Source organism: Pagrus major, chromosome 18 (assembly GCF_040436345.1).
Source record: "Pagrus major chromosome 18, Pma_NU_1.0".
Lineage (NCBI taxonomy): Eukaryota > Metazoa > Chordata > Actinopteri > Spariformes > Sparidae > Pagrus > Pagrus major.
In genome coordinates, this window is record NC_133232.1 from 22,699,954 (window position 1) to 22,844,132 (window position 144,179).

At 41.5% G+C, this 144,179-nt stretch overlaps 7 protein-coding genes across 9 annotated transcripts; all 7 read right to left on the reverse strand.

Annotated features, from left to right (window-relative positions):
* Window positions 1–25,917: 25,917 nt before the first annotated feature.
* kctd12b (potassium channel tetramerisation domain containing 12b) lies at window positions 25,918–29,284 on the reverse strand. The gene has a single exon (XM_073487433.1). The coding sequence runs from the start codon at window positions 28,585–28,587 to the stop codon at window positions 27,736–27,738; it is 852 nt and encodes a 283-aa protein (XP_073343534.1). The 5' UTR covers window positions 28,588–29,284; the 3' UTR covers window positions 25,918–27,735.
* A 4,767-nt stretch (window positions 29,285–34,051) lies between these two features.
* znf711 (zinc finger protein 711) lies at window positions 34,052–40,709 on the reverse strand. Of its 2 annotated transcripts, none has more exons than XM_073487149.1 (8): window positions 40,599–40,709; window positions 39,419–39,500; window positions 39,200–39,280; window positions 38,036–38,896; window positions 37,774–37,920; window positions 37,469–37,648; window positions 36,996–37,130; window positions 34,052–36,837 (listed from the first exon to the last, which is right to left on the reverse strand). In XM_073487149.1, the coding sequence occupies exons 3-8, from the start codon at window positions 39,276–39,278 to the stop codon at window positions 35,657–35,659; spliced, it is 2,583 nt and encodes an 860-aa protein (XP_073343250.1). In that variant the 5' UTR covers window positions 39,279–39,280; window positions 39,419–39,500; window positions 40,599–40,709; the 3' UTR covers window positions 34,052–35,656. The 2 variants fall into 2 exon arrangements, with proteins under 2 accessions (XP_073343250.1, XP_073343249.1); XM_073487148.1 differs by having other exon boundaries at window positions 39,200–39,300.
* A 479-nt stretch (window positions 40,710–41,188) lies between these two features.
* LOC141013600 (SLAIN motif-containing protein-like) lies at window positions 41,189–55,309 on the reverse strand. Of its 2 annotated transcripts, XM_073487378.1 has the most exons (10): window positions 55,039–55,309; window positions 54,257–54,514; window positions 53,850–54,148; window positions 49,389–49,525; window positions 47,074–47,196; window positions 44,959–45,099; window positions 44,536–44,865; window positions 44,251–44,394; window positions 42,336–42,627; window positions 41,189–42,230 (listed from the first exon to the last, which is right to left on the reverse strand). In XM_073487378.1, the coding sequence occupies exons 2-10, from the start codon at window positions 54,509–54,511 to the stop codon at window positions 42,176–42,178; spliced, it is 1,776 nt and encodes a 591-aa protein (XP_073343479.1). In that variant the 5' UTR covers window positions 54,512–54,514; window positions 55,039–55,309; the 3' UTR covers window positions 41,189–42,175. The 2 variants fall into 2 exon arrangements, with proteins under 2 accessions (XP_073343479.1, XP_073343478.1); XM_073487377.1 differs by having other exon boundaries at window positions 53,850–54,514.
* A 3,300-nt stretch (window positions 55,310–58,609) lies between these two features.
* tmsb1 (thymosin beta 1) lies at window positions 58,610–61,345 on the reverse strand. Its single transcript, XM_073487069.1, has 3 exons — window positions 61,290–61,345; window positions 59,890–60,001; window positions 58,610–59,050 (listed from the first exon to the last, which is right to left on the reverse strand). Exons 2-3 carry the CDS (start codon window positions 59,987–59,989, stop codon window positions 59,007–59,009), a joined length of 144 nt encoding a protein of 47 aa, XP_073343170.1. The 5' UTR covers window positions 59,990–60,001; window positions 61,290–61,345; the 3' UTR covers window positions 58,610–59,006.
* Window positions 61,346–63,208: 1,863 nt separating this feature from the next.
* Window positions 63,209–64,352, reverse strand: LOC141012924 (solute carrier family 25 member 53-like). Its single transcript, XM_073486469.1, has 2 exons — window positions 64,297–64,352; window positions 63,209–64,110 (listed from the first exon to the last, which is right to left on the reverse strand). Exon 2 carries the CDS (start codon window positions 64,088–64,090, stop codon window positions 63,209–63,211), a length of 882 nt encoding a protein of 293 aa, XP_073342570.1. The 5' UTR covers window positions 64,091–64,110; window positions 64,297–64,352.
* An 872-nt stretch (window positions 64,353–65,224) lies between these two features.
* Window positions 65,225–69,205, reverse strand: prps1b (phosphoribosyl pyrophosphate synthetase 1B). The gene is made up of 7 exons (XM_073487473.1): window positions 68,892–69,205; window positions 68,265–68,448; window positions 67,478–67,576; window positions 67,076–67,200; window positions 66,706–66,879; window positions 66,459–66,618; window positions 65,225–66,347 (listed from the first exon to the last, which is right to left on the reverse strand). Exons 1-7 carry the CDS (start codon window positions 69,011–69,013, stop codon window positions 66,255–66,257), a joined length of 957 nt encoding a protein of 318 aa, XP_073343574.1. The 5' UTR covers window positions 69,014–69,205; the 3' UTR covers window positions 65,225–66,254.
* A 4,020-nt stretch (window positions 69,206–73,225) lies between these two features.
* On the reverse strand, window positions 73,226–90,968 carry frmpd3 (FERM and PDZ domain containing 3). Its single transcript, XM_073487372.1, has 16 exons — window positions 90,957–90,968; window positions 90,295–90,407; window positions 89,001–89,155; window positions 88,816–88,918; window positions 88,462–88,507; window positions 87,637–87,741; window positions 83,731–83,838; window positions 81,501–81,632; window positions 80,691–80,810; window positions 80,269–80,405; window positions 79,594–79,720; window positions 79,082–79,171; window positions 78,664–78,843; window positions 78,265–78,400; window positions 76,695–77,573; window positions 73,226–76,038 (listed from the first exon to the last, which is right to left on the reverse strand). The coding sequence occupies exons 2-16, from the start codon at window positions 90,333–90,335 to the stop codon at window positions 73,226–73,228; spliced, it is 5,172 nt and encodes a 1,723-aa protein (XP_073343473.1). The 5' UTR covers window positions 90,336–90,407; window positions 90,957–90,968.
* Between the last annotated feature and the right edge of the window lie 53,211 nt (window positions 90,969–144,179).

Genomic DNA, 144,179 nt, shown 5'->3' on the forward strand with positions numbered 1-144,179 from the left:
TCAGTTAAACTTAAAAATATAAAGTATAAAAGCATTTGTAGATTCGAGAAACATTTTATAATTGTGTCTACATGGTAACATAAATAAAAGTTGCTTATAATTGGACTGAAGCCGTGAAATGATATGAAATTATAGAAAAAGTATAAAAACGGTGATTATTTTGGTTGATGCAAATGAAGACTCCAGGCAGGCAAATGGTGGAACAAAAGGCGAGCTTTAATGAAAAGCTGATCAAAAAAACAGGCAGGCAGCAAAAACTACAAAAGCGGGCAAAAGGCAAAACCAGGACCCAAGGAAATACAAAACATTCAAAAACTAAACCAACAAACCAAACACAGCGTGGGGAACTCAGACAGGAATGCAGATGAAAACACGAGGAACAAAACACACTGGGAGAAAAACATGACCGGAGAGCAGACGAGAAACACAGGACTGACGTGAGGACAGAAACAGACAAACTGACAAAGAGAGAGGTAAAGACGTAAATACACAGGAAGGGAAGACTAATGAGGGACAGGTAAAACTAAGAGGGCAATCGAAAAAGGTGGTGGAAAAAAACACAAAGGAGGGAAGTGGAAGTAAAATATGACACATGGAGATAAAGTTCCCAAAATAAGCCAGAAAACAACTAAACCAAAAAACCCAAACCATGACATGCGTCATGATATAAACAGACATTTGTGGATTTCTTTCCACAGATTATAGCTGTTGTTTAGGTTTCTGCTTCTCAAACTACAGGGTCAAGCCGAGCCAAGTCAGTTGTATTTATGTATCTTAATATCACAAATCACAATTTCCCTTAATGGTCTTTATAATCTGTGCAGCATACGACAGCCTCGATACAAATGAGGTAAAACTTCTCCCGAAAAACCCTTTACACAGGGAAAAAACTGGGAGAAGTAAGTGGTGGAGTAAGGGTCGAGAGGGAGGGATGAGGGATGAGGGTACCAGGGTTGTGATGAATTCTTTTGCGTCAGATTTTCCTCTGTTGGTGCCCCCATGGTTCCTATATTTGGCCGGTAGAGAGAGAGAAGGGAGAAAGAAAAGAAAAGGGTGTTTTGGGGGGAGGGATGTGAAAGCTGAGTCAGAGGAGAAGGAAATGGATCAGGTAAGCTTAAGTACTTTTTGTGTGGAAGTGAGATGTGTTTGAGTCTCTGTTCCCGAGCCCGCTTATAAAACTTAATGTATCAAATGTATCATATAAGGAATCATAAAGGTCTGAAGCTCATTCACTTTGTTAGATTTGTGTACTTCGTGTAGTACAGATCTACATTGTATTTCTCGATTTATCTTTCTCATCTGAATAAATGGTTGTTTTTGTTTGTTTCACCCTCACAGTGACCCTTGTACAGCACCACCACTGCTTCACGAACCACCCAGTTCAGACTGATGTCAAATGTTGTGACACCAGAAGAGGAAGTGTCACGTTCCCACCCTCCTGTCCTGTTCCCAGAGCGCACAGCTCCCGGCATCCCCCCTCGTTCATTCCCCAGAATATATCCAGCCTGTCACATGTAGAAGCACACAGATCTTTTCCTGTTTTGACTTCTCCTGTCTCCGCTCTTTCCTGTTGAGCACTGCTCAGCGCCGTGTCTTTGTCTGAAACGTCTGGATGTGAGATTTTAGATTTGCGGGAGTTGTGCAGGTGTCGCCCGGAGATAGAAACAGGTGGGATTGCTATTGATTTTCTCCATGAGCTGGTGCATGTGCATGAAAGATTTAGGGAGAATGGGAAAAAAGGGAGAAAGGCCAGATGTGTTCATTGCAGCTCATTGGAGCAGAAGCTCTCGTCCTGGAGTTAATCACTTTCTCTGAGGCTGCTTCTGTAACCTCCAACCCCGTCTAAGCACTCAGAGGCCTTCTTTAATTCTCCGCATCTCACAAGACTTTTGTCTTCTTGATTTTCAGACCAGTTTTCCTCTGCAGCAGTTAAATGCAGACACTATTTCAACTGCTTTTCTCCGATTTTCTCGTCTTATTAAACCCACGTTTATGACTCTCGTGGAAGTGTGAGTCGAGCTTTATGACTGATTTCAGCTTGTGTTGGTGGTTCTTTGATTCACTGGTGTTAGATAGAAAACATTTAAATACCTCCAATCTTGCTGCTAATGTATTAAATCCGGGATAAAACCCTCTTGATGGAACGTTTCCCTTCAAAAGACCAAGAAGCATCATGGTCTTTCAGCAGCCTATGCAGCATACAGAGAGCTAGTTAGAAGCCACTGTGGTAGCAACAGCAGCATGAATGCGTGTGTGTGTGTGTGTGTGTGTGTGTGTGTACAGTTTGTGTGAATTGATTCAGCATTGCTGGCAGTGCAGTGTGGTTCTGTGATGAATCACTATAATTTGCGCAGCCTGCAGTGGAGGCGATGCCACAGACTATTAAAGAAAGCAGCCCTGCATTGATTACCATAGCAGGTAATTGCTCGGTGAAGATAAAATCAGTGCTAATCCTGGGCTGTTGTCAGGTTTTGAAACAAGGAAAAACTTTTGATCTTCCCAGCGGGTATGTAAAAGCCTGGCCATGCCAAAGGAGATAAGCTGAAGTGGCCCAAATCAATTCCTGCAGTGGGTTAATTGCTTTTCTGTGCATGTCTAGCACATTTTAAGAGTCAGGAAGGATTGTTTTTATGTTGATTCACAGCACGGGGAAGATTTTAATTTGACCAAACCTCTCTGACAGGATGGGGTTTGGAAATCTAATTATCTGCGCTCATCCCAAAATTGAACTCAAACCGCAGGAGAAGCGTGTTATTGGAATGACTGACATGACTCAATGGGCCTTTTGAAATTTTGAATGACGCGAGATAAGGATCAATAGATCAAGGTCGCATTTGCTGAGATAATAGGTTGAGGAAGGCGTGTATGCTGTGTCCTCTGTAAAAAAAAAAGAGACACGCTCAGCTCACTGCAGCCCTGACACATTCACTGTTGCATCGCTGCAAACCAGAATGTAATTGAAACATTTTTTGAGATTATAGTGTGTCAACAATAGAGGGACAAAATTACACATTAAAAAATGAGAAGTTGTGAGAGAAAGAGGTTTTCTTAAAATCAAGTGTAAATTAAATATGGGGGAGCTGAGACAGGGAAATAACATTGGACGCTGGTGTTATGGATCAGGGAACAACTCAATATCTCGTCTCTGATGAATCTGCATAAGAAATACTGAATGTGAAATTGTATTTTGAACACATGACTGATTACAATATACAGCAGAAATGACTCGATCAGGGATGCAAATGGCCTTTGCATCCCTGATCCTAGGCCTTGTGTGAATTGTGTATGGATCCTTTCACCTCCGAATACTGATGGAGTGTACTTAACAATTTGAGGTACTTTTCTTGAGTATTTCTATTTCCTGCTACTTTGTAATGTACTTCCACAGTACTCCATGACATTTTTGAGGCACAAATAGTACTTTCTACTCCACTACATTTATTTGATAACTCTAGTTACTAGTTACTTTGCAGATAACATGCTGTATCAGCCAACGTAGTGCCTTTTAAGATCAATTAATTGCCTCCGCAAAGGAGGGTTTGTTTTCACATGTCTGTTTGGCAGCACGATTAACAAAAACTACTGAACTGATTTCCACAAGAAAATTACTTTTGATATTTAAGTGGATTTTATATCAGATACTTTAACACTTTTACTCAATTACTATTCAACTGAGTGACTTTTCCTTTTACCAAAGTCATATTTTGTTGTCTTTACTTTTAGTCAAGTTTGGTTTTTGTGTACTTTTTACAACACTGCCTCCACGTTTCCAGTGAGTATACTGCCCACACTCGGCAGCTTTATTGTTTGGCCTCAGGTTTTCTGTGTCTGACACAACTTTATGTGGGACTTTGTTCCATGTGAGCATTAAAGAAACTAAAATACTGGAGGGCTTAAGATTGGATTTTGACAATAGCATACAGGGCCACAATACTTGATACTGTATTTTATTGGTGTAAATTCCCAAACACATTTGCAGTTAAATAAATAACCAAAAAACAAATGATACACATTGAGCCCAGGAGTTTTTAGGGTCCCTTAGTGTCTGGGGCCTGAGGCAGATGTGTACAAAAGATGCTTGAAACCTAGATTTTGCTAGTCCACTTATCTGGTATAAGCCTTCAAATGTGGATTGTCCTTGTGTTTGTTATCTGGAGTAAACTTGGGATTTGTGTGTTTAAATGCAGGCTAAAAAAGCTAAAAAGCTAAATCTCCAGTGCATTCAGGGGTTTACAACAATACAAGAGCTCTAAATGCAGCTCTGAGAATATGTGGGGGGTAACAGGCAGGAATTAACATTTTGCTCTTTCAGCCCTCCATTAATCCATTAATTCTGCCTTCCATTAATTGGTTGCATTCAGCTGTGAGTGTTTTCAGTGCGACAGACTCTTGATTAAATCTCAATAAGTCCAGCATGTTCTGTTGGTGCTGTTTTTTAATTGAATTATGTCTGTACATTGTAGTAGCGGCGGCTGCAGGGGAGAGCGCTCTCTCTGCTCACCTTGATGTGCTGGAGACAGAGACACAGCCACGGGCCATAATAGAGACTTCACAAAACTCTGGGAGAAGAATACAGCAGCGTGATGATCACTTCAAAGTCGTCAGAGGGCCTATACATAATGGATGACACAAGAGGAGTCCGCTCTGAAGTGCATTGTTCATCTCTCCCAATTAATTTAGAGGTAATAATTCCTTAGGCACCTCAATAAGATGAGAGGCCGCTGCCGCTGTTGGAATTTGAAAAGACATTCACAAGCAAAACTGTGATCACATGCCAGTCACTCTGTCAGTCTTAATTCTCTACTGCGCTGTAACCATGCATTACATTACATTAGACTAGATTACATTTATTTAGCTGGTGCTTTTATCCAAATTGACTAACAACAGGTGCATTTAGCCATGTGGACACAACCTAAGAGTTGCAAAAATCATGCAAGTACATCAATTTAATCAATTGTGCTGAACCAAAGAGATTTTTCTATATGGGTCATGGTGCAGTCAGAAAAGATGTGTTTTCAGTCTGCGGTGGAATATGTGCGCAATTTCTGTAGGTCGAAGGGGAGCTCGTTCCACCATTCTAGAGACAGGATAGTCAACAGTCTTGATTTTGTTGAGTGATAGCTGGGCTTCCCTTTGCAGTGAAAGAGTCGACAGTAGCAGAGCGCAATGGACAGAGTGGGGTGTATGGCTTGACCATGTCCTGGACGTAGGATGTAGCCTGACCACATAAATATTTTGCAGACCTCTCAGAGGAAAAAACAGGAGGAATTCCAGCGATTTAGCAGTGCGCTTACAATGAGTTGAGGGACAGATGTTGAGATATCCTGACTTTTAGTCCCTGGTGGGTCAAGTCTCATAAACACAGCGGGACATACTTCTCAGAATGCAACTTAATAGCATCTTTCATTAATCCCTGTCTGTCTGGTTAATGCTCACGTCTCTCAAACTCCACGCCCAAGGTTCATAATACAACATTCAAGTCAAGTCTCACTGTATTATATATATATTATCATATATTATGTTTATTTTCACAATGTTAAGTTTTGTTTATGTGGCTGAAAACGACTGCCAAAGTTGTGCCAGAAAATCAAAACAATAAGCTGAAAGATGCTAAAACTCCCCTCGAGCAACTGCAGAGTCTGGTGAATGTTCTGCTATGAGTGACCTTCTTTTACCTGCAAGAATCAATTTGATATGTTGTTGATATAAAAATATAATTACAGCCACTATAGAGTTTCAACAAAGCATGCAGGGAAGTCTATTTTTGTGAGTGGCAGTTTTTGTTTTGCTGCGACATGTTGTGAGGTGTGAGCTCTCGGTGAAGTGTAGTGAGTGAGCAGCATCACTGATGCAGACGGCCCATTTGGATGCAAAGAGAAAGGAAGCCGACGATGTTCCTGGTTCATTTGTGAACAGCGGGGGACTCGAGTGGGCTCCATTGTTGCCGCAGTGTGTTTGTTTGTTGCTCGGGAGTTTGTGTGGGCCTCACGAGAGACTCGCAGACAACACACACATACACACATACGCAGTGCATAGGGACTGACGATGATGTACAGCCTCGGTGTGTTGCGGAGCATCCTCAGCACTACACGCTGCCAGGAGAGCGCAGTGACTCAAGCTGACACAGCGGGAGTGCGGGTCCAAAGAAACTACGATCAGCTCCCAGTGCACCACAACTCCTCCCCTGCCAGAAACAGTGCCGCTCTGCAGCTTTTGGAGCCCAGTTTCCAAAGACTCCCGGGCCTCGCTGCTAATGTAATGTTGTTTAATGTTGTCTCTCTGCTGCCTGAGTCCCTGAATGTTGAACATTTGCAATTCTGAGGTTTTTATTTTATATCATCTGTCTTTTCCCTATGAGGCTGATAATTTCTTCTATTTTCCATGTGGTGATAAATAAGTCAAAGAGCACATTTGCTACTGCAGACCTTGATAGCATAATAATTATTCAATTAATAACAATAACAAAAGAGACTCAAAATTGTGAATCATCCCTCAGGGTGTAGGGGTGAAAAAACAAAACAAAGAGCTGAGGTAATGACAGCAACAACAGTCCCTGTGGTGCAAGTCACAGACTTTCAAAGTGTCTGACATTTTGATGGGAACTCTTTTCATATATTTTTAATAATGTCAGTGTAGCACACTGGGGATTTTCTTTAGACAATAAGATCAGTATCAACTGTGACTACTGCAGCTAAAGGCAATGTTTTCCAATCCCTCGCTTTTATACTTGTTTGTCTCAGAAATATGTGGGACGAACTGTCCAAGGCCACATAAAACATGCATGAATTCTGCTTTTGGTTTGACTTAATGTTCACTTTAAAACAATAACAATTGAGCAGTATTTGCATATTTTAATACATCTCTCTTGGATTCTTTATGATGATGAAACGCTGTACATCATAGGAAGGAGTAGTTAATGAAGAAGAGAATGATTGTGGATTCGGCTCCTGTACGCTTACAGGTGACAGTGCAGAACTGCTGGATCTCATTGGTGAAGATCAGAAGGACACATCATCTGAAGTCCGCTTGAAAATGAAAACTCCTAGTTTTAACAAAAAATTTAGCTTCCAGAAACTCATTACAGTTTCCTTTTCAAACTCCCTCCTTTTTCTCAAGTCGGTGTAATGTATTTTACAGGAGTAGCCTTCTTTAAATGTACAATGCAGGCGATTTAAAGAGCATGAGGAGAATCAACTCATGCACTCGTGAAACAGGATTGTTTGTGTTTTGCTGCTGAATGGCAGATAAGACGGCAGCTAACGAGGGACTTGCAGGTGAGGTTTAACGGTCTTTAAAATGTCATTAAAGGTGAAGTCATGTCAAATAGGATTAAGGGCTAATTGGTGTTTAAAAGGCAGCTTTCTCTCTGGATGTCAAGAATCTTTTCCCCTGCTAGTACTCTGAGCTTTGGAGGTGTTTTAAGCACAATTAACGACTTAAAAGTGGTCGAACTTAAGTGTCATGGAAGTGGTTTTACTGTCAACATTACATTTTTTTATAAGGAACATTGTGCATCTTTTTCTAGACATCTGCAAATGTCTTTGCGTATCATCCACATCATTACCATCAGCAGAGTTCCTGCTGTTTACAACAACATCAGTGAGGCATGTTTCTGTCTCCTACTGTCACATATACTGTATATTTTTAATACTGTTTCATAATTCAGATAGAGAAAAACAACATCAAGAAGCGCTCCAGTGGCAGGATGCCTTGTCTCATTTGTGCGCACACAGTGCAGCCGTATCTCCACAGCTCATGGTTCCCACCATGATTCCACTGAATTACCATCCTGTAGTTCAAGAAACGCAGAAACAGGACCAGTCGGAGGATGCTGATGCTGTAGATTAAACCCATGTGAAGCTACATCCACTGCATGTCGACGGCAGATGGCCTGCAGGGTAACATGTCAGCAGGGCACTCATTGCAATGCATAAAAATGCATCTATGGGCAAGAGGCACAGGGTGGAACACAGCGCAGTGATTTGCAGCGAGGAAAGCATTAATGAGCAGCAAAGCATCAGCAGGGACGACTGTTGTCGGAATGACGTGGCTGAATGTTAATCAATTCAAATGATGTACCGTGAGGGCTGTTAGATCTCTGCTGTGGGGTTATACCATTATTACAAGTTCTTATAAATGCATTACCCTCCTGCAGGAGGCGTAGCCTATTTGAGATTTGTTTCTATATTTGGGATGTAATAATTTTCATGCAGAGCAAGAGAGGCTGTTCCCATCACGCAGCAGTCTATGCAAAACAGCAACAAGGCAATGTGCCTCCCATTCAGACAGGCCATGTCATATTTTCCACGGAGAAAAGTAGCGAGCCAAGCACTTGGCTCACACATCGCACTATCAGGCCATCTGCCGCGCCATCCCACAAATTCACTCTTTTATATGATACTTGGTAATCGAGTCATCTAATGTTTCCATTTACTTCATGCCACTGCTCATCTCCACATGCCTGCTCCCCCATCATTACACAGCACTATACCATGATGCTGCTGTGTATCCTCTTACATACCATTAATCATGTTCAGAGGTTGACAAGGATCACAGAGATGGCAAGAGCATGAGCAATGAGCATCGAAAACCTCTCCACACACACTTACTACATCGAGGCACATTCGTGTAAAAGATTTGAAAGCGAGTAAAGTGACCCTACTGAAACACTGGAAGTGTGTATGTGTGTGTGTGTGTGTGTGTGTGTGGTAGAGGGACTCTGAAAGCTTTCATTCGTAGTCTATGGAAACCCACGATTTTAAATCAGCCAGGGAGACAGAGAGAGAAAGGAATAGGAGTGCACTGTGTGCCGAGAGAAAAGGGTGCAGAATTAGGAGATTAAAGTAGCTGCAGGATTAGGCCCCAGGTTTTAATGATGGAAGTGGAAAAGCTGTGAACACAGTCTGACACATTCTCTCTGGCCCTCCTCTCCTCTTCACTGCCTCTCTGCAGAGCATGTGTCTCCTGCTGATTGCGTGGACGACCTCCGGGCAGAGTCAGCTCTGATCTCCATTAAACAGCATATATTTGTTTAAAGAACATTTATGTGCAACCACATGTTTCCTCTGGTAAGCAGATAATATGCGGACTGGATTGCAGGTTTTTCATGTGCAAGTTACATTTACATGGCTCTTGCCCACATACACACACTCAGACATCTTGCGTTTGCATTCAAACACTGTAAATAACAGGATTATGGTAATAGTTTGGTTAAGGCACTTCTGTGATTACAATAATCAGACATCCAGAGTTTAGATAATCATGTTAATGTCCGGGAGGATGTGTAGTCACTCGCTGGAAAGCAACAGAAAATTGATTTTATTATTATTTTTGTGAATTTAAAGAGCACCTTAACATGATTTATGTTGGCTGTTAGCTGTAAATGTAAAGCTGTTTTGCTGTCAGTCACCTAGCCAAGCAATGCTATTTTTAATTTTACAAAGGTATGCATTACCTTTGAGGAGCAAAACAGAATAAAGTGTTTAGTAACAATTCTGCTTTAATCCGTTCTAGTAAAATTTGCATGTAATGCACTTTTTGATCATTTGAATTAGGTGTGTGGCAATATACCGATATTGATGATAACCATGACATTAAAATATGAAATATTGATCTTGTGTTAATAACACACAATGATAATATCGTGAGAAAAAAGAAAATCTAGCACCGACGTTGAGGCATTGTGGACCCTTTGTTTATCTGGTTGCCTTTTCAATACTCTCCACCTCCATACACTCACATTCTAGTGTAATTTATTTGCCAAAAGATTAATCTGACTGATTTTCAAATTTAAGATATCTTGAGACCATCGTCATCATGAATTCATTTGGCCACAATAGTCAAGTCGTGAAAATCTGATATCCTGACAGCCCGAATTTGAATGATAACCAGGAATAACTTAAAGATGCAGCATGTAGGAACTGGCCACCTGTTGAATTCATACTCAGCGCATCACCAGATATAACAGTAGCTGTCTTTAACTAGTTAGCTCAGTTAGCCGTGCAGCTAGTGGTACGGACATTCTGTTGATAATTTTAGTTTACGCCTAAGACTAAAATTCTTACATATTGCACCTTTAAACAAAGCAGTTTATTAGGGCCACACTTACTGTATCATGAGAAAACTGCAGGATGCTGAATCCTAACACTAGTATGACCCTGCAAGTGTGTTCGACAGCTTGACTGCCAGCTCCGCTCTGCCCATTTCAGGCTCAATAATTAGGCCTCAGTTCTCTTATCTCCCCTAAAGCCACGTTTCATTAGCACACACGTACCGCTTGCTCACACAGTTTATCTTTAAGTGTGAAACTCTTCCTGACTGCTGAAATACTAAAATATCCCAAGACCCTCGCTGCGGCACTATATTTTACAAGGATCACTTTCGGCTGAGCTTTAATTGTCAGGAGGGCCGACTGTACTGAAGATAACTGATGCCCCGAAGAAATGAGATGCTAATGTATTGCTGGTCATTGGAAAGAAATCTGCAAGGTGCTCTTTCATGCAAATGCAAGGCGCCCTGTGTGTCAGCAGAAAAGGAAAAAAACAGATAGATTCGGGGAGGGAAGATGAAAGACAGTGTCCGGGATGTTTGTGGCAAGTTTTCTCTGACATCCTGTTCTTGCTGAAGGCTGCTGTGGTCAATGCATGAAAACAAGGGAGAGACAGTTCTCCTTTTTTTTTTTTTTAACCACATGGTTTAATCAGATACTATTTTAGTGAGGGACGCTTTAAATACAGACGCTCAAAATCACAAGGGTTGGGCTCAATATAGTTTTGATCCTCTGTGCCCCGGGTGCCACTGAAAACTTCAGGAAGTGACTTTAAAGACAGACCCCTTGGTTATCTCTCCCTCTGTCCAGTGATAATAACCACAGCCACGATTCGTAGTTTTGATCTCTCTCGCTTAAAATATTCTGTCAAAGAATGATTTTCTGTCAGTCCCGCTCCCACCAGACTGCTTTACCTCTTCATTTCAAAGGATAAGTATTCTCTTTGTTGAAGGGCTGAGCCTATCAACTTCAGAGATCGAATCCTCATAGTGCATCCATAATAAGTCCAAAGGCCAGCTTCAGAGGGTTGCACCGAAAAAAAAAGACAAAGGGTGAAAGAGAATTGAGAAGTGAACAGATTCCTATGGAGAGGCCTGCATGCAAATCAAGGATGTTGGTTTTGGATAGGGATGTCTGTTTTGTCTAACAGGACTCCAACACAGCAGACTGCGCAGCTTCTGCCACAGTAAACAGGAATTTAAAATCGCGACGACTTGTTGTCTCAATCCTCTGCATGCATCCTGACTCAGGCGTGCTCTGATGACACTCCTCCGAGCCCGGGAGCCCAGCCAGCATGCTGTCGCTGTCCAAGCCAATGCTGAAAGATGAGAAATACGAGAAAAGGAGCTGATGAGGCAATACTCTCTAATGAGCTGCAAAGTAAAATCTTTTCTATGGATTTCTCAGCAATCAGCAGCCGGTTGGAGACAGCCTGAGTGTTGATGTCGGTGTGAAATGTTTCAGCAAAGCCTGACTGGATGTTATAAATTGTCGACATCGTGTAGCTTGCGAGAGGAATAGCCCGCTGTTCCGAGGCTCTTTAGGACTGTGACAAACCCTAATCTGCTGTTAATCCTCCACTCAGAGCAAGAGGATATCTCCATTGCTCCTCAGCGGTTACCAGTGCGCCCGATAACACTATTCTATTTGTCTGATGTTTAATGAGATAAAACTTGCCTCTCAGCCAACACTTGAGGATTAATGTCTTAACCTCAATAATAACCCAGGACAGCTGAACTGCATGAGGCTGGAGGCACGCTGCAGATAGAAAACTCTGCCATAAGACAACATCATTAAGACGTTTAAACAGAGACGCTGTGGACGGCCACCAGGCTCATTACGATCAGAGACAGAACAGCATGTTAGACTTCAGGTCAAATGACAAAGACAGAGAAAATAACCTGATCAAAACAGACACAATGAAGCAACAAAACATCTTCAATGCTGCATTCAATAAGTCAGCACTCTATCTCTGGATGCGGTCGAGGGTCTGTGTAATGTTTGTTGCTCTCTGGAAACTTCATATGAAGCCGCACATGAAAACATTGCAGGAAATTAGATGGTCTCCTCTCGAGGAAATAGGATTCTGGTAGAAACCACCATTTTACTGGTTGGAAACCTGTGTAGACTACTGAAACTACTGAAACTAGCTGGACTAATGATTAGAAGACCAGTTCTTTGAAGTACAAACTCTTTTTTGGTTATTCTTTAAAAATCTAGCCTGCTTATGCTGATTTCTACACTCTTACCAACCCCAGCTTTAACTTTGATTTGTTTGCAAATCTAAAATCACTAATTTAAACTACTTTCTAGACGAGAACTGGACGAGAAGATTGACATAAGTGTCAAGTCTATCCATTTAATAGCCCGTGGTGCTAGAGTCAGGAGACGATTAGCTTAGCCCAGCAAAAGGAATGGAAGAAGCTTGTGATTGCTCTTGTGTGTTTTTGTTTGTCTGTCTTGCAAAATTGCTGCATTGTACATGTCATATGTGTGCCTGCTTATGTATGCTGCTATTGTCTGTCCCTGCTCTGTTGTACTTTGCTCTGCTCTGCTTATTGTTGCTAATGTATTTGTCCTGCTTTTATTGTTGTTTATGTCTTTGTCCTACTTTTATCTTATGTTTTATACTGAAACTGTTGTTTTAAACCTGCGTCTTGATTTTAGGATGCCACTTTACATCTGGCCAGGGACAACAGATGAAAACTAGCCTCTTGGCTAATTCTGGCATATTTACAGCAATGTTCATCAATATGCACTGTCCCTGACAAATAAAATGAATAAAATAAAAGAATGGAAGCAGTGGAGATGACTAGCCTGTCTCTCACCAAACTTCAAAAATACACCTATCAGCCCCTTTAAAGCTTATCAATTGCCACAAACAGAAATGTTAAAACTAGAATAAATAAAACACTGCATATAAACTAAGCTTAGCTAACCCCTACGTGGTATCGCTCTGTACTGAATGCACAGACATGAGGGCGATGGCGAACTCTGAAAGACATATTACATATAAAATAAGCGTATTTCCCAACACATCACACTTTAAGTGGGTGAGTACTATGATGCTGATAATTACTTCACAGGGTCCCTGAAAAGATAAATGACGAACAGTTTTTCATTTTATTGTTCATGCAATATACCCCATAATAAGGTCTAGGACTAGGTACACACTCATACACACACCTGGTAATTCATTAGTGAAGCTGGATGAACATTATGCAGAGCAGATAGAGGAACAAATGGCACTGTGCACTGGTTCATGTAGTCATTATTGGCATTATTATTCCACATTCTGGCCGTCAGTAATTACCCACTTCGCTTCCCAGTACATGGCATTCTCGTTCTGAATTCTCTCCATGGCGAGCTTGAAGATAATGTAATCACAAAATGAACGAAACTGCCGAGCTTTTGAATCACAGGCAGAGAGGAGAAGAAGAAAGGCTTTGAAGTCGCACGGTTAATATTGATGAGGTGAGATATTTTAGATGATTAGCACCAGAGATTTCACTTCTTTCTTTTATTTTTGCATCAGCATGGTCAAATAATTCACACTTAGCTTACATTTTGCAGTTGTTTGATCAGTGGACACGGTACAGAGAGCAGGGCAGAAACCTCTAATTAACAAAATTACATATATTATCCTTTGAGTCAGTTAAAAAAAGAAAGTATTTTGTGGTGTCTCCAGATAATTTGCTGGAAAAAGAAGTGTCACTAACGTTCTCTATGGGGATTTTTTTTTTCTATGATGGGAAAAGTAACATTTCTTGATCATGTATGTGTGATTCCTAGACAAGTTCAGCCTAAACACTACACTTAATCAAGCAGTTTACTTCTGTTGACATGCAAAAGCTAGGACATGAGAGGTTAAAGTAAACTTGCTGACAATCCTCACAAAGTTTGGAGTCCAGAGCTCACGACATGTCCTCGCCATAGTTAAAAAAGCCTTTGTTTGTTCGCCGTAGTGCCACAGCAAAGCAGTCTATGCATTGTACTTCTTGAGCAAATCACTCTGCCAGTGCCTCTTGCGATCCGGAAACTTTCTGGGCAAGCGGATCTTTTTAAAGTCCGCAATGCATTTTTTCAGATCCTCCTCCAGCAGCTTCCTCTCCTCCTCATCCTCATCCTCCCCTGGCGGGGGGCCACCATTCTCCTTGACAGTGGGCCGTGGCAGCGTCCTCAGGTTGAGTGTGGTTGGACGCTGGGGGCTCTCGGCAGGAGGTGGCGTTGGGAGAGGAGGGGGACTGGAGGTAGAAGGAGGTTTAGAGGGTAGAGGTGGAGGCAGGGCTGGAGGGGAGAGAAGTGGGAGGTCAGGGCTGTTGGTAGCAGGAGGAGGTGGAGGAGGAAGAGGAGGTGTCAGGGGAGGTGGAGAATCAACGGGCAGTGGGTTTCGTATGTCCAGTATTGTGATGCTGTTGGTCTCTGGAAGGCTTTGGGTTCGGGCAGTGCTGCTAGGATGCTCCGTGACTGATACGGTTAGTGCAGTTGTGGGGTCAGAGGTCAGCACTTCGGTCAAAGCTGGGGTGTCAGAGGTCGTTGCCTCGGAAATCACTGATGAACCACCTGCAGCAGAAAGAAAGAATTACAACATTAGGTGTGTGAAATTCTAAAAAAATATTTTTACTAAGGTACAATTACTTACATTTTGGGAAGTATGCTTATTCTTGTCATTAATGTCTGAACTGTAATTATGGAGCTAGAGCCAGCAGGTGTTAGCTTAGCTTAGCTTAGCATTGGAACGAGAGGTCTCTAGGGAAACAGCAAGCTAAGTTAAGAGCTATTGCTTCACTAAACAACAGCTGGTCACGGTAACTTCCTGCAGTTTTGTCATCACTGTGAGGTTGTAAGGCAGCCAGCGGAGACATTGCACCGATGGTTAAATGGTTCATTGAGGAATAGGCCTTGTTCATGCACATAACTCGAACCTTGAAACCACAAGTTGTACATCATTTCTGATTATGTATTTTTTTATTGTGCACAGATTAAGATATACCATGTTAATTTGTTAACTTTAGTGGAGTTGGTAGGCAGGATAGCTGTTCCCCATTTCCAGTCTTTGTGCTACGCTAAGCTAATCACTTCCCAGCTTCAGCAAGGCTACATAGTATTTACTGTGTATGTCTGTATGCTAAATATGAAGCTAGAGCCTGCAGTCGCTAGCCTGAGGGTAACAAAGTCTGCCGAACAGTAGCCTACATCTTCAGCTCACCAATTAACATGCTATAAATTGTTTGTTCAACCTGAACAAAAACCAAAGGATAGAGCTCAGCTAGCTTTTTCCTTTTATTTCCAGTCTTAGAGCTACGCTAAGCTAATCACTTTCTGGCTACATAGTATTTACTGTACAGACCTCAGCGTGATGCCAATGCTCTTATCTAAACTATAAGCAATGAAGCTAAGAAGTGTTTACCAAAATGTCAAAGTCCAAGGAGGATGAGTGAAGAAAACAATATAGAAATAGGTGGTTGTGAGAGATTTAAAAGAAGTGAGTTATGGGAAAATGTTAGATGAAAAAATGAATACCCCTTACTGTAGGACTGTATGCTAAATTAGAAGCTCGAGCCGCAGTCTATTAGCTCAGTTTACTACTAAGAAAGGAAACTGGGGGACACAGCTACCCTGACTATCTCCAGGGGTAAAGACAAGACAAAATATGCCGAACAGTGGGGACTAAGTCTAAAGCTCAATTAATATGATATATCTTGTTTGTTTATTCTGTACAAAAACCAAAGGACCAAGCTAGGTCAAAAGTAAAAAGTGCATTTCCCAAAATATGAAACTATTCCTTTTTTTTAAATAGGATTTGATAAGTGAGAAGATAGATATAATGTTCACACTCAGGCAGGCTCTCTGGTCTGTTTGAAAGAAGGTCTTAATTAACAGTGGAGCCTTGCACAGAAATTTGATTGCATTTCACTTTTTTTTGTTTGCCTTATCAAAGTGTGTCAGTAGTGTGTGGCTGGCACAGAAACAAGCACCTCAGTGTTGAGCTTTTAAGTTTTTGTCTCCAAGAGTACAAAAGTACACACACGCTGGCACGACAGCCTGTAGGAGCATTATGGAAACAGAAATTAGCTGAGAAAGGAGCTCAGCAGGAGAGGAGAGGAAATGAGAGATAAGGAGAGCGGAGGACAGTCTTTAATTCCAGAATTCCCTTCTACCTTTGCCTCTACGTACGTTAGCCTAGAAGGAACACGGTGCCTGAACGGATGGTGTGAACCTGCCTGACTGAAGCTTGACAGGCCATTTTTCACGGTTTGTTGATTTTTCATCTCATCTCTGTGTGAGGACAGGGGAGGTTGCTGTGCTGTGACTTCTCAGAGTAGTTGGAGTGGCACATGCACTTTCTGTTCTATTTGAAAGCCCATTAACCATTTTGAATTGCCTCGCCTCTCTGTACAAACAGCCTATTTTTTGGAAACCAGTGAGCGGGTAATCAGGCATTCTCTTTCCTTTGATTTCCGCTGTCTACATGATGGTACACAGCCTCAGACTGGGGAGGCAAGTCACAGCAAACATTGCCCATGTCCACAGCAAATCGGATAAAATTCAAAAAGCATCTTTTTTTTTTTCTTTTTTGGGCCTTCCATTTCACACTAATCCTGGGTTTCTGACCATAGAGAGCACACTGCACTCACTGCCTCTTTTGTGTTGTAGGGTGGATTGGGAGACCAGAGCCGGAGCCTGGCCGTAACATATGATTGTTATGCATTCTCAGGCTCTCTTGTCATGTGATCCATTTCCAGAGAATTTTGACACGCTCTGTTAACAATAAACAACAGATCATAGTGCCTCCGGAGGAAAAAGTGCAAGGCTATACGGCTGCACGTGCCCAACAGAAGAGATTTTAGCTTTCCTTTTAAATGTTGGACGCTGGACAATCAGAAAATACACTGAGGACTCCAATACGTAAACATTTTCAGATTCATCCACATAGGTTTGGACATGGTCATGCATGCATAGTGCTTATGGACCGCATCACCCAATAGTCACAGTCACACAGATGCTGTCTCTCACTGTGAAGCAGCCACATACAGTACACACTGCCACACTATATGAAAATACACACAAACAGCTGGTTTTTCCTTACTCAAATTGAGGGTCTAAAGACAGAGGATGTCATTCACTGCACAGATGGTAAAGCCCACTGAGGCAATGTGATTGTGATTTGGGGTTCTATTAATAAAATTGACTCGCTCATGCAAAAATGAGCAGGTACAAAATGTCACACACACGGCAGCAGTCACACACACATGTGCAGAGACATACAAAGACACGCAAGGCCCTGCACTCTTTCCTTCGACAGGGCTCATCGTCACGGTAACCTGCTTATATAACGGGAAAAGCTGCTTGTGTCAAACGGAGGCGGCACAGAATATTCTCCCACTTCCTTGGCTTTATGGATACCTGAATACGAGTGTGTAGTGTGTGTGTGTGTGTGTGTGTGTGCGCGAACATATGACAGAAAGTGCACAAGCCTGTGTGTAATAGAAAGTGCGTGTTTACTTGTGTGTTTGTGCATGCATGCGTATTATGAGCACATGTATGCGTACTATAGACGTAGGTGTAGATGTTTGCGTGTGTCTGTGTGTGTCATTGCATTCTGGGCATGTACTGACATTTGAAAGAAAGACAGAGAAAGAAAGAAAGAAAGAAAGAAAGAAGATGCAGGGTAAGGAGCGATTGACAGGGACATGTTCTGCACTGTTTGTGTGTTCGGTGCATTCAGTGTCTCTCATAATGAATACATGTGTTTGAGGGCCGCGTGGACGTGGGAGTGTGGGGGCTTAGCAGTGTCGGAGGAATAATCCACTGGGGGATGGGCTCCATGCTTTCCTCCACCACTAAGCCTTATGGAGGAGAAGAGCGAAAGAGAGCACTCAACCCGTTTCCCCGGGCCACTTCTCCAGGGATATATGCAAAAGCCAAAGCACTTTCTCACACATCCTCTCCTCTCGCTGCCTCTCTCTCCCTTCCATCTGTTCAGTGTGACACATCCCTCCGTTGCCATCATTACTGCTATTAGCAACTCTAATGTGTCACTGTTGCCAGGGTTTAGCACCTCTCCGTCACAAAATGTCTCCTCTACGGTGTGCAGTGTGGTATTGTCGCCCCACCTGAAGCATAGCACACTGTGTACTCCTGACAAATTAGTGAAAAAAACATTATTCTTAAAAACTTCTGAGGGCATTTTCATCCAAACCCAAAGTTAAAATAAAGCGTACAGGAGTTGTTTTCATATTGAGGATGGACTGAAATGAAAATGTACAAATAGATGATAGTTTGTATAAAGCTTTTGCAACAAAGAGTAATGTTTTGAAGATGAAGAGCAAAATACTGTGCCATGGTTTTGTCAAGGTTTGGGTTTACTGGTTTAGTTGTTTCCTGTTTATTTTGTAGATTTGTGTCATGTTTTACTTTCCACTTCCTGTCTTTGTGTGTTTTCTCGCCTTTTCTGGTTGCTCTATTAGTTTCACCAGCCTCTTATTAGTCTTTCCTCCCTTGTGTAGGCTATTTAGGTCTGTGTCTTTCCCTCTCTCATTGTCAGTCAGTCTGTTTTTGTCCTCACGTCTGTTTCCTGGTCCTGTTTTCTCTTGGCATTTTTCCTGCGTTTGCTGACTGTGTCCTCATGTTATCCCGGTTAGTACCTAGTGTAGTTATTTCTGCTCTTGGATTCCTACTTTTGTTGCCTGTCTTCGATTTTTTGGGGGGAACTTTTAGGTCAATAAACCTTGCTTTTTGTTATGTCTTCCTGCCTGCTGAAAGAGACAAATACCTCTGAGCAACATTTAAATCAGTATATAAGAAATTGACGATCATCAGCAGAAGAAAAGAGAAGAGTTTTAAATGGAAGGTTATTCGAGGTTTAGCAGTACTGGAACTGGGTCACAGAATATCACCTGAACACACTATGAACTAAGAAAATCACATTGTAACAGTTACAATCGATTTTGTGCTTCTGCAGACAGACTTCTAATAGGCATGGAAGAGGTGGACATCATGCTTATGCACAGGATTATACATTAAACTTGCATTTATTCAAGTGCTCTGGTGGGATGACTTTGTCTTTTTATAGGTTTATAAATGGCAATTCCATACATGCAGTTTTGGTGTCCCGCTGACCATTAGTAAAGTTATGGCTCTCTTCCTAGTCATTAGGGCACGTTCTTGTTAGCTGTAAATAACTGCCTAAAAGGACTTTGTCTTAAAGGGACTCTATGTTACAATTTCTAGCAGTTTACATGTATTATTCCCTCTTTTATTGGCCATATGTCAGCAGATTGTAACATGACGTGAAAATGAGACCTTCTCCATCTCTCTCAGTTGTCTATACAAGCCTGTGGACAGTTTGTTAAATTTGTTTAATGCAGCTGGACTGTGGATTTCTTTCAGGTCGGATTTCTCTGCGATAGTCCAAAGGATGTGACTTCATGCACATTCTAGGGTGCCTCGTCTCAGTGCCTCTCTCCGCTCCGCTCACAGTAGCTAACATTAATTTAGAAATGGAGTCCGCCAACATAAACTAACGTCCAGCTTCCAGCAGGACACAGAAGTTCTGCGAAGCCCCTTTAGCTTGGTTCATGGACTTGCATTTACATCGCACTTTCTTGTTTACTGGTGACTCCAGCTTCACACTGAGCTTACAGACAAAAAGCTTCTCTTATAAATGTTGAACAAAAACCCAAATATGTGTATTACCTTCAAGGACTGAACTGTTTTTTTTACATCATGACAGGTTCTCTCATTTAAACAACCTCTCTCAAAAACATTTCATTTCAGTTTGTGTTGAATACCCAACAATGCATGAATGTAGCATGAAGCTGTTTTAAAATGAATGTATCTGCTGCTTCTGAATTACCTCGAGTATGACCAGGTCAATCAGCCTGTGGGTACTTTTTAAAATTCACTGTGGCTGCTGACAGGTGTTGTGACCTGAGGATCGGGAGATTGGCAAACAAGAGGACATCTCCATGGTAACGCCACAGTGATGTGCAGGGGCCAGAGCTACACAAATGCATAGTAATGTCTCTGAGACTGAGAGAAACCTTTTAGCCAGAGTGTGAAGTTGTGCATATGGCTCTACCCTGCTGTTGAAAAGGGAGCTCACGCTACATAGTTTTGGCAATTACAGCATGTTTTATATCTAATTACCTAGCATTCAGCTCCGATATCCAACATCTGCTTTGTGAAATGATCAGTATGGCGCCTAATGACACAGTGGGCCTCACCACCTACAGTCTTTCATTCATTGTCTTTCATCTCTGATTGCCGTCAGAGCAAATACATACGGAGGCGTAATCAGACGTGATAATACTATATTCTGCAGACTAACTTTACATGCTCGGGCATAGGCACAGATGCCCAGATACAAAATCACTGGAGTGTGCTCAGAAGTCTCTGAGCAATTACAAATCTGTCAATCTACATAATGTCGAGGAAATGCGTGACGTTAACAGCTGGAGACCGGGAGCTGCTGCCAAGTAAGAAAAACAGAAATGGGAGCAGAGGTTAGAGGAAAGAAAGGGGGAAAGAGATGGAGGAAAGAAACCTGTGAGGCAGTCATCACTAATTAAGCTTTTTTTATTATTCATTTGGCAGTGGAAACGAAGATTATATGGCCTTTATTTTTCCCAATTTGAACAAATCTACATCCGATCCGAGTGTGCTGCTGATTCACCTGCTCCACGTGCCTCCTCTTTATCTTCCCCTGCTTTAAACACCCTGAGCTGCTGCCTGGCTACCGCAGCCCGTCACCAGCCTGCCTAAGCATCCTAAAGCCCATCCTGGCACCCCTCAGCTCCCGCAGAGCCTGCAGCCCCCCTGCCACCTGCTTCTCCTCTCCTGCCTGGTTTCAGCCAGGACCAACCCTGCCCGGGACTACTGCAGCACCAAGGACAAGCCTGACTGTTCAGATTACTGATAATTAGAGGGACAGATTAGAGCCCAAGTCTCCAGATGGCCGAGGTGAATCCCATCCTAACAACAGCACCGACAGTTACAACTCCCTGCTTGAAGCAGGATACATTAGATCAGCAGAGACATAGTGACCATCCACGGCCCTTTCACATTGTTTCCACAAAGTTGATAAGTAAGTATATAATAAAACACATGAAGTGTGACACTTTGTTGCTTTGTTATAACTAGAAGATGCAAAACTTCTCATTCCCAAATATTCACAAGCTCCTCAGTGTAAAAAACATCACTCTGTCAGTGATTGATGGCATGCAATTAAAACTCATGAGATATAATTTGCCATCTTGAGACATGTTTGCAAAGAAAGAAACATTAGAAACGGAAACTATAGAAGAAATTAACTGATGGGCATCAGCTATAAACGGATTATGAGACAGTGGGGACAGATACATTAAAGCACCAAGTTAGGTTCAATTTATTTTGCCATAAAAACATACAGTGCTCCCGAGCTAGTGAACTGAGGCTGATTAACAAAACATAGAAAATATTTCTTGTACCTATAAAAAAAAAGAATCAAAAACAAAACAAACATAATATTCCCATAATAAAAACTGTTTTAAAAAGTGAGGCAGTAAAAGAGCATGAATAGAAAAGATTTAAATTGAATGATTGACTTTTATGTTGGCTTGCTGTACCGTGCAACTGCTTTGTCTGGGGAAAAAAGAAACAAAATTTACAAAGAATATACATTGTGAAGTGCCCTCTCTTCACTGTAAATACATCATGACTTTCTGCGCACTGGTGTCCCCCCCCCCCCCCCCCCCCCCCCCCACATACATGTGATGCCCTTTTTATTTTTTGCCCCGGCCCCTCAAACATCCTGAGTCCGCCACTGAATGAGCACTTCTCGGGAGCAAAAACGTAATCAGTTCATCCCTCCTTTTTAACTGAGCTCTTTGACTTTTAATGAGAAATGTTAAAAAACAGTGACTTCTTATAGAGGCCTGCTGGGCTCCAAATATCCAGAAGGCCCTTTAATCCACGCATGGCATCAGCACATCATTTTAGTTGCAATGTGTTGCATTTGTAATGACACAATTAACATCTTTCTAATGTTGCAGCTGAGTCTGGCAGAGGAAGTTCAACTGCCTTCTAATGCTTTCTTCAGTTCAGTCAGTTATTGTCACAACTTCCACCTCACTTTGCCCAATCAGGTATTTCTCCTTTCCTGCCACACTGCCGCTGCACCCCACCTTATGCTCTCCTTCACATATTTTCAGTCTCTGCCACTATCCATTTTGCTTTCCTTTTTAATCCTACAACTGGCTCCTGACACTCTGACTCACTCCCTTTGTAGCTAATTTCATGCTCCCTCATTCCCATCCTACTTGTACTATATTCTTCTGGTGTCTTGGAGCTTAAAAGGGAGAAGAAAAGGTTGAAAAGTCAAAGAGAATAATAAAGAGACAACACGGAGAAAAAGCGAGAGATGAGTAGATACAGCACTGTAAATCACTAGTGACCTAATCTGCTCTCTTTCAGCTGCCAGACCTTGTCCGAAGTTAACATCCTGCTCTGTTTCCCCCCCTTTGGGAACGACTCCCCCTCCTGACCTTGTGTGTCTGAGTCCCTGTGGCGTTCAGGGGGCCAATATGTTTTTTGATAGCTGCTCTCTGTAGGATGTGTATATGAAGAGTAGTAGGAGGAGGAGGAGGAGAAAGGGGGGGGGGGGGGGGGGGGGCAGCAGAGCATATGTAGCCATGCTGGAGGAGCAGTGGCGGTACACATCTGACTCAATGCCTGGCTCACTATAAATAACCCAACACACAATGAGATAAAGAGGCCCCGAGCCAGCGCTACTGTACTCGGTGCATATGGGCTCACATGGCAGCGCGGGCAAACTGTGCTGCCGTCAAGGACGAACAGTTGTGCTCGAGCTCACGTACATACACATGTGCGAATGGATAAAAGCCTTTAAACATAACATGCACGCCCTCCCTTCACACACATATTGATGGAGAAAGCAGTGGTAGGCCTCAGGCTGCTGCACTCTCTCTCCACTACATCCAATCCAAGGTAATTAGCAGCAATGATACTTTTCTATGTAAGCGTGGACTTCTCCTGTTATTGCTGTCAAGAGAGGACGAGGGAAGCAAATGGCTTGTTTGCCTGCTAATGCATTTTTAACCGATCGCAACGAAGAGTGAGAAGATGAAGGCAAGCAATTAGATCTAAAACCTCACAGCTCTGAGTCATTAGCCGCGCTCAGGAGGGCTGTTGCACGTCTTCCCTCCCGCTGTGTGTATCTGTGTTTGCGTCAGTGAGCGTTCGGAGATGCCAACTGCCTGCTCAGCATATTTGTTAGACAGGGCCCAGCTCGTTGCCCCCTGTGTGGCCCCCCATACCAACCCAACGCAGACCCACCCAAACACTCATCCGACCTCTCCTCCAAAAACAAAACAGAGCCAAAATGCACTGGCATTGAGAGTCGACAAGGCAGAAAACAAGCGCCGAGCCACAGATGGTTGCAGCTGAATGAACATAAACAGCAGACAACATCTGATAGTACACGCAGTCTACGATGTTAAGAAAATGACTCATTTCAGGGCTCTGTGTTGTCACTGTAGCGCTATTCATAAAAGAAGATACAGTCTGGGAACCTGGTTGTAGGCGATTCAATGGCACAGATCGTGATTCACATAAAGATGAGTGTTGTTTCTGTTGGAAAACATCAATTTCACCCTATTTCTTTTGACGTAATCACAATACGAATCAATATTAATCCCAACCATGCTGTGGATCTATATCTGTCTGCTGTAACTGAATCTCTGTGTGTGTGTTGACAGAGCAGACGGGCCACGGGGGAGCACATTACAGCACGGCCCAGTGAGGGCTTTGTTTGCCGGGGCGATCCGGCACCTCTCCAAATAACAGGACACTTCATCGCTGGAGTTGCTCAGGAAGAGAGATAAGATGTGAAAACCAAATCCTCCCTGCTTAAATACTCTCCCAGTCTCATCTCACTTCCACCAGGTTATCTGTCTCTCTGCTTCCTTGCCCCATTTTTCCAATCCCCCCTTTTTTTCCCTTTGACGTACATCCGTTCCTGTTCTCCTTCTGCTCTCTTGCCTTCTTTTTTTTTTTTTCCAAACGGGGAAGCGATGACCCAGCTGGCTACAAGACAAGGGGATCATTCTAAGAGAGGAAAGCAGGCCCGAGCCAAGGCATGTTGCCATGTCGAGCCGCCCACGGTAACAATGGCACCACAGGAACGCAACGTGGCTCAAATGGCTGCCTTAAGGTAGAGACAACAGTCTTGTACTCTGAGGGCACATTCCCTTTTTGTGCTTTCATGGCGAGAGTTTAATAATGGATTGCACAAGCTCACTGAGAACTTGACTTCAAACATTGCGGTAGGAGCAGAGGAATATAAATAAGAATGAAATATAGGATTTAATTAAGTTGTGTGTGATGAATGCAATCTGCTATTTTAGATTTCACAAAAGGAAAAAAGAAATCATGGTAAAAAAAAATGTCTACGGAAGAGGATTAGGGCCACTGCAACAAAAAATTGAGTTCTGACTTTTTTTCCCTCAGAGTTCTGACTTTACCCTCAGTATTCTAAAATTAATTCAGAAATTAAAGTAAAAACTCAGAGGAATCAGTCAGAATTGAGAAAGAAAAAGTCCTGAACTCAATTGAGGCAAACCACTCACTACGTTGCTTCTTGTATGGCACATGCTACACGATTCAGCCATGAGTTTCACAACAGAGCATTGAAAAAAAAAAAAAAAAAAAAAAAAAGGAAGGGAAAAATAAACCCAAGCAGCATTTCATCACAGTGGACCTCGCTGCTGCCGGTGTTCAACATCATAGTGTCAACACTTCTCACACGTTCACTGTTGAATGTTGAGTCTCAAGGCAACCCATTGAGGTAAAGAGCGAGAGCAGTTTGGGACACCGACGCCTGAAATTTCACACATGAGGTGTGTCTCTCCACGCCTGTGCTAAATGACTGACCTTGGCGCTCCCGTGTTGCAGTAGTGTGCACAGAGGAATGCTGTGTGTGTAACTGTGTGTTTGTTTGGGCTGGACAGACACTGCGGGCGCGGTATTGTCCCACTCTCTGAGGGAAGATTCGTCATGTGTTCCAGACCACAACAAAAAAGTCATCTGTTTTCCAGGAAGGGAGCCACATAAATTTTTCAGCAGTTTTTCTGTGAAGCTCATCAGCCATGCTTTTATCTAGGCCAGGCAGAGATCAGGTTGAGAGGCCTTGTACCAAGGTAATTAGCATGGGATAATCTCTGAAAAAACTTATATGAGTCAGAGTTTATAAGACAACATGTGACTGCCTCACTTACATAAACATAACCCTGAGTGTTGTTGTTCAAGTGTAATTTATGCCCACTTTTCTGTCTGTGGGTGTGAGCAATGAAACATGTTGTTTTTTATTGACAACAGACAAAAAAAATCATTTTTAATCTTGTAGGGCCTGTACAGCTGCAGTTTTTCCCAGTCCTGCTTTTTAACCCTAATTTGTTTCAAAATGTGTACTGTAAGTCGTAATTGGGTCATTTATTGATAACAAAATGAGGGTTTTGTACTCTGCTTTAACAAAGCCTGTTATCTATGCATGTCCTAATTTCTATCCTGGCTCTGTTTTCTGGTCAACTGCAGAAAAAAAAAAAGAGGAAAAAAAAAATATGGAGAAAAAGCAGATGGTAGAATGAGGGGAGATAGTGCCTGAGGCAGTGCTGAACATGTAATGTGAAGTGGAGTTTATGTCCGTGGACATTGGTGAGATGAAAATTTGAATTGGTTCACTTGTGACTGAGTCGCATTGTCAGTGAAAATTAAAAAATGTGAAGGCCATGCACCATTCCCTCCTAGCTCCCGCTGGATACCATTCAATGCTGAGAAAACACTGTCATAAATGAAAAATACAACCCGAATAGAAAGAAAAACATCTTTTTATTTGACAAATCAATTTGCTTTGTGCTGAACACTTTTAATTTCAGTGTCGTCTACGCCTGCAGCGACACACTGCAGCAGTGGATCTAACATATTGACTCAGATGTCAACAGCACTTCATCACACTGAAAACACAACATTGCGGTTTCTAGACATTTTTCAGAATACATTTATTGTCACTGTCAAGACGCTCTGCCAAAGCTACAACCTGACACCTTCTAGCTCGGGAGAAAATCCTGCACTATGCTGCCTCGACGGCTGTTTCTCAACTCAAAAGTCACTTTATATTCAACCTCTTATTCATCAGTCTCACTACGGCATATTTTCCTAACTCTGTCTGCATTTTTATGTCGTCACCTGGATCTTTTGTTGGATTTGAGTGCCTTCAGTTTGTGATTTAGTCTGAGGTATATGATGTGCAGACCTGTCCTGAGGCTGTATCTGGCAACGACCCTCCTCTATAACTTTAGTTATCGCCCTCACGGTGCCCTTGCTACAGTGCTGAGAAAACATTAGGCTGGCTACAGCGCAATCCTACCCTTTCATATGGGTATTCACTTACAGTAAGTGAGAGCTATCATCAAATATGCAACAGCTTCAACTAATACTGAACTGAGTATTAACAATAACATTATCGTTTACAGAACACTCAAAACGTGATCCGATAGGGTGACTACCACATTTTCTTTTGAACAACATGTCGTCATGGTGTAAGCCCGTCTCACTGTAAAACTGCTCTTCAAATATCTAACTGAGCAAAAGAAAATGTCAAAGAAGCGCGATGGGCCACAGAATAAGAGCAGTGGGCTGGGAGTGATGTAACACCTTCCATCTCCTCTGCCCTCCCAGCGTGGGTGATTAAAACACTGAAGGCTCCCTTGTACAATCAATACACACACTTCATCGTTTCAACCTTTCCTTACGAGATCTCTTTATATTTGAGCTTTCATCGTCTTCTTTTCATTTTTTCATCAGACTGTTGCTCGCTCGTTTGCACAAACAGCGGCGTCTTGAAAGGGAAAACCCCAACACACCTACCATCTACCTTCCCCTTTCAAAATAAAAACTTCAATGCATTTTTTCCCCCCCTCTGTCCATGTGGCTGTATTATCATCACCCTCATTCATTCATAACAACAGCTGAACAGATATGGCACGTTCCTAACCACATGGTACTGGACACATTTAATAAAAAAGGGAAATTATTCTCTCTTGTGCTGGGGCTGCTCACGTCCCTCATGGCTGATAAGATGTCCAATTATTTGGTAATTTAGTTCAGAGGAGCAGGAGAGAGTCCGATCTGCAGGCAAAGTTTAGCACTGAACATCACGGCCACTCATTGAAGCCCTTTCCCTTATGCCCTCATGACTGGTTCAATAGTCATGTAGACACACAGGGGCGCTTATTCGACAAAATTAGCTCTTGGATACAGTATTGTGCTTCACCAAGGCAGATGCAATACACAGGGTACAAAAGGGAGATAGTACACAGAAGGTTTCAGTCTCTGCAGGAAAGGCTGTGGTTGAGGACTGGGGACTAAAACTGGACGATGGCAGAAGCCGGACCTGAGGATGAGGGGGGCTGGGGTTGAAGGGGAGGGCTGCAGGTTGGACCTGCAGAGAGTCGAAAGCTAGCTGCTGGGTACTGTTCATGGGGTAAAAGCTGGAGGCTGCAGAAAGAGATGGAGGGGCACAACATCTACGGTACATCTACTGGTGCGGGAGCCATCAGAGAGATGGCTGGAGGCTGGAGGAGGGGGGCACGTGGAGACAGGGTAGGGGACCGAGGGGAACAATAGTCTCACTCACGGTAGAACACATATTCAGTGTAGCTGGTCCAGATCTTGTCGTCCGTCTGCTCGTGGGCAAAGGCGCAGGTTCCTGTGGAATTACAGGCCACCATGTGGAAGCCTGCGTCAGCCAGCTTGTCAAAAGCCTGCTCCAGAAAGGTGAATTTGAGATAGTAGCGGGATGTGTAGCGCTCAGGGGGGCGGTCGGGGTCACGGCTCTCGTTCAGCGTCTCCCCGAACACCTCTTTGGCCAGAGAGGTCTTCCCACACACCATGATCCGTGCCACCCGGCGGAATTTGGCATCGGTGTGGCTGTCGCGGCCCAGGGTGTATGAGCCGCGGTAGCCAATGGTGATGAACCCGGACCGTTTGCTGTCCATGGCACCGGGCACCAGGCTGGCACAGGCGGCGGCGGCAGCACCCAGGGAGCCGAGGTTACGGGCCGAGTCAATCCCAGGTGAGGAGTCCTCTGGGTCGCTCTGACATCCCTCGTCGCCGAGGGAGTTCTGCTTGCTGATTTTGGGCGCCAGTAGCCTGACAAGATCGGGCAGGTTGAAGAACTCAGCCTCCCTCTGCAGACGCCCACGCTCTGGGAAGTGGTCTGGAAGAACCAGCTGCTGGTCCCGCATGTAGTCCAGGATGTAACGGAACAGAAAGCCATCACGGTCCACAAAGAAGCGACCCTTGGTGTCCCTGGCCAGTCCTTTGGCTGACTTTCGACTGAACATCTCCCCAAGCAGGGACTCTGGCACACTTGTGAGGGTGGAATAGCGGGTTATGTACACCTGGCCACCGACATTGAGTTCGATAATCTCTGGGAAGGGTACCTCCTCCCCAGATATGCCACTATCTGGTAGAGCCATGGCTTACTCCTTCCACACAGGTGCTGCTTTAAAATCTCTCTTGGTTTCAGCGAAAGTTCAGTTCACAGGACTTCAAAAAAGGATTTTCTGCGAAAGCTTTCACAGCGGTTGTTGAGGCCTGTTAAAGAGTGCAGGACCGGCTGCGGTGGAAACGTCCGTGCCTGTGGATCAAACTGCGGCGCACAATTGGTATGCGCGCAATAAAAGCTGTCCGCCACTCTCGCATCAGAGCCGACACAAACAAAACAGCCACGCAAGCACAATCTCTACTCTAACTACAGCTTTCCTCCATTATTACTGAAACATAGCGGAGAGGGTTTCATGCGGCGTGCAATGGCACCGTTATGTCCACGTCCTTTACGCGCGTTAAACAGAGGTGGTATCCTGAGTTGGAGGATCTGCTTTTGACACCAGTTCTCTGAGCAGGAAATGCGCGATTTGCACAACTGTCCATAACGACTTCTCTAACTCTAATCTCGGTCGGTTGTCCTGGCGCAAACAGGATCAGGTTTCCCAACTGCTATCATACAATCCATAGTTGTTAAAATCTGTGGGTTCGGCGGTGGCGTGCAGCCACGCGATGAAGAGCCAGGTGAAGGTGTAGTGCGAGGTGAGGAAGGTGCATAAAAGGATCTCGTGTCTTTCCATCCCAACGCCCCCTCTCGCAGTTCAAATTTGCGCGAGGCGGTCAGCTGTCCCGGCTCCTCCGCTCCTCTCTCGTGTCAGACTGGATCTCTGCTGCGACTTAACGGAGGATACAGCGTTATTCACCGCGGCTGACCACGCCCACCCGGCGTGACGCGCCTCTGGTCCAAATATCCTAACCCTCTGAGACCAGGCTGGATGAGCAGCTTCACTCTATCTGCTCAGAGTCTGGCAATTACCCTGAAAGTTTAATAGAAATATATACATAATAATACATTTTAAGAAGCCCAATTTCCCCCCCTGTAGTTTATTTAATTAAATAAGTCATAAGAAAGGCCTCCCATAAATGGAGACAGGCACCAAATCTCTGGTCCCAGAATCCATTCATGCATCCATTTTCTGTCAATACACTCACTTGACTGAATAAACACTGATACAAGAACAATATAACAGCAGCCCACTGCCGAATGCCTATTTAGCTCGACTCTCATTAAAAACCCAACCACTCACTTAGACATGGGGACGCATTTAATTTTGATGCATTTATTTTTGGGGACACTCTCAGTGATCAGTGCAGTCTCTCTCTCTCTCTCTCTCTCTCTCTCTCTCTCTCTCTCTCTCTCTCTCTCTCTCTCTCTCTCTCTCTCAGAAGGATGGGCTAACAGTGACATCTAGTGAGTACTCTAGAGGAAATGTTTTCCCCCTCCAGAGCATTCATTAACTGCTGATGACTCTGTGAGAGTTAGTTGGTATTCCACATCAGTCAGTCTTGTAATTAAAGCCTCCCTCCACACCCAGAGTGTGTCTAGCTGATTACTTCAGATGGATGTTTGACCTTTGCACAGTTTGATGCTAAAAGGCTGTTTTTAACATTCATCTGCTGAACTTTAAGTCTACGTACATGATTTTGTGACATCACAATCAGTTTGGAGGCTTGTTGTGGTGCACATGCACTGAGAATGAACCTTCAGAGAAGTAGAAGCAGTGATGGAAGGTAACTAAGTACATTTACTTGAGTATTTCTATTTTCTGCTATACTTATACTTTCACTCTACATTTTGGAGGCAAATATTACACATTAAATTTTGGTATTTGTTCCGCGTCCATCCTTGTTGGTCTTAGTTTTTTGTTCTAGTGCTTGTTATTTGATCACTAAATTCAGTGCGCTGGACCTTATGTTTGTTTGTGTTTTCTAGTTTTGTTTTGTTATCTAGATTCTATAATTCAATTTCACATTTTATCCTGCAGTAGTGGGAATGTTCTTGCAGTGGTGGCCCACCACTCCTGAATGAATGTACAGGAAACACTGTTTATTCATGTCTGGAGGGGAGTTCTTTAAGTATTCTAACTATGGTAACACTTGACTTTAATGGTCTATACTCACACTCATTATATCACACTTTATCAACATGTAATAAATAGTTTGTAACACACTTTAAGCTGTGTATGCAGATACGAGTGCATGTATTTGACAACAGCAACAATCCCTCTTTTTATGACTGGAGTCTGGTGTACAAACAGATAATGAAATTTTTCTAGAGCTTTCAACCAAATCACAGTCTTCATTTGAGGATGATTTTGGCTCGGTTGTCATGGAGATGGGCCTGTTGACATGCAAATTCAGTAGCTGTTATAAAGCTGTTCAGCCAAACTCATTTTCAGGCCTACAAGTTGAGCATGAATGATCTTGATATTTTGAAATAGCACGTTGGTAGATCCACTTACTAGATTTTAGAAATATTTCTTCAGGTTCAGGTGGCACGTCCTATATAGTCACAGTTTAAACACACCGATAGGGAGCACGGCTGAGTCAGAGGGACCTGCACAGTCAATAGGCTGCAGGCTATTTATGCTCTCTGTCTCTCTTTTTCTTCTCATGTGTACTCCAGCGCACAGTCCTTTCTCTGGCTAATCAGCAGGCCAATTTTCGCCCGTCTCCAAGCATTCTGGCACTGATTTCCCTGAGGGCCCCACAGTCTCCAGCTGGCTCACAGCACCGCAGCCTGCCCGTCTACGAATCTGGTTATGTGGGCCACCACAGGATCCGGAGGTAATATGGCAGCGTTGTCTGCCAATGACATGAGTCGATGACACAGTCCCGTCTCCATTTGCTGCTCCCTTCACTGAAATATGCAAGAGCAATATGCTGTGTAACGACAGACGCTTGTTATGTGGGCCACCACAGGAGCTGGAGGTAATATGGCAGTGTATATATCCCAAAATAAGATGCTCTGCCGCAGAGCTGTATTTAAGTATGTGGAATATTTGTGTATAAATCTTCACCTTTTCACTCGCTGCACATCAGCATGTGACTCTGGATTTTTACTGGCAGATTCATCACTCTAATCACATCCAGACCACAGCCCATTGATCCCCAGAAATATGGACAAAACGACTACATCAAATAAATTAGTTTGACCTTCTGCAGCGGCTGGATTATCTGTTAACGTCTGTCAATTCTCATCACAGTGATGGCCTTCAGAGGCTGTCAGGTGTGTGCGTGTGTTTGATGCTCCGCTGATTCAAAATAGGCAGAGAAGAGGCTGGTAACCCATGGGAGAGAGATAGAGGATCAGCACACTCTGACAGGAAATGGAAAAATGTACTTTCTGCTGTTTCTGAATCTACAAACAGACATGCTGCACATAGTGAAATTTTGGATCCTGCAGTGATAGAGAAGGGTTACTTTGGGAGGGTTTTATGGATATGTCTGCATATTGATCTGAGCGGGTTTCTGCTGACAGCTGCACCAGTAAGTGATTTATGAGATATTCTGTGGGATCAACAAAAATGAAACAGGCCGTTGCATCTATTTTCTCAGGTGTTTTCATCGCCCATGTGAACCTATCTGCACAGCTTCATTTCCCTCAGCACGAGGCGTCATACATCTTTCAAGACAGGGGACACGGAAGAGAAACAAGACACGGCCGCAACACATCTTGTCGAAAGAGTCAAACCTCCTGTGAGTGTCAGTGTGGAGGAAAAAGGTTCAGTTGTTTATTTAATAATGAGACTGAGTCAGAGTGGACAGCAGTCACTCTGACAGATGTACAGCACTGTAATGAAATGAAAGCAGACATTTAACCAGGAAGGCCGGCAGCCTCCACACAACCGCTTTATTACTGCAAAGTTTCTAATCCAATCAGTTGATTCCACTTTCCTCCTGACTCAGTCACTTCTCCTCCATCCTTCTAAGGTTACACCCAAATTGTTTAATCAACTTGTTTACTCTGAAGCCACCCTCAAACCGTCCTCATCCTCCTTAGAAAAAGAAATATGTATACGACTTTGACAAATGTGTTTCCACACTCATCACCAGCTCTCATATTGATCTTCTCCCTCTTGGCCACTATAAATTCTGAATTTCTCGGTCTGAAATTGAAAGTTGCTTTTCGAAATTTAGATTCAAACAAAATACGTTTCCAGCTTCTTTCTTCTCAAAGAACACATTTTGCCACGTCACAGCAGGCAAAGCACAGGTATAAATAATCAAATTTATGATTAATGAATTCCATTTAGCTGCTTCATTTTCAGGCTGCTGGGACAATAATTCAACATAGCAATCGTTAACGTTGTCAACACCTGTGCTTTTCTTACTATTACCCTCCGTCTAACATCTAGGCTCTAAACAGTAACACTCTTGCAGATTTAGTGAAATTGCTCTTCAATCAATCAGTATTTCTAATTAAATGGACAGAAAACTTGTATTATCAACCACACATGCTATAGACACCAACAGCCTGGCAGATAAGCAGAGCTACAAAGTATGATTTCCTAAAATAGGCCAAAACTCTCTACAACTTAGAGAAACACTATTCAGATCCATTGCCGGCTTAAGAACTGTGCAGCTGTGTCAGCTGGTTCTCTTTGAAGCACTTCAAAGATCAGTTTGTACAGTACATATTGAACATACTTGCTGAGAGATGCTCTTAATGCTGTGGGAGTGCATCATAGCAGCTGGAAAAAAATATTATTCCAAATAAGCCAGCATGCTTACAATGAGTTAAGCTTAAAGTGAAAAACTTTAGAAGGCGTTAGCGTGTCCAGATTATGAGTCTTTACGGGGGCTTTAAGATTATTGAATCAGGCCAATTTAAGTGGAAGACAACTGGGATAGCATGTGTAAGATTGGTCGGTATAGCTCGGCCTTGTCATACACTAAATCCTCCATCTATGCACAGGTGTGACGGAGGATTGGCGGGTGATTAAGTGAAATGTTGAATTCCCTTTCACTAATGGAAAAATGGCTCTTTAGTTGCTGGAACTGCAATTAACAAGACTTACTGGTATATTTCATCACTTCTCAGTGGCTGACTGAAGTTACACAATCACAACAAATGATGATTACATTGTGATCCAAGGATCATTGTGTGGGCTGCACTTCAAAAGCAGACACTCATTAGAGGTTTTACAAAAATTAACATCGTTGCTGAAACAAAGTGTGGTTAAAGCATGATTCAAGTTCCCAAATGAATGTTTCCTCTCTGCCACGAACAGTTTCACTGATCTAGAGGGAAAGGAAAGGAGCACTGAGGGTAGAGTGCGTCAAAACTTTAATCCAGCATGATGTCCTCCTTGAATCCGGCTGGCCCAAAAACCTGCTGTATGAAATAAGGATGGAACAATTAAATATACATTCTGACTGCTCCTTGAGTGCATTTAAAGGACGGCCTGTATAATCATTAAATTAAATCATTAAGAAAATACAGAATACAACCAAACCTGTTTGATTATGTCTGTGCATATACCTGCATTAAATGGTGATAAATTGCTGAGTGAAGCTTTAAGCTTTCTTGCAGGACAGAAAAGACAAAAAGCGTAAAAAGATAATTGTTTATTTTGGTTCTTCCCCACCAGTAGTTTATCCACAATCAGACTGAAAGAAAATATAGACTAAGGTACACGAAATGCAGGGATTTTTAATATATACCACAATTAATTTCATGGAGACAGCATATGTGCATACTTGAAAGACTAATGCCAATAATGATGACCACTGACTTCAAGGGAATAATCCCATTGTTTGGGATTGGGTAGGGTTATTTAGGACTGTAGGACGAGGGTCTGGGAAACTTGTTAGTGAGCACAAACAAAACACAAAACCCAATCACTTATCCATAGAACAAAACAATAACCACCCACCACTGTCACTGACAACTCAGTTTTGATGCAGTAATGGATCGTGCCCACTTGCTAGCAATAACACTCAAAACAATCTTTACCATTACCAACTCACAAAGCTCTGTTGTGTGTATGCACACATGTAATTAAAATACAAAAAAAGTTATTAAAGTGCTTTCTACTGACTCAAACACACAATCTCTGAGAGAATGGTATTGATACAGCATGTTTGAGAGTTAAAAATCACTTATTTTCTGATTAGCTGTGTTCATCAGTGCTTCAGGGATAAAGTCCAACAGATGTAAGGCATGATTGCAATCAAATGGTTAGCTGAGAGAGCACATCTGTGTCATAGGTAACATCACACATACGTAACTTACAGTGGCAGTCAGATATAACAACTTCAGGGGTTATCAAACGTGAAGCAAACCATCTGTCAAGTTCATAGAATAATACACCTGTTAATTATCGGCCCCATCATAGCAGATATAATAGTAGATCTTTGTGTCAGAAACATGTTGTGTACACTAAAGGGATATTCTACTAATACATCAACTGCACCATTACTCCTTGTTAAGACACCGCTGATCAGACCAGAACTTTTCTGACACACAAATTTAACGGAATATTGCCTATATTATACAGGATTAATTTAATGGAACTCCAAATCCAAAATACTGGAAGTTCAGCTGTTAGATTTATTGAGATATCTTTTTAAGGTGCGTAATGTGTGTCAACATCACTCTAAACCATTCATGAACTCATGAATGGCTCTGCCCCCTAAAGACCAGATGGCATTGAAAACAAATGTCAGGGTAAAAGCTGGTTAATAAGGAAAATAGATACTAGTCGGTACTATGGAGGCCCACGCCTCCTGCACTTGCTCCACATCATCTGAAGAACTGGCATGACGTTCACAAAGCACCGCTTTCTGTTTTACAGGACACAGTCAACTTGCAGCATTTCAGCTGAGTGGGTATAAAAATATAGACATTTGAGACCCTGAATATATGTTCATATGTGATTTTCTGCAACAAAACAAAACACAATTTACAGCTGTCCCACTCAGTGTACACGCTGTCTTTTTCAGACTTCACCCCCATTTAAAATGTGTTCTTGAATTACCTCTGGGGGAGGAGGATTACACCCATTACAACACAAAGCACACAACGGCATTTATAATGTTGTCATCTTCATCAACAGCCTATGTCCGTCATTTCTTTGTTAATACACTAAAATTACCTCTGGGTGTGTGACACAGATTTATTCGGGAAGGAGGAGTGTGTTTGTGTGTGCGATGACATTACATCAACATGTCTTTGTGATGCCTGGCTATGTGCTGGCTCTTCTCCGAAGGCCTCCTAAAGCCCTTGGTGCAGTAGTCGCAGCGGTGGGGGTAGTCCTTAGTGTGAATGGAGATAACGTGACGTTTGAAGCCAGAAGCGTCCGTACTGTTATACTCACAATACTGGCACTGATAAACCTTTCTACCACTGTGTGTCTTCATGTGTTTCTTCAGCTCAGCGGGCTGACGGAAGCCTCGCCGGCAGCGCTTGCACTTAAAGGGGAGGTCCTTTGTATGCAAGGACAGGATATGGCGACTCAAGGTGAAGGTGTCAGGAGCGTTGAAGTTACAATGCCGGCACTGGTGCACCTTGTTGCCCTTGTGTGTCTCCGCGTGCTTCTTCAACTCTGAGGGCCTGTGAAAGCCTTTCTCGCACACGTCACACTGATGGGGGAAGTCCTTCGTGTGAACCGAGATAATGTGTCGTTTCAGGTCACTGGAGTTGGTGCTCTTGTGCTCACAGTGTGGGCACTGATGGGTCTTGTGGCCTTGCACCATCTCTATATGACGCTGGAGTTCCCGTGCATCAGCGTAGGCTTGAGGACAGTGGCTGCACTTGAAGGGCAGATCTGCGCCATGCTTGCTCTTGATGTGAGTCTTTAGGTTGGACTGATCTGCACAGCGGAACTCGCAGTGCGGGCAGTGGTAGGGCTTCTCGCCTGTGTGGGTCCGCATGTGTTTCTTCAGCTCTGACGGGTGGCGGAAGCCTTTAGCACACTCAACACACACATGTGCAAAGTTCTTACTGTGCACAGCCAGCAGGTGACGGTTGAGCAGGCCCTGTTCAGCCGTCTCATAGTCGCAGTACTTGCAGTGATGCAGTTTGGGCTCCCGGTCTTTGACGATGAGCTTGTCAGAACCCAGGGGGCTGGACTCGTGGTAGCGCCGTGTGTACTCCGTGTATTCTGGAGAGCGGTCACTGTTGTGGCTCAGCAGCTTGTGGCTCTCCAAGTGGTTGTGGAAACTGATCTTCTTGTTGGTGGTAAAGTCACAGTCTGTACACTGGTACTTCTTCTTAAGGAGGTGGTCAGGATGGTTCTTCATGTGGCATTTGAGGAAGCCTCGAGAGCGAAACTTCTTCCCACATATGTGACAGGGGTAGACAGTCAAAGGCATACCATCTGGTCCAATGATAACAGCTGGAATAGAGGGTTGGAAAAAAAGGGTGGAATTTGAAACACAACCTTTTAAAACTGTGAAATGCTTATTATGAAATCGTAAAAATCTCTGTTTCTTACACAACAAAGCGCCAACGACAACCTAATTATCTTGTCCCAACATTTTATTTTGTTCATACCAGTCTGGCACTGTCGTGTATCCGTTTTCTTCTTTTTCTTAGGTTTGGGTTTCAGAACACGGTTTGCACCCAGCCCCTCTCTGATTTGCAGAAATTGTGTAGCTGCTCCATTCTTCACCTGATCAATGGTGTTACCTGCACAGACAGTTTAGATTTAATTATCAACAGGATAGAAGACACTTTTCATTGTGAGACATGCTATATCATTATAGGGATATAATCTATAGGTTATTTTAAAAATGAAGTCTGCGCTACGGCACTGCCATATTATAAACACATCATATATCTAAGCTGTGATATTTGTTGTACAAACAGCATAGGCAGACAGAAGCAAAAACATCTTGTTACGTCATCTGAAAAGAATGCTGACATACAGCAAGATCTCCTTTCAACAGTTGACACCTTCTACTTATCAACAGCCTTAAAACCTGTCTGACAAAATGGACTAAAAGCTGTTTTGAGAAGGAACATACTGATGTCGTCGTCGTCGTCATCATCACTGTCATCGTCATCATCCTCCTCCTCTTTTGGATGGTTCTTGACCGCCATGTAGACCATCTTGTCACGGCCAACCCCTAGTCTCCCTGATGATGCAGCTTCCAGGTCAGGATGGCCATTCTGGTAATCGTCCTCTGTAATTACCTCTGTTCCGCCTGGGAGGGAAAGGAAAAACAATTCAATCAGAGCCATGATCTGCATTCGTTTTAAACAGGAAAGATCTGAAGATAATTTTTGTATTGTTGAAGTGATTGAATTGATTATTCCTCAAGTCACTTGCCTAAATCGTCATCTGCTTCAGCTTTGAAAATGTAGACCTTGATGACTTCCGAGCCGTCTTCCTCTTTAGATTCCTTGTCTTCCATTACCTCAGTGCTGATCTCAAGGGGAGTGTCTCCTATGTCCAGCTTCTCTCCCACCTCATCCACTACAGGAACACACACAGCCTTAGTAATCAAAAATCAGCAATAACAAAACATGGTATTGCATAAGAACAGTGTTTATTAATACATATTATGTTATAAAATTGCAAGCTGTCTTACAGGAGATCATGAGGTAATCCTCAGAGCTGCTTCTTGCATCATCATCCTCATCTGTCTGCAGGGGAACAGCCTCAGTTGGCAGCTGCTGGTGGATTATGGTCTCGGAGTTGGCCTCTGTTACCATCAAGCCTTCTGACACAAGCTGGTGGTCCAGGGTGTTGTCCTGGTGCTCAGACAGTAGCTCTGCCACAAACACCTGGTCTGGCATGTCATCATGGTGGTGGTTTGAGTCCTGGATGAGGTCTGAGGTTAGGACGTGGTGGTGATGGGGGTCCAGTGCTTCCTCTATTGCAACTTCTGTGCCCAGAATATTCTCGGGCATTATCACACTGTGTTCTGAGGTCACCATGTCTTCACTGGTTATCTCATGGGCCTCTACACCTTGAGATTGCAGACTTTCCACATCTACCTCCAGACCTTCAACAACCTCCGCTTCTAAACCCTCCACTTCCACCTCCTCCTCCAGGCCCTCAACAACGTGAGCTTCCAGGTCCTCAACGTCTACCTCAGTTTCCAGGCCCTCCACCACTTGTGCTTCGAGACCCTCCACTTCGACCTCGCCCTCTAGGCCCTCGACAACTTGAGCCTCTAGCTCTACCACCTGTGTCTGTAGCTCCTCAACCACCTCTGCCTCCAGGCCCTCTACATTTGCATGTAAGCTCTCCACCACTTCTGTCTCCAGGCCTTCAACCACCTCTGTCTCCAGGCCTTGAACCACCTGAGTCTCTAGGCCTTCCACCTCAAGCCCATGCTCCAGGAGGATGCCCTCGTCCGTCATCACGTCAGAAAGAAGCATACCCTCCGGCACAGACACCACTATGTGCTCCCCATCAATGTGAGCCAGACCCCCCATGCCTGCAACTGTGAACACAAGAGACGGAGAGGGGTGCATGACGAAGAGCTTCAAACACAAAATGACAAAACTGCAACCCAGTTTTATTTCTTTTTGCACATTCCAGCTATCGTAAACACAAGGTGTCCCAGCATCTTATATGTTTGTGAAGTTGTATCTCCTCTTAGTTTACAGTGAAAATATGATTTTGAGAAATTACAGATGTCATCTTAACGCTTCACTTTTATTTTCACTTGTGGAGGAAATGAGCATGCTGAAATTAAGCACTTTACAATATAATGGTTGTGATCTTATCCTACTTGACCACCTACCAAAGTCTTGCATGATCATAGCGTGGGGCATCTTCAGCTCCTGAGTGTGCAGCTCCAACACCCCTCCTCCTTGATCCATGTCTTCACTCAGAAAAAAAAGACTGAAAATTACAGGACACTGCGTTAACGTGTTTCTTTCACTTTGTTAGTGTGCACTTTCAAAAATGAAAGTGAATGCAAAAGCTGAGGTTGCCACACCGGCTGGTATTCAGTACATACCTTCACATTTGATGACAAAACTCTTAAAATAAAACCAATAAGATGTCTGATTTGCTTCCTTCCATCCAGGTAACCAATCCTTCTGTCAATGAAAAAAAAAACAAATTTGTACTCTGATTTCACTTATAATAGAAGGCAACCGAAGAGAGGTAATGAATTAGATAATTGTAGCCTAGGTGTCATAAAAACATAATTTCTACATGTTCAGGTTTCGGATAAGGGAACTGGTACAACCGCAAATGATGCCCACTGCATGAGTAAAATACATAAGACATAAAAACTCTGTTGCCACAGGGGAGGAGGGTAGTTTGTTGTTGCCCACTGGCTCCATCCTTTGCCTATCAAGAGTACTGCAGGCGGTTTCAACCTGAGGCTATACTATAAAGCTATACACCTGGAGCTGGTTGAGCCTGATGGCTGCAGCCCGGCTGAGACAAAGGGCTGTTCCGCTCAGTGTGCAGGAGGACGGGCTCGCAGGCAACGGCTCTGATAGCTCTTTGAAAATGATTCCTGCTTGTTTTTGTGGGAGGAAATGCATTGCCGTCACATGACGGTTCAAAATGAACCAAATATGTCATGTCTGCAGTGGTCTGTTGTGACGTTGTAGCGCCCTGTTTTCCACGGATATAACATTTTTGGATAAAACTAACACTATGCTACCACAGTTATCGTCTCTGAAAAGTATTGTATTCTGGACTCTTTGCACGAAACTACACATGCTCAGAGTTTATGGCCGCCAATGAAAGTACCGCAGACGTTATGCAATGCATACTAGGGCGGCTACCGCCCTCCACCCACTGGAGCTAACTAGCAAGCAAGCTAGGGCTGTTCCTCCGAGCGCCATTTTGTTTTAGCATAAAGGCTAATTCAAAGGAATGCAACAACCGATCTTTTATGGCCATTTAGTGATCACGTTCACACAACGTTACAGTGTAAACAAAGTTGTCAGCACAAGCAACAGAGCCATTTGCCTCACGAGACGATGCTTTTGAATTTCGCCATAATTTTCGCGACGACGGGCGTCCGTCCGGCTAGCTAGCCTGCTAAGCTAGGTGAAGCAGCTTGTGCCGCATTATCTTCCATGTTGTTTTTCCAAAAGGCTGAAAGAGGCCCGCTACGGCCGACTGGGCCCTTGCGTCTTATTCCACATGCCTTTCTGACCGATTCAAAATAATTTTACCTGATAACGTCGTCTTCAGACTCAATCGGTGTTTGTTCCCCTTCTCAGTTTTGTCTGTTATTGTTATGGTTTATTTTTGACGGTAAGCTAAGTGCGGCCTGCAGTTTTGGATCCCCGGGCACCCTTTGCTAGGCCTCGGCCAATCAGCTTGCTTCCTGACAAGCAGAGGGAGGGCGGGGGGCAGACAATGCGTGGCCTCGTTTACCGCTGATCCCTTACTATTTGCGTCATGCATAAGAGAGCAGAGCTACATTAACACAGACATTATCTTAATGAGAACACATTTACGACCGGCTATGACACACAAAATTCAAACATTATCACACTAGGAAATAATAATTTTATTGTGATTGCAGACTGTGCGCTCAGACTTTGTATGCGCAGATGAGGCCTGTAGGCCATTTTGTCACAAGGGGTGGGAAGCGTCGGCGAGCACTCATTTGTGAAGCGTTTGGTCATGCACCCAGGAAATATCCGGGAGATGATGATGGGACTGCTGCTGCCCTGCGTTGCATAGTATGACTAATTAGCCTGTGATGCAAAGACCTCGACTTGGCATGCATATGTTAAAATAAACAAAAATGCTATAATTATAGTTTCAGGGTAGACTTTATTATTCATTTTCATTACAGCTCCAAATTTTCAGAGGCACTCTGCATGAGGGTGCATAGCTGTCTAAGGCACATAGCCTTCGTGCATAAACATTTTCTTTATTACAGTGGTATCCAAAAGCAAACAATCAAAACCACCTCTAGATATGCAGTAGAAATGCCTGGAAAACACAGTACAGTAACAGTACCTTAACGAATCAGTATTACTTCATGTAATAGAAAGAGGGTTGCAGCTGAAATGCACCTTGGCACAAACCATATTTTTCCTTTTTCGTATTTATAAGGGCAGTGTGGTTTACAGGAGTTGCATTTGCTGTGTAATCAAAGAGTAGAACACAAATACAACACATATCTAATGATGATTTCACAATGGACCAATCAGAAAAATCATAACTTCACACATATCATTGTGGGACACGTGGAAGATTTGTCATGTTGCATTTACATAATGATGAAAAGGCTGAAGGGATAAGGAAAAAAAACAACAAAACCAAGCATGCAACACTCAGCACCTTCATCTAGTAGGAATTCACACACACAAAAAATGAACAAACCAGCATTATCTTCATTTAAATTGTCTTCATATCAATTACATCACAGTAATACAACCCTTAATATTCCAGCAGTTTCTCACAATTACCATAGAAAAATAAGTAAAATTGACACAAACAAATCTTCTGGAAGCTCTGAGTTGGTCCACATCACAAGTGGATAGTGTGCATGAGTGCCTTCTTGTCTGCCTACACATCCTCTCTGTGTGGGTTGACAATGTTTCATGCGAGGGAAAAGAGATGAGTCTTAACTCCGAATCCAGTGCAGCCCAGCGCTCCAGTCTGAAATGAGGGGACCGAGAGGTTGTACGAAACATTTGTGGACAAAGTGGCTGTGTTGTCTGTACTAAGAGAGGTAACAGGGAGAGGTCAGGTGAGGGTTGCAGCAGTGAACCTCCTTCATCACCAGCCAGACTCAGTAACAGCCGTCTTTCCAGGATTCATCTGAGATTTTAGCCATGCCCAAAGACCTATCAATAAAATAGGAAGTTAGTCATTATTCACACAAGATCTCAACGAATTTCCCCTTAATAAAAAGGACACATTCATCAATATCTTTCCATTTAAGCACTCACCTCCTGGTGGGCTGTGACAATTTACTCCTTGTGGATGGCCCAGCCTGTCCTCTGCCCATGGCAGCCCTCCCTGCCCCAGCTGAGGCTCTCCCAGGTATGTAGCCTCCGCCGTTAGCAGAGCCTGGAGACTGGACCCTGCGGCCTCCTCCTGCAGGCGCTGCTTGAATAACAGGGAGACCTCTGGAAGGCTGACGACCGGGTCCCATGGAGCCCACGGGCGCAACAGCTTTAACTGGAGTCCGCAGGGAGAGAGGTGACTGGCCGCTGCTACGCAGCCGACTACAAGCCATACCTTAAGAGTAAGAAAGTGACAGTGGTATAATAGAATCTTAGCAAGCTACTTCTTTCATACAAGTTGGGGAATCAAATTAATATACACAAAAAATAAATATGCAGCAGTTGAATCCAAACCCCACTTGATGCATGTAGAAGTTGGAGGCAGCACAGGATTATCAAGGATAAGTTTGGAGCAAAGTGGTGGAATAATTATATAGCAGGTGAGTGAAAGGAGGGTCACCTGTACAATACCTGGAATATTTCAGGGAAGACGACTGGTCAGGGAAGGTGAAGGGAAAAATTTAGGATGGTTTGTGGAACTCCTGTAAGTAGCTGTGACCGATGTATAGTAGGTGTTTGTAATAGATAATGACTTATGGTTAGACTGTCAATGTTAGATCGATAAATCCGCTTCAATATATCAGACAGATATCAGTGTCTTAATGTCCTTCAATGAAATACAAGTTGGAATTTTTAAAAATGTATTAATGTTTATGAATTTATTTACACATGAAAAAACATTGTTGGTGTGCATATCCGTATGCTTGTATTAGCAGTATAACACTTTCATCGGTTCAGATGGATATATAGATTTAATGATTTAGGATTCAATATCATCCATGCAAAGTGAAAACATCGATCCAATCATCATCCATAACAAATTCTCATGGCACGTTTCTATCACCTCTTCTGCCCAAGCGCACTTCCGTCAAACATTCAAACAGAGAGGAAAAGTCTGCTAGCTGCTAAGCTAATTTATGCATGGTAAAATGGCAAAAGCTTAAGGGAATAATGGTGACTGCCTCCTGGACAGTTAATATCGAGTGAAATTTTATACTTTAATTAAGCCATGTTTTATGTGTCAGTGGAGTCATTTTAAAGTAAACTTTTCTGCACTTAACCAGCCATAAAGTTATTTACAATTGATTTATGTGTTGCTTTTATAGCCAAAAGCAGAAAAGAAAAGGGTTGTAGCTTCTTCTGTAACTGATTGTGTTAAATGGACAGAAGATATCATCTCATATTGATCACTGGCCCCTGAAAAATAGTACCTATTGGCAGCTCAGTTAAAAAATGTAAAAAGGTACTCCTGTGGAATTTTGTTGACATTCAGTCTTACTCGCCAGAACTCACTACATGTATCCTTGAGATGTCATGCATGTTAAATACAATTCCTTCGTCATAAAACTTTTTCAGAATCAAATTTCTGAAAATTTTGTATGAATTTGGTAAATTCTATATGTTTGTTCACCAGCAGTCACCTTCTTCTCTACCTTTGTTTACACATTGCTGCCATCTGAAGATCAGTCCAATAGTGTAAAATCATTGCCAAGTAGGTGTATTGTGTCATCCACATGCACGTTTCATGTATGTCCCTACGTGCATGAAAAAAGCCTCCACCACTAGCTCCATAGTGCTAGTGGTGGTCAAATATTCCAGGGTTTCCAGGGCTTTAAGAAGAACCTTCTTCTTAAACAGAAGATACAAAAAAATAGAAGATATCATTAACTTATAGATATCGACCATACCTTACCTGTGGTCATGCAGAGGTTAAGAGTGGGTCCAGTGGTAGGATAATGGTGAGACAACAAAGGGCTATACAGAAGTGGTGCGGAGCAGGTGAAGAGGGGAGGGTTACCTGTGGAGGGGGAGTGAGTCAGGTGGGACATGCGGTTGCCAGAGCTCTGGAGGTTAGCCTCCATGCTGCGGCTGTTTCTGACTGCTTCCAGGGAACGTAGGCTGGTGCGGGGGGCCAGATTAGGCATGCTGTGCCTCAACTCCTCTGGAACCACATACAAAACACATTTAGGAACAGCATGATGTGCATCACTACAGCTTTGTCACAACAGGAACCTCTGTGACGGTGACTCTGATCTTCTTGACCAAGGCTGTAAATGCTGTATTGTTACTGCTTATAACCTACCCTCACTCTTCGCAAATTTAAGCAGCTCTGCACTGGGCCCCTGAAGAGATCGTCTGGGTGTTCTTGTGCGTGGGGCCCCGAGTCGGCTGCTGTATTCCTGACCGTGGTTGGAAGTGGAGGGAGACAGGCACCGGGGTGAACCTAAGGGCGAAGGGGTGAAGCGATGTCGTCGCTGGGGCATGGGGCCGAACTCATCCTCTTCGTCCTCCAGGCTGTAAGTGTCAAACTCCTGATCGCTGTAGGTGCCACCCCGGCGCAGGGACTGCAGAGAGGCTGTGGAGCTGCGGCGTGATGCAGACGCTGAGCTGGAAGCATAATCCTGTCTCAGACCTGACACCAAAAAATTTAAAGTTAAAAAGTAGTCCTTGGAACAATCATATGTGATGTCCAGCACATGTACATGCGCACAACCCCTCTACTCACTCTCTTCCTGCAGGCGAGCCATGATCTGGACATCAGTGAGATCCTGCAGCTTATAGCCCATAGAGATGGAGTCATCCGATGTGCTGAGCTCACTGTCTATGGAGGACTGCGAGCTTAGGGCTGATTGCATGTTTGTGACACCTGTAAACACAGTGAGATACCTGGTACAACACGGTGCATCCCATACAAGAATGGTTACACTGTCAAGTACAGTTTCTGCAAGTTACTTCCACTTGTGTTGGAGAGCATGACCTTAAATTCTCAAATAGTGGCGCTGCAACTTCATAATCATTCAGACTTCAGACTATATTATGGTTGGTTATCCTTGCACAACCGCAGAAAAAAATCCTATCACAGGATGATAACTAGCTTTCAAACCAAGATCGCCAAACATAATAAAGGTGTCAGCTCCTGCCTCCAAAAAAGACAAATTTTAACTGATATGAAGCCCAGGTAAAATACTGTCTTGATTAATGGGCCCCTTCACACCATGAAATGACTATGACAAATGTGAGACTATCACCTAAGTGGTAACTGAATTGATCAGTGAATATTAGATGCCAAAAGGATCTGTCAGACTCTGCTTAGTGGACGACAGTGACTGATTGATCAGGTTCATACAACTGTATTATTGCTTCAAGGTAATTAAGCAGAGCAACACTTCAGTGTTGATGGAAAAAGTTTTTTTAAAGTTGGGAAATAATTGTGAAAAGCAGCTCCATCAGTCACAATCAGCTGGAGGAAGTGTGTGAATTATCACCATACCGCAGCTAACGCAAACACAGGCAGCGCTGCCTGTATCAGGACAGATTTAGATTTAAGTTTAATCTTCAACAGGTGGATATGCATTTTACTTAAATCATCAGACTGACACAACCAATATTTGAGAATTTAAGTTGTGAACGCAGACATCTTTGACAATCACATTGGTCCGTTTAAATCAACACATCTCAGTCCACCCCGCCTACACTACTGCCTTGCTGAGCAGTATCAGTCTAGAAAGGACTGTCTGCTGCTGATACCCAGGAAAGCTGTATGCAAAGTTCCCCCGGCAGATGTGTCTGTCTAATACAAGCCTAACATTCAAACTGACACAAACAGGAAATGACAACATCATCCGGGGGCATTTGGTTATGTAAAACGTCTGGATTAGATGGGGTCACCGCCCACAAGCCAAGCATTTTCAAGTTCATGCAAAGATATGTTATTTACAGGGTCTCTGCACAGTGAAGTGCCAGGTATTGTGAGACAATGTGAGGACTAACAAACGTGAAACTGTAACAGTCATCACAAAGAACACCAGCAATGTACATTTCACACAGGTTAGCACTGTCTAACACCTGCCATATACTTTGTTTCTATCCTGTGAGGTACTTAAACCACATATACTGATCGTCTTCCAAGTATACAAGTGTTACAGATGTGTTTTCTCTATCAGGCATAAAATAGACAATTCATCACAGAGAATATTATGTCTGTTTTTATTATAGAATAATCCTTGTGACTGCTGTGCAGTTATGTAATTGAAAGCTTGTATGGATTGGAAAGATCTGTGTTTGTGATGAGTTCATGTGCTGGGCTGTATTTCAACATCTGCCATGCAACTGGTGGTGAAAACAAAAAGCAACCTTTGTCATGCAAGAAGCAAATAAATACATATTCGCCCGTTTGTGACTTTTTTAAATATTTTTTTCTTTTTAGACAAGGTAGTCCTGAATCCTTTCCACAAAAAAACCTTACATAATATTCACTGTGAATTTTATTTATTACATTCATTAAATTTGTTGTTGTTGTTTGTTGATTTTAATACAGTGAAGTCCCCTGCCTGGTAGAAGTTAAAAATCAATCTAGTAAACCTACAATATGTTTTGAAAAAATGGTTAATAGTAATGTGCAGTATATGCGACATACAGTAAACTGGGTAAAACATGCAACAATGCCAGAACAGACTTTAAAAATAACCATTCAGATTCCCCAGAGGACACACTGTTGATGCATTAGTGCACACACATATCAACTGACCTACATTCTTACAATAACTGATGCCAAATCCCACTGTTGATTAGGGATTGTTGAGCAGAAATTGAGGAGCAGTGTGTTAATGTCATGCCATACCTGAAGTGCCACAGGTTAGTAGGGATTTGTTAGTTGATTTGTGGTACCCAGGAGAGATCAGGCCTGAGCCTGCCGAGGCTGCCTCTGCTGATGGGCTGCTGTACATGTTCCTCCATCGAGACGCTGCAAGGAACAGGACAGCAGAGATTAGCCACAATATACACACTAAAGAGATGACACACATGAATAATAGTTAAGTGTAGCTGGATGAATGTAAAGGATATTAAAGGCCCCATTTTAATTGTGCAAAAGCAACAACATGTGCAGTATTATGTTTTGGGCACATGGACTGTGAGCGCATCTCTAAGTGCAACAGCAGCTGTTTTAGTTCATGGAGGTGCAGCAGTGGAAAGTGCCAAAGCGCTGGGTGAAGGTGAATCTATATCGGAGGGTGTGGTGATTAATAAATAACTGTTCTCATCTCTCTGAAACAGCTGAGCCCATCCCAGCTCAACAAATACAGACTCCAGGAAATCCTGTAGTTGTCTGGATGGTGCAGAGCATCTTGTTGTGTACACACAGCACCACAGGCCTGTAGCCAGAAGCAGGTGGTGTGTGTCTTTATTCACTTCTTAACAGTTAATTAGATAAGAACAAATATTTTAAAAAATTGTTTCGTGAATCACAGTCAACAGTATTGAATAGCGATGGGACTAATTCACGATACAATACCATTCAAGATACATAGCCCGCGATTAGATAGTTATATGATACAGCACTGTTGCTATAATTGACACACTGCAAGACAATCATCTGACACCGCAGGACTTATGTATTCATTCACTGCATTATGGTGTCAGTTTCACAACATTTGAAATGAAGTGAGATTAAACTATGTTCTAAAAAGTGCATAGAGCTTAGCTTAGTGCCTCTTTATCACACACACTGACTACAACTTGTCCATGGCCATGTGTGTCATCATTCAAATGTAATGTCAGGTAAGGCAGTCTTGGCCATTTTATAATATGCTCTGCAACATAGTAAAGGGGTTTACAGCAGGTGGCCAGGCTAAAAATAAGGCTTTCCTCGTCTGTTGCAGGCCACATTTTGGGGGTTGTCACGGCTCAAAAACTGACAACCATCCATAGATAGGCATGGTTTCATTTTGAAGTGGACAGTCTGCAGATTAACTCTACCCATTGTATTATGATCCACTAAAGGAAGACATGTTGTAAGTTGAGATGATTTAAGCCCTTTGTTTTTGTCTAGCAGGAGCCAGGAGGATAATCAAGTGATACTCAAGTTAGTCACAAAGGTTTGACTGATCAGTAAAATCCTCAATGTTTGCATTATCTTAAAAATGACATATGTAACTTTCTAAATTTAAACCGGCACCAGCACAAGGAGCTGCTGACTATGGAAATACACACACTTAAAGGCGAAATAGAGCTGATAAATTCATCAGGTTAAAATGTCTATTTTTTCATTTTGCAAAATATACTGAAATGTCAGTATTTTCGAATACCGTGAAGACCTACAATACAGACTGAGGTTTTAAATAATATGGAGACAGTCTGATGTGCATGTGCAATAGTGAGTGCAGGAGTAACTAATTTCACACAATAGTAGGAGAACAAACTGTCGCAAAATTTGCATTCATATTGTCGTAAACAGAAAATACAGTTCATTTAGACGTCTTTTAAAACCTTTTCTGCTAGCCCTGTAGTTTCTGCAGTTTGGCTAAAACATGCTGTATGCCAACAGGCAGTTTCATGGCCCGGTGCTGCCGTTTAAAAAAAGGAAAGCTGTCCCAGGAGGGGGAGGTAATCCAACCCAGCCCATGACTTCATGTAGTCATTCAGCCCCGGTGTGAATAGCTTTGTTGTTCAGGTTCTGCAGTGTGCAGGAAGTAGAAGCCGCTGGCAGGATAAATAATACATGGGATCTGTTGGATCAGACACAAATTTCTGTCCACACGTAGAGACGTACACAGCATGTACACAACACTCGGGCTTTGTCATACGATTAAAAGACACACACAGACATGTGCACAAGCACAGTGGGGGTGAGCAGTAAATAAGACTGCAGCACATTTACAGAAGGAGGTAAGACTGTCTCCCTTCGGCTGAATTAGGTGCTTGATTTAGGCCAACCACCTCCAAGGCAGCGGCATGTGACTCAAAGACCTTCAGATACAAACATGTGTTTCTCTCTTATTAAGAAAGCTGTTGTTGGTTAGGATTTGGGAAATGAAAGATTGTTAAGGCTAGGGTTTACATAGAGAATATATAAAAATGCAAATTGAAACGTATTTTGGTTCAGGCATTTCAGATATATGACGCAAAGATGCACGTATGTGTTCGTTAATTGCTTACTCTGGTCCAAACGGCTGATCAGCGTCCGACAAGCTATTTCTGTCTCTGGGCTGCGGTGGTCAAGAGCCTGCCGACACCACTTCAACGGAGACTCGGGGCCTGGTTCTGCAACTTGCTTTTTTGGCGACACATACAACCTGTGAAGAGGAGGTAGATGAGAAGAAAACTAATTATTACCAAAAGAAATGAGAGTAATAACGAGGAGTAAAAGGGATTGGGTGAGGAATACAGAAAGGGGAATACTGAGGTAGGGAAAAGGCAGTTCATGGCTAGAAACACTAAGCCTAATCTACTTTTTACTGAACATGCTTGTCAGAAGTGCCAGTAACTGCAGAGTAGAGGCTTTGCATAAAAGCAAGCTGCAGATTAGTTGGAACTACTGGCCTGTAAGGTATGCACTTAATAGTATGAGCATGCCATATACAGTAAGAATGTTGCATGACTGAACACAGGCAGAATTAACGCTTAACCACTAACTTTAACTGCAGAAGGACGCTAAAGCAACAAATATCCCACATCACAAACAACCATGCCGTTTTGTTGACATTGAATCAGACCAAACAGTGAGGGAGCAAATAGTTTAAGTAAGCTCATCAAATCTGAAAATACACCGACTTCTTAACACAGCCAAAACACAGAGAAATGTAGTGTTATATTTGGAAACAGCTGCACATTATACTTCCAATCTAGAATCGACCATGGTGGATTTTTGCAGCCACACAATGTCACCATCTGAAACTTGACTTGGTGCCTCCAGTGCCTCCTTTGAGATGTGTCTGCTGTTGCCCCAGTGAGGGCAAACTGCCATCAGTTTAACACAAGCTTTGAACCGGTGGTCACATGGGCCAATCCTTTGAGTCAGACACACAAAAGGCCTGGACTGACTGGTTCTGGACCAATCAACTACAAATCATCTTCCCATTGGGCAAACACAAAAGGAGCCATTTCCCAATGGAATGAGCAACAATTCAGAGAGCAATATTCAGGTCACACATCCTGCCAGAGCACAGCTTGCGTGTGTGTGGGGGGGGGAGTGGAGCCACTTCTTTCATATATGAACACTGTGTTTGATGTGGATTTATGATGTGCGTTCTGCTTGTGTTTGATCCATTGACAATTAAGTTTTTGTCACATGTGATCACCTGGTTCAGTCACGCAAGACACTGGTCTGCAACTGTAGTTCCACTTAACACGTTATGCATATTTACCAGACCTATCTGATATAAGGGGTTACTGAGTTTAACTATGTACTATTACAAGTACGATTTTTCATTTTTTGCAGTTATTCCAAAAAAGACAATATTCCTACTAAGCTTTCTACGTGGCAAATGGCAACAAATATTCCACTAATACTCCTGTTTACAAGTGCCTATGTTTACTCTGATTACTGACACACCCTTTCATTCATTCAACCACCTGTTTGAAGTTCAAAAGTTTGCTTTGTGATATTTGTGCATATTCAAAAACCTGTCTATATCCAAGTATTTCAAGATTTCTAAAAGAATTTGTGTTTCTCCTTCTGACCAGAAATGTGGGCTTTTCTTTTGTGCATGCCTCTGTACGCCAGCACTACAAACTGTTGGCTAGGAAACGCAAGGAGCTGACCGTAAACAGCCAAGAGGCCATTTGTTGCACAAATTCTGATTGTATACGTGGCCAAATTATGCTCCAAGAACCTAAATAATATTGGCATGTGCCACGTCTTAATCTGCCTAATTCAAAAAATCTAAACAAATCTGCTGTTTAATGGCCCATATTCAATTCTGAATATAGTCATATATAGCATAATAACTAACTATTAGTGTGCATGTAAACATGCGTCAAGTATATGTGAGATAAGGAGAGCTGTAAATGAGAATTAGAAGTCAGTCCTCTCAATATCAATATACATGTATGCTTCTACAGTAATTCTATAATAATTAATTAACCCTATAGTAATCATAAGTATAACAAAAACAGGTGTTCTTTCTTTTCAATATAAAACTGAGCAAATTCAGGTTTCTTCTGCTCGACTGTGTCAGTGTGCGAAGCGCAAGTTAGGAGGTTTAAAGTTTAGGCCTGTGTGTTGAAATCAAACAGGCTGGATGCACCATTTTCCTGAACTTAAGAGTTTATGAAGTAATTGTCAATCAGTAGGGTTGAAAGTAACCGTTTTTGGTTAATTCGACGATTAACAGGTTTGTTGTTTGGTCTGGTAAAAATGTCGATCAGTGTTCCCAAAGCCCAAGATAAAGTCCTCAAATGTCTTATTTTGCCCACAGCCCACTGAACTTTAGCCTAATGTCATAGAGGAGTAAAGAAACCAGAAAATATTCATATTTAAGACACTGGAATCAGAAGATCTCAATGTTTTTTCCTCAAAAAATTACTCAAACTGATAAATCAATTCTATCAATTTAATAATTGATTAATGATTAATTAATAATAGATGTAGCAGCTCTATCCAAAAGTAAACAAACATACTTGAGGAAAAATACAAGTTTAAGAACTAGATGAGAGTACATTCACATGGCATTCCTGAAATGCCTGGGTAGGGTTAAAACATTGCCCGTCTAGCCTATAAGTCTATACTTCAGAGTGCAGTTTTTTTTTTTTTTTTAGGAACTGTATGCTTTTACATCACAATTCATTTTTTTTTAATATCATGAATTGTGTGCTTGCAATCTAATTCATGTCCTGTGCAGGTTTTATTCTATGAACCAAAACCCACAAGAAGAGCTCCTGCAGTTGCTCTAAGTTCCAGTGTTTCTGTCCTTGTTGCAGTCTGGTCACACGGGGGGGCCTCTCGCATCACATGCTGTCCAATCCCACCTAAAGCAGTTTAGCCATGTGGCAGCATCGAGCCCAAAGCAGATGAGATTATGTCGCTGTTAGGATTACTGGATGTTTTGGCTATGATAACCTCACGAAGCACATATGGTATGGCTAATGATGTGAAACTGAAAATAAGTCATGAATGGTCTGGCTGTTAAGCCCCAAGGCTCAGCTGCTAAACTAGCCATCAGGAAGACAATATGGTACCTGTTTCAGGCCATGCAATGTACCCAGCGTAAACAAACATGTCTAGCCTGGTATCTGGCATAAGATTAACATGGATTATGAGTAATTAACCCTCTATTACTGTTCTTTTTGGGGTAATTATATCCTGCCAATTAAACTGGAGGAAATGAGCAAAGTTCATCTTGTTTCAAAACAAACTGCTCCTTATTAGCTTCACCCTGACCTGCATTCAGGAATGAACTAATGCAGATATAGCTTTGTTGATCTTTAGTACATTATGTAACGAGGCTTAATGAATGCAGATCTATGTCGGGTCTATCCAGCAATAACGATACTCATTATTTTAATAATTTTCCAACACAGCTTTCCACACGGAAAACACTTGAAAGAACGCTTCTGGGAGTTGCAGTATATTCATTCGTGCTTTGTTTAGAACTGATGGCTTTGTGCTCATCATAACCTGTCAAACAGGTAGCAGACAGGTCATGCCTGTTGTTCAGCGAGGCCGCAGTTCGGAGTCAAGTTAAAAAGACAGCCAACAGCCTCTAGCTAATGTATTTACATGTCAGCTGCCTCTGAAATGATTCTTTCTGGCTGGCTGCCCTTTCTTTTTCTGCCTCCTCCTCACTCCAGTGTCGTTCATCTCTCCCTTTTCTCCATCACCTTAACGTTTCCACCGAATAACAGTAAATATTAGTGACAAATGATTAGTGATAAAAAATTTAAAATACTTACAATTAAGAAGCTGGAATTAGAGAATTTGCACTTTTTTCTTTTTTAAATTGATTTACTCATATCGATTAATAAATAATAGTATATATTTCTAATATCGTTATCGTAACACGAGACTATACATTTTCTTAGAATTTTGATATCATTATATCTTAATATGACATAAATGTTGTCTTAGCCTGGTTTTAAAGACTGCATTACAGCAAAGTGATGTAACTTTTTCTGAATTAACCAGACTGCTCTACTTGTTCTTATACTTGCCTTTACCCACTTAGTCAAAAATAAAACCTAAAAATACTGATATATTAGCTTAAGATCATGTCGTCCAGCCCTAATACAGAGGATAAAAAAAGCAGTTTGTGTCTTTGCCAAGAACTAACTCTTATTTTAAACTCAAATTACCTACAGTTCAGGGTATAGTCATTGTCCCGTGGGGAATAGCACTCTTTAAAAATCAACGGTTAAAATAAAATGAAAACGCACATGTGACTCATCTGGCTGAGGGGCTCCTCTACCTATACACAGGCAACGCACATACTCTGGGGGGACATCCCTGTAGACTATGTTGCCAGAGACCAACTTCCTCTGAAGATGACTAATATGCACTGCTACATATTATGGATATTACATAAGATCGCTCTCACTTTTAAAGATGTTTAGGCTGAAAATGAGAGGATATCAAAGTTAAACTAGAGAACAGAGACAAGCAGTGCAGACAGTAAAACGTACCAACTGTCCTCGTCCTCTACTTCTGCACACTCATCCTCCAAATCTAGGACATCCACTTCATCCAGTGCACTTTGGTCCACCCCTGAGTCGCTCTCTGCAAGTGTCTCTGACTCGTAACTTCCCTGAGAGGGGCTCTCTGGCGTCTGGATCTGTCCCCCAGACTGTCCCCCTCCGTTGCTGTAGGTCAAGGTGAGAAAGCCCCCACACGGTCCCCGTTCCTCGTCTTCTACCTCTTCCTCCTCTTCCTCCAGCCTGTTGGCCACCGGCAGAGGGGACATCTCTTCACCGCTGCTGCTGTCCTGTGGGGGAGACAGCTCAAAGTCTGTGCTGCCCAGACTGCCACTGTGCTCCAAAGTGAGATGGGAGTTGGACACCCCTTCACAAGTCAGCCTCTCATTGATGTTTACCGTGAGGTTGCTGTTGCTGCTGGCTCCCCTGTGGATGAGGGCCTTCTTGCTCCCCCTGTTGCGCAGGGTCTCATTCTGGACCTCCAACCTATGAACGAGCTCCTGCAGCTTTCGGACCTCCTCCAGCTCCACCCCTGCCAGGTCTGGACTCCCCTCCACTTCCTCCTCGCACCCGGGGTTGGAGCCCTCCATGAGGCCGGTGGGACTGCCACTGCGTGGCTGGGGTACCACGCTGGCACTGTCCGGGACCACCATACTCTGTTTGGAGAAAGAGTAACATTTACGTGATTATAACACACAGCTGGTCTATACATTGACACATGAGCCCAGGCTTGACAAACCTACATGCAAGCTTTACGTTATGTTGCAGTGTAACCAGTGAATGGGCACTATCCTGCCAGCAATACAGCCTCAACTCCAACAAAATACACGTGTGTTTGCAGTAAAAAAAAAAACAATAAGCAGCAAACGATACTTTAAAAACAAACAAAAACACTGCTATGGACGCTCAACTGCTTCGGTAACCAGCCTCTTTCAGCTTACAGTCACCAATATTTACATGTCGCCGATCACTTCTCTGTTGTCGCAACGTTGCTAACTCTGCAACTGCAATTAACGCTACCGATGCGAGAAGCTAGCTACAAGACAGAGGATGCTGCACACAATTAAAACCAGCGAGCCCACAGCAGATATTTCACAGTACGTACACTCATACATGTACATTTGGCCACTCTTGGTTTTTGTTAGCTCGGCTAGCACGCTATCAGCAAAAACAATCGTACCGGTGAGTGCGCCGTGTTGTCCCAGTTGTCCCAGCGAGCCCGATGACTGAGCCTGCCCGCCACACGCCGCTCAAACTCCTCCGTGCAGCAGCGACCGCATGAATGAAGCAGCTAATTACAACCACCTGAACCCGGTCCTCGGCTCGGATACTGATTGTCGAGGCGCCGCGACGACTCTCGGTCAGCTAGTCCATGTTCTCTTGCTGCCTGGGCATCACCGACAGCGTCCACCATGTCGCTCAGCGCTAACTAGCTTGTTGATGGACTTTAGTTAGCCCAGTGAGTAGACCTGCAGCAGAGCCCCAGTGAGCCCGCAGCTCGCCCCTCCCCCTACCGATGTTCCCGGTCATTTGGCGCCCCCCAAGGGAGGGAGGTGGTAATGCAATAACTTCACTCTGTAATCTGCGGTGCAGCCATTGGGTGTCGCTGTTTGCATAATAGTGTAACACACCACTGTGTTAAAAGAAAGAAACCTATTGAATAGTTTATCTGCAGTGACTAATATCAATGAAAAGGAGCGGCCATTCTTCAATAGATAGAATAATAGATGTAGATATAATAGATTATACGTAAAGGTGCATTACGTGGTTTTGGAGAAATGCATCTTCATTGACTGATCTTTAATGCCATAACAAATTAAACAAACAAGCTCTTTTTTTAATGACTGAATAAACTGAATAACAGACTGACCTTAAAGGACAGCACAATTTCATGCTGTTTTACTGTATTCATATTTGGCGGACCCTGCCACCTTTCTAGCTTCAAACAACGTTCTGGGGACCTTATTTTCTTTTGTTTAGTTTGTTTTTCTGTTGTGGAAAAAATAATGATGTCTGAGTTTGTATTATTACCTCATTAACATTGTACATGTTAACATATTGAGTTTGATGTCTTCTCCAAAACTCCACAGTGCCCCTTTCATCCTCTTTATTGTCTTAAACTGGGCCTAGTGTGTGACCCTGACCTGGTGAACCCACTGGTTGTTACTGGTTTTTGTCTTCTACTGTAAATTTTTGTAGCAATCTCTGGCACAAATTTTTACAATTTATCTTATCTTATCTTAGAATAAATGCTTTGGACTTCATAGAAAAAGGCTGTTGGAGGGTTGTCGTGGGAGTTCACAGCTGGATAGGACCTATAGGTGGGCCCAGAAATCCCAACTGCTGGGCTGAATACAAGCCAGTCATTTATGCTTGACTACAATTTGTCTGTACAGACTACAAAACAGTGAGACTGTTCATTGAAGTAAATTACTAAGTTGTGGTATGAATCCATGTAGCAAAACTGTTACTGGTGCTAAAAAGTGACAAATTATATATTCAGTTATTGCACACTGTGGTTGAGGTAGTGGTTGTGTTGTGTTGTACAGTAGGGGCTGCATGAAGTTTAATTCTGTCTATTATTTGTGTTGGTGAACTTAGGGGAGTAACAGTGCTCCTAAAATAACCTGTATAACTTGTTTTGCAGGAGACAATAATCATGTGCGCTTATCACAATGTTTATGCAGGCTCATATAACACATGTATTGAACACAGAGTCCAATAAAAACCCAGCTGGAACAGTTAATAAGCTTATGTGTCATAATGCAATACCACAACATAAATCACATTTATAAGTTTTGGTAATGGGATTGACTTTAAGAAGACTGAAGTTGGATCCTTGTACGTGACTACATCCTTTCTTTTACTTGTGACCTTATGTGTTCTTTCTTTTCTGGCGCTACATTCTCCAGTCTGTTGTCATAGCGCACAGACAAGCCTGGTCACCGGATCAGAAAACATGCATACCATCACTTTTTGCAGATTCACAAGAGCTATCATGCCCTTGAAAAGCAGTTCATGTTTCATGATCTCCTGACAGGCAACAGGAGGGAGATTGTTAATCTGCATAACTTTATAATTTTGCCAAATAACTTCCAACCAAAAGCCAAGCTGTCAGGTAGATGCATGTTGCTGTATGGCGTGTTTCAACGGGCTTGTCGTGGAAAAAAACAGCCTGCACTATCTGAAGCAATCAACACATAGTCTGTGCCAAGCTCAGCCACTCATCCATGTCATGCATTTCTATTTCCTCAGTGTGTTTCCAAAAAGCACATTCATACGGCAAAGACACAAGATTCACATCAGCATTTAATAATATGTATGCATTTAGTGTAAATGTGACAACCCTGCATATGGAAACTACATGAAAACTTTATATACCATGAGCCATATTTCATGTTGGCAATGTGGTATGTGCAACACCTGCAGCTAATCCACTCCCTTTTCTTCGGCAGGCTTGGACCTGTTGTAACTCTAGATGGAGGAGGTTTTTCAGGGTGTGGAGGATTCACTCAACCATTAAAAACTCAAGGCCTATATATACCGATCAACCAGAAAATCAAAACCACTGACAAATGAAGTGAAAAACATTGATCATCTCATTACAATGCAACATTCTGCTGGGAAACCTTGGGTCCTGGCATTCACATGGATGTCACTTGACGCATACACCCACCGATAGCAGTTGTGCTCCCTCCCTCAAACCACAATTAGGCCCGTTCAGGGAAGACTCACGAATGCTCAATTGGATTGGGAACAGGGAGTTTGGAGACCAGGTCGACACTTTGAGCTCTTTGTCACGTTCCCCGGGCCATTCCTGAGTAGTTTTTCTGATGTGGCAGGGAGCATAGTCCTGCTGGGGGGGCCACGGCCATCAGGGAGTGCTGGTGCCATGAGGGTGGGGTATTTGCACTGCAATGGTGTTTGGGTGTGTGGTGCATGTTAAGTAACATCCATGTGAACTCCAGTACCCAAAGTTTCTCCAGAAGAACATTTGATTATAACGAGATCATCACTGTTTACAAACAGGGATCACAGTTTTATTACTGAAAAATAAAACTTGGATATCACAGCAGGCTTTGATTTGAGATGTTTTTCTATTCAGCCATACATTAAAAGTCATAGAAGAGTGAGATGGTCCATTACTATAGATATTTTGACACTATTTTTTACAAAAAGCCGACCTTTTCTAATGATAGTTAACACATAAAAAATGGTCACTCAAGCAGCACATTTTGTTCCTCTGTATACTGAGTAGTGTATATAAAGTGAATGACGATAAAGTCTACCTTGAACCCTGTGACCTCAATATCTGTATTCCATTTTAAAATTGAATCTGTCTTTTGTCACATTTTATGTTGACATGCAGTTTTATATTTCGGCCCCACAAGACTGAAAATAATTAAAATAATACATTCATGTCGCTCTAGAGTTTCACAAACCACTCCAGCTTAAATCTCAGACACTCTAGTGTACTCAAACTGCTCCAACTTTCCTTTTTGAGCACTTAAGCAGCAGTGTTACATCTGGCCTGAGGTCAGGGGAGGGAAAATGGGAAACATGCTGTAATAACTGAGCTTCAAAGTGTACCTGAGTTTTAAATGTAACATATTTTTGTTTGCCACTCATGGTTGACAATTACTTTTGACCATGTCCCGCTTACATTAGAAACAGTCTTGTCCCAACAAAATCTGTTCAAATTTCCTTTGAATTAATGAGATGGTTTAGCAAGACAAAATACACACAATCAATTTCGACACATCCATTTTTATTAAAGCAAAAATATCATCTCATGTGTTATTTTTCAGACATGTCCTGAATGGCACCATTTACAGGCATATTTATGGTGTTGTTGACAATGCAGTATCTTTGATAGATTCCCATTATTACAATTATTCATGATTTTTGAAACCTACACCCGGTCAAATTGTTATCTTGCCCCGAAAAGCAGCACGATAAATACATCAGTTGCATTAATTATCTTGGGATTACTGACAGATCTTTCTCCATAGCATCAGCGTTTCTTATCAAACATGGCGGCCGCAGAAAACAGAGGCAGAGGAGGAGATGATGGACAGGATTCCTAATTGGAGGAAGAGCAGGCGACAGGGCAGGACTGAAGGAGAGGAATCTCGGCAAGGGGCAATTTCATTTACTTTCCTCTTTCATGGCTTTCTTCTCTTGATCAATTACTGTGGGATCACAAGAGAGACAGATGGAAACAGGGATGAGTTGTTTCTATGAAACTGATTTCTGCAGCAATGTACAACATTACATTAAATGTAGAATGTGTTGAGGCAAGGAAGTAAAGATTAACTTTGAAATGAATAAAGATATGATTGCAATAAAATAAACACAATTTAGCACAAACGTTCTTCAGGTCAGACTAAGAAAGACTGAAGTGCAGTGAATTGATCATATTTGTTTGCCACTGCTGAGGAATTTAACTTTAACTGTTATTTCTTCTTTTGAAAGTGGCACATTCTCACTTTAATGCTTGGAATTCAGGTACAAACTGGACAGTAAAAGACCCACATTGTGCTGGAGGAATGTTGAACACAGAGTTTTCTTTACACTGTAAGAAAGCATAGTACGCAAAGCCTGAGAAAATTCACAGTCAAAGACTCATAAAAGTCCGACATGCACCAACAGTACCACCTGCTTATGCGCTAATGTCGAGGGTTCCTCCCCATTAACGCACCAGCCAGGCCACACTGCTGCTGCATGTCACACCAGACCTGAAGCAAGTCTTTTTTTTTTCTTTTTTTTTAACTTCTAGTGGGTCAACTTTGGCTGCAGGCCCCACTTTGGGAAGCTCTGAAGAGCTGAAGAGAGAGACCTTATGACAAACAGATGGGGGTGGGGTTATCCGTCTCCTCTGAACAGGTTTAAGCAGAATGAGGAGGAGTTCACAGGCAGTTGGTTGTGTTAGCTGAGGAAAAAAAGGAAACCTGGTGCAATGACAGATGAGATTATTTGTTGTTGTCATTGTTGGTGTTGAGAGCCCACTTCTTTTCTCTTAAATACTTACTCTCTTGGGTTGGGACTGGGTTGTTTTCTTTCGTTACTGTCTTCTTAAGCTTGTTCTTGTCATAATTTACCACCTCCGACATGACCGGTTTGTCACTCATTTTGGAAGGTTGCTGATGGAGAAGAGCAGAGAAGTGGAGAGCAGAAAATTGTGACTCAAATTGAAACACGTTTTTTGACTATAAACAGAGCCTGGGAAAATGTCAAAACAATGCATGAGAAAGCACGAACACATGATCGCATTATCTGTTTCATCAGTCAAGATGCTGTCTGCAGGACGTGCCCATACAGGTAGACAAATCAAGCCCCACCTCAGTTAAAGAAGACAGTTCGGGGCTGAACTCTGGAGTTATGCAAGGCAGTCGCAAGAATCAACATGTACCTATTTACGACATACCTGCTCACAATGAACAAACAGTGCTTGCGTGGTGTCACGGTGTGCTGTACTGTTATTAGAGTTAAACATGCTGCACTTGTACACTGCTTTGCATTTATGTGTGGTCATTAAAGAGGTAAGGGAAATGTGAAATGCACAGCAGGGAAATTAAGTGTTTCAGTGATGAGAACATAACATTGTTTTCCAGGAGATATAATGCACAATTTGCTACTTTATACGTCTTCTCTGCTAATTTAAGGCACTTTTTTTTTTTTTTTGCAGATTTAGTTTAACAATACACAATATAAGCAGCTAGCTGATGATGTTATATTAAAGATGAAGATAAAACTTAATTAAACCCTGAGAGCTACGCAGCAGTTAAATATATAAAGAAGTTCAGCCACTTTCAACAGCTGTTTCAACATTAAAGTGATGGACACATTCAGGCATCAATACTTAGAAAACAATAACATAATGTACTTATTGTGAAATCATCCATTCTGCATCATGAATACTTTTAACTTTGGTACTTCAAGTACACTGTGATGGTTATATTTTTTGTACTTAATTCTGTACTTGTAATCTATTCTATGTAAAGATTTAAATGCATGACTATTACCTGAAACTGACTATTTCTACATGCTGCACTACAGTGTTGGAGATACTGGGTGTGGAGCTTGCTTGTAGGGCAGAACCTGGTCCACACCTACAGATCAGACAGGCTGCGTTTAAAAAAAAAGGGCTGCACAGTGACAAACACGTTCAACATCACAGCGGGGGTGTGACAGGTGAACATATCGCCACAGGCCTGTTAAGGACAGAGAATGCAGCGCTGCCAGGCATCTCCACACACACCACAGTGAGACAGTGATGTTGGAGTGGCTGTGTGGCCTACAGAAAAAAAAATGTTGCATAACACCTATAAGCCTTTGATAGCCTAAATAGAGACAATTCTTCAACATTAATTGTGTTTGGATTTTTGAATGCACGAGTAAATAAAAAGAGACGCTTGAGGATAATGTTACCTGGTGCCTCGGTGCGTAGTGCGAAAGTCCTCTGCAGGTAAAATGCGTCTGTGTAATCTGTGCAAAGCCAGCGGTTTAAATAGAGCCAACACGCCCTTCTGCACGCCAACATGGACACAGATGCTCCGGCTCTCATTGGCTCCCGCAGCTCAGAGGAAGACTTTTAATTGGACGCGCTGGATGTCTGGCTCCCCCTTGAAATCTTACAGGCTGCTTCTTGGCCACAGCTGCCCGTTCTTGACATGCAGTGTTGCAATAATAACTAGTCCCTCCCTGTACCTGTGTGTGTGGAGGAATGTGCGGCCACTGTGCCCGGACAGATCCCTTCATACATGATGTGGATGATTTCATGTTGTTACTTTTCACACAGCGCCATCCAGTGGAGTGGTCGTGGCATGACATGGTTTGGATTTAAATACATCAGGAGAGCAGGAGATCAGCAAAGAAGTGATGGAAAGCACTCAAATGCACGACTGATGAGATGAATTTATTAATGCACTTTGAGGGGAAAAAAGTGTATTATGCAATTTAATCATCATACTGTTATTATGTGTTAATCTCATAGGTATATGTTGAGGTTACAGACAGGCAGTTGATATTTTTCTTTCACAGTCAGATACAGTTATTTAATGGGCTACATTGTGAACAACAAGGTTATTTATTCCATCTTTTGGTTAACTCTGGTCCTGTCCCACACACCCTGAGAGGAAGGCTACACCCTGGATGAGGTTTACTGTGCACTAGAGTGCTATGTAGGCTAACAATTTAGTTTCCATAACCTGCATGTCTATAAACAGAGAACATGCAAACTCCAGGACTTTCTTGCTGTGAGGCACTATGTCCTTTCTCAGTTGTTCCATACCAGATATGCATATGTCATATTTAATATTTAAAATAAATAATATATTGACAATATATCTTGAACATGCATCAACCTCCTTTGTGCACTTAAAGGGGAACTCCAATGATTCACTATTGCAGAGACAGATGATGAAAATCAAGGTAGTAGAGAGATCCTGACCTTATTGGGTCCAGCCCAAAAAAACATGGATGAAACTATTATTGTTAGGTCCTCTATGCCTGGTAAAGAACCATCTTTTACAAAAATCCATACTCCAATTTTCAGTAAACTCGTTATGTTAAAAGTTGTACAGCGCCCCAGTGGCTTGGTTGGTGGAGTGTGTGCCCCATGTACAGAGCACAGCAGCAAAAAACCCAATCAGACAAACCCAGAGTTTCAAGTTCCCTGATTTGAGTCATTCCCCAATTCTTCCTCCACCACATTCTGTAATAGCTTCTTTATACCACGTTAATAAAATGCAAAAATTGGCCAAGAATACTTGAAAAGAAGCAAAGCTCCTTTAAAGCCACAGACGACATTATATGACTGTTTCACAGGCTGAGTAGACTTCCCTTGATGAGTAAACTGACTTTGAGTTCAAAGTTCCCCTTTAAGACAATAAAATACAAGGCACCATTGATTCCCTAGCACCTTATTTATATTTCTAATGCATAAACTACTTTTTGTACTTAATAAATACTTGGTTTATGTCCCTGAAGTGGTGCCTTTCAGAAAATTGGCAGTGTTGGTGGATTTGAACCAGCTGATGGATCATGTTCTTATTTATCCCCATAATAAGGCTAAGCCAGAGTTATTGTAATTAGTAACACCTTTGCTTTTCCTATTATTACAATGTGTCTGCTGTGAGTAAGGCCTTTTGGTTATGGCACCTGCACTAAGTGGTGATGAATGTGTATTGAAAAAGAAACATGTTGTCTTGTCTTGTGTGATGATGAACACAAGACAAGAGGGAAAAATACAAAATAACAAAAGAAAAAGAAAAATCTATGCTAAATAAATTGGCCGCATTCACCATTTCCTGGAATAATGTAAATAATAAAACTGTAACAGTGTCTCTTCACCCTGACTGTTTCTGCTGCCTGTCATAGATAGCTGTGGTGATTCCCCATGTGATGCATGATCTCAAAATAACCAGAGAACCTCCTCGGTACAGCAAAGACACACTCCCCTGCCGAGACCTCCACAGCATCCTCCAGCAAGCTGTGAACCCTTTCACATCCCCTCCCACCTGTGCCTGCATGTTTGCCACCAGCACAGACACTGGGTAAAGAGCCAGGCTGATTGCCATGGAGGTCAGCGTCCCTGAGATGAAGGAGGAGACCATTGGAGAGAGTCCCTGTCCCGCCACCACAGCACACATGGGCCCCTTCAGGCCAAAGTAGAGGGCGCTGCCCACAGCGTTGCGGGCCGTGATGGGCAGGAAGGCTCTGTAGTACCCTGAGGCCAGCCTCTGTGCATTCAGCCTGACCAGAACACTCTTCAGGGTGGGGAGGTGACGGTCGTTTTGGCCGTTTTGCAACACATTCTGGACACGCTCAAAGGGGGTGAACACCACAGCTTCAACTAAACCTGCACCAAACCCAGCCAGAGCCGGCAGGGCAGAGGTGGATGTGACATTCTGCGATGACAGGGAGAGCTGGTGGAGGAGGGTGTCCTGGAGGCCAAAGAGCAGCGTGCCATTCAGGGTCCTCATCACCAACGGTGGGGCCACGCCCCTGTAGAGCTTTACAGGACCCTCTTTGTAGAGCTGTCCCACCGCCTGGAGAACCGGGGTGTTGTGGATCTGTTGACGGAAAACAGTTTTGTAGACGGGGAAGACGATGAGGGTGGGGAGGGTGGACAGCAGGCTGGAGGTCCCTCCGTGCAGGTAGCTGTGGAAACGAGCCATGGAGTCCCTGTGGCCTTCTTCATCTTGTTTATGGTCAGGGCTTCCTGTCATCCTTTGAGCTGAGTTAAAAACTGAAACACAAATCATTTCAGTGTCAGGAAGGTCATACTGAAACTGAAACGAGATGAAACTAATATCACCGGAAGACGCCTACAGCAAAAGATATTGCACTTCAATAATTAGAATTATTGCCTGTAAACAGACACAATCTAAGACAAATAAAATAAATAAAATAAAATAAAATAAAATGTACTTACCAAGTGAGCTGTCGCCAGGCAGAAGAAATAAAATGCAAAGCGTGGTTTCTACTTTGAATTTCCTCCGCTCACTGTTGGAAGTTGAAGTCAGCACGTGCGTCCATTTGTTGTCCACCACCGCACGCGGAGAGGGTTAATTACTGTTTATTGGTCGAGTAACGATGACAACACGTTTTTCTACCAGAATACAAGACAAACAAACTGTCAAACCTCGTCCGCTGATATGTACCATCATCAAGATCACAGATGCACTGTGCGCTAATCTACCGGTCGCTATTGTCCCGCCTCTTACAGAATAACCATTGGTCAAGACGGTCGACGTCATGCGGTCTGTGATTAGTTATTTCGCCCATCAATCACCAAGAAGTCTTCTCCTTGGGGGAAGGGTGTGTTTGATGAGAAACCACAGGCCCTACCTGTTATGTTACAGTAAGAGTATACTACTATCGTTATTATCGTAATGTCAAGTAGGATTTTTTATTACTTTACACGTTAAAATACAGGTCATGAGTCTGATAACAGACATATGCTTGGATTTTTAAGATTTTATTTTCTTAAATGTAATTAAATTATATTGTCTAAATGCTGTTTCAGAGCCAGGGATCAAATTCTGGTAGGAACTACTGAATCTTTTATTAACTGGCAAAAATAATGTAGTGAGCCCATGTAATACAGAGCAGATCATTTTAACTGTACAGTGTAAAATACACCCTCATTGCAGAAATACATATGAATGACATCACCTCATTGGTGGCCTCTACCTCTAGCTTGTAGCTATATCTAGGGCAACAATGTATTATGTGTTGTTCCTGTGAAATAAACAAAGTAATAATGATAAAAACCTTTATCTGATCTGATCCTGGTTGTATGTAACTTCTAAGCCTGTAGGTGTGGTGTATTAATGCCAGAAATAACAAAAAGTACCAGGTTTAAGATTTTGAGGATATTTATTTTTATTAAGAATGCATCCTCTGATAACTGCCGCATTCACCTATCTGAAAAAGTAAAACACAACGGGTTGGAATATGCACATAAATGACAAATCCTTCCTCCAGACATACAAAAAGACAAAAATGAAATGAAATAAAATAGCAGGTGAACATTTCTGGCGGAAGCTCCAGCCTGCAGAGACCCCAAACTAAAAACCCTTCTCTATAGAAAGACCTTCAAACGAATGCAGAACCTTGAAGGGTAACCCCTGGACACTGGGCAAACCCCACTCAATGAGGGCACCTCAAGAGTTGAAAGAGACATCGTGAAACATCTTCTACAACCTGGTAAGACACGTAATAGAGGTTCATTCTGTGAAAAAATTAAAAACAGCTAAGCAGGAGGAAGGGGATGGAGAAGACTAGAGGAAAAAGTAATTTAGATTAGATAAGATAGACTTTATTGACTTGAATAGACTATTCAACATTTCAGACTGTTGAGGCACTCTTGGTTGAGTGGAGCTTCAGTGGCACTGTAAACTAGTTCAATACACATTCACTTCATTAATTATAATGTCAAACAGCAGGATACAAGAGCAACACAAAAAAACTGCACTCATCCATTGTAACAAAAGCAATGTAACAGCTTTAAACTTCTCCTGACCAGTGATACCTTCTAGGGTAGTCGTTGACAGACTGAAATGACTCCTGGAAAGCTTAAATAGGCAAAAGAAACTCTAACTATAGGTTATGAAAGGGAGGGACAACGTTCACAGTGGATAAACACCTATTAACCCAAGTACAATAAATACGCTGGCCTAACTTGGTAGCTTGTGATTGCTTTGGTGCCCAGGACATGAAGGGACACTGCTCAAGAGGGAAGGGACATTAGTAACAGACATGACAGTTCATTCTTTTGTTTCATGGATAGTTAGCAAGATATCTTTGCTAATGGTGTTTGGGTTGGGGGAATTCCCTCTTCTCTTATTTGGTGTAACAGCACACAGTGGATGTAGCAGACACTATTCGTTACAATGGGACATGGCTGAACAGGTACGACACAGACTCGCCGTTGTGAGTTCTACGGATGGCCTCTGCGAGGATCATGGAGATGTCAATAACCTGGAGGGAGAAAGGGGGGAATGTAACAAGACATGATGTTTTGTTTGCTGACAGAAAAATGAAGACCTATCGCAACCTTACGTATAACTGAGGTGAAAGATGCATCCTGACCTGTATTTTGGGACAATGCTTCATCTTCTCCTCCTGAGGGATTGTATTGGTGACCACAACAGCTTCAAAGCAGGCATTGTTGATGCGTGAGATTGCTGGGCCAGAGAAGATGCCATGAGTCAATATGGCATACACCTTGGTGGCACCAGCAGAAATTAGTCTAAAAGGGAGAGAAACAGTATAATTACATCACATATGACTATATAGATCCTGGAACAGAGGTCTTTAAATGGAATTCAGGGCTTACTTGTCAGCAGCATGGCAGATTGTGCCACATGTGTCAGCCATGTCATCAACTAGAATGGCAACCCGATCCGTCACATCTCCGACTAGAACCATGCGGTCCACCTCATTCGCCTTTTTCCTCTCCTTGTGAATGAGAGCAAAGTCCACATTCAACCTGTCTGCTATTGAGGTGACCCTGTGAAGGAAAAGTAAGTAAGTCAGAGCCAGTGTGTATGCCGAAGTGGATAAACCTGTATATGCACCCGCCAAAATTGAGTCTCGTCAGAGATAAGCAAAGGAAACAATATTTTAATCTAAAGTAAATTCTGGAGGAGATTTGGTGAAGGTATGCTCAAGGGTACAAGGACCTATGGCAAGCTGTACTTGCATACCTCTTGGCTCCTCCTGCGTCGGGTGAGACGATGGTGCAGTTCTTCCATTCGGGAATGTTCTCTTTTATCCATTTTAGCACTGCTGGTTCTGCATACAAGTTATCAACGGGGATATCAAAGAATCCCTGGAAAAAGATAATAAAAATAATTTGAGCTGGGGCACAAGAGATAAACATATACTACCGACTGGAAAGACTATTATTGGAAGACTAGTATCTTTTGTCCTTTGATGACATCTATATAAATGTAAGGCAATGACAGCCAGGTTTCTAATGAAGCTTCTCCAAAATCAGGCACTGATGGATTTAGAGTGTAGAACAGAAAGATAATGCAAGGGACAGACTAATGGCATGATAGTGAATAAGGTGCATTTCTGTTTATGTCTGCTTTTGAGCTGCTCACCTGTATCTGTGATGCATGCAGGTCCATAGTGATAATATGGTCTGCACCTGACACCGACAGCATGTTGGCCACCAGCTTGGCAGAGATAGGAGCGCGGCTCTGCAATGAAAATAGATCTCTTCAGTCACATGGAATAAGTGAACTGGCAAGCATGGCTTGTTTCTAAAAATAACACTAAACTGAGAGCATAGCCATTTAGTCAAATTATACCAGTTAAATATCACAATCTTTTAGACTCTATAATAGTAAAATAAAAACATTTTCAGTTTGACAATTGATCCTTTCAATATTTACTGTATATTAAGATGGGTGATGTATGAAATTCACCAGTATGTAGCATGGTAACTAAGCCAATTTTCATTTCACTTAGCTAGAACAGTCAAATAAGTTCAAAATGAATATGTTTGGCCCAACTGCAATATGGCTTTTAATATCAGAAAAATACTATGCTTATTGCATGTAACAAACTATCTAATGTTGCATCACACAAATTGAAGTTTATATCAGGTATTTAAACGTGCAAAAACATTCCACTCATGCAATATGATTAAAATGTTGGAACGAAAGTAAATAACAGGCAAACAGCTACTCAAAATGTAAAGGGATGTAACTTGCAGCTGACTCAGCAAAGCCTACAGTGCCAGGGACAGAAAAACAAACGGAGAAAGGAAGTAAAAATGCTTAGTCGAGCGGTCGTTGATGGACATGGGCTGCAGGCTTCTTGTCATGATGCTGGGATGGCAAATGGCATGACAGAAGTAATTAGACAGATATCCCTCACCCCCACCTTGTCCTTCTTGTCTTGCCGGGCGTAGGGGAAGCAGGGGATGACAGCCGTGACCCTGGAGGCAGAGGCGATCTTGCAGGCGTTGATCATGATCAGCAGCTCCATCAAATTGTCATTGATCTCCCCACAGCCACTCTGCACGATGTAGACATCTTCCCCACGTACGCTCTCCCCTATCTCCACGCTGCCAGGGAGGAGAGAGGTGACAAGACAAACATCACTTAGTACCTCTGAGTTAACACACCATGGAAGCTAGATGAGATAGATGAGACAGGGTAAACAATGGCTTGTGTCTACGTAGGAAGGGTTACATTAGGTGGGGAAAGAGCAGCAGGCGGAGTCAGAACATCTCTCAATATCGTATGTGACATATAAAATTATCATTTCAATGTACTGACGCAGATTATGTTGCTTTGTTGCTCAGGAATTACCAGCCGGGCTTCATAGTTAGCACGGATCTTCAACCATGCGTGGACTACAAGTTCCTAAAAACCCTGCGCGGCAATTCCATCGTGACACAACGTTTCTAATTAAATACATGTCGATAGGCTACGACATTTGCGTGCAAGGTAGCTATGCGTCATATAATACGGGTCTTTCAGGTAACCACCACAGCAAACAACTCACCATGTTTCTTGGTTGCTAAATTTCTTCGTAACAACCTTCCCCAGCTCGAGACCCAGGCGGTCTGCTATTTTCTGCGACAGGTCCGGATGTGAGCTACCGCTGAATATTTTGATATTCGGCATTTTCTTGCGATCCAGGGCGTCGTTCAGTTGACGGGGGCAGCGGCAGCGAGCTGCTGTCGAGTCCAGGGAGCGAGGAGACCGAGACAACAACTGGAAATTAATCAACAGTTGATGAGCTACGCTTAGCGAGCTAAAGTGTGTTCCCTACCTATCCACCATTATGTCCCACACATGACGCGTGCGGCTCTTCCTCGCGGGGCCGCGCGCACGCTTTCACTTACGTTCCGCCGCGATTACGTCATTCCGGCCAGGGGGGGGGGGGGGGGGGGGAGCCAAGAGCAGGGGCACGTAAGCGAGCTAGGTAAATCAATGTATACTCGTTATGACTGAGCTTTTACTTAAAACAATGAGAATTTAGAAGCCCAAAGTGAGTTAATACATCGTTTAGCAGATACACCGAGCTTTAACAGCCACTTGTCCTGGAGTTTTACATTGTTATTTCCTCAAACGAACAAGCTATTTTATAAATTGGTACATGATAACATGGAAAAAGGCTTTAACATAACGTTTATAAACCGCTAATGCTAATGCAAAGTTCACTCTACAAGATGTTAGCCCTGCCTCCTCTGAACCCCTATAGTGATTATGTGTCCTCTTGAAATGTGGGCTATTCACCACCTTTTCTGTCAAGTGGAGGCACTGCAGTGCATATGGTCTTGACACTGTCCATTTTAACTTCATGTAAGATATTTGGTGTTGGATATATGATATTTAGCCTGCCCATACTCAGAGTAATTCAGAGGTAACAATACTGCACATTTCCCTTGTGTTGCCATTAAAGCTAAATCTCTCCTTTTGGCAGAGGTCCCTGAATGCACCACCAAAATGCAGTCATTAAAAGAGGTAAGTGTAGGCCTTTTTCACAGCAGGCAATCTGACTTGTCATACTAGGGAAAACACAGGTGTCAAAAACATTAACGATGGCTCCGTCTGACACTGAAACAGCTTAATTGAATTCAGCCATGATTAATTTTATTGTTTACACCTGTGATTTTCATTTCCTTTGTGTCATGATAAAGTGTCTTCTGTGAACACAGCCAATTAATATCTATGACAGTGGCCCGTGTTAAACTACGAGTGTTACACATCTCTAACAACCACAGACAGTTGTATTTTTACAGGATCATCTTTCTTGTTGCCAGTAAAACCTTATCACAGTGTTTTTGGCAAAGAGGCTACCCTGGCTGGTGGTTAGCTTAGCTTTGATCTGCTCTTTAAATGCTTAGCTACAATACAAATAACACAGAAAATCTTAAGTCAATCTATCTCAAATGTCAACAAAACACAAAGACATTTTACTGTCAATGGTTGGTGTTGTGTCGACTCAGTGAGGCTTGCACTGTTGAGTCAACAGAGGCAAATGAATTAAGCAAACACAGAAGTAAGCAGCAAGAGAGGCGTTTCCAGATAATTCCATATGACGTAATTTGTTTAAAGGCATACTAATGGACACCCTGTCCCTGTGGCAAGTTTACTGCATGCAATGTCATTTCCAAATTCTCTGAAAGAGTTTATATAATATACTTTATTGCTCTTAAAACATGAGTTAACTTTGTACACAGACAGAAGACCACAGTGACGACAAGATCATTGACAGTAAATAAAGACAGGAATGAATAGGTGCACATAAAGAAACAATGGATTAAGCCATGGCGGGCTCATCGTGTGAATGAAACACAGACATATCCACACAGTTTAACAAAGCAACTGAACAATGACAACCACAGAAAAATTCATCATAATGTTAAAATGTTCAAGTGCTGATGAGAGAACATTGATATTTTTGGTTTATAAAAATAAACATGTCCCATGCTTTATACTCGTCATATACTCATAAAATATATGTTTTGCTATTAGTCTCTATGTTACACTACTATAAATAATTACCTTACAGACATGTTTTATCTTTTCCCTTTTTACAAAATAGTGAAGCGTTTGGATAAATCTTAATGTTACAAGTAATGTTTTAAAAGTGTTTCTTATCCTCTCAAATATTTGATCTTACTATTTACATTTACAGTGTAGAATAATACATTTCCATACTGTATATAATTTGCAAAACATTAAAATATTGCCACCATGGCCTTTCATTTTGCCTGGTTTTCCACTTGAGAACTGGAAAATTTTCTGTACAAACAGTATCATCACCTTCAATGATCAAAGTATCTGCCCCTGAAATTCTAGTACGTTAGGCAAAACATGCAGTACAGTGAAAGAGAAAACACTGCATATGGTTATGGAAAATGCCACATCAACAGCAAAGGACAGACCATTAAAAGAGAGTGCTTGTAAACACTGTAAATGTATCCTGAAATCAAGAAAATAAGTGCAATAACACTGATCATCTCCCCTTTAGGTGAAACTCCTAGTGTAAAATTGGCTATATTGCTAAATTGATGAACAGTCACATTGTCCCACAAAGACATAATAATAACTAATAATAAAAGCTCAAAATATAAATAAAGTTAACAAAATGCTCAAATTTACAGCATTACTAAGACATATATAGTATTTGTTACATCCCCCATTGATTTATTATGTATGTCAAATGTGGAACATTTGCCAGTTTGTACACTGTATGGCTTTCAGTATCCTAAAATTAGTTTATTACCACCAAATAATTCTATATCTTGACTCAGGGTGGATGTTAACATCATATACAGTATTTCACAAACCTTTGAGTAACATTGGAGTACCATGTTGTATTCCAAAAAATGGACCAATACATTTTACGCAAGAAAAAGCAATATAACATTTCTTGTCTTTAGTAGTGTGGCAGCCCAGTTGTCATTTTAAATGCAGTTTCACAGCACTTTCTTTTAACAGTATGTCCGGTATACATGTTAGGCCAGCACAACTATCAAGCCTCCGTGATTAATTTCCAAGAATAACAAGAGGATGAGACACAAAGGAGATTTCAGACAGGAAACAGATGTGTTAGTTTTATTAAAATACATAGAAAACTACTTTGTGTGTTTCTTATATATTTGCTAGATTGCACAATGTATAACAGCACATAGAAAGCAAATTTGTTTATACTGTATCTGAAAACCTGAATTAAAAACAAAGGATCCTTTGAAACGGGTAAGCTTTAGCTTTGAGGAGATGAATCATGTAAAATTGGTGGTGTGGACTCAAGTGAGCGTTTCAGCAGCAGAGTGAATAAAAAACACTTAATCAAACATTAAAAGATACATTTCAACTTCAGAGCTAATTTCAGAGGTTGTGCAAAATTCTAGTTATAAGCTTACTCACTTGCAAGTGGATGGCTGTATTTAAAACTATTATTCACGACAGGTGAGATGCAAGTGAGCCATGGATCAGTGATGGTGTAAAATACACTCTGTGCGTTATTAAGTACAGTGTGGGTATTCCTTCTCTACAGCTGAGTGAGGTAAAGACACTCATTTCTGTGTAGTGGTTAAGACGATGACTTGGGTCTCTGCTACATTGTCTGCCCTGAGCAGGTATTTTTCATACCTGCTCTGTTATAGTGAGAGAACGGGCCTCTGTCAATCAGTATGGTTTAAAATGTCATCTTTCAGCGGTTTTGGTTTTCCAACACTGTCACTTACATTTTCACTCTTGTTTCAGTACCCCAGACACTATCAACATAGCCAAGAGAGATCTCCATTTTGCTTTACAATAGTTAGAAAATTCAACAAACACACACATCACCATCTAACCAATCAACGCTTTGGACTACGCAATTAACAAAGTCGCTACTTGACGAGATCTCTGAAATATTTTGTCCAGAGCATACATTTATTTCTGATGATGTATTATAATCTTTATAGTTCTCTTAACTCAATACATTTCAAATATATTCGTCACTTTTTATTCACAAAACTTTATATTATTTGCTAAGTAGACACAACTCAAATATACATTACATATAAAATATTATACTATCATAACTTATGTATATTGTGAATATTGATATGAGGTGATTAGCCCTGTATCACCCAGTCTGTTATAGGGTTCTTATTCCATTGTGCATTAGTTTGGTGTATCTTTATATTTCAAAACAAGATCCACGAGGCTACCTCAGGGCCTGTAAACAATGGATGGAACAGCTGCATTGCAATTTTTACTGAAGATGATTCATTGCATGACTTGTAAAAAATGTAAACAATAAACAAATAATGAATTTGGATTGAGTAGTCACCCACATTCTGGACTGTTTTGATTACATCCCTGCCAGATTTATTCTTACTGGGCAGGCAGAGTTTTAATGGGTCGAGTGAGCGAGCTCATGTTATTGGTGTTGGAGGAAACTTGAGGGCTCACTGTCTTTGTTGGCAAGCTGCTTGAGTGTCCCATTGATTCTTCTGCTGCCCGCAGAAGCAAAGTGTAGTTAATTGCTACTTCCTCAACTTTTCTCAACAGCTGCAGCCTTTGGGATTCTGATCGAACCCCTCTGACCAATTTGATGAAAGTCTGAGTTAGTTCACACAACACTTGAAAGCTGGCGGTGACAACAGCAAGCATACGTGTTGGGCTTTTTTCAACACTTGCCACTCGCCGACAAGATGCTCTGAATTCTTTGAAGCGTACCGCCAGCTCCTGTTTGTACTCTGCAATCTGTGAGGGTTGAAGACGAGCCTCACCCTCAGCTTGTGGGCTGTTAGCGCACTGACGCAGGATAGCTAGCAACTCATTAGCATCCAACTGGGCATTTAGGAAACCATCAGGCAAGCTGAAACTTTTCCCCTGTAGGGCTTGTACCCGTGCCAGGCTCCCCTCCAGTGTACTACAGGATCTCAGATCAATCTCCTGTGTCTGTGGCTCCTCTTCTTCCTCCTCCTCTTCCTCCCCACTACAGTCCTCTGCATTAAGAACCTGGAGTGTTTTGCTTACTACAGGGAAGGTACGTGAGTCCAGCTCCATGCCTGGAAGGACCTGAAGGGGTATAGAGTATGAGAGCTCATCCTTTTCACTGCTTTCATCTGCGGCCTCACACTTCCTGTAGCAGAAACAGAATGAGCAGCATTTATCTTTGTCATCACTGTCTTCACTGGGGAGGGTCAGCAGCACCTCACCAGTCCCATCTTTACTTTCACGCAGTAGCTCTTCTCCCTGAATGAAAAACACACCCTTTTTCCCCTTTCCCTCTGCCTGGTGAGACTGAGTATGGATTGGCTCAATTGGGGTAGGGAGCCTCAGCCCTGTGGCTCGCACTCTCTCCATCTCCTTCTCCAGACTCTTGGCTTTGGGCTTTACTTCAGCATAGACAGGTGTGCTAGTGCTGTTATCCAGCTCTCCAATGCTGTAACGCCTCTGGAGCTTCTTATATTGTGGACCTCCCATGCAGTCTGTTTGAGAAGTACAGGTGGGCAAGCAGGAACCATGCTCTCCCCTTGGCTCTCTTGACTCAAGACTGGTAGAGCGTATTCGTGTGGTCTTTATCTCTAAGGTTTGAGGTCTCCTTGTAGCACCTTGAGTGTGAGGGGCTTTGGAGACTGCTGGGGGGGTCTTCGAGATAGTTCTCTCTCTGCCTCTGTGTTGGGTCTCTGTTGTGGAACCAACTGGTGTGTCAGGTAGCCGCATGCCTCTGCACATTCGCTTACAGTCACAGCTGCGTCGCTGCTCCCTGGAGATACCTGGTGCCTTTAGGACAGGGCTGGTGCGGAGCTGGCAGGCACATGGAGTGCCAGAGGGCACAGGTGAGGATCCCTGGGGCAAAAATTCTCCTTGGGATGACTTGGGTTTCAGCAGCTCCTCTAAGAACTCTAGCTCATACTGACGGACTTTCTGCAACTGAGCCCTTCGCTCATCCGTTTCTCTTCGCATTCTTGCTGGGAACGTAGCTGAAAGAAGGTTTCTAAAGCTCAAGAAAGGGGCACTGCGCTGGGACTTCCCCTTACCAATGGCCTGCTTCTTTGAATCTCTGGCTGGGAGAGTGGAGACCTTATCTACTGAGAGGCTAGGTGTTGTTGGATCATCTAAAATAGGTAAGGATTTCATGGGGCCTTTCTGTGACTCAATATGCGTTTTTCCATGGACACCCTCAGCCTTGCTTTCAGTTGCTTCTTTTCTTTCTGCTTTTACAGGCAAACGAGGAGAGTACTTGGTTTGTATTTGAGGACTGGGCTTTGCCAAACTGGGATCTGCTCCTGCTCTCACTGCATTTTCTTTGCTGTTAGCCAGTTGGAGGCCTTTGGCTCGAAGACGCTCGTCATCAGTGGGGGAGGAGGATTGAAACACCACTACCTTCTGAACCTGTGGGTCTTTAAGTCTTAGTTGAGGCCCAGGCTCCTGTTGTACTGGGCATGTGCAGAAAAGGTCGTCAAGTTGTAGAAGTTCTGTAGAGCTTGAAGGCTTCATGGTCTCACTAGAGGCAGTCTTGGCATCTTGGCACATATTAGTGGGAGAAATCTTGGCAGAGGCAGTTCTGTCCACAGGCAGGAGGATAGGTAAGGCTTTGTTGCTAGGGTCTTTGTTAAGAGGTGCTGTTGTCTTCCCCTTTACACCGTCAGAGAGATTTTGGCTCAATGTCTCCCCGGAAGAGTTTGATAACTTCTGATCTTTACTGACTTGAACTGTCAGTGAAGCATCAGACACTTTAAGTTCTTCGGGTGATTTAGAAGGGGTATCAGAGGTGTTTGCTTTGGTGGACTCAGAGTTTGCTTTCATTTCCGCTTTCTGTTCAGTCTGAATAGTGTCTTGATTGCCCCCCTGCTCTGTCACAACACTGAGCACGGCAGAGTCTTGACTGGGACTGACTTTAAAGGGAACAGTCTTGCTGAGGATTACTTGCTTGGGTGGACAGCCAGCACGAATCTGACCCACGGAGAAGGCCCCAGTTCCTATGGTCTTTGCTGTGCAACCAGGGATAGCCAGCGGAAAGTCACGGCGGCAGAGGATACGCTCCTTGTTGATATGGTGAGCCAGCAGGTAGGCCTGGTTCTGGTTCTGCTTCATAGCTGACACCATCTCAGATACATCTGTCAATTCAGAGGAGTTGGTCTCATGGCCTGAGTCCAATGATGACTCAGGTGTAATGGCAGCTAAGACAATCAGACCTGAAGAGGAGAACACAGCACACAGTTAAGATAATCAAGTAACAACAAATATGAACAAGATAGAAATATTAAAACTTTATATTTTGTCTTACTGCAGCTATCAAATCAGATATTTGCAACTGAGTGGATTCATCATGATCACAAAACGAATAAAATAATTTTGGAATAACTAATTTGTCCCCAAAATCTGTTCTTCAGGATCAGATTTACAACACCTTTCCAGGCTGCAAATTATGCACCAGTGGACTCGCCTCATCCAAAAATGTTTTTAAGAAACACTGCGTTGTCTAATAATAAGCTGTTATTGTTGTTAATTTATGCAAAACCACAGTCCATAGTGTTATCAACCTGATTTTAATTTTAGCTTCAGCATCATAGGTACCCTGTATTTTTTACCTTCTATGTTAATCATACGTTGTTTTTGCAGTGATTATATGTGCGTGCATTTCTACCATCAAATTAAGAAATTACAGGATTTTCTTGCAATTTCACAAGGAGATTTTAGTTAGACCTCCTATTAGTAATAATAAAAAAGATGATGCACTCCAAATATACTGTGTGATATTGATTGATAGGAAAATAATATTTTATTGGATCAGTATTATTGTTAATTTTGTGTGTGAGATGTGGGCTGTGGCATGACTGAGGCTGTTGACCTGCAGTCTGTGTTGGCTGTTGAGGATGATGGGGGTAGTCCTCAGAGGCTGCCAAAGCCTCCAGTGCCTGTAAGGTGGACACCAGAGCATCATCAAGCTCCTGGGCATGATCTCGGACTGTTCTCGTGGAAACATTATCAATCAATGTCACGGGCACATCTTCCTTGGCTTGGGCCAGCTTCCCAGAGGCCACCCCTGGGCTGGCACTGGTTCGAGCCTTCCTCCCTCTCTTTGTGTCATCCTCATCTGAACTGTTATCCCTGAAGCCAGGTGGCGGGGCAGCAATAGCAGGTGGTGGCGGTTGCAGTTTCTCTCCTCCACCATCTGTCTCGTCCTCCTCTTCATTCCCTGGTGGCGGTAGGGCCATGAGGTCAACAGCACCTCCATCTCGGGAGGCACAAGCACTGGAGCAGTGTTTCCCCGAGCTCCCACTACTGTTCACTGCTGTAAGACCCTCTGCCCTGTGCCTGGCTTTGCAGGAGTCACAGAAGTATCGTGAGTTTTTCTGGGATTGATTCATTGTTTGGGCTCGGATTCTGAATCCTGCATTCTCTACTTCTGGGCAATCTAAAACCCCAGCTATTTCCTCTGTACTCTGCTGGGTGGGATCTGACTTGGTGCGGGGCCGCCCAGGGGGTTCTTGGGAAATTAAGTTCTCATTGATGTCGAGTTCAGCCTCGGCACGTGTTTGAAGCTCTTGGAATTGTTGCTCTCGAAGGTGGACATGACACAGGCCTAGATGCTGAGACTCTGCTGGAACAAGGGCCCTTGCAGACCCCGAGTCTCTGTGTGAGCTTTCTCTCTCGTCCCCTCGTCGCCCTCCACTTGGCAAGCTCGTTGCCCCAGAACGTGGGTGAGCATGGTGGGAACTTCTGTAATCTGGGGATAGAATTGTCAGAGCAGTGGAGAGTTTGAGGTGTTAAGAACTAGTGGGGATAGAGAAGATCCTGATGGGAAAGCAGAGACGACAGCTGGTGGTCACATGGAGATTATTTGTTATTTCAGAGATGGATGTTGAAAGTTGAAGTTTGTTTGAGGTAGGAGGGTTAAACTCTGGTGGAATGTGATGGTATGATGGTCCTTCTTTTATGTGGACTACAGGTTGAGACAGCAGATGGCAGAGGATCTGTTCATGTTTGAACAGTAAATGTTTATGATTACAGCAAAAAGTATATTTCACTGCAAAATTCCATACTGATATATTAAGGAGAATGGAGTATCTTATTCCAATGAGTCAAGTTTGAGATGAGAGGAAGGACAGCAGAGGGCGCCATGGGATGGTAGTTCCAGGATAACCTGGTTTCTACAGGTAATGGTTTCAGCCAATGAAGAAGCAAATCAATGTCCATGTACACGGAACATATAATGATTTCCAAATGTTGCCTGACATGCAGTGTATATGATGCTGATAGAAAGATACTATCACTTACATACTATAACTTTCAATGTGTGATTTGAATGTTTCATCTTAAGCTTTTAAGTAAACAATGTTATTTTACATATGATTTACTGTATATTGCCTAATGTGTTCAAAATGAACCTTTACAAGTAAAGAAGACCTCTAACATACCTGCCTTGGTCAGCTGAGACTGACCAGGTGTCCGGAAGTAGATGGTCCGTTTAGGGTCTACAAACAGCTTGTAGTAGCCAGAGATGAGGCATGCAAAGTTACTGGCATCAGGCCACTCCATGAGTAGGACCAGGGGCTGCAGAGGGTGGGAGGGAGGGGAATTAGGAGACTATTTAGGGGGCAGGCAATGAGCATTGCCTGCTCATTTTGTAATGAGCTGATAAAATAAAATGTATGAAACTTTTGAAGGGTTTTGTACTCTTATCATTTATAAAGTTAAAATGGAAACTGCAATTCTAAAGAGATGGCATGCAAAATGCATAGTTGCTGCAAAATGGAGTGTCTTGTCATTATCAGATGTAACTGTAGTGTGTATCTGTAGAGAGTGTGTTGTAATACCTTGGCCTCGTGGATTGACACCTCCACACGAGCCACTCCTTGGCTCTCTCTGTAGAGCTGGATCTTGGCAACCCTACTGAACTCGGCCAGAACTGTGGTGAGATTATTTTTCAGGTCAATCACATGACTAATGCCATGTCGAGGACCCACCAGTAGTGTTGTAGCTGATTGTTTCTCATCCTGTAGGAGAACAGAGGAGGTTTACAACTATTTCCCTTTACTTACTTCTACTACTTACTACTTGGAACATCACATTATACCTCTGAAAAACCACTGTTTAGTCAATATCTTTAAAATGTTAAATCGATGCATTAAAAAGTGTAAGCATGCTCCCTGTGTGAGTACATGCACAGCTTTAAAGACAGGAAAGGAAATGGAAAAGTAAAAGAGGTATTCCTTTACTCATAAAATGTATTACCAGTCCAACAGTGTGGAACAGTATTCCACCAAAAGGTGGGAGGTCGTTGAGTACACGCATGTACTGCAGCTTTCCTTGGAGAGGAGGGACCTGTAGGCAGAATCATAAACAAGAAGGGCTCATCTTTAATAGTGCAATCCTCCTCAAGCACTTCCCATGTCCTCCTGGGGGCACTGTTGAGCCACAGATGTTGATCATAAAGTCTTATGCAACAGTTACATCTATAGAGATGAAGGACTTGTCCTAAGATAAAGGACTGGTTATCAAGCAGACATAACCACCAAATACAATGAATTAAAATCTCCTTTTATAAACAGCAAAATGAGATTTTAATGTTAATAGTAATCAAGGGTATTGCACTTTGGCAAGGGGTCTCTATGCATTTACAATGTGTAGAAGTGTGTTGTAATAGCAATATAACCAAATGCAGTAAAATCATCCATAAGAAACTGCTGATATTTTTAATCATGGAAATGGTGACAATTAACAATTAAATGTTTTATGGGGAGAACCTTGTTGCCCGATGGTGGTGGATGCTGGTAGGTCTTCAGCAACTGAGACAGGCTCTTACACACATTCTTCTCCTTGACTGTTGGGAGCAGAGTGAGGGGGAGGAAAGGCTCTAGTCCCCACTCTTTTCTGTGATCGAGAGCAAAGGGAAAGTTAGCAGAAATATACACACAAGGGGAAAAAAACAACAGTGGAGTACTTAATCAGAGTCCAGGATATGTGTCCCAACTGAGAGGAGAAAGCAGTGTTTTTTAATCCCACGGGAAGACAAGGTGAACCTACATCCTCTATATGACTCCTGGCTTGACATGGCCACCCTATTACAAGCACAGTAGGTCTGTTCTGCTTCTGTGGTCATGATGGCAGAAACTCATTACTTGTTAGGTTGAGATTTTGAAGAATAAATGAGCAAATTGAGGGAGAGATGTAATTTCACAAAGCAATGGATTTCCCTGTCTCACAACGACCAAGGGAAAATGATCCTTGAGTAATTTGAGTTTTTAATACAGTTGGGATTAATTATTAATCATTTAGACATTATTGAATGAACAAACTTCACCGTGGGACTCGCTGGTATGCTACATGGAATTGTTAATGAGGTAAAAATGCAATACATCAATTTTTGTCTGTAATTTCTCATAAATTCATTTGAAAGCTAATTCAGTTTGTGCACTTACTCAACATGCTTCAGAGAGATCTTCTGATTTGGCCGCGCGGAGGACACAGTGATGTAGATATGGAGAGCAGCCAGTCGTAACGTAATGTCAGATTTCCAGTCCATGCCAAAGCGTTCCTTAATGACGTCATTGCGGCTCTGTTAGGAAGTGATAAATGCAGTCAATGTGACAGAGTATACAACAGGGCCACTGTGTTTAAAACCTGACTCTGATTTATGCAACCTTTCTAACTCTAATATCAGTCAGAGGAGACAAAGATAAACATAATCTAATAGAAACAGTAAATAAAATTAGATACCTATAAGAACTTTTAATCATTGGCCCTGCTCTCGGCACCCCCTGTTCTTTGAAGAGGTACCTCTCCAACAGTGTCATGAGATTGAATGACATCCTTGTAAACCCCCTTTAATCCAGCACTTTACCTGTATATAGAGATACTCAAATGCGGCGGGGTCCCTTCTCAGCAGGTCGGCAGGGTCCTTGGGGAAGAAGCAGATGCGGAACAGACACTTCATCCCTTGGAAATACGTTCTATGGACCACCTGAAGGGAACACGACAGTATCAGCTGTAGCCAGCTACGTCTTTGGCATAAATCACAAGTATCACAGTATCAGTTTCTGTACATGAACATGGCAGTCTGCAGCACTGTGTATGTTCACAATTTTTATGGAAAGTAGGTACAGACTTAGTGTTGTCCAACTGATGAAATGCAAAGAAATGTGGAGCCGCAAACCAACATCCCAAAATATAAATATAAATTATGACAGCGCTGAAAATGATGAAACTACAAAAACTGTGATTTGCATCCAAAATCGAAGTGTCAGCAATCGGACTCATCTGACTTCTTGTGGAAATTATTTTAATTTTAACTTTTATGGGTTTTGATTGCATGCCCATAGTATGAGAATTCTCGGCTTGCTGTCCAGTTTTCCTGACAGTATGGCTGCCAGTTTATCTCAGAGAGAACAGAGCCATGCGCGCCACACAGATTCCCCATCCCTTGAACATTTGTCCTAACCAAACTCAACCCAAACCAAACAAATGACCAACAAACGCTGAAACTGTGAATTTGAAAGTAGAGTTCTTTCCAAATCTCATTTTAGTACTTTGTCATATTTTATATTCATAAAAGTCACTTTCATATTGTTTTTCATGTGAACACATGTGATCCATAAGTTGAAACAGTTTTTCACACATGTCTTAAACTCATTCATCCGTCTGTGTTTCTTACATGTGTCAGTGGTTGGTTGTCCTGCAGCGGATGCAACCTCTGATTCTGGTCCAGACCACCTGCCTCCAGCACCAATGCAAAGTGCTCAATGTAGCGCAGTGAGAGGCGGTCCTGCAGGGAGGAGATCACATCCTGGAAGAAGAGAGATGGAAACAGATTAGAGAATTACATTTCCACAGTAAGAATACCTTCTATCTCAACAATGTATGATGTATGGGGGCTATTTTCCCCCTGAATTCACTCTGTGTTTGTAGAGGGTAATATGTCAAATTGATATCCTTGAGATCTGTTTATGCTCTTTTTTTTATATTTGTCATTTTGCTCTATGGAGAGCTTCCAATGACATTATTTATTCTGCACAGTGAGTGCATCCTATTTAAGAAAATAACGTTTGCATATCGGAGTGTGCAGGGCAAACTTTTGCTCTTGTGCAGATCAGTATCTATGACTGATGCAGAGCTTTTCTCATACCCTGTTGTCGAGAGAACACTGTCTGAGAGGAAATCTGCGGTTTTTACCCTGGGCTATGCCTGAGGATAAGACTTCAGTATTCCTTTGCCCTCTTATTTATATATTAAAGGCATGAAAAATTAAAAGGGATTCTATTGTAGTGATACTGTATACAGTATACAGTAACAGTATAGCGGCTCATTAAGAGCTGTGAAGTATTAACACTAATTATTTGCTCTCCGTAAACAATTGAATCGACACTCGTTGATGTAACCTTAGCAGCAGCTGTCTCTGAAAAACACGGATAAGCAGTTTTATCAGTATTGACCTGTGCGGTTTGCATTAAATGACGCCTGGGGAAGCTAAACGATCAACTGAAAGATCTACAGGAAACTATAGACTGCAGCCAAAAATACTGCAGCAAAGCTTCTTTAGTTGACAGTCTAATGGGCACACAAGTGGGCATCTTTGTGTGTCGCTGATTTAATCTGTGGTATTGTTTTATTGATCCAGGCCTTCTTATTATGCTGAAATTCCATTTAATTAGGCTGACGGGCTGAGCTTCCTCCTACTCTCCTTTAAAGTGCTGCTGTATTCCTCCTTTTTTCTCCCGCACTCTCCCTCCATGAGCAGCGGAGAGATTTGTGAAATCTAATAGAGTTCGTTTAATGAGTCTGCTCGGAGATGTCAGACTCATCTTAGAGGCTGACATAGAGACAGAAATGACCTCTGTCTGACTGAATTCATTTGTTGCTTTATGGTTTTAATCACATTACTGAGATTTTAAAACTTCAAAACCTGATAGGGCGAAGACAGAAAATGAAAGCAGTTCTTTTTCTATTTATTTTCTTAAAACAATTACTCATTACTTATAGACTTGACTTGAGCAATTTAAGGTTTAAGTATTGTACTTATCTGTGACACACCTTGATGTTGTCAAGATGAAATCAGATGAAATAGTGTGCCTGGGTTGTATAGAGGCCACCCCATGAAGCGCCAAAATTAGATTATACAATTAAAAATATATAGAAATTCAATATGTCATGGAGAGGCACCAATAATTAACAATAGCATGCTCATGTTTTGTGTATTTTTAACAATAGGCTTAATGTTTAACCTATAGTAATATATTTTTCTGACTAGTTGGGAGCAGCATGTGAAGCCACATACAATAATTAATAATAGCTTAAATGAACATCCTGCAGACACAGATCAACGCTATCTTTCATTTTGAGTCATGTTCCTAGTCACCTAATGAACATTAATTAAAATATTTACTCTCTTATTAGGTCTGTTTTGGTCATAACGTGCTCCTGAGAAATATTTTTGGCTCTTTAGCTGCTAAATGCTCTACTTTGTTCACAAGCTAGTCAATTTTTTTTTTATTCTGACATATTGCACCTTTAAAATGCTCAATAGAAATGAGAGGAAGTGCAGAGTTGGGTGTATAGTCATTTGATCCATTGTTAATTTTAAAAATGGAGTAAAGCTTCTTTAAAGGTGCAATATGTAGGAATTTTGGTTTAGTTTAAGTTTTTGGAATACTTCTTTGAGCTCCCACTCTGGACCGCTAGGTGCACGTCTAACTGAGTTAATAAGCTAACAGCAGCTACAGTTAGCAGCATTTAGCTTTTACGCTGGTGATATGCTGCCACCTTTTTGTTTGGAGTATGAGTTCAAGAGGTTGCCAAGTCTTACATACTGCACCTTTAAGTAAAAACCCCAATAATGTTGAAATTCATTCACTTTTCCCACAAGCACAGCTGTAGTGAATACATACCCTTACAGTGGTACGGCTATCAAACGTAAAGGACTTAATCTGTCCATTCTCCAAGAACACCTTCAACACATTTGGTATGAGTAGCAAGGAGTCGTCCTTGAGCATTGTCTGAAAGAGATTGAGGGAGAAAACAGTTTAGTGAAAAAAAATCGATGGTATGTGAGAATGTGCCAAAAAAAGGTATCAAGAATTATCTGTACACAACAAACACAACCAGCTATAATGGTTTGTTTATGCTTTGTTATTGAGACAAAAAAGAAAAGTATTGAAAAAGGAGGAGGTCCTTTAGTGTTAACAAACAAAAGATGCCTTATGTGAGTTACTTTAACTGAGCTGAGAAGGAGTAAAGCTCAGCCAAAGGATGCCCACACCATGCATTGTATCAGGATCAAAGAGTGGCTTATTCATTTTATCCAGTTTCCATTCAAGTATGTAAGTCATGTAAAGAAAATTGGGTGGTGGGATTGAAAGAATTCACAGAGTTTCGTGACTGGAGGTACAGACAGGAGAGGTCTGATCCAAGGTTACTGCTTTTACTCAAAGCACTCGTTAGAAGAAAAGTTATAATATGCTAGGAAGTGATGTGACGGGCAACCTCCCCTCTCTGTTGCTGTCTCCTTTTTTTTATCTGACTGATGGCTTTTGGAAAAAATGACTCAGTTCTCATTATGTCGTTTCAAAGAACCACAGTTGTGATCAGAGGGATAGAAGATATCTAATGTAATGAGATAGATCCAGGGGTTTTAATGTGACATGTGGGGCGGATGCAGAGGGAAAACAGCCTTGCAGTCCAAATTAAATCCTCCATAATTTTGGGCCAAAACTAAATCAAGCCTCATCTGTTTCCTGTGTTTCTTCCTTTTTTTAATCTAATGATGAGATTTGTGCAAGAACAGTAGGCAGACATTACCCATGACAGTAAAAGGATGTGGATTTATTGCAACAATATATCTCAGAAAATGCATTTAGTTGAAATGGAGAGCTATGTCCACAGCAGATGCCCGGCAGTCTGTTTTTTGGAGAAGTTGAGTATTCAGAAGGCTCAACAAGCTGTTCCTGTGTGCAGATTGGTTGTGACTAAAGTCTGAGTTATGAGTGAACAGATATTTCTCCATACTGCAGCATTAAAGTGAGGGTGAACTGGTGAAGAGACGCCACAAACAGGTTTGTAACTTCCCATACAAGCCACTATCTTTGTTCTTGTAAGTGAGGTGAAGCTGGAGCTGATTTGTTACATGCGGTGTTAGAGAGGCAAATCACAGCTCAACGACATGGCCTCATCTTTTTCTCTCAATACACATTAGGCTAGGTGGTCAACACTGATAGCCTTTTTTCAATGATCAATAGCAGCCTGTAGCTCCTGATCACCGGAGACAGATTTAGAAATCTCCTGGCACTGGTTGTGGGGGTTGGTGACTGAAACATCCAATCATTTCCAATCATATCATCTTCCTCCTATCTCTGCATCGACAGTGCCTTGAGTTCTGTTTCTTGAGCTCTAATCAATTGGATTCACAATTCTGAGAGAGAAACATGGAGGAAGATAAGATCAATCAGAGAGGAGACATTAATGGACCTGAGGGCCTTTTGCTGGTTTGTGGGATATATCTCACTTTAATTGAAGTCTTGATTTAGCTCTAATTAAGGAAATCTCTGGGTTCACATCATGTTGACAGTTGGTACTGTCAGGCTAGAGGGGATGTTAAAATCAGCTGTAATGAGAAGCGAGCTTGAGCTGTCTGCGTAACGCTCTGCGTTGGCTTCATCCAAAGGTTATCAGACCTGGTGGTCCATGTCATGAGCAATCCCGTTCTCTACCCTCTTCCATTAAGTTCAGGTAAATAGAAAAAAGAATGATGAAATGCCCATTTCTCCATCTTCTGATTCTTTATTGATTGTCCATTGCTTGTCATCTTCGTGTTCTAACTTTATTTACAGTAAAACCTCCTTTTCTTCCCATAAATCCTTGATTGACTGCCATGCATTAAGGACCATACTAAGATTATTATTGCGGTTGGGAAGGATGCTTGATTTTTTTTCTTTTTTTTACAAGAGAAAAGCCTAGTGTAATTAATGTTCTCGTTGGACCGTCGTCTTCACTTAGGAAGAAAAGACTGCAATACACTCTACCCACAATATCTCAAAATAATGCTGAAATACAGCCACTCGGTATTGTTGAATAAAGAGCTTCTAAATTAACAGCTATTATAGTCACCAAATGAGTAGTCTTGCATAGCCAGACCTTTCTCCACTGTGCTGGGAGGGGTTAGGTCTGCCTGTACCCATTATCATTGTGCTAACATGGAAATAAACACTCTGGCTGGTTTGTATTACTTTAAACCAAAATACAATGGTTTAGGGTGGCAGTAAGCCCAGGATGCAGCAACAATGACCCTGCAAAATAGTGTTGGAGGAAATTGTTTTGCATGCTGTGAGGCGAGCCCTGCCATTAAAGGCTAACTTCACCACTGTTACACATTAAAGTGTGTTCACAGGTCTTGGGGAGTGCTACTGCTTATGTGAAAAAAGTAGCATATAGCACCAGAAGAAGCTGCATGTAATCTGATAAATTTCCTCCTGTGATGTCACTCAGTGGCTAAGTTGCATTGTGGGTATTGTAGATGCCAGGTTTTGAAAAGAAGTCCACTGTTCTGCATTGCACTCCAGTAACACTGTTGAAACCCCCCCCCCATCAAAATCAATAAGCAGAATCTGTCTTGTCTTTTTTATTCCATTCATTCTTCTTCTGTTTCAAAACGTGATGCCTACATTACCCACAACGCAACTTAGCCACTGAGTGACATCACTGGAGGAAATTTATCAGATTACATGCAGCTTCCTTTGGAGCCACAAAAGGCTTTATGCTACTTTTTGTCATATTCAGTAGTACTCCCAAAGACCTGTAAACACACTGTAATGTGTAAAATTGATGGAGACCCTTTAAAATGGCTAAACAGCTGTTAGATTGTTTGGGTTTGTACTTTTAGCGACCAGATTAGGGTTAGGGTATCTTCAGCGTGTAGGTTGGTAGCTTGGAGGTTTCTGTTGTTATTGTTTCCCTTAGCGACCAGGATTTTGAAAAGCTTACACACAGATAGTGGAGGGGAGGATAATTCAGACTGAAAGAGTCGGCTAATGGCGGGCTTTATACCCACAGTGTACACCTGGTAAAACAGACTATCAAATGAGTGAACTAGGCAGAGGCAACTGCACTATTTTCACTCCACTCCACCTTTGCATATGGCAAAACTCACATTCATAGTGCGCAAGAAAACCATGTTTTTGATGTAGCTCTTTGATCTCTTTTTTGAATAATTAATCACAAATATACCACTTGAAATGAAAATAGAAATATAAAAGTAAGACATCCTTCCCTTCAGCAAAAATTAGAATTACAATACTTTCTCCTTTTTCTGACCTCCCTCATCCCCTATTTAATTTGTGTATAGTCTCTTACCTCACACATATGAGGTAATGTCTTCATTTCACAATAGTGTAACAGAAGCCACATAAGTGTTATTTGTAACTTGTAGATGTTGAATAGTCAGGTCAGAAACTTGATAGCTCTGCCATTAAAGTAAGATTGGACACAAACACCCACAAATATTCCAACATATCTATGTGATATTGTGGCTGTTTTTCAAAATGTTTGAAAAGAGGTTCAGGTTGCTCCTGTGAGAATTCAGATCAGTCAGAAAAGCATTTTTATTCAAGGCCAAACCACTGGACCAAAGTCGCACAAACACACACACAGTAGGATGAAATATGAGGACAGAGAGAGGATACTCGAAGCTTTTTGCAATTGCTGATCAAACAAGACAAATGCGCTGCGGGAGAGCAAGGGACAGGGTAAGAGCATGTGTTTGCCTGCACATTTCACAGAAAGACACGGCTAGTCGAACTTACTGAGTCTGGGTCGCTGATGGACACTTGCTCTGAAAAGCGCACTTTGGGCGGGTTGGTTCGCAGGCGGGCCTTTTTGGCTGCACTTATGAAGGCAGACTTAGGTGACTGAGGAGGAGATGAGAGAGAGAGAGAGAGAGAGAGAGAGAGAGAGAGAGAGAGAGAGAGAGAGAAGAACTCTTGAATCAGCTTGAAAGAAGAGACGTAAATGAGAGAAAAGCCCCTGTGACTGCCAGCGCTAAAGAGAAGTGTGTTGGAGAGCTGGCTAATGCTGCTGCAATGCGCCAAACTACAATCCTGCTTTCCATGAAAGTCGTCTGATAAAAGTTTAAATATTTGGAAATTGTTGTGCTTGTTGGTCTGAGAACAATAAATAATGTGAGCTGCTTAGAGTCAAGAGGCCAATCCCTGCAGGACTGCTGCATAACTAATGTAGACCTTTAGGTTCCAAGTTATGAAATATTCAAATATTTGCATTTTCATATCCGTATTTAATCTTCTAAATATATCCAGACGGCTAAATAAATGCTATTCCCTCTATATGGATGTATGCAAACCAGATTTATTTAATAAGCTCTCAGGTAGGTGTGTGTCGCCTGCAAGGAGCTGTTCCAAAACCAGAAAAAGAAATTACTCTAATGTGTAGGCATGGCCATGAATACTAATGGTTGTCTGCATTACTGTTGGAACAGAACCTTGTGCGTGCGTTTCTGTATGATTCAGAGTGGCAGGAAGAGTGTTAAGACTATGTGGAAATCCTGAGGGAAAGAGTGTGTGAAATCCTGAGGGAGAGGAAGATGAAAGAGAGTGAGTGTCCCATTATACTACCTGATGGGGCTGCAGCACAGTGAGAACTATAGTGTCTTTGCAGCGTCTATGGAGAGAGAATAGAGAGTGGAGTGGGTTAGATAACGCAGCGGACAGCATGGTGTTTGGAGAGCTTCTCCGGATTTATATCTGCCATTTCCTCGCTGTCCTTCAGCTGCAAAAGGACTGACTCATCCACAGGTTTGTGTTGCTGTTACGTATCAGCGGCAATAAGAAACAGTTTGTTCCTTTTGATCCACCCTCTTTACCCGTGGCCTCTTTACTTCCACTTGCCCATGTTTGCTGGTCCCCCTGGCCCTTCTCCTCCACCTCCCCCTCCCCCTCCCTCCCTCCTGGGACAGTAAAGGATGTTACCTTACAAGGTCTATGACTCTCTCTCGGGGCGCGTCGCTCACCGTCTCCTCGTTTATGGCCAAGATCTGGTCTCCAGGGAGAAGCTTGCCAAAGGAGGGGCCGTCTGCATTGAGATGGGACACACAGCCAGTCATATACATACAGTATGAAGTGTGCTCTCTCTCTTCACATGCATACACACTAACCAGCAGAGACGGAGCGTACAATGACAGGCCTCTGGCTGCCTGCAATAAAGCCGAAGCCTTGAGTTGGGTGGCGCTGGATGGTGACCTGTCGAGCTGTGGCAGGACTTAGGGTACCACTGTCCATACCATCCTGGCTCTCCTCTAACATTGCAGAGCTGCAGAACACACACACACACACACACACACACACACACACACACACACACACACACACACACACACACACACACACACACACACACACACACAGTTCTTAATTTTTCATACTTTATATCCACATTACCCACAACTAATTATCAGAAATCTCATTGTGTTTTTCAGTAGGCTATTTGTTAATATTTTATCGGGTGGTGACATTCTCTAACTGCTTGTGTGAAGAATGAACTTGTTAAGAGTCCATTCTTGATTTAAATCTCTTGTCATGGTTTGGTCATTTCCTGTTTTATCTTGTAGATTATATCCTCATGTGTCATGTATTACTTTCCACTTCCTGTCTTTGTCTGTTTTCCCACCCTTTTTTTTGCTCACCTGCGTTCCATTAGTAAATCATTACTTTGTATTTTCCCTCACTCTTCGTTGGTTCGTCTGTGCTCCTCGTTTATCTCCCTGGTCCTGTCTTTCAGTCGTGTTTTACCTGAGTTTGCTGCCTGTGCCCCCATGTTAAAGTGTTTCGTATTTAGTTTTGTTTTTAGCCTTTCGATTTCTCCTGTTTTGCTGCCAACCTTTTGCCTGCCTTGCTTGGAATTTGTTTTTTTTGGACTTTGGACATCAGCTATCATTAAAGCTCGCTTTTAGTTTTTACCTGCCTGCCTCTGTGTTCTGCATTTGGGTCCTCCTTTGATAACCTCAACGCCTCTGTTTTAGCTAACTATAGTTGTGTCTCCTGAGTGATTTATAAGCATGCAGTTAGTCTGTGAGTTTCCTGGGTCGCTCGTGCTGTAAAGGCTAGAATAGTTGCGTCAGTTAAAATAGAAATGTAATATTCTCAGTAATTTATCAGATATGGGTCCGGGTCTGGGCCTGGATAGGATGGCATCTGGGTCTGGACCCGGACAGTGGTCTGTCTATTAGTAATCTTGGGGGGAATCTTTTGTTCATATTTTGTGAAATAACCAATTTGAAAATTACCAGTGGTCATTAATATTTGGTCAAAAATATTCTGATATTTGATTTTGGTACCCATTCCTAACATGTATGAAATGTTTTTGAGTATACTTCAAAATAGTATATATGGCCATATTGCCCAACTTCATGAGGTTCATTGTCGTCTCGAGGCCAGCAGACCACTGTGTACCTGTCACATGCGTTCGTGTGTCCATCCTGGACCTTGGCCATCCCCTGAGAGGAGGGAGCAGCATGGGACAGGGTCGCACTACAAAGGCCGCTCTCTGTTTCGCAATCATTCACCTGCAGAAGAGAAAGGAGGAGACAAAGGAATACAAGCAAAGAAATTAGATACCCTGCTTTCTCAATAGCAACAATACCGTTGGTATCTCAAAATGCTGCTAAATGTGAAGCTAAAACAAAAGTGTCTGCATGTATTGAAAAAATGCACAGGGCTGAAGTGAAAATGTGGACATTTTAGTTTGATAGAAGCATCTGATATTTGAGGCTGGCCTTCAGAGAAAGTACAGTTATCAAAGACCTATAACGTTATGCACACAGAGTATGTAACACATTAAGGTCTGAATCTGCCAGGCTCTTCTAGTGTGGACCAAGCTACTGCTGTGAACCACACTTGCTCTTTTACAGATGCCTGTGTGGGAGGCAGTGAAAGCAAGATTACTGAAAGACTGTGTGTGTACGTGACACGTGGGTTTCTGTGTTTGTGGCAGACTGAAAGACTGAAAGAAAAATGGATGGTAATGATTGTGTGAGGAGGAAAAAAAGAACCCGATATTTATGCTCATATCTGTGATCTAGGACTCGGATGATTGCTGACAAAAGATGAGACACTGATTGTGATGTTAATGGTGCAGATGGGCTAAAACAGAGAGACGGATAAAGAGAACGACAGTACTGCTCGGGATTATTATGCAGGGGTGCACTGTTGAGAGCAAATACCTTTCTGAGTGCCACAGGCAGAGAACAAACTGTCAGTAGCAGGAGGCTGAGTCACATCAGTCAATAGTTCAGATTCATATTCTTGTCACTTGTTGTTTCTGATAACAGTGGCTTATGTGGGAGCACGGCTCATTTACAACAGCAGCGATGCGTTACTGATCTCTACCCTGCGTCATGCTATCAGATAAGGGTTGATGTCTTGTAGATAGGCTTCATATTGAGCTCAGTCCATGACTAAAAATCCATTACGCTACGTGTGCTTTGAATTTCAATTATACTAATCATTTAAAAAGATTAGATTTGAATAAAAATTTCTGTATTCGGTATTCAGCTGACTTACAAAGGATCATCTGTCTGTATCAAAGGTGCACAGCAGTGACAAATGATGCCGCACCAGCTGCTTCTGCCTCTAATAAGGATTACAGATTTTTGATTGAGAATAATTATTTTCTCCTTTGATTCTCCCCCATGGATTCTGACAGTGCACTTCTTCCCCCATTTTATTCTCCTTCTTCTTCTTCTGGCCCTCTAATGTCTTCCTCTTTCCACCATCTGTCTCCCTCTGTGGTTACTGGGAGGACACCCATTCTGCTGCATCTGTAAGGAGGTGCCAGTGAGTAGCCATTCATCAGGTGTGTGTGTGTGTGTGTGATTGGTGTGTGTCGTCATGAATGTCAGCAACTCCTGAGAGCCTCTTCTCCAAGATTTGTGACCTCAGCAAGGTGACAATATAAATATCCTTGTGGTGAATAGCCTGCACTTGCACCTTGTCCATTAGTCACAGAGTCTTTGTTGAAGTCTAATAGCCTCTGAGTCTTAATTTACGTATTAGTTAATGGGAAAAGTGAAATACAGCTGAAAATGTGCAGTGTCATCTACATCATTGTTGAATCTGAAAACAGGACTGCATCCTCCTCTGTCTGTTTTTACAGCTTTAAATTCTTCACTTAATTTCGAGATGAGTTTTGGCATTCACAATAAGTGGAGAGGAAGAACTGAACAGAGGGGAGAGCGATGAAAGTAGCCGGGGGACACTGAAGCTTACACGTCTGCAAAGATAAACAGCCATTCAGCAGAGGGGCCGACCTTTTACTGAGAGAGGACGCCGAGGAATTCTGTCAAGAAATGATCCCCAAGGGCATCGGCAGGCCTGCCCGTTGCTATGACGACAGCTCTTGGAGGCTCGTTGAAGCTCCGGCGGACGGAGGGATAGTGGGTGGATGAGAATAGTGATGTGGCCAGACGCTCTGCGATCACCCCGCAGCCACTGTGGCCAGATGCCAACATTTCCTCGGGCAGCAGAGGTCAGGGCGTCACATACCTGCTCCGCTCCAGCATCCCAGTCTGTCGAGGCTCAGCAGGCCTCAGGCTCTGGGAAGAATGACCTTTTACTTATTATCCTCCCAGGCCTGCATTCTCACAGGTTTACCAAATGCTTGGAGGGACGCTGCATTTCACACGGCTGACTAGTTACAGTTACAGTGTGATCAGGTGTTCAGAAGTGACAGCCTCCAGTCGATCAGTTGTCAGATCACTACACCACCCGACGGTGGTTTCTTTTCTTTTCTTTTCTTTCTGTCTTCTTTCCTTTTTTCTTTAAACTTAATTTTCACAATTTATGGCTGGCTTTTCCAGAAGCCTGGTCCATAATGACTGCGTCAGGCAGGAAACAGCTGCCAGATCAGACTGATCATATCTGACATGCACTTGTGGGCTGATGCATTTTGTTTTTTATAAACCAATAAAATATTTCAAAATCAATTCTGATACAGTGACAGGCAAAGAGAGACTAAAATGCCCTTTTTTCTCGTTCTTGTTAGATCACCTGCTGCTGACATTAATGTGTAGTAGCTGATCTAAGGCTCTTTCTTGGTTCGAACGGAGAGGAGGGCATTACAATAGAAACCGACAAGTTATCACATTTAATTGAGAATAAAGTCTGAGATGGAACCCACATTTTCTATGACTGAATAAGATTATTACTAATGGTCAGCTGTTCTTTGTAACACATAATTACTTAAGTGCAACCCATTCACAAATGTTTTATGTGTGAGAAGAGAGTAACAGTCCATAGCTGCTGTAACTACTGTGGAAACTATATGGGCTCTGCAGGGAATTTGCCATTGTAAATACAAATAGTAAAGACTGAGAGCTGCAGTCCTGTTCAGTAGAGTTAGACATACCACTGAGAACCCTTGAAGAGAGGGTAAATATGTTGCCTCTCCTGCAGCTGTTCTACGTTTCCTGTGCAGACGGGATTCACTTGAACCCTTGCTGTCAGCCAACACGTTTCCTTAGTTTACTCAGCTGCTTTTGTACTTTTAGTTTAGCTTATTTGAGCTAACATTGTTCTGTGGCAGTTATGTCTCCTTGTTTAAACAATTAGCATGATCCTTGGCTAACATAGGATGATGCTAAAGAGAGCCTTTTTTTGTTGTGCATCCGTCTCAGAGCAGAAAAGATTATCTATCCCAAAAATCTTGCTGAGTCCTTGGAGATACATGCTTAAATGTCTTGCATGTATTAATCTGATTAAATGCTTTAATAAGTTATAATGAAGGAAAATGAATGAAATGAAAAAAAAAACTTGTCAACAGGCATACTGAGGACACTGAGCCTGACAACATTGATTTATGCATTTAGGGTAAATTAATGCAACATTATTTCTGCTTGTGCAACATTATTTAGACATAATTAGTTTAGCCTATTCCCACATGTGGGGGTGCGGCTTAGCCTTTAGGATGCTGCGCCTCAAATGTAGATTCTTAATTATGGTTTAATCGGAATTAAAGAGTCCATTCCAGTGACAATTAGCATGGCACTTCCACATGGTGCTCTGAATTATCTGGCTACTTACCCTGTTGATGCTTGAGGAATTTTCACTTATTTTACTGTTGCGCTAATTGTTAATCTCTCTGATTAACTGCGTCTGGTAAATGCCTGAATTATAAATTATAATTTGAAACAGAGATGGAATCAACTGCAGAAACTTGGGAGTTGTGCAGCACTAATTGGAAATTGAGGAGAGTCATAAGTGACTGTATGTTATTGGATCATTGCCTTGAGAAGCCAGACAATAGGTGAGGACTGTGTGATTATTTATGACTCACAGATGAAGAGGCCCAGATTATATCATCAAACTGGCTAAATAATTCATGAATGTAAGAATGCATCAGCATCAGCGCAGGCATGTGGTGAATTCAGTCTCTTATTATATTTTCCTTTTGATGTCTTTGCGCCACTTTAGTTGTATACTGCTCTGATGCTCAGTTTGTGGTGGTACCATATTAGAAAACTGCTCTGAGTGGACTTTTATTACTTTTGATTATGTTAGTTGAAGCTAGGTATGGCAGCAGTGATGGCTGTTAATAGTCAAACGTACTCATAAAGCCTGAAAGGTTTATCTATGGTAGCGACGTGGCTCTATGGATGGCAATGTGAGCTGGTCTGTCCTTCCACCACTGAAACAACAACTGGATGAAATTATGTACATTCATGTTCCTCAGTCAATTAAGTCTCATGTTTTTGGTGATCCCCAGAATTTACCTCAAGCACCATAATCTGTTCAAAGTTCAACATTTTCCAATAGTTTGACTTATGACCAAATACTTAAGTTAATGACAATCCCATGTTATGGTACTTTCAAGTTAATTGCTAATTAGCAAATGTTAGCATGCTTACACATTAAAGGTTATTTGAGATTTTGAACATTAATATGGGCGGCTGAAGCTCAGAGGGTAGAGCAGGTGACCAGCGACCAGAAGGTTGCTGGTTCGAACCCCGGCTCCCCTGGGCGGAACTGAGCTACATGCCGAAGTATCCTTGAGCAAGATACTGAACCCCGAAATTGCTCCTTACGCGCAGTTGGCACCTTGTGTGGCAGCCTCTGCCATCAGAAAGGGCCCTGCGATGAGCTGGCGACTCGTCCAGGGATATACCCTGGCCTCCGCCCATATGAAAACTGGGATTGGCTCCAGTAACCCCCGCAACCCCCTGAAAGGGGGGGATAAAGCGGTAACATCCCCGCGACCCTCACGGATAAAGCGGTTAAGAAAATGAGATGAGATGAGAACATTAATATGTCATAAACAACTATTTGCTGTAAAGATATAGTGGAGAAATTGTGTCCTGAACAGAGAAAGAAGACAGAAGACTCCCTCTATGTGTGTAGTAATCTGAACGTCTTTGCTCTTTGATGTGGTAGCTGAGCGTACATGTTAGTCTTTGTGAGTCCACCCCTGTCCTTCCACTGTCCATTTTCAACATGGCAGCCTGGTATATTACAGCTAAACAGTGCACTACAATATATTTCTGAAACGTTTGAAATAGACTATTTAATAATCCGAATTAATATTTGATAGTTCAGATGCTTTCTTCCTTTTTTTTAACCTCTGCCAAGGAGGTTATGTTTTCACCTGTGTCTATTTGTTTGTTTGTTTGATTGGTTAGTTGGTTTGTCAGCAGGATTACACAAAAACTACTGAATGATGGATGGATCCAGGAATTTTTTCTCACTCTCTTTAACACTGCAAGATTTCTTTCAGCATTTTTGTGAATGTCTCAGGGAAGAATGCATGAATCTTGGTGAAAAAAAAATCGAAGCTATTGAAGCTAAAGGGGTCTAAAGGGCCTTGTCAGAAGTATGCGCCCTTCTGAGAGCCATTGTAGTTTCTAAGTTCATTCAGTGTGAAAAAATAGTAGCCCACACGCCAAAGCTTAAAAATATATGGTGGGTGCACGGAAATGGCAGGAATCAAAAGTGAACAAAATCCGGCACTCTCAGAGATCAAATCTGTTATTATTAGTATTATTGTGGGCAAAAAACAAACGTACCCACACACACCCACACCCACACGCTCACACACACACCCACACACACACAAATAGTCAAACACAGTAATAAATAGTCTATAGTCATGGTAGCATGCATAATAAGGTGATTTGTGTGCATTAATTCGTATCTAAAGAAGTGCCGTCAAATTAACGTATTAAAAGTGTAATTAGAAAGTGCAATCAATCAGAGCAACAGTATTTTATTTTCTTGGATGCTTGAGCAGGGTCAAGGGCTCCGGGATGAATTACTTATGGAATATAGCCAGACAGTAAAAGAGGGCAGTATCTGCGGTGACTTGCACGGTCACAAACACGCGTTGCACTCTCACACATGAACAATTCATCGTAGGAAAATGGCTTTAAGAAGTGTTTTTCAATCCTGGTCCTTGAGGCCCCCTGCCTTGCATCAATCCACCTGATTCGAATGATACGCTCGTCATCAAGCTCTGCTGAAGCCTGATAAAGTCCCATGCATTTGAATCAGGGGTGCTGAAACATCCAAGGACCAGGATCAGTGGTGTCAGAGTGAGAGAGGAGACATACTGTATATCATGTATCACGGTGCATAAAATTGTCCAAAACAACAATATTTTTCTCATTTAAAACTAGACTAGTTTACTAGCCACACATATATTGAATGCATTTAGCTGTTGGTTCAGACACACCAAAGAAATACACATAGGAAGTCTGTGCTTGCGGTGTTGAATAGCTGATGTGTATCAGTCAGTGTTTGCATGTGTCCAAGACAGATTTACTTTCTTCTCTTGGGAAACTCTGAATAGAAAAAAAAAAACTGCAGCGTAAGCAGCTTTGCTCTGCTTCGTGACAAGATACATCTTAACCAAAGCTGAAAATATGTTGGCCCACAAACACTAGGAAAGATAATGCAGTATAAAGGTAGTGCTGTAGATCGGTTTAATTCACTGCTATATCTAATTTACATACATATGCATGTAAAGTCATGTTGCACACTCATACTCTTCATTCCACCGCCTGTCCGCCTGGAGCGCCGGCTGACTACATTTCATATCAAATGTAGCAAATCCTTGAATCTGCAGAAATCCTGTTAGTATTATGAAAGAGGCGACACAATAATCTCCCCAGCGTACTGTGAAATGAGCCTTCCTGGACAAAGATACTCTGCCTGTCACATGTCTGGCCTCTAGGAAGCTGCAAACATGAAAGTCATTCTGCCAGCTTGGTCGCCACTGTCTTCGGTCTGTTTTCATTTGCTGGCTGTGATAAAACCTCTGCTAAATATTTATACTGTTTTTTGAAAGGATTTGACGTTTGTGACTTGTGGTGATAGACAGGCCTTTGCACTGAGAGAGCCAATCAAATGAAGCCATCGGCGCTGGGCCTAATCCTTTCTGTCAGTTCAGGCCACCCTGGCCAGTCTCGCAGAAATCCCGCAGGACAACACAGTCCATTCTGTGGGGAAGTGAAGGCTGATATATGAAAGTCAGTCCTGGACTTCCTCACTGATACACTTTTCATTGTGTATTTTATCATCAGATCATTTAAGACCGGAGGCTTTTCTTTGAATAAAATTCGAAGTCATTGCCTTTCCATTTCCTTTTTAAAGTCCTTCCTCTTCTGTCTTTTACCATATAGTGTTTTATCCAGTCTCTCAATCATATACCTGTGCATACCCATGCATGCATACATACATGTTCTTTTTTAATGTACATTACCCAGTGATGGAGAAGCTACTTTGACAGCATCGCCTTGCAAGCAATTACTTCACCCTGGAAGAAGTTGAACTACAGCAAAGCTACACTAGAGAGGAACCTAGTTTTGTGAACTAAAGCTACTTAGACAGTAGTTCAAACTTCTTTGTAAAAAAGGATGAAATTGACAATGTACATGTGAGATGAAATTTCAACAAAATGTAATACAATAAAAGTCAGATACCAACAAAAAACATCCCGCTATGATATTTGGTTTTGTCTTCAAGGTCCACCTATCAGACTCCTGCCTTCCAGAAACTAGAGTCCAGGTGGGGGTATTGCACCATGCCGGATTAATCAGTTATTAACTTCTAAAATAGCATGCAACAACTTCTCTAAGCATTTGTTGATGAATGGCAATAACCCTGAGTCATTGACACAGTCATTGACATTCAGGTGACAAATGCATAGCCTGGGCAAACCTTTGCAGTGGCCAGGGTGAAAGAAAAAGGGAGGTGGTGCTGGTAAAAGGGGGTTCATTCACAGCAGGGATACAATGGTCAAATAAAAGTAAAAAAAACATTCCTTTTATGTCCCTGTATTGTCATATGTTTTTAAGTTTCACTAGTTAACTACATAATAATGGGAAAAAAAGTAATTTACTTTAATCACAATGCAAATTCAGGTCACTGAACTTAGTTCAAGACTTCCCAACCCTGACGTTTACAAGGACTTAAGTCTTTTCTCGCTGTATTTTACATCTAAATTACTTTCCCTGATTTTTCTCACTCTAGCAGGAAGATTCTCCAGCCAGCCCCCCTTATCCCTGCTGCCAGGTAAGCAATGCAAACTTCATCTCTTTAAGCCTCTCTTGACATGCTGTCTGCCTGCATTTCTGTCACATGAAATGAAGATGCAGGCGCATAGATTTGTTGAGCTGCAGGACTCGTCCCTTTGTCTGTCTCTGGCTGTGTTCACCTGCTGTCTTGCTTGCCAGCATGACTGCATCCTTTCCCCTCTTTACACAGATTACCTCCGCAGTAGGGCCAGATGGCTTCCATTTAGAGAGCGCTGCTGACTCGTTTCTCACTTTCACTTTCTGAACTTATTGCCCACATATACGCTTTCTCTGTTAATCATTCTTTCCCTCCCTCTCTCTGTCACTGTCTATCTATCCGTCTGGTTAATTGGGCCATGACTGAGTGGAGAAAGTTGTTATGTTAGATGTGCATCTGTTGTGGTTTTAAAAATGTGCATTGCACTGTTGCAATATCTGCTTATGTGTGTCTCTGAGCTGATGAATGAGTATTTTGTAGCAATGATGCTATGTAGAAATATTGTAGTACAACTTAAATTAAAACAACGAAAGTCGGATTTGGTCGAAAAGAATCACACATACAGTATTTGTACGTATATGTTTGTGTGTGGGAGGAGTATGAGACAAACTGGCGAAGGGCTTGTGTTGACTAAAAAAACTGCCAGCTACAATCAGCTGTCTGCACCTCCCACTAATCAGTTGGTTGTAACACCTTTAATGCCTCGTTCTGTGATCAAGAGTGCATGAATACTAGTTAACAGGACTGCATTAAAGTAAGTGGTAGTACGAATGCAAACTTGATCAAATTTAAAGAAACAAAAGAGTCAATTCCAGATCACTGTGTCTTGTATGTATAGAAAAAAAAAACAACAAAAAACTTAAAACAGTGTTAAAGGTGTTATTGATAAGATTCAGCCTTAAAAATGTGAACCTCGAATACAATAGCTGACTTTGCTAATGCTAGTTGGCAAACATTAACATTGCTAATGCTAGCTAATATTAATTATGCTAACACTAGCTAACGTTAATGTTGCTAACGCTAGCTAACAGTAGTACGGTATGCTGGGTGCAAAACGTAGAACTCTGGCATTCTTCCACAACCTGGCAACTACCAAGACTCTTGATGGCTGACGAAACGCAGATACCACATGATACCAATGGTGTTACACAATTGGCTGACAAATGCTGCCCCAGTTTAAAACACACCCTAATGATCTGCCTCGCACCCTGGTTGTTGACTGTGATTTTTAATCCGTCCATGTGGACAAACAATCAAAAGTAGGACTAGAATGCTAGTAGCTTAACAACATAGCAGCTTCTCCTTTCGGCAAAGTTCCCAACATGTCACACATACGGTCCATTAAGTGACACTCCAACACCGCAGCACAGCCCTGCGGCGTTTTTCTGCACCGCCTAAATTTGGTCTGAATACAATCTAAATTGGTATTCGAGGCCAGCTGGCAGTGGGGCTGAATCAGACTAACCAGTGTGGAAACTGCTATATTGCACGTAGCAACAAGGTGCTGTTGTATCAGCAAAATTAGCTTGGTTGGGTTCCTCAGAACTCCCACTCAACTGCTGATCACCTAGTGTTGAAATGACAGCAACAGACTATACGCAGCCATGTGGGCTGAAAACCCAATTAAGACCCTCTGAGAGCAAGAGAGCAAAAGATGAAGAACATCTTGGGAAAAGTTTTGGATGAGAGTAAACTCAGAAAGACAGAATACTGTCACATGAAAAGTTCTATCTGCGTCTCCTGCATGTGTCTTGTTTGTTATCGTCTTGGAGATGGGGATGGGAGAAGGTTAAGAAGGATCTGAAATAGTGAACAGGGTTTGGAGTGGAGACATATTCACAAGTTTACAACCTTGGGGAGGATGTAGGATGTCATTTTGTTTTCCTCTTGAAAGTCCATTAAGCACCAAGTGCAGATATGGAAAACAAACCCTCTTCAAGAAATGGATTTCAAGTGGATGTTCACTTCCTGTTATTCTGACCAGGACTGAACTTGCTCTGTCTTACTCTCTCTCCTCCTCCTCTTTGGCTCACTCTGTTTTCGTTAGCATCTTGACCAAGACAAATGAAGACGAATGATATTGGACAGGCTTTTATCATTCTATGTCCTACAGTGTTATCTGAACAGTACAAAGAGACACATCTGTGAATGTCAGTGACTAATCCATATGTACCAGTATGTGCTAAAATCTTTCTTTTCCTTTATTGTGTCATTATTTTTATTTTCACTAATTAAGATCTGCAAGCACTGAATGAGCCCAAAAACATGATCAGACCCTCCAGGGATTGGACTGAGTAGTTTGCACCCTGTTATTCTCCCTGTGGATGCCATGAAGGGAAAACAATCTCCATCAGACACATCCTGATATGAAAATATGATAAAAACATTTTCTCAGCCACATGTTTGAGGACTTCCTTGATTCCACTTGACCAGACTTGTCTGACCTGTTGGTCTTGAGCTGAACTGCTCCTCTGACTCACTCCTGCATTATTAATGTGATCATGGCACCACTAGACCTTCACCACAACATGGAAATTAATATTCCACCTTCCAGGGTGCAGAGTCTTAGTCCTAACCCCGCAACCTCTGCTAAAGTGTTACCATATGCTGGCGCCAGCCAAAGGGTTCACTCCGATAGGAACAAGGATTAATTTGTATTTCCATATCCCTGCTGGTGTCTGTGGAAGGCTGTAGACGATATGGCTGAATTCAGTATTGATAAATCTTGACTAAGCAGTGAACATCACTCTGTGCAGCATGGGGGGCTCTGGCTTCAATCCCTCTCACATGATCTCATGGGGAAGCAGACATAAACAAAATGCTGATTAGCGTGGTGCAACAACTTGCTGTAGTCATACATTGCAGTGAAAAAGATACAAAAGCAGAAGGTTAAACAAAAGCAGTGGGGAGACGTGATCAACAAAGGTTTTTTATTCTTCAGTGACAAATGGAGGTGAGATTTTAAGTTTTATGTCAACAGTAGTATGCTAGCTAGCATTAGCCTCGAGGGCTAGAATGTTGTACATTGCTGCTCTTATTGGTTGTTGTGGTCTGCCTCGGAAAGTGATCATCCACATTTTAAATCATAAATATTGGACATGTTTGATATTATCAGTCTGTGAGCAATTCAGGAAGTTAAAGACTGGATCTGTTTATTATCAAATTATTATTATTATTATTAGTATCATTGTTATGATTAACAGCATGTTTTGAACGGGCAATGGACTATTGATAGTAAACTGATTATCTTTGGATTTTGAAGGGATCTTTGGCTAAAATGAGTAATTAGAAGATGTCACCTGGGCTGTTGGAAATTTAATGGACATTTAAAACAGCAAGTCATATCTAAAGAATATAATCAGCACTTTAATCGCTAATACAAAAAATTGTTAGTTGCAGCCCGAATACGTAAAAATAAAATATGCTGCATTCTTATTTATCTATATTCATCAGTTGTCATCAAAGTTGCAACAGTTGGGTGATTAATTGGTTAGTTAATTAGTTTACAGAAAATGAACTTGCAGTAATTTTTATTATCCATTATCCATTTGGAAGCAAAACACCTAGACTTCATTTGCACTAGCATTTTAAATGTGGATATTTGCTGCTATATTCTGTTTTATATCAAACTGAATAAATAAGACATTTAAATAGGTCAACTTGAGCTCTAGGAAACTGTGATATTTTCAATATATTCCTGTCTTTTATAGATCAAATGATTAATCAGTTATCACAAGAGAAATAATGAGCAGATAAATTAATGATGAAAGTCATTAATTGTTAGTTGCAGCCTGTAAACTAATCTTACTGTTGACTCCTGCAGGCACTCAGGGACACTATCAGTCCTTATATTAATAATGCATAGTTAGGCTTGTGCTTAATTTGGTCACCACAGGCTACTGTAAAGCAGCTGCTACAGGCACAGTCCCTGACCAGAGTTTGTAGCAGTGAAACAGCTAGCCCTGCGTCAAGTCTAGTACATTTCTTCTTTTTGATGCCTTGGGTTTGCATTCAGAACAAAACTTCCAAGCTGTACCATTAACATTGACAGTCAGCCCCCATAGCTCAGCACAGACCTCATCGCTCTGTGACAAAACTTTGTCTGACAGTGGGTTTCTCCTTCAGCAAGAGTCAGTTAAAACGTAGATTTGCTGTAAAGACCTTGAGCCTGCTTCATTGAGTCAGGATCAATAGCCCGGCCTTCTCTCTGGCGTATAGACAGACTGACAGACAGACAGATGTGAAGGAGACACAGCGAGCTGTGATGGATCGGCAAGGTAGTTAAGAGCCGGTCTGTCATGGAGGAGAGAAGGGTGGAGGAGGTTAGCCAAACAGATGTTCAGCTCTGACGGTCTCTGCAGGTCACTGAGCAGGATCTTCGTTGATAAAAGGCGGATGAGGTTAAGAAATGCAGCTCATCCATGTAATGGCTTGTTACGACTTTCCTTCACTTCCATGGCCATAAAGAATATATTTATAGAGGGCATAGAGCAGACTTTAATATCCTCCTGAGACTGCGGTCCAACCGTAGAGGTCATAAATATGAGTGCAAACATGACATTGCTGTCTGATAAAAGCCAGAAAGGCATTCTTCTTGCACATTTATTAATACTTATTTTATTAATTTCCCCTGTCATAATTGTATACACTGCACTTCTATCATTAAGAGTAAATCAATTCACCCATCGACCAAAAAACGACCCTATAGCTCAACTTATTTATGACCCATGTTGACATTTGCTGTCAGAGAGTGAGAAAATCTGCATAGCGAGGAGGGCGGGGTAGACAGCTGGTTGAAACAAGCAGAGGACTCTCACCTGAGAGACTGCTGTTTGTGTCCAGCGTGAAACCAAAAGTTGACAGTGAGTTATTTTAACTTACTAACGTAGTTAAATTACATCACATATATTATGTAACTTAAGTTATGTACGTAACATATGTACGTTTGTAACTGAAGTTACGTAAGTAATGTAGTTATGTTAGCCCGAATCATGTTTTCTTATACCTAAACAAGCAGATTTGTTCCCTAAATCTAACAAAACCGTTAACTTATGACGAAGGCCCTGTATGCCTGTCACTGAGACGCTGCAACAGTCATGAAGTTTTGGGAAGGGTGATATATGTTGTTTTGGGAGTCACTGGCAAGCGACCTATTCAGTTGTTCAGGTGCAGAATCACATATACCATTAAATATGTGGTCTGCTTGTTAAAATGCCCATGTAATTGATATAATGTTGGAGAAAACAAAAGAGTTAAAAACAAGGATCTGTAAATGACAAAACACACACTTACACCACTAACATCTGGCTTTTGTCTTCAGTTGGAAACGGTGCAATGAACATTCATTCCTGAATCAAACAACTCTGCAATCGGCTCAAGCTCCAGTGATGGAAATTTGACACTTTGGTGGACGCGCTTATTATTATTTAATTGGATCTACGTTATATGTGCATTGAGACAGTGAAAATGCCATTGAGAAGTGGTAATAGGGACAGAATCCTTCTCCAAAGGGTTGCATATTGGATACTCTACCTGTTGGGTTGAACTTGTTGTTCTGGTTGCAACTACATTTAATAAACCCCACCTGTGTATATTAATACATATCAATACATGCTGAAAAATGGCGTCTGGCCTGTTTGTCAATAATGAAAAGTCAAACTGGAGTACTATCTGAATCTTATTTTTCATTACTCCAATTTCAGACGTCATTTAGCCGTATAATATGAAATTGAAAATGTTTTACATGCCTGCGACAGATTACATAATGCAGTAATACATGTCCGGTAAGAGCTGTATCTAAATGCCAGTAGCAAGAACAGGTTTTTTAACCGAGGGAGGTGGAAGAAGTCAAGTATAGAGCTGCATCTCCGTCGCACTGGGGTTTGGGAGAATACGACAATCTTCTTAACCTTCCATTTGGGTCCACTTTACCCATCAGTAAAACTGCACATTCCTTATTCTGCTGAAGGTAAAAGAAATACATCATATATGAGAGGCCGACACTTAAAACCACTGGGATGCACTGAGTCAGACGTTTGCTTGTTTGTCCAATAAGCATGAATTAAAGTCAAATGAAAAGGAGTTAAAAATAATACTGCATTATTGGAAAAAAACACCCCCTGATTAAATAATGTGCTGGGCAGCATTAACACCCGATATTTTATGAATCTGCACACCAACACTTCTGTGTGTGTGTGTGAATATACTTGAATGTGTTTGCCTACTTTTATATTATATTGTGTTGGTGAAAAAAGGGCAGCAATAGAGAATGAGTTTAAAGACTAAATAAAGCCAAAGGGCAGTAAAACAGAAATATGTCAAATTAAATATGAAGCAGAGGAAGAAGCAATAAGGAATATTTCCTAAGTGAAATAGCAGCTCAGGAAAAAAAGAAAAAAAAAGAAATAGCAGCTGTCATAGTTCAGCAAGCTTCCTTTAGATAGCGAGGAGATGCAGCTTCCCCGGCTGGTTATTTTGAATCTATGTTTCTCGGGCTGGGGAGGTTCCACTTGACTACATTTGATTCATCAGTCAGGAGCTGAAAGAGAAAGTCAGACCTGCGTAGCATTTTTCTGTCCCCAAAGTCTACCAGCCAGCCTGTGCTCAGAAGGGACTCTGCTGTACAGACTTTCATTCCTGATCCTGGCTACATACCAGCCCTCACCTTTCAACATGTATAAATACTGTAAATAAGACAGTAGATTTAAGTGTTGGCAGTGTGGCCAAGCTACCGCCAAAGGCTAATACAGCTGACCTTTATAAAATTAATCCCAGCCTTCTCCATGACTAGCTCTGTAAGTGAAACCAGTAGCTAACAGTTGACTTTGACTGTAGCGTTCACATACATTGTGAAAATGACATGATTAACCACTCAGGTCCGGCAGCCTGCAGCCAGTTACACCAGCCGGTTGCCCACAGCCAAGAGCTGAGAGGCAGAGTGACCGTGACAGCAGCAGTGCGGCTCTGTCTCTCTGCTGTCACCCTTCAGTGAAGCACACAGCTCTCAGCAGCTCGCCTGACAGCAGAGCGACACAGAGTGACATTCATTCTCTACGAAATACAGCATGGCTGCTTCCCCCTCGTCCTCCCCCTCCTCCTATCGCTGCTGCCACCCATGAGATATCACCCACATGGCCCTCCCAGCTCCGCCCTTTTGCGATAACCAATAGAGTGGTCTTCTCCCGCAGTGTGCAGCTCAGTTCCGACCCACACCCTCCCCATTTTCTATATTTCTGCTTCAGACTAATGTTCGGTTATGCATTTCACACTGTTTTTCTGACTCAGACACATCCCCACAAACTCTCTTTGTGCAATATTAATTCATGCATTGTGCTTAACTGAACAGAAAAATGGTCTACCCAGCTCTATTTTCCACCTTTGTACATTCAGCAACACGAGAAGCTGTAGAGAGAATATCAATAAGCTTTGCTGTAAAAACAGTTTTCACCCATATCTTTCATTTGTATTGACAAGGTGTGGACACACAGTACAACACCTCATTAACCACGACATCCAGTCTCTTTGCTGTGACCCACTGTTACATTAAGAATACTTAAGGGTGCCCTTTCAGTGGAGAAAACGCAATGCAGCGCCATATTAGCCACCCAACATGCTAGAAAAGTACTTGTGTCTCTTAATGGTTGAATAGTTTTCAGTTCTCTGTATGTTTTTATTACAGAGAAGTAGTATGTATACTTTAAATTAAGTCAGTGTGATATGAGAATACATAAAGTGTGATGATTGACAAATGTCTATCATTATCATATTATATCATGTTTATGTTGTGACGCAAAACACACTCTTAACAGCAATATTTTTCATCATCTATATGACACTGCATTCTTCCACGTGGCACAGATACGGGCAAGAAATGTACATAAGTGCAAAGAACAAAAACAGGACAGAGTAATTCCAAGAAGGAGGACTCCATCCACCCTGGAGAAAACGACAGCCGAAGAAAGGGGCTACTTCTGTGTCTTGGACGGTAAAGAGAAGTGTGACAAAAACCCCAAAACAATATATTTTAGACCTATATTTTGTTTGGAGATGTAGTTGAAAAGTGTTTTCTAGTTACCTTTTTAGATTTTATACATCCATATTTTTACGGTTCTAAATAAAAGGGGAAAAATAATCAAATATGTGTAAGTAACTGCCATTTGTTGACTTTAATTCAAACGTTAATAAGAAACAACCTTTCAGTGTGGTCATTTTTTATAATATATTCACTGAATTCACAGAAAATGTACTGTATCGTGATATGTATCTGGATATGAAATTACTTATATCAGGATATGGGATTTTGGTCATATCACACACATACCTGCTTTAATTCTGAGACATATGCGTAATCCTGACCAGGGGTTTGAATCTGGTTCACCATAAATGCGTCATAAATTTCTGTGCACTGGTGCCCAGCTACGTGCAGCTGGTGGCCTTTTTGTTGAGTCTGCCACTGCATTACTTACTGGAGGTGCAGCTTCTGTCATTACTGCTTATCCCCAACAGCTTCCTGATCAGGAGAGGGCTTGTGTTTATTACACGACGAGGTCATTTCACTCATTATGAAGATGATACATCATTGTGTGAAATTTAAGATTTGTTCATTGAGTATAGACTTTTGTCTGTCAGATGGCTCAGGTTCAGACAACGACAAGGGGTTGATTTGTAACCCAGCCTCCCTGCCGTCTGAGTCTGGCTGGTCTGGGAGCTTCTGTAGCAGCTCTCCCTCCCTTTCTTTCCCTCTGTCTCACTCTCTTACCACCGTCTTATCTAGTGCTGGTATGTTTTAGTGGGTGTGCAGAGAATACCAAGTGGCTGCTCCGTCAGGGTTTGTAAGTATGTGGCCTGCCGGGCTGGCGTGCTCCTGCTGCTTGCCTGCTTGTGTTCATCCAGGCCTCGCTCATCCCCTGCCTCAGCTTGGACCAAAGTCCACCACTGTGCAGCAACTGTGTAGCTTTTGTCGTCTTTGAGGTTTTCTAATGTGTTGTGTCATTTTCAAAACCACATAATTCAATCTGTCTGTCTATCTTAAAAAAAGCCTAAAAAAATAAATGTATCTATAATTATTTCAGTAGCTGCGTGGATGTTTAGTCTTGGATCCACTGTAGTTACACTGCAGGGAAAAGTAGTGCTGCATCATCTCTTCTGTAATCTCATTATTCCACTTGATGTTTATGTTTATGTTAAATACATGTTTTAATGCAGTATTGGGCATACAGTGTACAAAATATGTTGGGTTGTGAAACCTCACCTAAAGCACGCAGTGTTTCCCACACATAGACGTTACTTGGACGGTCTGCCCAGGTACATTAATGGCCTCCCGAAACACTGGAAACACTGCCATGTGTGCCGCAAGGTTTACCTCACAGGCAGTTGCGTAAGTGATATTAGCTCGCATTGCGCTTATTTTCTGACATGTTTCTGCTAAAACCAGATCAAACACCAACTCCAACTCGGATCCTGACATCAACAGGCAGTTGAATATACAACAGTAATAATTTTGCTACAGTGAAGTTAATTTTGTGGATCTCTAAAACCTTGGAGTTATGTGAAAAATCTCAAGCAAGAAAAAATAAGTCATTTTATGTATTTTTACACTCTGATGTCGTCTGTAGCATCCTAATTAGCTGCTTTGTATGCTGCTCTTCATTTGTCTTCTAGCTAATGGAAACTATTCATGCACTAGCAATAAGCAAACATCGGGTGGGATGCAAACCCACAGCTGTCAGACTTGGAAACTATATTAAGGGGACAGTATATGGACATTTTACACCTGTATTCTCACAAACAAGAAACAATGTGAGAATTGCCTCACAGCACAGAGCAAGAAGGTCCTGGGTTCAAGATCCGGCTAAGACAGTGTCTCTTTGCCGAGTTTGCACTCTGGCTTCCTACCACAGTCCAAGACATCCTCATAAGGTTGCTCTAAAAATAGCCTGTAGGTGTGAATTTGAGTGAGTATGGTTGTCTCTATATGTCACCTTTGTGATGCACTGGCGACCTGTTCAGGGTCTACCCTGCCGCTCGGCCAATGTCAGCTGGGATTGGCTGCAGCCCTCCGCAACGCTCTAAAGAATATGAGGTTATGATGAAGGATTCCTTAATAATTTTTGTTCTTAAAATAAGACTGTGTACATCAGTCCAGTATTTGAGTATCTTTCTGTTGTTATGAAGTTCCTATTCAGGCATTTCACTGAATATTTACACAAATATCCTCATCTTTGCAAATTTAGTATGCGAAAAGCCAGTTAGACGACACACAGTACACACAAGATGACGTGTTTTTGACTTCGTACCGTGCACCCTAGAGAAATATATTTTGTTTCTTTGAATGCAGTTTCTTGGCAATTATATTCTAATACATTGTTATTCACATCTTTTCTCCCACATGAGTATGGTAACTTGGGCAAAAAGCAAACAAACAGCACTGTGTTTAAGCTGCTTAATGAAGAGGATTGTATCTACTCTAGAGATTTTAATCTTGAGTCTTTGATTTGGCGAGATGGTCCAGGGACTTTGTGACACTCGATAATATGCTGTCTGATGCTCTCACCCTCAGTATGGAGGAAATGAATATATGCTTGGCTGCTCTTAGTGCTTTAATCCATTTAATGCACCTTGGGCAGAGGAGAGGAGAGAGGAATATGTCGCTTGCTGTGGTGCACATATAAAAGAGCTTGGCTATTGCATTGAAGCAGAACCGCTGACTGCTTGCAATTCTTGTTGCGGTTGTCACTGTCATGTGTAATTCCTTTGCTAACATTAGTCAGGGTGTTCAATATTGGAAAAAAAAAGTTTCCTTGACATTTTACAAAGAGTAAATAAGTATGCCCAATGAATCTCTCTTAAAGCCACAGCTTTAATCAATGACACTGTCCCTCTGCAACCATGATATATTGACTGTATCACTAACAAAGGTTTTGTTTCTTTGTTCTAGCTGCTGATGCAAATGGCACTATACCAAGCCCTGTAAAATCTACACTTTTATTATTAATTCTATCTGTGTTCAACTAGTATAAAGATAGCTCATATAATTCCCTCTTCTCTGTAAACACCCTGCCACACTTCAGCTCTGTCTGGGGAGGGTTGAGCAGCATCTCTGCTCTTTAATGCTCTCATAAACTCTCAGAATTCATTTTCCAGAAGGTACCCAGTGTAAAGTGTACCTGTGGATGGATGTTTATTCCAGTTGCAAGTGTATGTGGCCCACTGAGTGATGGTTCTGCCATGAGTCGAGATGAATCAGGCAGCAACTGTGCACTTTTATCCCTGTTAATGGGCTGCGATCAATAATGCAGGTCCGTATCAGCAACCACAGAGTGATAACTGAGCATGAGGGGGGAGGGAGGCGCATGATAATCGATGTGAATGTGGAGATAATCAACAAGATTGCAGGTAATGCTCTTGGTGGTCTGTCATATCGAATCTTTTGCAGGACCATTTGAGAAGATCGATCAGTAAAATTGTCTCTATTGCGTAAAGAGTTGTGCACAGCACCCATAGTGCTCCGGGGAACATTTGTGTCATGACGGTGAAGACAAGAGTAAGAGAAGTACGAGTCTATTTGAATCACAGATAAGCGTAGGTGTCTTTTGTGTAATCTTTTCACTTTGTAGTAATTTCATTGTTCAATGTTTTGATTTGGAAATATAATGTTTCCTTTTCTACCTCCTTAAAAGAACGGGAAAATGCAACCATCTAATCATAATTAGGTGTAAAAGCTGTCATGAAATGTGGGAGACGCCAGTAAAAGCAAGTAAGGCATGCATCACCAAATGGCAGACTGCGGTCCGGGCACGGACCAAGTGACGGATCGATCCGGACCCGTGACCAATTTCTGATGAATCAATGTGCAAATGCAATAATCTTCAAAGAACATTGTTTTTTTTCTCCCGGCGGTCACAACTACAAACTGCAGGTGCAGTAAATCCAGTTAATACAGCGATCGTTTACCGATAATGTCACTCAAATGAGCCAATCAAATCGATTGTGTAGCGGAAAAGACATGTGGGAATGTAGATGGAGGAAAACATGGCTTGCCTCGAAAAGAAGGAACGTTGACACAGCAAATAGAACTTTTAAAAATGAATGGGCGGACCAATATATGTTCATTCTTCCGGCAGACAGTACTAAACCTTCTCATATGTTGTGAAACTGTGGCGTTGATGAAAAGCTGGAATGTCAAGCGTCACAACGAGACCAAACAAAGGTCCTTTGAGGAAATATATCCACAGAAGTCTGATGTGAGAGCACGCATAATAACCGAGTTAAGAGCACAATATGCTCAAAGCTCTGTTTGCACTTTTTTTTATCTATTTCATTGAGAAGAAATTTGGTCCTGTTCTCTTTTTTTTGCAGTGTAGGCCTCCAGTTCGTTGCGCCTGCTATTGGTCAGGACTAATTTTATTTATTGTATTTGTTCATTCAGCTATTTAGTTTCCATACAAGTGCCATAATTTGTTGTATGTTAAAAATATCCTACTTTGAAAAGAAAGGAGGAGAAGGGAGGAGATTTGAGTAACTGGACCTCTTTTGAATTCTAATCGACCCTGCTCGTCTCCCCTGCTCGTAGCCGCTGTGTGATAGTGTGCGCTCAGCCATGTGTGTGAAGTTTGAGAAAGCAAAGCTGATTGCAAAGTGGTGGTGTTGTGACAGGAGCAGTGAGAGGTTAGCTCAATACAGGGTTTGTTTACATGTATTTGGATGTGGGATCAGAAGGAAAGGACAACAGGGAAGTCACAGATCAAGGGGGGGTAAATTAGATGACCTTTGGTTATAGAGTGCTGCAAGGATGACGTTTTTTTGTAGGCTAACCAGGAAGTAAGCTTGCCTTGGTTCCCTTGTCAAAAAGCCTATGGGATACTTCAACTGGATGTAGGATTATTGCAGAAAATAAGCTATGTGGCAAACAATTATTTTTGAAGCGTAAATGTAATTGGCAGAAGGAAAAGTAAAATTTGTTAGGCTATGAATGAACTACTGTTGCTGTCAAACGACTTTAACATCGCCACCGCGATGATTTTCTTGAAGTGTTTGTATAGGTTCTTGTGCATGTAAAAAATCTTGAAAGTTGAAAACAAGTCAACGGAAGCTCCCCTCTCCCACAGAAAAAACTGCTCCTGAAACGCCTCATCAGTAGTCTCTCCTTTAATTCTGTGACTGTGAAAACTGATGTGTTTTTTGAGCACTAAAGCATGTAAGCATGGTTTTTATGTCGTAGAACAAAATGTGAAAAATCTCCTAAGCTTGTGTAAACCACAAGACCATATTTCGGCCATTTAACCAAAACCCATTAAAAAAACAACATGGGAGAAGTGGGAACTGGAAGAGCTAAAATTCTAATTTATTTCCAGGTTTGAGGACTCATTTCTGCAGCACACTATGATGTGTGCGGAGAGAACTCGAGGAGCGTATGCGCTGATTATTGTTTAAACTGATATCAGACACAGTGGGTTGGTGTGATCATTCGCTTAAGCCTTTTACTCTAAACCTAGGACAAACAAATGTCTGATTGCATTGAGATCATTAACAGCTGAACACTGTGATACTGTGAACTAAATGACATTTATACCCTCCTCTCTGCTGCTCCACTGAGCTGCGGATACAAACCAAACCAAACAGAGTGAGAACAACGGCTAGATCTACAAATTATGTGCTTATGAACCATTCAAGGTGATAAAGTCAGGTGCCGCAGAAAAGACACAAAATATTTAGAGTGTCTCCATAAAAGGCGCTGTATGTATTGGGAACACACGATCAGAGTTGGCAGGGCCATTACAGCGCAGGTGAACGAAGCTCCGAGGCGTGTAACTGTACTGACAGAAGCTAACCTGTCATGAAAAATACTGCAGCTTCTTTACACTCTGACAAATGCACTGAGGCTCATATGGTTCAGACAAAATTGTTTGTTTCTGAGGCTGTTTCATCTTCAAAGCCACAATTTTACCACTCTCATCCCTTCTCAGGATTGATCACATGTTGAAGTCAGAACAGCAAATAATGAAAATTCTTGTTCAAATAGAACAATTTGTTTGATGTGGTTACATTTCACATCAGGAGGACACACAATAAGTGGAAAAAATGAACGAACCTTGAAAAGTCTGCACACTCACACACTTTATTTCCTGATTATACTTTGGGGATTTTTGCTGTGACAATGAGAGGGACTCCACATGCAATCGGCTTGTGTAGTCAGTCAGTCAGGAGGCAGGCAGGCAGGCAGGTGCTGAGCACCGATATGTTTCTTATCGTGGAGGTGCCTCCTCTCGGCTCATCACACACACGCACACACATACGCATACACACACAACAACGTCACACATCCTCGGTTGTGATATGGAGGCAGAGGAGGTAGAGGGAGGGGAGAGGAATGAAAATCTATTTACCTGTTTGGAAAAGAAACTCTCAGGGAAATATTCATTTATTTTGATGGTTGGAGTTTTTTTTTTCACTGTGACATTACAAACAATTCAGTTTATCTTTGGGATTAAACAATAATGAATGACCCGCTGTTGTAGCTACAGTCTTTCACTCAGTGCGTCTTATTAAGAGAATGGCCAAGTGCTGCATTACCTCAGCGAACTGGAACGATAGCCAGAAGCTCTGAGGTGACATTTTCGATTTTTAAGATGAAACTTGCGTGTACTTAATTAAGAAATAGCACGAGGACATCAGCCACTATCTTCTTCACTGTTCCCTCAGAAAGCTTATTTCATGCTCCAGAAGGCCTTCACATCACACACACACGTGCACAAGCATGTGTGAGCGTGTGTCTCTGCGTCTGTGTGTGAGAAGTACAAAGAATAACTGAATCCCAGATGAAAAGTCTCAAAGCGTGTAGATGTGTGCAAGCACAAAATGGGTTTATGTGCAATAGGTGAATAGTGCTGTGTGCAGATACATTACGCACCATGATGCTTTGGGCAGGCCTAGGATACTGCACTGAATCATTACTTTACTTTTATTATTTTTGTTCTTGTAGAAACACATATATCTATCTCTGGGTGGAACCTTTTTCCTTTTTTTCCTGCATGTCTCGACACAGCCAATCACCAGCGCTATAAGATCTTGACACATCAAGCATGCTTATTGGCTCACTGACGCTGATGAGATTAACTGCTTAGCCATTGAAATTTGGTATGGAGTGACAAGACATTTTTCGAAATGCACGATAGCATTGAGGCAAGTCGGTTGCTACCATGAAAGTATTGAAGTTGGATACCCAGCCCAAAGTATAATAATGATTATTTTCATTATCAATGAATCTGCTGTTTTTCTAACTAATTGGTTAAAGTTTGCAAGTGTGCATCTTCAAATTGCTTATTTGAGCCAACCAACTGCCCAAAACCCAATTAAGCCCAGTTTAAGTCCAGATTTTTTACAGATATAGAAAATATTCACATTTGAGAAGCTGCAGCCAGTGATTTTTTTGTAACTTTCAAGCTTAATAATGACAATAATCACTTATCAAAAGGATTAATGTACTGTTAATTGATTAATTGACAAATCATTTCTACTGTGCCAATAAAAAACCTTCCCTTCAACACCTTTACCAGCAAAATTCACCACACACACAGTGGATAATGATCACATTTTTTATTTCTAAACTACCTGTCGACTCGGCAGGTTGAGATTTACATATTCCTGAGGTCAGTGATCGCCATGGCAACCTGTGGAGCAGGGAACAACGTGTTGTGTCTACAGTGCAGCAGCTGTAAGCCTGCGGGCTGAGGAACGAGGAGAGGTTATGAGTAAGACGATACACCATACAAACCCCCGAGACTACATCTACATGGAGATCCACATCGACATCATCTTCTTACTCTCGCCGGTCTTTAATAAAGACTCTTTCTCTCTCTCTATGTCTGTCTTCTGCTCGTCCTTTATGTTTTGCTAAAATGTTCAGTGTCAAGACATGTCCCTCTGGCTACACATACCTGGAGGCGTACATCAGTTAGTTCATCGTATGTCACTGAATTCAACGTCCAAACATAGAAATGCTAATGCCATTTGTTGTAATGATTTGTACAGAGCCTTGTTTATTTACTCATCTGTTCTCAACATGCTAACGTTGAAAACAGATGAGTCTGTATGGTGCAGATAGCATATTGTTAAAGGCTGTTACTGCTCCACTTATCTCTACATGTCCCATGGTATCGCTCAAATTATATCCCGATTGATTTGGAAGAAAGGAGCTATCAATATGTGTTTCTGTGTAAGTCAGTGTATCTCAGCATGTGTGCAGCTCTATCACTAATCTTCAGCTTCTTTGTATTCTGCTACAAACTGTCTGTCTGGGATTCAGTTTTTTGTTTGTTTCTCCACCTCACTCGTCTCTCTCTCTCTCTGTGTGTGTGTGTTACTGTGTACGCGCATGCATATGAATGTGTTTATGTTCCTGTGGGTGTCCCTGGCTTCTGTCAAGCTGTCGATTTCAGAGGAGTTAAATAAAAATGTAGCCACAAATAGAGGCTGGCAGGTCCATGCAGCATGGGAACTGTGGATCAACTCAGTGGTGTGGTGTTTTAGTTAATTGGCTGAGTCTGGGTGAATTCTGATTTTATAGAGCTGCCTAAGATATTGAATGAAGAAAGGTATGTAAGAGAGTTGATTATTTGATTAGCAAAGTGCCATTTATATTGTAAAATTCAGGATATTTGGTGTCCAGATTATAGGATTACTAAATGAGTCATGTCCAGGCCAGTTCAGTTTTTTTTGGCCCACGGCAGCTGAACAATTAGCGCCAACAGTCTTCTAACCACTTTAAGTCTTCAGTTTCCAAAGATGCCTCATGCCAAATTCAGAGATTACTGGATCAACAATCTTTGCACAAACAGACTTCATTCTTTAGTGTTCATGCATTCAGCCTGTTTGCATCAGATCCTCTTCAGTTAATTAAAAAAATTTTTTAAATGGGCCAACTTAAAAAGTACCTGCATTGGGAATACAATATGTTTTTCTTTATCTCAGAAATTCCACTTAAAACAAACAAACAAACAAACCCTCTGACTATTATCGCACCATAGAGATCACTTATAGAAATCAGATATAATTGTGTCTCAGTTACTGGTCTTCAGGTGGGAATAATGCATATTTTTGGAGCAAGTTAGTTTCTATATTTCTTTGTGCCCTGATAAATGTGACAACACATATTGTAATTAATGACCTTTCCGTACTTCTCATCTCAATATTATTATATAGCATGTATTCAGTTTCTCATATAATATATCATTAAATTATATGTAATCCCTCCTTACGGATCAGTTCAGCCCAGTTCAGTCTCTAACTACATCAATGATTAAATGTGAATTCTGCTGATTTTTTACACATCAAAGTCAGTTTGCAGATCTTAGGGAGTGCTGCTGCGTATGTGGAAAAAGTTGAATAAAGCCACTTTTGGCTCCAGAGGGAGCTGTGTGAAGTCTGGTAGATTGCCTCAAGTGATGTCACTTGGATCAGCATCATTTGGGGCTGAAGACTACAAGATTGAAAATAAAAACAGTCTGTTGGTGCGGCGTTAGAAACAAGCAACCTCCACAGCCTGTCAGTGGTTGCATTGCATTGTGGGTTACGTCAGCAAAAGTTTTTACAAGGAAGAAGAACGCATTGAATAATAGAGTGTCAGTAATTTGGGTGTTTTAGTTCCATCCATTGCTGTTTTATTTTGTAGTTCACTCCTCATATGTCATATTATGCTTTACACTCCCTGTCTTTGTCTTTTTTTGCCTGTGTTTAACTAGTTAATTAGTCCTTGTGTACCAAAGTCAGTGTTTTCCCTCAATCGTGTCTGTTTCTTCACGTCTGTTCCCCAGTCCTGTTTTGCTCTTTGCTTCTCACCTGCGGTTGCTGCTTCTGTTCTTCGTATCTTCCTTGATTAGTACTTTGTTTAGTTTTTCTCTTGATTTCTTGCTTTAGTCGCCTGCCTTTGTTTTTTGGACTTCAGCTTTATTTCATTTAAGTTTGGGTCCTTTTTGCTGAAATCATCACAGAGGGATGATATCTTTGGCTCTGATAATTGATTTTGACCCTTTTTTGTCTGGCAGTGTCATGGGGGTGCAATGCTGAATCTAAATATAGAACGTTAATGTATTAAAGAGATAATCCAATAACAATGTGGAGTAACCCAATTATGAAAACTTAAGAAATACCCAAATTGAATAGGGGATCATGACATAAAATGACACCTACAGACTGGAGCCAAATTGTAGGATTTTTTAAACCTCCTGAGAGATTTGTGCTTTTGAAGCTATTGTGTGACTGAGGCAGAGCTAGGTTTCCTTTTTTAAACATTAAAGATGGCAGACAAAAGGAAAGAGAGAGAGAGACAGCTCATAGAAGTTGACATTATACAGTTTGGGTGACCCAGAATTGATGGGAAACTCATTTGATTCTGCATACGATTCTTCAATAACTATGTACCTAAATGTGAAACGAGTTGAGGGAGCACTTCCCTTGAGGTTCATTCTCACAAAATGTTAAATACTGGTACTTGTAGATCAGTACATGCTGTACATCCACACATATACTGTTAGTCTCCTGTGTATGGATATGCGGTAGGCAATTAGAGAGGGAATGAGCGATAAAGCCATCCCCTTGCTGAGAGTGCAGGGGCAGAGGGGTGGTCAAGCTGAATATTTTGGTGTAGTCTGCCCGACTCATTGATCCTTTATCACGAGCATCACTGTGCAGTGTATTGATAAATCCATGGCCTTTTCTCTCTTTCTTTCTCTTATTTCCCTACTGTCAGTTTTGTCTTGAATCTATGATATTCTCTAAACTATATAATATAACTCCATGCTATATTGTAGCCTATATGATCTATAGAGTAGTTTCACCTCCATGATCTAAGTGACAAGGAGCAGTGTGTTCTCATGGAAGAGCAAGAGGATCATAGTGACACACTGCTGCCTTTAGTATTCCTATTATGTGTCTTTGATCATTCAGTAGTGTTTGTGCTGCTAAAAATACACCAAGCTCGGAAGGTGTAAATGGGCGTGTGTGTGTGGGTGGTGGTGTGGGGGCAGGGGTGACTCCCATTGGGCCATCTCCAATGTTAAAAATACACAATTCACCAACTGTATACACGAACAGACAAATATTACAATACAACACAATCTAATGTAACAGTCCAATGCAACACCCTAAACAAAATTATCATTATAAGCATCACAAATGTTTTTATTCATTCCGTTGTATTTTGTCTTGGGTTGTATTACGGGTTCTTGGTAGTAGAGGTGCCACATTTGGAGAGAATTTTGCCTACATGACAGCGTTAAGTAGTTGCTGAAAATTAAATGACTCTTGGCTGCCACTTCATTATGTTTTCCCATTTCACATATTTCACATATTTGTTTAATTCTAGTGAAAAACATCTCATTACACTTACAAACACCTACAGCAGAAAGTTGCATTTCAGTGAGATAAATGGGCCTGGCCTTATCTTGTGTTTTTACTACAAGCCAGAGACAACTCAAATATTAATATCTGAGAGTGTAGAGTTTCATGAGTTGCATTATTTTTACTGTTGGACTGCTGGACTGCGCTGACTGTCTGATGAGGATGTTGCATCACGCTTCTGAGAAACAGAAATGTGAATAAACAACTATAGTACATACTGGTGTGATGCAGTGCAGAGTACAGAGAATTTGTTATTTTAGCCTATTTGAGGACGTACATGTCCTACTTTACAACCAGAAAACAATTCTGAAATAAGTTTTTGCCACACATGACACTCATAGTAATGAGAACCTGACCTGTTGAACTGCAACTAATGATTTATATTTTCTACATAATCAGTTACATTAATCTTTTGGTCTGTGAAAAAGTGGTGAGTTTCTCAAAGTCCAAGGTGATATCTTTAAAAGACTTGTTTTGTCAGTCCAATACCCAAAGATAGTCAGTTTAATATGATATAAAAGAGAGAAAAGCAAGAAATCTCAATTTTTGAGGGGCTGAAAACAACATTTTCTGCAATTCATCTTCATTGATTGATTTTTTTTTTATGTCGAAGCAAACTAAATAAACAAACTCCTCGTTTTCATGACTGAATAAACAAACTGACCTTAAAGGACAACATCATTTCATACTGTTTTACTTTGTTTATATTTGTTTGCCACCTTTCTAGCTTCAAACCCAGTTCTTGGGACCTTATTTTCCTCTGAGAACAGCTTGTTTATTCAGTTATGGAAAAATTTTATATTTCTCAGTCTGTATTTTTACCTCATTAATACTGTTAATATTAACATGTTTAGTTTGAATTTCTTCTCTAAAACTACATAGTGCCCCTTTAACGATTAGTTGATTGTCAAAACAGTTTTTCTGTCTATCATCTAATCAATAGTCATCTAATCATTGCAGCTCTACTGACCAGCGGATACAGATCCAACTCTATGACGTAATTTGCTCAAGGGGACAGTCGGACTCCAGCTCTTTATTCTTGCATCCATTAAAATTAAAGGCAAGAAAAAAAGGTGAGACAAAGTTCATAGCTGGTAGCAAAAGGGGGAGAATTGCATAAACGCTAGCAGAGATGGACTAATACTTTGCATCAGCCGAGTCCTGTTCAGAGTTATATTTCACTTGTCAAACTCCATTTTTGCTAATCTGTTGCCACTATGCCTTCAAGCCTTTTACGTGTATTTCTGTATCAGTCATTTCTGTAAGAGTGGATGTCAAGATGAAACTCTCAGAAGACATAATGACTTCATTAGTGGTCTGTCTCTGTGATTAATTGGAGTGCTGTGTCACCCAGTGTGACAGAGCCACTCATTGCCAGACAGTGTTGTGACAAGAGACTAGCACCATGTTGATGAGTCCGGAGATACACTCATGTACACTTGTAAGACACACGAGTAAGCAGCATCGTCACACACACCCTGCCTTAATTAGCATGAAGAGCCAAGAAAGTTGTGGCCTAGATACAGCCAGCTTCTCCAAAAAGTATGATCTACCTGCGATCGAGTCACTGATTGCAATTTCACCGTTTTGCCAGCGGTGATTAGCAACAGCAATCTCTGCTTCAATATTTACCACGGTTGTTGGTATCAACATAATGGTACAAACTCAGCTGCGTTAGCTGGGAGAAGAAAGCTGGCATCGCTTTATCTGAACAGGAGAAGAAAGACTTCCGAGGGGCCTCAGAGCCTCTCAGCTCAAGGGGCCAGAGATAAGAAAATCCACTGCGTTTGATGGCTGCTGTAAGCTCACCATCTCAGAACATTCATCTACAAGGAGCAGGAGGAAGAAAAAAACAAGTTGTTTCCACAGAAAACTAAAGGAGAGATGGAGCAGTTGAAGTAAGCATGAGTAAATGTTAAGTGCAGGAGAGGTCAGGGATGAAGTGAGACAAGGGTCACTTTGTCTAGATAAGAGGAATCTACAAGAGGCTAAGGATCAGTCTGCTGGTTTTTAACTGGTAAATGTTCCCGACTAGGATATCCAGCCTGGCCTTTGATGGGTTTATCCGATTGATGTTCCCTCTATGACTTTGGACAGGGTGTCTGGAGCCAGTACATCAGGGGAATGCATCGTGGTCCTGCAGCAGAGCTCAGCTCGTCGGAAAAAGAGATCTCCACATTATCAAGTCTTGTTTAATCAGTTTGATCAATACGACCATTAAATTGGGTCAGCTCCTGTATCAGTGCCAGAGTAAAAGAGACCTCTTTACTACAGGGGATTGCTGTTTGTGACTGTGACTGGATGTTGAACAGCTTCACTTTATTAAAATGCATCTATCTTTGATGAAAGCCTTTGGAAAAGATCTGATACATCCTCAGCGAAGGTCTTTAACCTGCCTGTGGGGGCAGTTCAAATGGTTCAATGGTTCTGTTGAGTCCTTTTAGTGCCTGTTAACTTTTTTTGCAGGTTAATCCCACATTTATCCCAGAATCAGTATTAGCTACAGAGTAAAAGAAGACACCAATAATTCCATCTTGGCTAGATTTGCATATCATCATGTATCTGTGAAGTGCTTCTGATGAGATAACAGTGGCTTATCTGTACCTCAGTGTGGGTTCACATGCATTCAGAGATCATTTACGGCCTGGGTAGCAAGTCACAGTCACTGGAATCTTCCAGCAGAAAACATCACTATGCACACCACACACACACACACACACACACACACACACACACACACACACACACACACACACACACACACACACACACACACACACACAGACGGGTGATAAACAAACTCCCCATCGCTGCCTGTGATAGCAGCACCTTCCATATGCTTGAGTAGCTGTTTATGTTCCTCCTGGCGGAGGAGGTCCTTTTGCTGCAGCTATGTTGTCTATCCCCGGCTCGCTAGGTCCTCTGTGGCCTTCTCCACTCAGCACAGTTTGCTCAAATCTCTGTGAAGTGGTGAAGGACGCTGCCATAGCTCCTCCAGCGGTTCACTGAGATATTTAGGATTGAAGCTTCCTGTGTGGGATGCAACAACGTGTGTTTGCTTATCATTAAAATGGATCTTTTCAGTCCGTGCCCTGATATCTCAACTATTGGATGGATTGCCATGCCATTTTATACAGACGTCGGTGGTTCCCAGTCGATAAACCCTATTGATTTTGATGTTTTCCTGACTTTTCCTCTGGCACCACCACAAGGTGTATGTATGTTTTGAGTGATGACGATTATTTGATGGATTGTCATGATATTCACACATACATTAACATCCACTTCAGGATGATTTCTAATAACTTTGATGACTCCCTTACAAGTGCTATCATCAGTTCAAGATTTTAAGTGTTCCCAATTAGGGATGCGCATTTCAAGCAAAAATTATTTTCATAGACACTGGGAACTATTCAACGATTATTTGAAGCTTGAATGACTGTGCATAGTTGGTGATTTGTGATATGCTAGCTTTATCTGGCAACGTTTGCACTGCACCTCAGTTTTGTTTCTTTTTTCGAAGGAGTTCTGCTCAGAACTTTTTGATGGCTGAAAGCACAATTCTACCAAGGCCTGTAATGATGCGATACCTGGTGGCACATTAAGCTAACAGTTATGACTTTTTTAAATGTAAATACTGCTGAAAATTCTGCACTCCTGCAATTGCACTACTTGTTTCTTGTGCATATTAGTCTATCCCCTGAACATTGAGAGCAATGGAGTCAAATTCCTTGTTTGAGTACACATACTTGGCCAATAAAGCTGATTCTGATTCTGATGAATATGGTGGACAAACTGACATATATAAGGACGGACGATGTGTCCCCACCTGAATCAATTGCGAGCAGTTGACAATGATGACGTCACATCAGCTTTTTATAGCATCAAATAATTGATTAAAACTAAACTTATCACAAAAATGAACTTTTGCAAATACATAAGCATGATAATAATGACTTGAAATAAAGTGTACTTTAAGTTTTTAGTTTGGCCCATGTCCCATCTGCAAACATGGAGGGGGAGGGCTATATGACCTATACTGCAGCCTGCCACCAGGGGGACATCAAGAAGTTTAGGCTTCACGTTTGGGGAGCTGTCATGTCACCCATCATTATATAAAGTCAATGGGTATACATCAGCATTTTAGCATTGTCACGACAGCATTTTGGCATGCTGTTGTTAGCATATAGCTCAAAGCATCGCCATCCCTGATTGCAGCCTCACAGAGCAGCTTACAACAGTAGACTCTTTGTTTTGCTGTGAAATAAATAAAAAAAGTCAGCTACTTGGGCAGTCTGTGGGAAGTATAATTAATTCTGCAGCACAGATTAACATTTTTACTCATACATCCAGCCATCCATTACTGGGAATATGAATTTGACAGGTCCTGATAGTAAATTTACAATCGTAACATCTCCCTGTAGATGTTGTAAATATCAGCTCAGTATGCTTCCCTCTCTCAGCTGAAAAGGACGGCACACAACAGGCTTTTCTCATTTCAGTTTTCCCCGGTACTGACCCGCATTAATTCTTTGAAAAGCAAGGTGATAAAATCCGTGGCAGCGATTCAGCATAGAGGAGGTCCTAACGCGCACAAGTGGCCTCCTCTCAGAGACAATAAGTGGGCCCATGAGTTGATTATAATCCTGAAGCGCTGTGGGGATAAACAGCATGTTTTTGATGTTTGTGAACCTTGTGTTTCATATGCTAATCGGGGAAAGCTTCCAATTGTATTTCCTTTTTGCAAAAACAGTGTTTGGTACACTGTGATGCATTAATAGAGTGAGACAGAATGCTTGATGATATCTAATTCGAACATTTATAAAACAGAAATAATTATAATAGTATATTAATTGCAGTACATTTCCACATACTAGCTTGTGACTGCAGCAAATTTGGTGACTGTACAGACTGCAGTCATTTACTCTGCAGCACTATTAACTCCCTCACACACATCCCGTTATGGCAATAGCTACGGGCTGATGTACCTGGCTACAACAGAGGACCCACCACTCTGCATCAGCTTTCTGCTCACTGGCATGGAATCAATGCAGAATTGCAGATGTGAGCAAAAGCTGCAGAGGACAGACGCACACACACCCACACACACACAACCGCTGCTGCGTGTGTGATTACACCTTCACTCAGAGATCATGACAACACAGGATTCCCACCAAGTCAGAGTTCACGACCTCTAGCAGGATATAGCTGGTGTTTCTTCAAAAAACGGAGACACTGAGAAGGTCTCTTTTAAATAGCCTATTAAAGCAGAATGATCAGTCAGCATGAAAGGGGTTACGCGTTAAAGCAAAATTTAACTATAGCTTTTGCCTATGGCTCACGTTGATAAAGGATTTAGCATTTAATCCATGTAAGATTAAGTTTTATATCCTTTTGTTGGATCAGACTAAAAGGGAAGTAGTTTGAAATCTTTATTCGCATGATTCATGTGGTGCCTGACAGTCCTTTTTACCTTTGAAATGGGTTTAGTTGTTCTACTATATAAATGATCTCACAGACTAATATTACCACAGATTTGGGTTAAAAAAAAAAAAAGAAGAAAGCAGAAAGTGTACTTACGATCTCTGAATGCTGACTGGTGCACAGGAGGTTGTTTTTTTAAGCAGGGATCTCCCACAAACACACACACACACACACACACACACACACAAGCGTCTGGTCGGTGGTGTGTGTTCCTGTTGAGAGAACCAAAAGCACAATGGACTTTAATGATCACACAGTAATAGATGCTGCGCCCCACTGTTGGTATATAAAATGAGCCCTGTGTGACAAACTAAAAAGAACAGAAATTATTACAGTGAGCCATGTAAACAATATTAACAATAGTAGTGTGTGGGTGAGTGGAATGGGCACATAGGGGTTGTTGGGCTTTTTTGGGCTATAATGTCCACACTGTTTTCCAAGTTGAATGTTTAATGGAATGATCCAGTGGTTTCGGTTCTCATTACATTAATAGAGCTGAACATTTTCACATATTTTTTCATCATAAAGTATAAGTCAAGTAAGGTCGAGGTGTTATATAAGTACTGTAACGAGCCATCAGCACTTCTGTAAGTTTGTGATTTCACAACTATACAGTCACCGCCTTTACCCACGCCCCGTCAGTCCACGGTTACCAAAACACCAGAAGAGCTGATGCCTGCTCAGGCCTGTGTAAGTTGACCAATCAGAGCAGACTGAGACAGGCACTAGAACGGAGCGTGCAGACAGAGGGTGAATAGAGGTGCTGCAGCAGTGGACAGTATGAAAAAAAAGTATGTGTTTTTTGAACATTAAAGCTTAAAACATTTTCTAGTAGACACCCAGACTAAAACAATGAATATTGAAATGAGCATTATATGGGACCTTTCATCTACATAAGATAGCTATTTTGCTGAAATTCAGATTCACAGGTTGATGTGTGTGCTGCTTCTGTACTGATAAGGTAATATCAGCATTTTTAAAAACCACCTTGTTTCATACTCTTTTAATTTGATTGCTAATAACACGAATACCCAGTGTTGTGGTTTATAGTTTATTTAAACTATAAAGTGTTAATGGTGTTTGACTAGAAATGAAGTCTGTTCTGCATGCAGCAATATTAAGCAATAAATTATAAATGAGGATAAATGCTGAACTTTCTCTTTGGCACTGTAGTCTGTAATGGTGAGTCTTACTTGTCTGCAGACAACTTTATGTTTTTCAACATATATAATTGCTCTAATTAGAAAATGAGATCACAGGCACATTTTCTAACAAGGGCACTGACCATCACTTGGATAACCCACTTGCTGTGTATCAGGCTGTTTGCATACTTTCATGGTTCAAAGTAATTTATTCACACGCTCTTCTGTGTTAATACAGGACACGAAAAGCCAAAACCTGTGTGCTTGACCCCTAAAAGATTTTTATGATTTGAGTGCAGATTGGTGTCAGGACATCAATGCATAACATTATTACACAGGTGACTTTGACTGAAACAGAATAAACCCAGTAGACTGAATTAACAACTTCAATTACCGGACTTAGAAGTCCACTTATTAGAAGCCAAACTGAACTCCCTGCTCCTCATTAACCAAGAAATCTGAGATGTTACCTGACACGTGTATCCTGCTGTCAAACACTCTGCATTCACTCCAACAATCCAATGTTAATTAATATTTGTTGCATTAAAAATTCATTACTATGTGCCTGAGGCTAGCGCTATAAATACTTCATCTGTTTACACACTTTCCCATGCACAGGTAAAGCATATGAACAGTTGGTGGCGGAAAACACTGACATTAAAGGTGCTCTGATGAGTTTTCTTTTAAGCCATAACTGCTTGTGTGTACCATTGAAGTCCATCAAATATGTTGAATACGTTTACTTCCTCATAAAAAAACATTTGCAAAGCGGAATTGTGAATATTTTGAAATTGCATTGTTTACATTCATACAGTCGTGTTTATAATCTTGCAGTCTACTTATTCTTCCTCGCCTTTGTTGGAGCTTGCTGTATTTCTAGACACATTACTGCCACCTGTAGAAGAATGGAATAGTGTAAAACCATTGGCAGGAATTTGTACCATGCATTAGAACAACAAAACCCATTCATGGAAACACTGCTCCAAAAAAACTAAAAAGAAAGTCCACAGGGTACATTTAAGCTTTGCTCAGTTACTGGACGGGACTCATTCTCTACATATAATAATGTTTAACTGCTTTATTTCACAGCTTCAGATTCTTGCCAATGCAGTTTTATTTTGGGTATGCTCTTTTCCTAGTCTGTGATCCTGTTCATTCATGTTGCTGCATGTTTGTTTGTGTGAGTAGGAGTACGCTAATAAGTTAGTCTATAGTGTGTGGGTCTTCTTCCTATCTCCGTTCAGATTGTTGCTGCAGCTGGGCACTGGCAGTATACTAACCAGTGCGGTTAAAGCGTGTTGTTTCTTAAAGGAGACCTATTATGATTTTTCGTTTTTTCCTTTCCTTCAGTGTTTTATGTAGGTTTTTGTGCATGTAAAAGATTAAAAGTTAAAGAGGTAAGAGTCCGCACCAAGAGTCCTAATATTAACCTTTATCAGGTTAATAAAACGTATTTAGTTTTTTTTAAACCCTTTTGTTTTTAATAAATGACAATAAATTGACCTTGTAATTGACCTTGTTTGGGTTGATGGCCAGCAGACCAAAGCGTCGATATATAATGAGTTGGGAATGAGACTCAACAGTCAACTGTCCTAAGCCTAAGACGAGAGCTGGTGTCTATAGTGACTGAAGCATTATTTCCCTGCACTGGTGGTTATTTTCTGCTGTGACAGTTATGATGAACAGTTGATTTGAGGTCTTAATATCCTGTTTGCATGTATTCTGATTACACTGTCTTGTCTGGATTTTACATTTAGTTTTACCAACCTCAGCACTTATTGACTGTTTGAGGAATCCCTCTCTTTGATGCCTCTTCTTTCCTTATTTTCTATATTTTTTTATCCTCATTGTAGTTCTTTATGTGCTGTTGTTGGCATACAAGTAAACTCAATCCTAACTAATTTCAAGTACAGGTTTCAGGTACAGATTTGAACAGACTCCAATCACTGAAACATGCTCAGATTTAATATTTTATCACACTTTTCTGAAGACAGGCAGATTGCAATACTCGAGCACAGTGTTCCAGATTTAATAAGCTCAAAAAAGTCCACATTCATTTCCTAATTGCCCAAATGATACGTTCCAAAAACAGGCTGCCTGCAGCTTTGATTGCATGAGGCAGAAAGAGACAGCAAATTGCTGTAACCTGAAGAACTCATACATAATGGTCTCCCACTGCTTCTTACAACCGACCCAGGAGGCTTTTTTTTACATGTGGAATGTAGAATCCAAGATAAGAATCAGATCTGACATGAAAGTAGGAGGATATTAATTAGCACCAGCAGGGCCCAGTGGTGGTTCTTGAAATAGTAAGTTAACGTTTCATTCGCTTGCATGTAGCAGGGACTGGCTGCTCATGCCATAGTACCATATTAGGCTCTCTAACCGCTATGGACGCTAAAACCGATCTGTTTGTCCAGAGGCACTGAGGCTTTTTTTAGCTGCAAGTGTCAAAAGAGCACTTACACAACACAGAGCTGGACAAAACAGTGGAAAGAATATGTGGACATGCTTTACACAAAGGGAGGGTAACAATTCACAGATTTGTGGGAATTTGAATACATTGTTGACCTCTCGCTATTCACGTGTCTAAGCCGAGTCACATCCACTAATCCACAGATTCAAGCAGACAGAGTGAGACAGTGATACAATAACAAAAATTAAAGTTGCATGAACCGATTTTTACCTCCGCTAAGGGGGTTATGTTTTCACCCGTGTCAGTTTGTTGGCTGGTTAGTTGGTTTGTCAGCAGGATTACCCAAAAACTACAGAATGGATTCACAAAACACTTGGATTGAGCATGGGTCTCGGCCCAGAATAGACCCCATTAACTTTTTCAACATATTTGTTGATTTCTCAGGGGATCATTCATGGATCTTGATGAAAAACTCAGGCGTATCTAGGTGGCTGGTATATATGAATGGCCACCAAAGGGGACTGTCTGGCCTTGGCGAAGGTATGCAGTCTAGAAAGGAGAGGAATTTATATTAATCACATACAATCATAGAACGTACAATGTTGTGAAACTGGTTCTCTGTATATAACCCATCCCGAGGGAGCAGTGGCCAGCCAGTGGGCAGCGCCTGGAGACCAACTCTAGATTCTAAACAAGTGCCTTGGTGAGGGCACTGACTGGAGAATTGACCCAGTATACATGTTTTTGATGGTGGGGGCAACCAGAGCACCCGCAAGCATGGGGAGAGCATGCAAACTTCACACAGAAAAGCCCTGCCCCAGCTGGGATTTGAGGCCACAACCGACACAATCATTTCAAAAATAAGTCTTAAAAAGAATGGAAAAGGTAAAGAAGAAATCTTTATTTATTCATTTTTATGGCACCATGTGTTGAGATTGGAAAGTAAAAAGTCAGAAAGTCTGATCCACAGAACATTTCTGACTACTGAACAGCAACTTTCAACACTGAGCTGGATGGCTTGAAACTTGATTGCATCATACAGAAAATGTGGCATATTTCGGTTTCCTCATTTATATGCTGACTCATATTTTCTATCTCTTTTTTTATTTGTTTGTCAATCCTCATTATAATGTCACGTCAGGATTTTTTCCTCCTGTTTCACATTCATGAGTTATTCCAGCTGCATCATGAATAGCATCACCTGTGTCTAGTAGTGTGGAACAAACTATAAAATTGTGTTTGCCAGAAGAACACGCGTTCAGAAAATCAGTTGTGTGTTTAGACTTTCACTCATAATTACACTGAAAATAGTCGAATCGGTGACCATTTTGTATTTACAGATGTGCACTCCAGCTATCAAGCATACACACTTTTATTGACAAGAAATTACTAAGAGAATCTATTTTGCTGTTAAATACACATGTGAACAAGTTCAGGCATAACAATAGAGATGGTTTGTGGTCTTGTTTGGTTAGCCAGACATTTAAGTTAAAGAATCAGACTGGAGTGAAGTCAGTGCATATATTCAATAACAATAGAAAATGAAGAGTAATTAAAGGATTTTGTATTCATGCAATAGAGTCTTTATTATACTATGATGGCGCACTCCGCACAATCTCCAAAGCCGCAGATGTTTTAATTTAATTGTTTGGTGCTATTTCTCAGTAGCCCTGACAGATCTCTTTGTTGGTGTGACGTGTTTGTCTCCTGAGAAGACACGTGCAGTGAACGGTAGTTTGTTTCAGGTTGAGCCAACTAATCAAATATCCTGGCAGGTAAGCTGGTGCCTTGCCCAGCTAGTTAGTCCCCCTTCACCTGCTGGTGCCATGAATGAATCAATATCATGATGTTTAGAAGGCAGGTTACTTTTCTGTCCGTTCGCCTCATCAATTTTTTACCCAAATTTTTTTCTCTCCTTTTTTCTATACATCATCACTTTAAATCTCACCTTTTTCTGTCCTCTAGCCATCATCTGCCTGGTATAATCCGTAAACAGAGCCTGGCCCTTTGTCCATATTTTTTTAGCCAGACTTTTATCTCGCAGAAGCCTCACTGCATTCTTCACCCTCTCGGCTCCACTTCCTCTCCAGAGACAGACTTTGTAACGCTTCCTATTTGTCCTGTGCAAACAGTGTCAGTCTGCACATCTCTTCTCTGCCTCCTTCTCCTTCACACCTCTCCACTGAGGTTATTTCTGTGTCCAAGGCAAACACTGCTGGTTCTCTCTGCAAAGTTTGATCATTTCATACACACTGGATGCTGGATAAAAAAACACTCTGCTGTCCAGTTTAACCTTTACAGTCAAGCAAGGTCAGCTCAGGTGCTGGCAGTGTTACAAAATAAAAACAGAATAAGGAATAAAATAGACACGGAAAAACCCAAAGCAGGAGCACACCGTTGTCTATTAAAATGTGTGTCTTCATCTTTTATAATTAATGGGAACCATATTGTACACAACATCCATATATATTAACACTACACCCACAAAGCTGGCACCTGCTGTGTTACTATGGCAACATCACAAGGTATCTCATGGCAGGTACAATAAGCCATCATCAGTAATAAGAGCTCATCAGCCTATGGGTCTGCAACTGAATTTTTCAAATATGTTTCAAATAGGAAAATAAAGAAAACTTTTGGGACCAGACCAGGATGTTTATTGGTTGGGTGAGATTAAACAGACACAGTCGAAGCACACGATCACAGCCGCACCAAAGACAGTGAGACGCTGGACATTGTACTCAACAGTCTCTGGTTTATAATTTCAGCACACTGGCTCCTGCCGAGGTTTCAGCACCACGGACAGCGACTCTCTGGTGGCGATGTTTGTGTGACCTATATTTGTGTCAAGATGCAAAAGTTTATCAAATCTCACTGTGGCACAATTTTAATGAGGACATCCTGTCACTCACGGCATGACAACTACTGTCCATGTCACAATCGAGCTCAGGTGATTTGTTGGAACAAATATGTAACAGTATTTGGCACCAGACTACATCCAGGAGCTGAGAGGAATAAACTCAAGTTATCTGAAAGCACATGACTGTGCTTAGGGATGGGCATTGATAAGCTTTCATTGTTACTAATGTCATTATTAATTCTGCTTATCGGTCCGATTCTTTAACATTCCCTTATTGATTGATGGTCAATCTTTGTCGAGCTGGCTCTAGCCTGAGAGCTAGCTGTAGCAACAGCCAGTCTGTTATAACCTGAAATGGATTAAATGAGAAAATATTTTATACAGTATTTGTTTTCCTTTGGGTTTTCTTAATCAAAGAAAAATATGCTAAGCCTGCCTGCATGGTGCTAATGTTATTATAACAAAGGATATTTACCCTCAGTAACGGATGTGCTGCTTGTTTGGGAAGCAGTGGCACTCATACATACCAAATACATTAATCTATGCAGAAAAATGTTCCAGCATATTGCTGCTGTTTCCACCATTACATAATAAAAAAAAAAGACAATGATAAACTTTCAAGTATACGAATCCAATGGATCATGGAACTAGTTTTCAACAGTCTGGTTCTTGTTTCCCGTCCCTAGTGCATAAAACAGACATTGCATATTACTGTGAATGGTTTTGATGATGAATATATTTCTCAAAATCTATGATTCAATTAATTTGAGTTCTAAATGTAGTTTTAAATTCATGTTCACGGTGTCAGATATTTTTCTTACCAGTCCCACCAAGAAGAGCAGATTGTTAAAATTACCTGTCATCCCTCATGTCAGCTGACATACCAAATTGTGGGATCCACTTAGCTCTGAATGTCACTTTCGGAACGAGTTTAGGAGCATTTGCTTATTTCAGACATGAGACATTCACTCTAGTATACTACCTGGTGGTGCGTGAGGCTGCATTTGAGTGCTCAAGACAGCAAAAATAAGGAAAGAGCCAAAAACACCATGGACAGCAACTCTCCGGTGGCCATGTTTAGCACCAGGGACAGCAACTGTAAAATGAAGGTATTTCCAGTACATGTACATTTTCAAAGGAAGCCATCCACAAAGTTATACTACACTTTTATCTGAGTGACTTCCCAGATGGGCACCTAATAAATGTGAGCTTCAAAATATGGAAACATTGCTGAATCGTTCTTTATTTCAGCGTGGACTAGTCCTTACCTTAAGGCAGACAATGTGAGAGCAGCTTGAGGATGCACATAAAGAACAAAAGTGTTTTTCCTTTGAACCCAAACACTTACAGCCAAATAAATAAATATATATACCAGTTGAACGTTTCTTTAACAAAGACATTGAGGTCATTAGGGGGTGAAACTCGTCCCTCTGGAATTTGTTATGATGTACTCTGCATGCGCAAGACGTTTTCCTGCCATAAAGGGATAAATAAATAAATCAACAAATAACAAATGCTGTAATCTTCATCACTGATTTCTTTTAATGCAGTAAGACTGGAAAGAGAGCCCGCTTTCTTTCCACTAATTGTCAGAATTTCAAACCTCCATGCACCCTGTTTTCCCTCAGACGTTGGTGCATTAGCTATTCTTCCTCCTCTGCATCTCCTGCCGTCCTTTCTTCAATTGTCATTCACTGCATCCACTCACTAATGGAAGCTTTAAAAGGACTATTAAGGAGGAAAATTATGGTTAAACAATTCAGATATATTTAACAAACCTCTTAGCCATTTCATTTTCTGCATTAGCAGTGATGATTCAATGGTGAAGGCTGTGGTAAGGTGTCAGCTAAAAGCCCATAATGAAGCAGGAAGATAAGTCCTGTAATTGCTCGGGGTCCTGTATTGTCAATATGCATCCTAATGCCTTCAAAGGCTCCGTGCTTATAAGAGCAGGTGCCTTGGTTTTATTCTTGTGCCAGATAACACATAGCTGCGGCCGATGGAACTGCTGGATGCATGTGAGCAGAAAGCTATTTGAGTTTAGATGTCCATAATAAACCTGCTGAAGTGTCCAGACTGAGTCATATCTCAGTGCTCCAGCTGTTTTTCAAGTATAAATGGTTTCAGTTCAGCGCAAGCCTGTGAGTTTGTACTGGATGTCTGCACACCTGCACACTCACTCATACAGTGTATGTGTGTGCTCACACATGTACAGTACACATTGATTTGTGTGTTCTGTCTTTGATCGCCCCGCTGTTAGATGTGCTCGCCAGCTCGTAACCCGGTTAAGCTTTTAATGGAAAGCTGCAGGTTGGCCTTTTCTCACTGTGCCCTCTGCTGCGGTGTGCTTCAATTTGGAAAAAGGAATACTGGCTAATTAAGATAGTTGGTCCCCAGGGGTTATTCTCTGCAGCCAGTATTTGCTCACTGTGGGAGTGAGAGGTTGACAGGTCTGCAGGCACCACAAGTGTCTATGGAAACTGAAGGATGAGAGAGAGAGCGGACTTTATTTGTGAATATGCATGCATGAGCAGCACTATGTGAGGAGCCAGTGGATACAACTGTGTCAGGAGTATGAAACATACTGTAAAATAACAGAGGAGTGATAAAGGAACATAAAGCAGCTCAATATCACTGACATTTAATTTGTTATTTTAACAGACTTTTACATTCTCTATGTTTGACCTGTAAAGCATTCAGACGTCTTAAAACTGTGAGCTTTATTTTGATTTTTTTCCTTCTTCTTTGTTTTCACAATTGAAAAAAGAAACATTATATATACAAAGGGAAAACAAATGCACCCTTTTAGTCTCAGAAGGAGGTTGTCAGTTTGACTCTCGTAAATCCCCTCAGCCTAAAGAGCCTGGGTTTAAAGTCTGTAATGAAATAAGAGTATTTTTGAGCTTGGCAAAATGACTAATGAATGGGCTAACAAAATGACCAAAGGGCCAGAATAAGGTTGTTAAAGGGCCTTATTTGGCCCACGGGCCGCCAGTTGAATAGGTCTGCCATAGATGAACAACATGTACGGCCTAGTGAAGTATCTGACTGAGCTTGCTAACAATTGCACCATGTCAACTTTATAAGGTGACAGTATCAGTGTCATGTTTACAGCTTGTTTAAATGTAAGTGGCCAAAAGAAAAAACATAATTAATGCTGCAGTAATGAGACTGACGGATGATCTGAGTGGTCATGGGTCAGTTCATCTTCTTAATGTAACACCACCTAAAGGAAGAAGGCCATCAAACTGTCCAGGACTGCCCACAGATGATATGTTGGTTAATGTCAAACAGGCCGCACTCACAAGCATTTGACAACCGGTGTGGTGGTTTTAAGAAATACATGTTAATAGCTTTTTTTTAAAAAAAAAATCCCATCTAAATTATTAATCCAATTTAATTAAAATTTAAAGATTGGAAATAAGACGGTGGTACTGTTATAAAGGTGTTGATGGATTAGTCTTAGAGCAAGGAATCACACAGTTCAGGTGTTAGGAGCCAAAACATAAAGTGGTTTATAAATGGACAAATGGTGGCGTTATTGCTTTAGTTATGCACTTGTTCCTTAGCTGATGACTTAGTTTTTTTTTTTACTAAATTTCAATAAAATTTAGATATCCTGCTAACAACAATCAAAATAAAGTCAAAAACATGATGTCCCTCGCATCCTCCGCTCTCCTACTGCTACTTGCATTGCTAATGTTACTCCTTGAGAATCACCAGTGCTTTACACAAGCTTCCAATAATATCAAAACATTGTCAAAAACTCTACAAGCAACACCCCCTATTTCTCTCAATGTAAATCCCATTTACTGGTGGAAAAGAAATGTCAAAAAATCCCTCAACTGGCAAAGTTGGAATGTTATATACTTTCCTCTCCACCAGCTCAAATCAGATGATCCACAGCAACTTCTTTCATAAGCCATTCTGACAATTGCAAACCACTCGAGTATCTCCTCGCACCATGTGCACCATTAGCCTTTTAAATACCTTGTACTTAGGAATAATCATGCTCACCAGCAAGTGTACAGAAACTTTAGTGATTATTTTACCCTGAGGCCAGTTGCATAGATCTTACTAGGCTCATTATGATGATTTACTTGCGACTTGATGTTTACACCCTAGGACAATCACACATGATTACCTAATGAATACAGGAGGCACAAAAGGCCTAAAGGGGGACAGTAAAGAAGAAGGTGGGCAACTAATTAATGTAGTTTTCTGCAAAATAATGAGCCAATCTTGTGTGTGGAGACAGAGTCCGTGGTGGTGCTGATGGGGGATGTTGGATGATTACCAATTTCTAATTCCTTGCACATCTCAGAGATAGGGTGAAATGGGCTGCTGTCTTGGGACACCTGAGACCTGCTTGTCTTTGGAATTATCCAAATTACCAAGATAATTTTTGCCCGAGCTGGATCACCAGTGCACCTCACTTCCTAATAACATTAGGTGATTATTCTTTGTGAGCAACCTTGTAATTTTTTGCTCAGTCAGGGGTGGTTTTGCAGGTGCACAGAGAATCAAATAAGCACATCATTGTTATATTCACCAAAATAAACAATTTTACAGAGGAAAGCACATGGCATGTTATAAATAGTCGTGTTGTTTTACTATCTAATCAGCAGGATGTGCTTTGCTAACATAAAATTGAACAGTCAGTTGCAGCATGTTGGATTTGTAACCTACCAAAAAAATGATTTTAAGATATAAATGTAAGGCACAGTTGGAGTCGGATGAATTAATAATTTATCAGACCCTGGGGTTCAGTTTGTTGTGTTTTTTGTGTCAAAACAGCAAAACAGCTGATGGTTTAAGATCTGGATATTCGAATTGTAGATGTGGGAGACAAAATCCCACATCCACTTTCATCTTTCTGAGAGCAATTTTAAATTGTAAAGAAAATGATGTTGTGAGAAAAAGAAATGCAGTCTTAAACTGTTTCATACTCCCTGCGTTTCAATTCAAAACAAATAACCAGTGGGGTAACATTTTTGGCATGGCAATTTGTAATGCTGCATGAAATATCTTCTGAAGCAAGAAAAATCAGTACATTTACTTGTTTTGATGTTATTCTACCTTTTAAGTCTGCTGCAAATCAGAGGGAATAAGGGAAAGAGTTTTAACATAAAAAATCATGATACATCGCTATAGATTAAACTACCCAGTGGTATTTAAAGTAATTAAACTGGCTCCATCTTGAGCAGCTACAAAAGTTGAATGTTGCTTAAAGGAGACATATTATGCTCATTTTCAGGTTCATAATTTTGTTTTGGGTTACTACTCAGCCCAGTCGCCAGGATATAGTTAGTTAGTAATTTCTGCAAACCACAGATATGTCCAAGGTTGACATTTGTACCAAACGTGGCATATCACGTTCATATCAGGAGGTGGAGGGAATGGTGGTGGCATTATTAGAAGCCAACAAGGCTGCCAAACGCCAGACCTCAGTTAAAGTCACACCACTGGATATCAAGGACACCTTTTTAACTTTCAAGACCTTTTACATGCACAATAACCTTTAAACACCGAAGGAAAAGGAAAAAGCATAATAAATCTCCTTTAAACACAGCATATATAGTAGTATAACACTCCCAGAGGCACTCACAGTATTTTTACAGTATTGTATTGACACTTTTACTTCAGTAAAGGATCTGAATACTCCCTCCAGCACAAAGGCACAATCCAATTCTGATGTATGTGAAATCATTTATACCATACAATATACCTTCTATAGATAAGACACAGGACTAATGTAGGCATTTTGTTTCTACCACTGTGATCAAAACCACAACCCTGATTCCAAAAGAGTTTTACCTCATCAACTTCAATAAGTTTTGTAAATACATGCTTTATTTGAATCTGATGCCAGCAACGCATTTCAAACAAGTTGGGACAGCTGCGACAAAGGACGGTGGAAGTAGTGGAATGATCAAGAAACACCTGTTCATTGGTAACAGGTTATGGTATCATGATTGGGTATGAAAGGAGTATCACGCCTATGACATAATGCTCAGGTGAGAGGGCCAGAATTATGCATCATGAGGAGTACAACTCAGCGTGTAGTTGTGTAATGTCTTGTGGCTCTGGAGGAGTTTTTTGGCTGATACAAATAGCCCTGATGAAGTGTTTCGGGTTATCTCTGCTCGGACTTCAGATTTTTAACTGAAAGCCTACATTGCAAACTGGAGGTGTGGGGTTTGAAAGAAGTGTGTATTTAGGAGGCAAAGAGAATTAAAGATACTATTGAGTTGTGAAATCTAGGATCAAGTGCAGGGTTTTTTTCAAAGAGGTCCATTTCAAAGAGGTGCTCATTGGTGAGCCTGGTAGGACATTTTGTTTTCATAATTTTCATCATGGAGAAATCTGCCTTTATTGTCTTTGAACTTAACTTGAGAAGGTATGTTTGCTCAAAAGACTGGTGCTTTGTCTCATAAAGGCAAAAAAGGCTGTGTCGGTTAAAAAACAGACACAGTGACCTCTGATGTAGGTCAGGATATCTTGGCCTCTGCTGCTTTTAAATTTTGAGAAAGAAAGCATGAAAGTCAGGTAAGTCCGTGCATTAATTTGATAAAAACAACCTACAACAAAGGTAAAAAAAAAAATGTAACATCGCTCTTCTAAGAGAGTATTGTCATTTTACGGCCTAATCCAACAAATAACCCATCAAACCAATAAAGCAAGCAAATAATCCAGCTACCATTGAACCCCCCCACTCCCAAAGCTGTTTACCAATGATTCCCTTTCTAAAATGTATCACAGCTACGATGTAGTGGTACCATGTGCTGTTTCTCATTACTTGCTAGAGAAAGTTAGCTAATTGTTTAGAGCACTTAGAAAAGCCAACATTATAAAATAGATTTTTTTTGGAACGGCGACTAATCAATCATACTTCCATAAAAGACAATTGTAAGGGTATTGCTTTTATTGATTTTTTTTAGAGACAAGAGAGTCGGGCTTTGCTTTGCTCTTAAAAGTAGTTTTTGTCCAGCTGGCAGAGTTCTGTTAAATTCATCTTTAATGATGTTTTCTCTGTGAGCACACACTCCTGTAGTTAAATACAGAGAAGAGAGAGATGTTTCTCCATGTTTATTGAACACCTATGAAAGTCCAGAGGCACTCTCTGTGAAACATTTCATCCAAACCTAACTACTAATGTGTTTTACCTGTAGTTATTTAAATCCACTATTATCTAAGTGCATACATCATAGTATCTTTTACTGCCCACTCATCTCCAGCTCTGGAATCTGTCCCTTATTACATGAACGCACCCTGTGACCAGCATGAGGAGTTTACGTCAGCAGCCAGAACACCTGTGACTAATCATGTCTTTCACTGCACTCTCCCCTTTTCTCTTATAATGTCAAACAGTGCCCAAAATACACCCACGCACCACCACCACTTAGATACTCTGTGTTGAGAAAACGACTATTATTCATGCTCTGCTTTGCTGTGTGCCGCCGACAAAGCTCCGTGGTATGGAAGGCAGAGACATATGGCTGCTGGTAATTTGCAAGTATAATTTGGAGCGATCAAAAACCACTTTTGATTGTGAATAATTGGCTTAACCTTTGCCTGATTTTCAAAATACAGACTCATTTGCTTACATTGAGTGTCGTCAGTAATAAAGTTTAGTATAGTTTGACTGATACCGAGCTGCTGTCTGTTTGTACTGTCAGCATATTTATATTATTTATCTCTTAGTTAAAAACATCTCAGTAACTCCTCTGCTTCACTTTAATAATGATATGTTGGCTTGGTGTGGACTGGAATTACAAATGATGGCTTTTACCTGAATTTACCTTTCAGGGGTGCCCAAACTTTTTCTCTTGGAGGGCAAAAACTTAAATGTAATGACAGGACATGGGCCAAAAGTAAGCACCTATCTCGTTTTATTGTTAAGAAATGGTGCTATATGGAATGAAATATGGAGGCAAGAGAATTCTGATGATCCATTTTCTAAGTCTGACCCAAATTGATTTCTCTCCTGTGTTTATGACTTAAGAACAGGTGAAAAAAGTTTTTTTTGCTAGGAAGTTACTTAATTTTTTAAATCACCTTCCTCTCAGGGCTTCCGTAGTACTAGGATCCCAAGTTCCCTTAATTGACTGCCTTCCTGCACAAAAAGTCACTCTTCCCGCTGTGCATGGATTATAAAAAAAGTAATAATAATTAGTGATCCTCCATAGGCCTATTTAAAGAGCATTTTACCTCAAAAAATAGAACAGCAAAAACAGCAATTTACATTCTAATTATTGTTTCTGCCAGAAACATCTGGTGGGGCCAAAGCAGACCTTATGGAGACACTTTGGGCAGCCCTGGTATATCTTATTTAAAGTATTTTTAATATTTTGTACATTTGTACATGTAAATTCCCAAACTGTAGCTTTTGTTTATATGGTTTCATAGTCCCTACAATACCCAGATATCAGTTGCAGTTGTTTGGACATGGTGCAACAGTACATGGAATAAAATGATGTCACTCAGTGGCTAACTTGCATTGTGGGTAATGTAGACGCCAGGTTTTGAAAAGTCCACTTGTCTGCATTGCACTCCTGATCAAACACTTCCTCTGGAGCCACAAAAGACTTCATACTACTTTTTCCACACATGCAGTAGTACTCCCCAAGACCTGTAAACACACTTTAATGTGTGAAATTGGTGGAGTTACCCTTTAATGTAACCACAACAATTAAGCTCCCCTAAGCTCATCCAGTTAGTAATTTTAATCCAAACCACAATGTTTCCTTAACCTTAAGTGCTTATTTGAACCCGAATGAGATTTCAGTAAAACCTAACCCAACCTTAACTGTAGAGCTGTCACATCATGAAACAGATTTAAATCATAAATAGTTTGTGTAACGGTTTTGGAGAGCACAGACAAATCAAGTCTCTTGATCAGATTAGAAACCACTTCCATCAGATGGCATTCTAAAGGGTCCTAGAATAGGTTTACATACTCAAATTTTCAAAAAACACATTATTTTTCTCATATGGTGCATTGCTGCAGCATCCCCTTTCATGCTGTGTCTTGAAAGCTGAGTTTTAGCTACAGAGTGAGATATCCCGCCTCTGTTTAATCTTTGGTGAGACTTAACGGGCAGGATGTAGCCAATCAGAGGCAGTGATCCAAAATAAAGCCGGTACAGCAGTAGCAACTGTATGTCTGCTGACTGACTGGACTGCGTTTATATTTTATAATGAACGTACAAAAATATATATTTAGGTAACGCCTGTTACATAGTGATGCACAGAAGTTACGGAAGTAAAGGCTCGACTCCAAACGAGGCGTTTCAGGCAGTGCAGTAGCAGATTTTTCTGTGGGAGAGAGTAACTCCCTTTGGTGTGGACGTTGGGCTTTTTCACTTTGCAGACCTTTAACATGCACAAAAATGCAAAATAACACAATAAAGGAAAGGCAAAAACCCAAAAGGCATAATATGGCCTCTTTAAGCGAAATCCAAGTATGAATGCTAAAGTTCTGGCAGAGAGTGATGTGTGCAGGAAGGAATAAACAGAGATGTTTCATGGTTTGGTGCCACAGAGGTGCCAGTAAGTTATTGGCAGTTGTGAAGTTTATAGTAATAAGCCGACCACGTACAAACACCAAAGTGTGAGAGGCTGAGTAGGATGAGATGAACTTCAAAACGTTGTGCAAATGTAGGAGTGAGAGTTCACAAAGGTGTCTTATTTTTTACATCTGATCGTGGTTCTTCCCTGTCATAGATCAGCTACAGCCTGTTCATTGTCTCTCTGAATAGAGTATGTAGGATTTTCTTTAAAAACAATGTATAGACTCAAATAAAAAGAATCCCATATGTTGCACTAGAAGTTTGTGGTGGTGTCTGTATCTGCAGACGCCCTGCCCTCTGCCTGTAGTTTCTCATTTTGCCGTGTTTGAGACGTTTCTGGGCATCAGCCTTCGGGCAGTGGGTGTGTTGCCCCCAGCCAATAACAGCCCGCAGGATGTGAGGGCAGTATCAGGTCATACGCACTGTTCTTCTGGTGTCGTCGAGCCAGGGAGGATGGACCAGCTTTAAATGTTTCGTTTACAAATCAACCGACAAATCCTCCTCATCTTGCCTTTAATGATTGATGGCTATTCAACCCATGTAAGTCTAGCCATCTACTGTACCTGAATGCACTGCCATATATTTATAAATTATGCATTTGAAATCTAGAAACCTTTCGGTGGCCCACAGCACACTGGGAACATGAATCCACCGACTTACTCTTCAGTGTAATCTTGAGAAGCCAATTATAACCATGTAACATAAACTAGAACTTAATACTTTATACTTCAAAGGCCACTGCTTTGAACTCTTTAAAAGTCAAGTCTCAAGGGAAAGTGGTAAAAGCATTGCATCATAACAGCTTTGGCCCACTGAAGAGCTTGAGGCCATCTCGTCTACTAGTCATCCACAGAAAGCTATTACACAGAGAGGGTCACAGAAACACAGTCTGAGGACCTTTATAAATGTGGCACACAAATGTAGAGGAAGGAAGGAATTCAGCTCGAGTGGATGTTATGTTTTCAACCAAGGGACCAATGTCGTTACAACATGTAGACCCAGTTCTGAAGTGGAACCTGTACTGTACTTGTGTTCTTCTGTCCACACATGCTGTTTACATTTGAGCAAATAGTTGGTGTGACTATGACTATGATCTTTCCTCTGGGGGAAGAGGAGGGTCAGAGGTTTGAAATTTTTTCTTTGTGCTAAATGGAGGTTAGTCATTTTTCAGAGAGCATGAGATGGTCTTCTATTTTTTTTTCCCCCACCACACACTATGTATTTTATATTTTATTTCAGACTTCTCTCAGTGATGAATTGTTTCAATGGCACATCCTCATACCTAAACAACTGAACATGACATACCGTATATAACTGTTTCACATGTACCAGACCATCGTCATATGGTCAAGTTTGTTTGTTAAGGTTTAGGCTAAGAAAATTACTTCATACTTGTTCTGTCCCAAACGTATCTATGTTATAACTTTGTAACTCAGGTTACGTTATGTACGTGTTAAAAGAGTTAAAAGAGCTTAAAAGAGGACTTCTGGTTTCACATGGGACACGTACAGCGGGCTCCTGAATGAAAGTCATGTGTTTTAACCTGACCGTCTGTCCCCGACCTCCTCCCTATACAGACATGTCACTCTTCATACCTCTTCTCCTCACTGGCTCCTTTAATGGCTTTAATTCACCTTTTCCCCGCCAATAACTTCTGTACAGTCAATACTGACCCCACAATCAGCTAATTGTAACATCTCCAACTCAAGTAACATACTTCCAATGCAGCGAATGCATGGAGTTTATAGCTATTGCACATTTTCAACTTTTTTTCCTTGTTGAGCTTTTAGTAAAAGCAAAAGTAAAATTGCAAACTTCTTTCTTTTTTCTTCTTTTAACCAAAAGTAATCATAAAAATATCATTGATGAAAAATGATCTCTTTATGGTATCCTAAATCTAATCTAATTGTTTCCATATTTCTGTGCAGATAATATGCCACAAAAACCGAGATTCAGATTAAAAATAAAGAAACATCTAAAACATACCCAACAAGAAGGTACAATGGCAGGGTCAGTCTGTCTATTACTTTGACAAATCCCTGCTCATCTTGATATTTAGGCAAATAAAATACAAATACAAAGACTTCAGTGTGTAGATGTGGAGTGATTTATGTAAATAAGGTATGATATAAGCTCTGTCACAACACTGTAATGAGCGTGAGAAGCCCTTGCTTTCCATTTCAGGAAATTGTTCTCAATTCAACAAGATGATGTATCCTCACTGATAACTCTGAAGAGATCTTCATATGCTGACGCACTGAGAGGACTTAATGACTCAAAGAGTGCTGCTCTCCATTTAAAATGAAACGGTTCGTACTGAGGGAGCTGAACCATTAGGATAAGTGAAGACAGAAGCCCGTCTTTAAAGCTACAGTGTGAGGATAAGTTGTAATCCTCGCGTTGCAGTGGCTGTCTTTGTGTGCGGAGCAGGTTAAGAGTCGGGGAGTGTAACAATGTGGTTTAATTAGAAGATGGGCTCTGTTTGTTTGCATCCCCACCTCATGGAACAGCCGCTCATTAAACAGTGTCTCTATGTCCTTGACAACTGAAAACATTTTGTTTGAGAGCTAAATTAAAGTGAAAACAGCAAATCATGTTAATGCTAAACAGGAGAACTTATACTGTCAGATTTTGCTCAGGTTGTGTGATATCAAGTAACCCAAAATCAGCTGTGAAGTTTCGATTTGAAAATCATTCACTTTTCCTTATTACTTTCCAGATTCACAGTGATTTATAGCAGGTTTAGAGTAGAAGACAGTCCCGCCTCTCCAATCGTTCGGGTGGAGAAAGAATCTTCTCTGTCTTCTCTCGTTTTTACCTGTATAGTTCATCCAGTTACAATCCACTGAACAAATCTATGATCTATAGTGCTGTCCCTCGGGGGTGATGGGTAATATGCAAAACAGCTCAGCTTGCATTCGGCATGAACCATAAATTTGCAGTGAGGAGCTGGGAGGAGCTCATGAGGGTTGTGAATAGGGGAGGAGGAGGAGGTGGCGTTGAGCTTTGCACCACATCCTTTTGCCTCCTCAGCATTCTTGTCACGCATCTTTAACGTCATGCTTTACGTAGCACCATAAAACCAAGACCATTAAAAGCACCTGCATTGGACCACTAAAGCTCACCTCTTGTTTAAATAGAAGAAAAGTAGAGTCACAAATTTCAGTGCTCCCGAAAGAGATAGAGAGACAGAGAGAGAGAGAGAGTGGAAAAGCAGTCAGCTCCCATCGGTACACAAGGGATTCCTTTCTGCAGGAAATGCTGAAGGTTGAGGTGAACATTGATTTGTGACAGCAGAACAGGTCATGCCCCCACTCTGCATCAATACGTCAAAGTTGCCCTTTACCTCTGTACAGTCCCAGTTGTGACTGCAAATCTCCGGCTGTCAAATCTGTGTGCTTTCTGCTTGCTGAAATATCTGACTTTAAGGTAGAAGACCGCTAGCTAAAATACACACATCATGTAGTTGTCTGAAGTACATTGGGTGATGTGTCACGTGATTATGTACATGTGAGGTATTGTTATGTACTGCACTTGAAGATAATGTTTCGGTAGGCTACTGTGAAAAATAAGCAACTATAATACTAAAATCCCACATGAAAAATATTAAAGTGACTTTAAATGGCTTTAGGACGATTTCCCTAATGTTGCACTTATAATTAATGGTTACATTGTCATCTTCTGGCATTTACCATTTCACAATAACACCAAAACCCCATTTAAAAACATTACAGGCATTCCCTTCTGTCCCTTAATACTGTAAACAGTCAAAACAACGAAGATCTTCACAACGTTATGTGAAATAATACGTGGTCACATTTGAGCGTGTCAACGATGTTTCTGTGGTCAATTTTGTGTTTGAAATGCATTTTAAATTGCTTTTAGTTAATCAGAACTTCCAAATAATCGGAAGAAACAAATTATATTTGGTCTGAACAAATGACAATCATGAAACAAAAACAGTTTTAGAAGAATTCCCATCTGTTACATTCCTTTGCCAAACAAGTTTACTCAATTCTGATTAAGCCCTTCACCGCCAGATAAACCTCTGTATTTTGCAGTGTACTTGAGTTTTCAAATCTGGATTCTGTGGTGACTTTCCTACACTGGTACACCAGTAGGGATGCTTTTTACGTCAACGAGCAAAGATTGGTGCGCCAGAGCTGAAGGCTGGAGCAACTGTAGCAACGTAGTAGGCTACAGCAACGAAGCCTCTGGTGTCATTAGCACCTTGACAGTGTTTGTGTAATTACTCTCACAGCCAGAAGGGAGAGAAAAATGTCTCACACTGCCGGTTTTATTAAAAATACAACGTGTAACAATCCTGCATTAAAATGTCTAAAATGTCTAGATCTTTGTTTGTATATTTTTGGAGTTGTGTACTTCCATTTTTCCATTTTTTTCCCGGTGATATCTGTAATCATACTCTAATCATACTCGGCGTTTCATTTGGTTGCCTTTCGTGAGAGATTGGGGAAGGAAGTCAGCGAACATGAATAAATATAGCGTGAGTAAAACTTTCAAACATTACCTCATCTTTGAACATTTCTCCCACAGTCATGTCGATGTATTTTCATCAGCAATGGTGGTTCTTTAACAATAAAGACAAACTCACATGTATCATTAAGTATCATAAGCAAAATGTAGAGTAATGTTGCATAGATTCAGCCACCATGACTCATTCTATGTTACATTATTAATACTGATGCATCAGTGTGTACAGTACGCAGCATGATTCTGCTTTTAACTACTTCAAATACAGTTAGTTGAGTCCATAGAGAGTTTTGAAAAATACGAAAAACTAAACGAAACCAGGTAGACAGATATCATACACAAAAATCACTCATTTGGAGAGAATCAGTGTGCTGCTGAAAATAGATCTCCTCCTGTTCCGTTCTACCCCTTAC

Bases quoted from the DNA above. Each gene is read 5' to 3' on its own strand.
- tmsb1 (XM_073487069.1), bottom strand. From the start codon at position 59,989: ATGAGTGACAAACCGGTCATGTCGGAGGTGGTAAATTATGACAAGAAC. The intron at 59,051-59,889 runs GTAAGTATTTAA...GTGATCCCACAG, and splicing joins CCCAGTCCCAACCCAAGAGA to TAATTGATCAAGAGAAGAAA.
- frmpd3 (XM_073487372.1), bottom strand. From the start codon at position 90,335: ATGGCCAAGGTCCAGGATGGACACACGAACGCATGTGACAG. The intron at 88,508-88,815 runs GTAACATCCTTT...CTCTCTCCATAG, and splicing joins AGAGTCATAGACCTTGTAAG to ACGCTGCAAAGACACTATAG. The intron at 77,574-78,264 runs GTATGTTAGAGG...TTCTATCCCCAG, and splicing joins GTCTCAGCTGACCAAGGCAG to ATTACAGAAGTTCCCACCAT.
- znf711 (XM_073487149.1), bottom strand. From the start codon at position 39,278: ATGGATCAAGGAGGAGGGGTGTTGGAGCTGCACACTCAGGAGCTGAAG. The intron at 38,897-39,199 runs GTAGGTGGTCAA...TTGTGTTCACAG, and splicing joins TATGATCATGCAAGACTTTG to TTGCAGGCATGGGGGGTCTG. The intron at 36,838-36,995 runs GTATGAACAAAA...CCTCTATTCCAG, and splicing joins TACACGACAGTGCCAGACTG to CTGTTATCATTGGACCAGAT.
- LOC141013600 (XM_073487377.1), bottom strand. From the start codon at position 54,511: ATGGTGGTCCCGGACAGTGCCAGCGTGGTACCCCAGCCACGCAGTGGC. The intron at 45,100-47,073 runs GTATGGCATGAC...CTGTGTTTACAG, and splicing joins ACTAACCTGTGGCACTTCAG to GTGTCACAAACATGCAATCA. The intron at 44,395-44,535 runs GTAGGTTATAAG...ATGTGGTTCCAG, and splicing joins TAAATTTGCGAAGAGTGAGG to AGGAGTTGAGGCACAGCATG.
- LOC141012924 (XM_073486469.1), bottom strand. From the start codon at position 64,090: ATGACAGGAAGCCCTGACCATAAACAAGATGAAGAAGGCCACAGGGAC.
- prps1b (XM_073487473.1), bottom strand. From the start codon at position 69,013: ATGCCGAATATCAAAATATTCAGCGGTAGCTCACATCCGGACCTGTCG. The intron at 67,577-68,264 runs GTGGGGGTGAGG...TTTTCATTGCAG, and splicing joins GGCAAGACAAGAAGGACAAG to AGCCGCGCTCCTATCTCTGC. The intron at 66,880-67,075 runs GTATGCAAGTAC...TTTCCTTCACAG, and splicing joins GACGCAGGAGGAGCCAAGAG to GGTCACCTCAATAGCAGACA.
- kctd12b (XM_073487433.1), bottom strand. From the start codon at position 28,587: ATGGCTCTACCAGATAGTGGCATATCTGGGGAGGAGGTACCCTTCCCA.